The 101724-nt window shown below is 46.9% G+C and overlaps 2 protein-coding genes and 1 pseudogene across 3 annotated transcripts; 2 read left to right on the top strand and 1 right to left on the bottom strand.

The window, feature by feature from the left end:
- Positions 1 to 21593: 21593 nt before the first annotated feature.
- Positions 21594 to 69573, top strand: Larp1 (La ribonucleoprotein 1, translational regulator). The gene is made up of 19 exons (XM_041664905.1): positions 21594 to 22243; positions 51945 to 52006; positions 52203 to 52268; positions 53310 to 53484; positions 54094 to 54222; positions 54299 to 54505; positions 54605 to 54767; positions 56173 to 56317; positions 58237 to 58411; positions 58517 to 58686; positions 60271 to 60663; positions 61542 to 61665; positions 61760 to 61965; positions 62354 to 62460; positions 63186 to 63337; positions 64844 to 64988; positions 66970 to 67079; positions 67186 to 67313; positions 68442 to 69573. Exons 1-19 carry the CDS (start codon positions 21889 to 21891, stop codon positions 68646 to 68648), a joined length of 3219 nt encoding a protein of 1072 aa, XP_041520839.1. The 5' UTR covers positions 21594 to 21888; the 3' UTR covers positions 68649 to 69573.
- Positions 40800 to 41253, top strand: LOC121456606 (annotated as a pseudogene).
- A 2186-nt stretch (positions 69574 to 71759) lies between the features above and the next one.
- Positions 71760 to 99802, bottom strand: Faxdc2 (fatty acid hydroxylase domain containing 2). Of its 2 annotated transcripts, none has more exons than XM_041664907.1 (9): positions 99681 to 99802; positions 86066 to 86113; positions 83570 to 83661; positions 83373 to 83476; positions 80569 to 80690; positions 75577 to 75683; positions 75083 to 75188; positions 74642 to 74808; positions 71760 to 73812 (listed from the first exon to the last, which is right to left on the bottom strand). In XM_041664907.1, exons 2-9 carry the CDS (start codon positions 86111 to 86113, stop codon positions 73620 to 73622), a joined length of 939 nt encoding a protein of 312 aa, XP_041520841.1. In that variant the 5' UTR covers positions 99681 to 99802; the 3' UTR covers positions 71760 to 73619. The 2 variants fall into 2 exon arrangements, with proteins under 2 accessions (XP_041520841.1, XP_041520840.1); XM_041664906.1 differs by having other exon boundaries at positions 71761 to 73812; positions 75577 to 75782.
- Positions 99803 to 101724: the final 1922 nt, after the last annotated feature.

The following is a 101724-nucleotide window of genomic DNA, read 5'->3' as shown; positions in this document are numbered from 1 at the left end:
AAAAAAAAAAAAAAAAACATTAACAACAAAAAAGAGGCAAGAAATTGAAACATAGAGGCTGGAGAGATGGCTCAGCAGGTAAGAGCACTGGTTGCTCTTCCAGAGGACCTGGGTTCCAATCCCAGCAACCACGTGGTAGCTTACAACTGTCTGTAACTCCAGTTCCAGGGAATCTGGCACTTTCACACAGATATACATGCAAGCAAAGCAAAATAAAGTAAATAAATAATTTAAATTTTTTTTTTTTTGGTTTTTCGAGACAGGGTTTCTCTGTGGTTTTGGAGCCTGTCCTGGAACTAGCTCTTGTAGACCAGGCTGGTCTCGAACTCACAGAGATCCGCCTGCCTCTGCCTCCCGAGTGCTGGGATTAAAGGCATGCGCCACCACGGCCCGGCGTTAAAAATAGTTTTTAAAAGGCAAAATATAAAGCTGAGCATAGTGGTGCATTGTGTGAAAGAATTAAAAAAATCAACAGCATGTGTTTGTTCTTGGAATGAAAGACTTCAGATGAAGAAGAAAGCAGATATTAACGTGGTTGATGGATAAAGAAAACAGGAGTGACTTTTCCTCTTGACATTCTCTGTTTCCCAGAATTGTGTCGTAACTTTGTACTTTTTATAATAATCAAAAGAAACATTTAATCCTATTGATCTCCAGAGTCTCTCTCAAATGCCACTTCCTTTCAAGCAGCCTTAGCAAAATCAGCTTGTGCAGTCTGCCAATGTCTTACTTCTTTTTGTATAATATTATTTATTATTATTGTTATTACTGAGGCAGGGTTCTTACTATACTGATGTGGCTCCCCTGGACCTCTCAGTATAGAACAGGCTGGCTTTGAACTCACAGAGACCTGCCTGCCTCTGTCTCCTGAGGGCTGGGATTAAAGATGTGTGCATCTAAGATCAACCTATTTTAATATCTTTAGACACAGTATTATGTAGCCTGAGCTGGCTTGGAACTCAAATTCAGAATGCCCTTGAAGTTCTGATCCTCCTACTTCTACCTCCTGAGTGCTGAGGTATAGGTGTGTATCACTATGTCTGGTTTAGGTGGTACTAGGAGATTGAACCCAGGGCTTTGCTTGGGCTCGGTAAGCCTTTGACCAGCTGAGCCACATCTCTAGCTGGTCCTACTGTTCATTCTGTACACCCCTGTACAAGTCATGTTTCTGCAGGAACTCAGCACCATGCCTAGGAAAGATTTCTCAAACATCCCATCCCTCTCTTCTTATCCCACAGACATTTACTTTCTTCTTTTTTTCCTTCCTTCCTTGCTTGCTTCCTTTTTCTTTTCTTTTTTCCTTTCTTTTTCAAGACAGGGTTTCTCTGTAGCTTTGGAGCCTGTCCTGGAACTTCCTTTCTTTTTTTGTTTTGTTGTTGTTGTTGGGTTTTTTGTTTTTTGTTTTTGTTTTTTTTTTTTTAGTTTTTTTCGAGACATGGTTTCTCTGTGGCTTTGGAGCCTGTCCTGGAACTAGCTCTGTAGACCAGGCTGGCCTCGAACTCACAGAGATCCACCTGCCTCTGCCTCCCGAGTGCTGGGATTAAAGGCATGCGCCACCACCGCCCAGCCTTGTTTTGTTTTGTGAAGCAGGGTTTCTCTGTGTAGTCCTGGCTGTCCTAGAACTCGCTCTGTAGACCAGGCTGTTCTGGCACTCAGAGATGTGCCTGCCTCTGCCTCCCCACTGCTGGATTAAAGGTGTGCACTCCCCATCCCCACCTGGGAATGCTCCATTTTCTATAGAGTGGCAAAAATTTGAACCCAGATGGCAGTCTCCATTTTTGCTGTGAAAGCTGATGTTGAAAGTGTTTTTTTTTTTATATTTTTATGGTTTATTTAACTTTATTTTATGTGCATTGGTGTGAAGTGTCAGATCCCCTGGAACTGATCTTCAGACAGTTGTGAGCTGCCATGTGGGTGCTGGGAATTGAACTCGGGTCCTCTGGAAGAGCAGTCAGTGCTCTTAACCACTGAGCCATCTCTCCAGCCCCGTTGAAAGTGTTTAAACAAGCTGACTGTCATTCAGAAAATGCTTCCAAGTGGCTCACATGAGAGGAATCTAGCGCACTTGTGGAATCTTCAAAAAAGGGTCAGTGTGGGGATTAATAGAAAAATACCAGCCGGGCTGTGGTGGCGCACGCCTTTAATCCCAGCACTCGGGAGGCAGAGGCAGGCAGATCTCTGTGAGTTCGAGACCAGCCTGGTCTAGAAGAGCTAGTTCCAGGACAGGAACCAAAAGCTATGGAGAAACCCTGTCTCGAAAAATAAAAAAATAAAATAAAAATTAAAAAAAAGAAAGAAAAAAAATAGAAAATACCAGGGCACCTTGGTATTTCACCTTTAATCCCAGCATTCAAGAGGAGAGGCAAGCAGATTTCTGTGAGTTCAGGGCTAGATATGAAGACCCTGTCTGAGAGAGAGAGAGGAGAAAGAGAGGAAGAAAGGGATGGGGGGAAGAAAGAGAGAAAAATTGAGATCCAAAAACTGAGGAACTTTGATTTTGTGATATGGCCGTGTAACTTTAGCCAAGTGAAATTGCCTGTCTGAAAAGCCACTCTTCTGTCACACTGTAGGAACGAAAGTGAGCAAAGTCCCGGACAACTAATAGGATTTGATGTGATTGATGGGTTGGTATATCCATGATTATAGTTTTTTAATCTCTTCCTGAGGAGAGGGCAGTATACTCCTGTAACCCAAGAACTCAAGAAGTGGAGGCAGGAGAATTAGAAATTCAAAGTCAGGTTGGAGAGGTGGTTTAATCTGTACTGCTCTTGTAGGGGTCCCACCACCCAACTCTGGCACCTCACAACCAACTGTAACTCTTTCCAGGAAATTCAATGCACATACTTGTACACATACATCTAATTAAAAATAAAGTCTGCCAGGAGGTGATGGCGCACACCTTTAATCCCAGCACTTTGGAGGCAGAGGCAGGCGAATCTCAGTGAGTTCAAGGCCAGCCTGGTCTACAGAGCAAGTTCCAGGACAGGCTCCAAAGCTACAGAGAAACTCTGTCTTGAAAAGTAAAAACAAAACAACAACAACAACAAAAAAAAAACAAAAAGAAAGAAAGAAAGAAATATTTAAAAGAGCCAGACTTGGTGGCTCATGACTTTAATACCATCATTTGGGAGACAGGCAGGCTCTTTGAATTTGAAGCCAGCCTGGCCTATATAAAATTCTAAACCAGCCAGGATAACATAGCGAGATTCTATCTCAAAATTAAATTAAAATTCAAAAAATTAAAAAGACGTTCAAGACCAACCTTTACTAAATAGTAAATTTGAGGCCAGTCTAGCTATATGTCACCCTGTCTCAAAAAAAAAAAACCAAACCAAAACAACAGATACCTAAGAGAAGTCCAGGTTCCCTGGGAAAGAATGCAGGGTTAGATTAGTAACTCCCAACAGGAACGGGGTTTTAAAATTGATATTATGTTTATTTGACATTCATTGCTAACAAACTTCACTTTGAGGTCCTTTCCAAGCAGCCTGTGCTCAGAGTGCCCAGAATGAGACCCATTCCTGTGTCTGGTGACCATCAGATTCATCCCGCAGGCAATTCTCTTAATTCCAAAGGGGAGGAATTTTAATTATCTACTGAAACCATAGACTGTTTCTAGCAGTGCACGTAATAAATATTTAAATATTCCTCACATCTCTCAGAGCTCCTGAGAGAAAGAAATGTCTGTGAACAAAGTATTAATTACATACCCCAAATCATTCTTTTGAGATAAATTATACATCATAATTACCATACTTGACAGCCTTCCCTGACGGCATACTGCTCTACCCTCAAGTTGAGGCTGGTCCTGGTAGATGGGTGTAGCCACTGGCCCTGGTAGCCAGAGGAGGCACATGAGGTGAGTGTCCTGGGCACAGTCCCGCAGTCCAGAATTCTCAGCTTCCTGGGATGGTGTCACTCTTGGTTCTGTCTGAATCAACTTAAAATATTATGCAGTTTTAAATTCCCGGAGAGAAGCCAGGCATCGGTGGCACATGCCTTTGATACCAGCACTTGGGAGGCAGAGGCAGGGGGATCTCTGAATTTGAGTCCAGCCTTGTCTACAGGGCCAATTCTAGGACAGCTAGGGCTCACAGAGAAACCCTGTCTCAAAAAAAAAAAAAGGAAAAAGAAAAAAGAAAAAGAGAAAAAGAAAAAAAGAAAAAAAGAAAGGAAGAAAAAAAAAGAAAAGAAAAAATTTAAATTTTAAACTTTAAAAAAGAGAAAGAAACGGAGGGTTGGAAAAAGATATAGATAAAAGAATTTCCAGGAGAAAGTTGGTTGGCCTTGGTATTATTTATCGATCGGTATAACACATAAGATGTATTTACATGCACTGTAAGTCTGTGGCTGTTGAAAGGACCCATGGTCAGAAGACAGGTAAGGACAGGGCCTTGGTGTAGTGGCACTGCCAGACTCACTAACATGGGCTTTGGGGCGTGATTGCTATGACTTTGATCATGTATGTGAGTTTACACAAGCTACTCATCCTCTCTCTTCTCATCTGCAGCATGGGTTTTGAGTGAGCCAGCTTCCCATAGCTGTGACCCAAAGACCTGAAAAAACAACTCAAGGAGAGGAATTGTGGATTCAAGCTGACACTTTCAGAGGCTTCAACCCATAGTCCTCAGCTCCACTGATTTAGGCCCATGCTGAGACAGAACATTCTAGGAGCAGGAACTGAGACAGAGGCTGCTCACTCCATGGCTAGCAGGGACAGGACCGGACATAACCTTCAAAGACTCACTAGTCTGGCCATCTCACCAGCCCATACCATTTATAATCTTGTTTTTTTTTTTTTTTTTTTAGACAGGGCTTCACCACATAGCTCTGGCTGTCCTTGGTCTTACTATGTAGATCAGGTTGACCTCACAGGGATCTGCCTGCCTCTGCCTCTTAAATGCTAGGATCCAAGGTGAATGACACCACATCTGGCTTCATTAGAATCTTAACATGGGCCTTTAGGAATAAGTTTTCAATTAAAAAGAAAATAAAACCTCAAAAATGGAAACTCTGCTAATTCAACTTTGTGGCTTTTGAGACAGGCTGAACGGAGGAGAGTGGAGGGAGTGTAAAGTTTCGTAGCTATTTCAATAAGTAGCAAGCAAGATATTTGTTCAGGAAAGAATACAGAGCAAGGCGGTGGTGGCACACGCCTTTAATCCCAGCACTCGGGAGGCAGAGGCAGGCGGATCTCTGTGAGTTCGAGGCCGCCTGGTCTAGAAGAGCTAGTTCCAGGACAGAAACCAAAAGCTGCGGAGAAACCCTGTCTGGAAAAAAAAAAAAAACAAAGAATACAGATGAACAAAACCAGCTGTCATTCCTAAACAGCCACCATACTTTCTGAGGTATTCCAGAGAAAACAGTTCATAAACATTTAAACAGAAAGAAGATGATAAAGACTTGATCTTACCAATGAGGCTACAATGTAGCGAGCTGATTCTCAGTGAAAACAGCAATGTAGGTTTTGTTGTCCTTCGTAGTTGTTGTTGTTGTTGTTATTGTATTTTTTTTTTTTTTTGGTTTTTCGAGACAGGGTTTCTCTGTGGCTTTGGAGCCTGTCCTGGAAGTAGCTCTGTAGACCAGGCTGGTCTCCAACTCACAGAGATCCGCCTACCTCTGCCTCCCGAGTGCTGGGATTAAAGGCGTGCGCCACCACCGCCCGGCATGTTATTGTATTTTTGAAACAGAGTCTCGGCTGGGCTGTGATGGCACCACCCTTAATCTCAGTGCTCAGGAGGCAGAGGCAGGTGGATCTCTGTGGGTTTGAGGCCAGCCTGGTCTACAGGGCAAGTTCCAGGACAGCCAAGGCTGTTTACACAGAGAAACCCTGTCTCAAAAAGAAAAAGAAGCTCCAAAGCTACAGAGAAACCCTGTTTAAAAACCAAAAACCAAAACAAAAAGAAAAAGAAATGAGAGTCTCAAGTAGCCTAAGCTGGCTTTGAAAATCTGAACTCCTGCTATACCCTCCAAAGTGTTAAAATTACAGGTGTGCACCCCTATGCCTGAGTTATGGGGTGCTGGGGATGGAATCCAGGGCCTCGTTTATTTTAGTTTTATGTGTATGGTGTTTGTATGTCTGACCCTATGTAACCTGATACCAGTGGAGACTCAAAGACTACATCATAGCTCCTAGAAATGGTGTCACAAAGGGCAATGAGCTGCCATGGATCACTGATCATTTGATCATGAGTCAAACCCAGGTCAGCTGAAAGAGCAACCAGTTCTCTTAATCGCTGAACCATCTTTCCAGCCCCCCCCCAATTAATCTAAAAAAAGAAAAAAGAAAAGTAATCTTCAGTTTGAAGATTGACAGCAGCAGGGGCTTCTCCAGTGGTGGGTCCATAGGACAGGACAGGAATTGAACAAAGGTCATGTAAAACCCTGAAATGACTGGAGCCTGGGCATCCTCCTGACATGTGCAGAGTGAAGTCACCTCACGTAGAACCTGCCAACAAATTTCTGAAAAAAGAAGGAGAAAAAAAGGTCAATAAACAAAGATGGCAGACAGGAACCAAACCAAGATTTATTCCTTGTAGGCTTGTAATCAAAGCATATTGGGGCATGTTGGTGTACACCTTTATTTAATCCCTGCACTAGGGAGGCAGAGGCAGGTGGATCTCTATGAGTTCAAGACCAGTCTGCTCTACATAGTGAGATTCAGGCAGTCAGAGCTGTGTAGTGAGCTGTTATTTCAAAACAACAGCAGAAACACACACAACACAAACTCTACTCAATGTTTTTTGGCCAAAGTACTGAAAGGAATGAATATTCTTAGGGGATTAGCTTCGAGTTCACAGCAAGTTCCGAAAACATATGGCTTGCCAAGTAGTTTGTGTTTAGCTCTCCTTTTTCTCTTCTTATTTAAAAGCAAACTTACATTTATTTATTTATTAAAGGGGACAGGCACGTGCATGAGCCACCCTCACATGTGGAGGTCAGTTCTCTCCTTCCTCGAAGGGACTGCGACAGATATCAAACCCTGGTCCTCAGGCTTGGTGGGAAGTCCCTTTCTTACCTGCGGAGCCACCTGGCCAGCCCCAGAATGGCTCTTTTGCTGTCTAAGGCTCCTGTGATGTGCTCACAACACCTGGGCTTCATGGAGGGAAGGCAGCCCTTGCATGTGTGTGGTGGTGTTCATTTCCAAAGCCTTCCTGTCCATTTTACACTAGATCTTCATGCTGGCTTTGTGCAGGAAGCAGACAGGGTTGCACCCACTTGCCCCGTCATTCCAGATGAGATGCTTGCCGCTTTGAAAGAGGAAGTGAGGATGTGTGCAGGTTGAGGCTCCCACCCTGATGTCCAAACCTCAGCCCTGGGTGTTTTGGCTGGGCCCCACTTTCCCTTAACAGCCAACCAACCAATCCAGAAAACATCTGAATTCAAGACCTTCAAAGCAAGGGCACCATTCAACAGACAGCATCTAACGGGGAGACATTTCCTCCCCCTCTGTGTGTAAACACTGGTTAGTGTCTCAAGTGTCCCAATACCATTTTCTCTGCTTGACAGACAGGAAGCAGAGGCACAGAAAGGTCTAAGCCTTCCTGTTGGCTCCAGCTTATGCAGTATGTCAGCCTGCAGAGCTGGGATCCTACCTGGGCAGCCAGGCTGCACACCCAGGCCTGTCACCTTCATCCCACACTGCCCTGCCCTGCCTCTCTGTACCTTATGCCACTAATGAAAATCTTTCTAAAGAAACAGACAGGCAAATGACTAGGTCCATGTCTGAGCACTTTGTGTTAAGAATATCATTAGACAGCTGGATTTAAGGCAGCAGAGTAGACCAAGTGACCCAAAGGAGGTCAAGTGACCCAAAGATTCCTTCTGATCTTGAGATGGCAGGATTTGAAGACTTCTCTTCGAGAGTTTAGCCTTAGCTGGATGTGTTGGCACATACCTTTGATCCCAGAACTAATCTCTGAGTTCAAGGCTAGTCTGGTCTACATAGTGAGTTCTAGACTAGCCACGAAGTAAGATCCTGTCTCCAAAAATAACAATGAAAAAGATTCTGGTCTTTTAACTGAGGAAGGAGACAGACAAGTCCATCTGTCCTGGGGCTTCCAAGGTTGAACACAACACGCCTTCCTCTTTGGCACCCGGCACTGGGTTCAGTGAAGCGGGTGTTAGGAGGGTAAGGAGGGCAGATGACCTTGCCCAAGAACTAAGGAAAAGGAATGACAATTCTAAATGTCAGGATACTGAGGCAAGGCTTCAGAAATGCAATATGACTTGATTGCTTGTGGGCCTGAGGTCTAGGCCTGCCTCTCGGGGACAGCAGACAGCCCTGCACCCTCAGTGACATGAACATCAACTGTGTCGTTTCGTTTATGGAGATGCAAAGGCCCGGAAACATGAGGCCACACAGCGTACATTCAGTACATTTACTGAGTACCTACTCTGCCTAGCTTGGCACTTGGGATGCTAAGGGAAGCATAGAGCATCCATAGCAGAGGAGTTCATGGTAGGAAGTCACACAAAGTTGCCTTGTGCTCTAGCTGTGGAGAACAAGGGGTATATCAGCCAAGCCGCTCTAGGGAGGGCTGTCTGAGAGGAGCACTTTAAGTTGAGAGTTGAAGGGGAGATAACAAGGGTACAGGGAGTGAGAACAAGCTGGGTTGAGCCTCCTGGAGCTAGACTGGTAGGGATAAGCCTCGGGAGAGAGAATCTAGAGCTGGCTGCAGTCCATGAGAGATCTGTTTGTTGTGGTAAGTTTTTTTTTCTCTCCTCCCCCCTCCCCAGCACCCTCTCCCTCTCAGACAAGGTTTCTATGTGCAGTTATGGAGCCTGTCCTGGTATTTGTAGACCAGGCTGGGCTTGAACTCACAGAGATCCACCTGCCTCTGCCTCCCAAGTGCTAGGATTAAAGGCGTGCGCCACCACTGCCAGGCTTGTTGTGTTTTTTTGTTTGTTTGTTTGTTTGTGTGTGTGTGGTTATTTTGAGACAAGGTCTGGTGTAGCCCAGGTTGGCCTCAAACCTGATTGATGTGTAGCTGATGGTGAGCTTAAGCTTCTGATCTTCCTGCCTTCACCTTCTGTGTACTGGGTCTCTAGGCCTTTCCCGGCAAGCCCAGGTCCTAGAGTCAGTTCTTATAATAGGATGCTGATAGAGGGCTTTTGTTCCAAACATGCACACTGGGCATTTGGAAGGCTGAGGCAGGAGGATCACTGTGAATTTAAAACTAACCAGGGTTAGATAGCATGATCCTGTGTCCAAAAAACCAGAAGAGAAGGAAGAGTAGAAATTGAAAGCAGGAAGGGGAGAAGAGGAAGGAGGGAGGAGGAGGAGGGGAGGGAGTGGTAGGAGAGGAAGTGGAGGAGCAGTCAAAGGGGAAAACAATGGTATACCAGTCCCAGCTACCCATGCAAATGAGCCTGACTTCACTCTGCTTTTGTAAGCAGGTCTCTGTGTGCTTTACCCAAGTGGTAAATTAGGTCACTCATTCAATGGCAGTTCCTTCTTTCTCCATGTATCTGGGGTGGACATAGAGATCCGAGGACCCAGGAATGTGCAAGCTCGGTGACCTCATGCTATTCACAGGTGCAGGCTCTCAGGTGCACCACAAGCTCCCTTTCCCTCACTGGGATCAAAGGCCATCACCAGGAATGGCAAAGGGCTGCGCTCTATGCCAGAGTCGTGCTTAATATTATTCAGCCCTCAATCATCTGATGCCCCAGGTGTCAGATTCACTGGAAACTGCTGTTCAGGGTCTGCAAGCTAGCTGCCACCAAACCTGAGGACCCGAGTTCAATAAGCGTGGAAAGAAAGGAGAGAACAAAGTCGTGAAGGTCATCCTCTGTTTCCACACCCATGCCACAGTAGATGAATGCACACATGCACGCACTTGCGCACACGCACCACGAAGTAAATAGATAAAATAGTAGGGTTGGAATGTATCTTAGTGGTGACCTAGCACAGACTACGTCTACTACATCTAATCCCAAAATGTCGTCGTCTTCTTCTTCTTCTTCTTCTTCTTCTTCTTCTTCTTCTTCTTCTTCTTCTTCTTCTCCTTCTCCTCCTCCTCCTCCTCCTCCTCCTCCTCCTCCTCCTCCACCTCCACCTCCTCCTCGTCCACCTCCTCCTCCTCCACCTCCTCCTCTTCCTCCTCCTCCTCTTCTTCTTCCTCCTTCTCCTGCTCCTCCTTCTTTTTCTTTTCTTTTCTTTTTTTTATGTTTTGAGACAGGGTTTCTCTGTGTAGCTCTGGCTGTCCTGGAACTTGCTCTGTAGACCAGGCTGGCCTCGAACTCACAGCTATCTGCCTGCCTCTGTCTCCCACTGCCCTGCCAAGTTTTTAAAAAAGGGAGAAACAATTCAGCGGCGAAGAGCACTGGCTGTTTTTCCAGAGGACCTGGGTTCATTTTCAGCACACACATGGTAGCTCATAACCATCTGTAACTCCTGCACCTCTCCGAACGTCTCAGACATCAGCCACACATATGTTACATAGACATACATGCAATCAAAATCTGTATCCACATACAATAAATATATCTTTAAAAAAGATTGCTAGGAAGGGTAGAAACTTCTAGAATATGTAGGCTGAAGTTCAGATGAAGAAAAGGACTTTTTTCTTCTAGATTTCACTGGAAGCAGCAACAGGAGTGAAGGGTGATGGCAGAGCTCTCTGCAGAGGAGAGGCTGGGTGAGGACCCGACCAGTGATTCCCAAAGCAGGTTCCAGGGACCCAGGGAGCCTGTTATAAGGTGTATGGCCTTGGGAAATGCTTCAGTCTCTACTTCTTAGGCACTCGCCATGGGTGTTAAAGGTTCTGGGACGTCCTACAGCAATAAACTCATTTTTATTTAGTTAATCCACTTATTTTGCATTACCTCAGTTAACCCAAGGATTCAAGCATGTTAGGCACATGCTCCACCACTGAGCTATCTACCTCCCCCTCGTTCACCCCAAGTTTCTCCAGGTGGTCCAAAGATGGACTATATTGTCATGATTCTTCACATTCTGTGTTATTAGGCTCCATCCTCAACATAAAAGCACCCTTTCCCAGCCTCTGGCTCGCAGTGACAGAATAGATGTTAGTCATTTATCCTGTTACGGTGACTGACGTAGGCTTTCCACGTCATACTTGGGGCTGTGACTTGACCTCGTCCACGGCCTCACCCTGCCCTGCTGAGAGTCTCGAGAAGGAAGTTGAAGATCACTCAGTCTGTTCACAGACTGATACTGACTGGACCTCCCGGACAGCACGGTTTACCCAAGATAAAGGACAACTCATATCTTCCCTCATCTCTACCAAGACAAAGGCCTAGGAAGCCTTGTCAGGGAAGCCCAGAGACATCCGTCAAGGATTTCAAGGTTTGGAGACAGATGCCCCTTTCCTCGGATACCCTTTAAGTTAAAACAAATCCTCCACCATTTCAAATTCTCTCTCAAGTCCTACTACTTTCCAAGAGGCTTCCCGGACTGTCTCTCTCCTGTCCTTGTCTCCTGGGGTCCTCACCACCCCCAGTTCGGTCCCCAAGGACTTGTCTGTAGTCCATGACTAAAAAGATGGGGTCATCAGGGATCTGAATGAGGGCAATGGGCTGGGGTCACATCAGAGGAAAGCAAGACCAAAGGGTCACTGCTATGTGTTAGACCCATTGATACATATTTAAATTCAATTAAAAAAATAATACTGGGTCTGGGATTGGCACCAAAGCTACAGAGAAACCCTGTCTCAAAAAACCAAATAATAATAATAATAATAATAATAATAATACTGGGTTGGGAAGTGGCTCCACAGGTAAAGATACTTACTGGCAAGCCTCATGACTGGAGTTTTATCCCCAGGATCCACATGGCAGAGGAGAACTGAACCGTGCGGGTTACTCTCTGAACCTCCACATGTGTTACGTGTGCAGCATGCTGCACAAGGTTGTATAGTAACACACACATCACAATTCATTTTATTTTTATTTATGCATGTGTGTGTCTGCATGAGCACATATCCCATGTGTACAGTTGTCTGAGAAAGTTGGAGGAGGACTCTGGATCCCCTGGAACTGGAGTGACAGGTGGTCCTAATCCACACAATTGGAGTGCCAGGAACCAAACACAGGTCCTCTGCAAGAACAGCAAGAGCTTTTAGCTGCTGCTAAATGAACTCACAGAGATCCACCTGCCTCTTCCTCCCGAGTGCTGGGATTAAAGGCGTGTGCCACCACCGCCCGGCATAAATGTAATTTTTAAAAGAGATTTAAAGTTGCCAGGTGGTGGTGGTGCACACCTTTAATCTGAGCACTTAGGAAACAGAGGCAGGTGGATCTCTGTGAGTTTGAGGCCTACAAAGCGAGTTCTAGGACAGCCCAAGCAATTACACGGAGAAACCCTGAATTGATAAACAAAACAAAACAAAAGAACCAAAAAAAATTATCACAAAAATATCTCTAAAATCTAAATATTGTGTGGGATCTGGTGTACTGCTGGGACACTCCAAGTCTTCCCATTCTTTGACGCCCTTCTTTTTTTCCCTCCATTTTGCCACTTTCTTTTTCTATTTATTTATTTATCATGTAATCAATATTCTGTCTGTGTATATGCCTGCAGGCCAGAAGAGGGCACCAGACCTCATTACAGATGGTTGTGAGCCACCATGTGGTTGCTGGGAATTGAACTCAGGACCTTTGGAAGAGCAGGCAATGCTCTTAACCTCTGAGCCATCTCTCCAGCCCTCTTTTTCTATTTTTTTATTTTTTATTTATTTATTTATTATGTATACAATATTCTGTCTGTGTGTATGTCTGCAGTCCAGAAGAGGGCACCAGACCTCATTCCAGATGGTTGTGAGCCACCATGTGGTTGCTGGGAATTGAACTCAGGACCTTTGGAAGAGCAGGCAATGCTCTTAACCTCTGAGCCATCTCTCCAGCCCTCTTTTTCTATTTTTTTAAATGATTTATTTATTTTTACTTTTTGTGCATTGGTATTTTGCGAGGGTGTCAGAACCCCTGAAGGTAGAGTTACCGGTAGTTGTAAATTGCCATGTGGATGCTGGGAAGTGAACCCAGTTCCTCTGGAAGAACAGCTAGTGCTCTTAACTGCTGAAACATCTCTCCAGCCCCTCTTTTTCTATTTTTTTAAAATAATTTATTTAACTTTATTTTATGTGTATGAAGGTATCAGATGTCCTGGAACTGGAGTTACACACAGCAGTTGTGAGCTGCTATGTGGGAGCTGGAAATTGAACCTGGGTCCAGCCAGTGTTCTTTAACTGCTAAGCCATCTCTCCAGCCCCTCCTATCCTTCCCCCCTCCCTTATTCTTTTGTTTTGTTTTGTTTTTCTCATCTGCCTCTGCCTCCTGAGTGCTGGGATTAAAGGTGTGCAACACCACCACCACCACCCAGCAACTGCTTTCTTTATGTAACCCTGCAGATAGATGCTATTATCAAACATTTCACAGTCAAGAAAACTGAGGCAGAGAGAGTCAAGGAAATCTGCTGGACTGGGAAACTCTTTCATAAATAGTGGTTCATCTTATCTTTTAAAAGGCAGAAAGGATAATATTCATGAGGATGCCTATGTGTTTTGATCCTACTGCATGTACTGGCTTTGGGGGAGCCTAGGCAGTTTGGATGCTCACCTTACGAGACCTGGATAGAGGTGAGCAGTCCTTGGGCTTCCCACAGGTCAGGGAACCCTGATTGCTCTTCCAGCAGATGAGGAAGGGGGACTTGATCAGGGGATGGGGAGGGAAATGGGAAGCGGTTGCGGGGAGGAGGCAGAAATCCTTAATAAATAAATAAATTAAAAAATAAAAAAATAAAAAAAATAAAAGGCAGAAAGGAGAGGCAAGTGGATCTTTGTGAGTTCGAGGCCAGCCTGGTCTATAGAGTGAGTTCCAGGACTTGAGGTTCAAAACTACAGAGAAACCCTGTCTCGAAAAACAAAAACTAAAGGATATTGTGCCAGGCAGTGGTGGCACATGATTTTAATTCCAGCATTCAGGAGGCATGGCAGAGGCAGAGGCGGAGACAGATGGTTCTCTGAATTTGAGGCCATCCTATTCTACAGAGTGAGTTCCAAGACAGCCAGGGCTACACAGAGAAACCCTGTCTCAAAAAACAAACAAAACAAAAAAAACTGAAAAGACAAACAATAAAAATTAATCTTTCTCTGATAGTGGTGCTGCATACCTTTAGTCCCAGCGCTTGGGAAGCAGAGGCAGGCAGATCTCTGAGTTTGAGGCCAACCTGGTCTACAGAGCGAGTTCCAGGACAGCCAGAACTAGACAGAGAGGTAGCCCTGTCAATGGTTGAGATGGGAGAAAACAAAAAACTTCCTGAAGGTGGGATATGTGTGTACTGTACTTTTTTTACTTCTGGGGTTTAGCAGTGCCTGAAACATTTTAGATATTCAGTTACTATGTGTTAACTGAGGAAGCAGTGAGTAGCCCAGTGCTTTACCTTTCTATATTTGCTACAATTTGTTCTTTAAATTGTATTTACTTATTCCCCCCCCCCCGCCCCCCCCTCCCGAGTGTGCATTTTCTTGAGGGTGCTACTGTGTGCAGGTGGAGGTCAGAGGACAACTTGCAGGAGTCAGTTCCAGGGTGGAGCTCAGATCATCAGTCTTGGTAGCAAGCATCTTTATCTTCTGAGCCATCTCACTGCCCACATGTTTATTCTTATTATCATAATCATAATTGTACAAATGAATGGGGCCCACAGTGAACACATCCTGCCTAATCAATATCAGGTCTGCCCATTTTTCTACTCCCTCCTGCCACCTAGCCCCCTTCCTAGGCCCTAATAATCCCTGGCCTGCCATTAGGTTGTCTTCTCTCCTTTGAGTACTTGTTTTTCTATTTCTCCATCATTTTCTAAATGTTGGTGTTTTGGTTTCACTTTGTTGATTCAGTGAGCGTATGTGTAGATGGACATGCCAGGGTGCACAGGTGTGAAGGTCAGGGAGCTACTTGCATGGAATCTGTTTTCTCTCTCCACCATATGGGATCTGGGGATTAAACTCAGGTTGACAAGCTTGGCGCCAAGCACCTTTATTCTCTGCCTCACTGGCCCCGTTCTCATCATTTTCAAGCAGATGGCCATGTTTCGCTCCTTCTTGAGGCTGGATGATGGTCCATCGCGTTTCCGCGCATTTAGCCCACGCTCTCATCTGTTGATGGATACCTAGGCTGATCTAGATCTTGGCTCCTATCAATAGTGCTGCAGTGCACACAGGATACGCAGTAGTCCCTCTTGTCTGTGAACGTCATTTCCTGATACATACCCAGGAGTGTCATAGCGAGGTCATAATAGTAGCTCCATTTTACTTTTCTGCCAGCTGACAGCCCACAATGGCTACACTAATTCACACTCCCTCGGTAGTGCATAAGGTTCCTTTTTCTCCACATCCTTGCCAAAAAAAAAAAAATTATTTTTTCTTTTTGGATGAGAGCTTTCCTAACTCAGGTGAGATGGAATTTCTTTGTCTTATCTTTTGTGTCTCCTTGTTGGCTCAAGACTGGTCTGCTGTTGCTGGAGGGTAGAGAGTGTGGGAGGAAGACAACAGGGTGCGGAGGGAGGAGGCCAGGGTCAGGCTGTGCTCGTGAGAACACTGAGGTGCTGTGCTGAGCAGAGGTGGGGCCTGTCAAAGTCCAGCAGAGTCAGAGAGCAGCCTGAGGGAGGCTGTGTGGTGAACCTCACACAGTAGGCTGGCCAGTAGGAAGTCCCATCAGGAGGAGAGCCTGGGACAGCCAACGTAACTAAACTAACTAGTGTGGCCTAGCTTAAGGAAGCCCCGGATTCAAGCCCCATCACTGTATGAAGTATGAATGGTTATGGTGCTTGCTATATGACCATGACCGGCCCTCTGGAGGTAGAGGGAGATTAGAAATCGAAGGACATCTTCAGCTTTGTTGTGAATTTTAGGCCTGCCTGGGATACCCGAGACCTGTCCTGAGACCACCATGGAAGGCAGTGAGATGAGATGCAGGATGGAAGAGAGTTTACTTAAGTAGAATTGATGAGGTGAAAGTCGGCTGGTGCCCGGGGCCAGACTGGGGACAAATGTGTGGAAATCTGGCCTTCTGTTAGAACCCTTCTCCCCTGCAAACCATCTCAGCCTTCCTTGGAGCCTCTTTTGTGTGTTACTGGGGGCGCATCATCGTACCTGATAAAAAAAACAACGCAGTGGTGGCGCACGCCTTTCATCCCAGCACTCGGGAGGCAGAGGCAGGCAGATCTCTGTGAGTTGGAGACCAGCCTGGTCTACAGAGCAAGTTCCAGGACAGGCTCTAAAGCTACGTAGAAACCCTGTCTTGAAAAACAAAACAAGGGGGCTGGAGAGATGGCTCAGTGGTTAAGAGCATTGCCTGCTCTTCCAAAGGTCCTGAGTTCAATTCCCGGCAACCACTTAAAAAAAAAAAAAGAAAAACAAAACAATAAATAAATAACAAAAAAATTAAAAAAAAAAAGGTTGCCCTAGGATTAGGTGCAATGACAAAAGTGTCTCTTCCCCACCCCTTCCCACATGACAGATCACAGAGTTGATCTCAGCTGAGCCTCTTCCCAGCAGCTGAAGTCATTGTATTGCACTTGCCAGAGAACTTGTGAGTCTTTGGGGATGGAAAATGCTCCCCAGCTGGCATTGTTTGTTCTGGCCAAGGTCTCTCCCCCTCTTTACCTTACCCCCCCCCCACGTTGACATAGGCAGTACTCTACCCAAGAGCTACCAGAGGAATTGAGTGGCTCAGCGCAATTTCTTCCAGAAACCCAAGGTCCTTTGGAAAATTAAACTCGCACAGGAATAAAACCCTTTGTCTAAGGCCAGGTGTGGAGGTGCATACCTATAATCCTAGGACCCGGGAGGTAGAGACTGGAGGATTATAAATTTATTGTTGGGGCTGGAGAGATGGGTCAGCAATTAAGAGCATTTGCTGCTCTTTCAGAGAACCTGGGTTAGTTCCTGGCATCTACATGGTGGTTCACAAGCATCTGTAACTCCAATTCCAGGGGATCTGACACACTCTTCTGGCCTCCATATGGTACACATATACATATAGGCAAGACAACCATATACAGATAGTCTGGTGGCGCACGCCTTTAAGCCCAGCTTTTGGGAGGCAGAGACGGACGGATCTCTAAGTTTGAGGCCAGGCTTCTCTAATTTGATAACAGCCAGGGCTAAAAAAACAACAGAGAGAGAGAGAGAGAGAGACAGAGACAGAGACAGAGAAGAAAAAGAGAAAAAAAAACTACTAAATCAATCAGTCAGTCAATCAAACAAACAAACAAAACCAACCCTCTTGTGTGAGCAACTGAACTGTGCGCTAAAGCACAGGTGGGGTCACTCCTCTTCCACTCCTCCCTTTCCCTAAAATAAGACAGCATGATGGTCCTGGATGGAGGGGGGATACCCAAAGGCTCCCATGGTTCCAGAGTGGGATGTCCAAAGGCTCCCATGGTTCCAGAGTAGGGATTTGGGTTATCAGACAGTCACCAAGTTACCTGACCTTCATCCCCAACTCTGTTTCAGTTAAGGAAGCTTTCAGCACCAAGAGCAAGTAGACATATTTAACTGCATGAAGGTATTTAGACTCCCCCCTCTTTTTTTCTGTCATGGGTAATCTTAGTCTATCTTCAGATACAATCTGTATACAGACTAGCCTTGAATTTCTGATCTTCCTGGCCTCATAACCTGAATGCTGAAGTTACAGGCATGCAATAACATTCCTGGCTGTAAAACAAGTATCTGTATTAATTATTTGGTCCTGTCTGATATTTAGAAAAAAATTTCTGTGATTAGAAAGCTGTAGCATAGCTGGGCGGTGGTGGCGCACGCCTTTAATCCCAGCACTTGGAGGCAGAGGCAGGTGGATCTCTGTGAGTTCGAGGCCAGCCTGGACTACAAGAGCTAGTTCCAGGACAGGCTCCAAAGCTAAAGAGAAACCCTGTCTCGAAAAACCACACACACACACACACACACACACACCAAAAAAAAAAAAAAGCAGTAGTATATCAGGAATCAGAAGTCTGAGCTGGGGATGTAGGCTCAGCAGTCAAAAACTGGGACTAGAAAGTTCAAGGCCTTGAGTTCAATCCTTAGCACTGTGAATAAAATTAAAAACCTCTGGAATCATTAGCCTGAATTTCTCAGTGGTATTGTGGAATAGCATGTGCTAAGCATTCAAGAAGAGACTGATATTCAATCTTCAGTACTAGGAAAAAAAAGCCTAATGTCTCCTGCATTACAGCCCAACTCCTTGTTACAGCGTCAGCCATATATATATAAAATTTTGAGACAGGGTTTTGCTTTTTAGTTCCAGCTAGCCTGGTACTCACTCTGTAGCCCAGGCTAGCCTCAAAACTCTCTGCTGCAATCCTCTTGCCTTGGCATCACAGGCATGTACCACCACCCCTGACTTGCCCATTATTATATTGTTGTTATATGTTTATTGCTTTTTTTTTTTGAGATAGGGTTTCTCTGTGTAACAGTCCTGGCTGTCCTGGAACTCACTTTGTAGACCAGGCTGGCCTTGAACTCACAGAGATCTGCCTGCCTCTGATTTACAAGTGCTGGTGTGTGCCACCATTGCCCAGCTTTCTTCTTATTTATTTATTTTAAGATTCTGTTATTTATTTATTTATTTATTTATTTATTATGTATACAATATTCTGTCTGCATGTATGCCTGAAGAGGGCACCAGACCTTGTTACAGATGGTTGTGAGCCACCATGTGGTTGCTGGGAATTGAACTCAGGACCTTCGGAAGAGCAGGCAATGCTCTTAACTGCTGAGCCATCTCTCCAGCCCTAAGATTCTGTTTTGCCAGTGTGGTGGCACACACTGGAGGCAGAGGCAGGAGGATTACGAGTTCAAGGCCAGCCTGGGCTACACATTTTTGAGCCAGGCCTTGGTGGTGCATGCTTGTAATCCCAGCACTCAGGAGGCAGAGGCAGCTGGATCTCTGTGAGTTTGAGGCCAGTCTGGTCTACAGAGTGAGTTCTGGGACAGCCAAGGCCACACAGAGAGACCCTGTCTCAAAAACAAACAATCAAAAAAACAACAACAACAACAAAAAAAAAAACCCCAAAAAATCCCCAAAAGAACGAAACCATACAAACAAATAAAAAAACCCAAATATTCAATTAAATACATTTTGCTTTGCCTTCTAGTATGTTTGTGTAACAATGGGTGCCTGGTGCTGAAGGAGGACATCAGATTCCATGGAACTGCAGTCACAGATAGTTGTGAGCCACCTTATGGGTGCTGGGAACTGAACTTAGGTCCTTTGAAAGAGCAGCCAGTACCCTTAACCACTGAGACTTTTCTCTAGCCCCAGCCTACACTTTCTTTCTTATTTATTTATTTATTTATTTAATCAAGGCAGGGTTTCTTTGTGTAGCCCTAGCTGTCCTAGAACTCACTCTGTAGACTCAAGAGATTCGCTTGCCTCTGCCTTCTGAGTGCTGGAGTGCTGGAATTAAGAGTGTGTGCCCGTCCTGCCCGGCTTCCCAGCCCTCCATTATTTTAATGTAGGAAAAACTAGATTTTGTTCTACCTTGGACTGGCTTTGTGCCCTCGAATAAGTATCTTGATTTCTCTGAACTCCACTGACCTCATCTTCAAAACAAGAAGATGAAGCAACATTCAGTTTATTTTCCCAGGGCTAAATATCTCTAGTTGAGGAAGAGTCCTAAAGGGTCTCTTAAATTCTGAGCGCCCCAGGTCCCACCCAGCAGGACCTGACCAGCTTTGTTGGCACCGACACAGATTGCTGGGTAGATAGGCCAGCTAGTCACGTGCGGCACAAAGTCCCGCTATGCCTAAATGTTATATGGGCGTACATCTCCCCTCTACAGGGAATTATTTAAGAACTGTTCCATGCTAGATGTGCTGTAACGAGCCTTTAATCCTAGCAGTTGGGATGCAGAGGCAGGTGGATCTCTGTGAGTTCGAGGTCAGCCTGGTGTACAGAGTTTCAGGACAGTCGGAGCTACTAAGAGACCTTGTCATAAAAAGAGTTCAAAGTCATGACCCTGGGTCATGTGGCTAGTTTGAGGTCAGCCTAGATTATATGAGATTCTGTCTCAAAACAAAACATGACCACTAATAATAATTATGTCAATGCTGACAGAGCCCAGAGTAGGTCTAGTATAAATACCACGTTCAGAAAGTATTTACCAAGAAGTCAGAGTGCATCCTGATGGAGGAGTGCACTGCTGTGTAATAAAATCCTGCTTCAAATCCTGAGTTCCTTTAAACCTTAGGTTTTTCGGCACCTCTTCAAGCACTAGCCTTAGTGTGTTTTATAATAGGGACTTCGGCTGTTTCACTGACCCCTTAAGTAAGGCATTAATTGCCCTTAATTTTCCTCTGAGAGAGCTGTCCCAGGCTTTCAGGCCAGTGGCTGGAGTTGGAGCTGCACATCAGATTGCCATCAGTTCTTCTTCCAGTATTCCTGATGACCATAACACCACGGTTTCACCCCTGAGAGTCTTCAGGAAGCCTGGCCCTCCATCTAGGGGACCACCTGCCCCTTAGTCCTTCTTTTGGAGAGGCCAATCTTCCAGGTGAGTGTGGGACTCCTGGGAAGGCCTGCAGTCTTAATGTCCTCAGGTTTCTAGAACCAGTCCCAGAACTTCTCCCATTTCCAGTATTTTGGGATCTGAGTTGAAGGAAACCTCAACAACTAAAGAAGTCAATCTTGTCTTCTTCATTATTTCGTGTAGTGACTACTGAACAGCATTTGCATCTCGTGTTTACTGTGCCTCCCCCCACCTTACAGTGTAAACTCTGGGAGGGCAGGTGCATGTTAGCCTGGTTTATTGGCAGACCTTTCTAAGAACTTTGCAGGCCCCCAGAGCACGAAGTCAGTAAATATTTATCATACTGAATGACAGTGAAACTTAAAACCTCCTGGAATAAATGGTTCCTTCATTTTACAATTAAGAAATCGAGCCTCAGGAGGTGGACCTGACTACTGCAGATCAGATGTCCTAAACAGCAAAGGGGTCAGGGTTAGGATACAAATCTCAGAGCTCTCCGAGTCCCCCAACTGTCAGTTCAACTCCACCTGAAACAATTCTTTAGAAAAACATAAGTTACTTGAAAGAAAAGCCATTTCCTGCCCATAAAACACTGAGATTCGGGGGCCTGGATAGGGTGGGCACTACTGAATCCCGTTCTCTTTCCGAGGCGTTCGCTGCCTCTAAGGGGTAAGGACTCATTTGGACCCACTGCGGGTGTTCTGGCCAGGCAGCATTTGGGCCAAGGTCACCGGAGTGGGCCCAGGAGTCATGCACAAGGGGCAGTCAGAGAACCCTTTGCAGCATTTGCCAAGTTAGGGCCGACGCATTAAAAGACCCCTTCCCTGGAGTCCCGCAACCCACGTCGCCAGCGTTGTCAGGCCGTCTGGCCGCGTGGCCAGGCCCCATGTGCTCCACCTGCGGTAGCTCTTGGGCGCTGGCCCTTTAAGGCTCCTCCCCCACCCCCGCCCTCCAGAGTTGCATCAGGCACGTGCTCGCCCCCGTCTGCTTGCGGCGCGCAGGAATGGACGCCGGGGGGCGGGGACGGGGCGGGGTTTTCCGTCGTGCGCGCGCCCGCCCGCCGCCGCGCCGTCCCCGCCCCTCGCGCGCCGCGTCCCGAGGCGCGCGCCCGCCCGCCGCCCGCCGCGGATCGCGTGGTCTGGCTCGGCTCTCCGCGCCGCTCCCCCCCCCGGGCCGTCCGCACCGCTGCAGCCCCCCGAGCCGCCCCGGGCCGGGGGCGGGGGGACGCAGGCCGGGGACCGAGACCAGCTAGGCCAGCTAGGCGCGCCGGAGCCCTCTGCTGCCCGGCGCGCCGCTCCGCGTTCGCCCGCGCCGCCCCGCGTCCGCGCGGCCCGGGCCCCGGCGCCCCGCCAGCGGCCTCGAGCGGGGCCCGCGGCGCGCCTGGCCGCTCCGCGCAGATGGCCACTCAGGTAGAGCCGCTGCTGCCGGCGGGTGCCGCTCTGCTGCAGGCCGACGAGCACGGCCTGACGAGGAAGAAGCCCGTGCCTGACGCCCAGGCCGAGCCGGGCCCGAGCGACGGCGGCGGCGAGCCCGACGGCAGCGTCCGCAGGCCAAGGCCCGCCTGCGCCAGGCCCAGCCGCGACGGCGCGGAGCGCGAGAGCCCGCGGCCACCCGCAGCCGCCGAAGCCCCAGCGGGAAGCGACGGCGAGGACGGCGGCCGGCGTGACTTCGTGGAGGCGCCGCCGCCCAAGGTGAACCCGTGGACGAAGCACGCGCCGCCGCCGGCCGCGGTGAACGGACAGCCGCCTCCAGGTGGGTCTGCTCGTCGCGGCACTGGCCCGCGCGGTGACGCGGGCGTTTCCTTCGGAGCGGGGCTGCCGGGGCAGCAGCGGTTGGTGGCAACGGCGCGCCTCGGGCCTAGCTGGCTGGACCGTGCCGGGAGGGGCCGCTCGGTGTGCTCCCGGTGTGCCCTGTGTTTCCTATGCGTGCTGCTACCCCGGGAGTGCGTGTTCAGTAAATATGTGTCACGGCTCTGAGCGGGGCCCGGCTTTGAACTTAGCAACTTTGCGCCTCGGGGTGCCGGGTGAGGCGTGGAGAGTGCGGGCTCCGGCGTGCAGTGGAGCCGGTGGCGGCCTGCGGCGACGCGAGGGGCGTGTGTGGTGGCGAAGGAGTGGCCGGGCCGGTGCGGGGCGGGCGGGTGACAGTTGGGCGCCCCACGCCGCGCCGGGGCTGTTCACTGCGCTCGCCGGCCTGGGCTGCGCGCGGGGCTCCCCTCCCCCTCCGAGTCCGGACGGGAGGTGACTAGGGAATCCCAACCGAGGGCGATCGGCTTGGTCAACGACGGGCACGCGCCTCGGGTACAGCCTTAGGGGCACAGAGGATTTCCGCTTGTGTGTTCTCGGGTTCCTCGTAGTGAGCGTGGCCGTGGAGTTTGACCGTCCGAGTCCCAATACTTTATTTTTTTAAACTCCCTTACACCGTGGGCACCGAGGAAGTCGGAGATAGCCGCTTTCAGGTTCCAGAGTGCAGGAAAGTGCAGCTCTGTCCCTGGGGGAACTCAGCATAAGCCCATTCTCAGCAGCACGTTGGTTGCCCTTTCGATTTCTCGTAGGGTTGCTTCATTAGGAGGAGGGCACATGGGGTGGGGGGTGCTGTAGTACTAGTGTTCTCTTCCTCTCCTTCCCTTCCAGAATCCTCTTATGCAAGGGGCAGTGCTGAAACCTCCATTTTCTTTCAGATCCTCGCTCTCCACCCACAGAGTGGGGGAAACAACTTTTAAGACGCTCTTTGGTCCTGCCCCTCTTTAAACCCAGAGGTATAATCATCCTCTAGGGAGCCGCGCTCCTCAGAAGTTTAAATGAGGCTGTTCACTCAGGCCGCCGCTCTTAGCTACTGGTGAACCTGCCTTGTGGGTTTTAAATCAGCTGTGACATCAGGCAGGATTGGGTGCCTGAGCTGGCATTTTGTGTAAAGCCAAAGGCCCTTGATAACTTGCGTCACTGGGGTTATTGATCGTGGGAAGAAGACAGCTTGACTGGCATCTCAACTTTCCCTCCGGATAAAGCCAGACACGATTTAAGTGACCAAAGAACAAATTCTATGTAGGGTAGATAAGTTCTGTTCCTTTTCATATAGTTTATTATTTTGGCTTTTTGAGACTGGGTTTTTCTGCCTAGTTCCGTCCTGGAACTTGCTCTGTAGACCATGCTGGGATTAAAGGCGTGCACCACCACCGCGGGCCTGTCCTGGTTTTGTTTATTTTTTATTTTGGGGGGGGGGGATCTTAAAACAAGAGAGTGACTACCAGTTTGCTTAGGATCTTTGAAATAGTCTCTTGGCAGACTACCGGAATTAATCCAGTAGCTTCTGAGTTTAAGCTTGTTAAGGTCTTGATGCGTTGTAGAGTGAATTCTGTGATTGGGTTGTCTGCGGGTAAGGTTTGGTCGTGCCCTTATTTCGTCAGCCAATGGGATCTGTAGGTCCTTTTTCAGCCCTGGTTTTATTTGTGGACTGGACACTAGTGGAGTGACTGTGTGGTCTTGGGATTTTTGTGTTCTGTGATGCATATGTTCTTGGGAGTCTACAGAAATGAGTGTCTCATAAGCAAGCTAAGCTTTTCAAAGCTTGCTGCAAATGCCTATTTTTAGCTTCCTTTTGGCTCAGATACTGATGTTTTAGTTCTTCAGAGACACAAGCAGTACTAGTAATAAAATGTTTTACCATTTCTTTCCTCCCATGTGGAGTTCTCAATCTAGTTTAAACTTTCAACTCCTAGGTTTGTAGTTTTTTTGGGGAATGGGTGAGGGCATGGTCTTCATGTAGCCTAAGGTGGCATAATACTTATTTAATCAAAGGTGGTCCTGACCTCCTTATTCTCCTGCCTCTGCTTTCCCATTCATGAGATTGCAGGTATATAACACCATTCCTGGCTTAGGTTTGTAGTTTTTGAGACTGGTTTCTTTGTAACTGCCCTGGCTATCCTGGGACTCACTTTGTAGACCAAGATGGCCTTGAACTCACAGAGACGTACCTGCCTCTGCCTCAGTGCTGTGATTAAGGGTGTGCTGCGGGTTTGTAATTTTAAATTTTGGGATTTGTCCTTTTGGACACCCTTCCTAACAGTATTATTTACATTCTTTTACCCTTATTCAAGCCACACACCCTCTGAGTCTGTAGAGTGCCTGTGCGGGGAAGAGACTGCACGTGTTCACAGTGCTATCTGTACCTTCCCCATTTGTACAACAGGTTAATTTATGATGTACCTTCCTCAAAGAGTAGTAGTGAGCATTCACTGATAACTGACACCTGTGCGTGATTTAGTCTAGAGCAGTGGTTCTCAGCCTTCTAATGCTGTGACCCTTCAATAGAGTTCCTCATGATGTGGTGACCCCCCACCCATAAAACTATTTTCGTTGTTAGTTCATTACTGGAATTTTATTACTGTTATGAGTTGTAATGTAAATATCTATGCTTTCCAGTGGTCTAAAGGGACCCATGTGTAAGGGTCCGTTGATCCCCAAAGGGGTCATGACCCACAGGTTCAAAACCATTGGCTTAGTTAGTGCCTGGGAGATTATAGGACCTCAGGAACTTTTATCTGGATCTCCATCTTTATTTTTACCTTTTTTTTTTTTAACTTGTTTACTTGTGAAAAGAAAGCAGTTGCTGGGTGGTGGTGGCGCAAGCCTTTAATCCCAGCACCCCGGGAGCAAAGGCAGGCGGACTCTCTCTGAGTTCGAGGCCAGCCTGGTCTACAGGAGCTAGTTCCAGGACAGGCTCCAAAGCCAGAGAAACCCTGTCTTGAAAAACCAAAAAGAAAGAAAGGAAGAAAGAAAGCAGTCAAAGATGCACACGTTTTGTTTTTGTGTATAGCTCAGCACCCCCACAAGAAACACGGATTGCTTTAAGGTTAACCTTTGAACTGGGCATGGTGGTTTGCACCTCTTATCCCTCATCCAACAGAAGGATGGCTGACTGACCGTTCAGAGCAAGTTTCTGGCGACAATTATTTTTGGTTTTTCTAGCTAGGGTTTCTCTGTAGCTTTGGAGGCTGTCCTGAAACTCTGTAGACCAGGCTGGCCTTGAACTCTGGTGTTCGGCTTGCCTCCTGAGTGCTGAGATCAACAGAGACACTATCTTTAAAAAAAAAAAAAAAAGTAAAATAACTTGACTCAGTGAGTTGATACACCCTTACAATAAAAATTCATGAACATTTTTACCCTTCCTTGTTTTTGAATGCAAAGCATATGGATGAACAGCTTTTTTTTTAAAAAAACAACTTGTTTTGTGTGATGGGGTGCTGGCATGGAGGTCAGGACATCTTACAGGAGTCTGTCCTCTCCTTCCACCATATATGGGTCCTGAGGACTAAATTCAGATTGTCATGCTAGTTTGCAAGTGCTTTTACCTGCTGAGCCATTTTGCCAGCCCATGGTATCTGTCCCTTCCTCTTTCCTCTCAGTAACAACTGTGGCTCTCCTGGAACTCACTTTGTAAACCAGGCGGGCCTGGATTTGGAGACCTGCTGGAATTAAAGGTGTGCCCCCACTGCACCTGACTAGTAATGAGTCTTAAAGGTTGGCCAGTCCCTCAAGGAACTGACTACTTTCATTGTTGTTTGTTTGTTTGTTTTTCAAGATAGTGTTTCTTTGTGTAGTCCTGGCCTCTGGAAATTTACTTTGTAGACCAGGCTGACCTTGAACACGAATGAGATCCTCCCGCCTCTGCCTCCCAAGTGTGGAAAATCAAATTTTTATCCACTGCAAGCTTTAGTTAATTTGCATCTCCAAGACCCTGGAGATCACTCACCCACGCTCTCCCTTGTACAGCAAGCAGCCTGTGTGAGTTTGTTGTCTGTCTGCCTCTCACTGGTTATACTGAGAAAGCTTGTACCTGAGCTGGGGATAGAGTCTGAGACTTAGCTGCTTCCTTTGTGTTGTATGAGGCTCTGAAATGGAACTGATGATTGCAGAGTCAGGGTTCCAAAGCCAGCTAACTCAAGGTGGGTCCTTTCCTGTTCCTGCTGCTAAACTAGTTGGTCATCACTAGTATCTTACAGCATCATTTAAGTCTTCACACTCTGGCTCTGGAAACTGGGTTCACACTTTTGGTTACTAGCTGCATTTCTAACTTGCTGGGTAGATAATCTTGGCATTGTGCACCTCTCTGAGTCACTAATAATTTACTCCTAAAGGAGCATTTTAAGAATTGAAGGTAGCAAATATTTAAAAATCTCTTAGCACGTGTGCAGGGCACAGTGGAAACCCGTAAGTGTTGCATATAGTAAACCCAGTTTAAAATTATATTTGTGGGGTCAGTGAAATTGCTCAGCAGATAACGGCACCTAGTACCTTCTACTAATCCTTATGGCTTGAGTTGAATCCTTGGGACTCACGTAGTTGATACCTGCAAGTTGTACTCTGATCACACATTTATAAATAAAATAAGTATATACACTTGTAATAGTTTTCATCATGTACTTATCCTGCTTTCGATTAAGACCCAGTCACATAACCTATGGTCTCTGTCTTGTTTCTTCTATGCATTTAGATTAGACCTAAATGTTTTAAGGTTCTAGTGTTAAAACTGTTCTCCCTGCTAGAACCCTGAATCCACTCCCCACCAAAACAAAACTGAAGCAGAGTTTTTAAAGTGCATGTTTCCTCAAATCTACCCCAAGTTCTGGGATTAAAGTGTGGCTACTCAAGTTTATCCAGTGTTAAACAAGAAAGTCTGTTAAACAAATGTTTTTTATCAGTAAAGAGATGGACTTTCAGAAGGAGGCTGTTAAAGATGAAAAGGTTGAAGTCCTGTCATGCATTGTGGTGAATCTTGTCTAGATTTTCATTTGAACAAACTGGGCCGTGAGATGTTTTGAAGCAGGGTATGGTGGCTCATGTCTGTGCTCCCATCACAGGGATACTGAGGCAGTACGAGTTCTAGGTCAGCTTGGGCTGTCTCAAGCAAACAAACTCCCACACAAGTCCTTTTGATAACAAATGGCAGATTTGATCATTGTAGATTATATTAGGTTATCCTGTTTGGTTGAGGTCATATGGTCATTCCCTTGTTTTGAGTTTGGTTGTTTTTGCAAATGAACACCAAGAACAGTTTGTGTGAGGCTTAAGGCCTTTTCACCCTGGCTTGTGTTGTCACTTTTTCTTCTGAATAAGGAAGGCACTTTTAGGATTCTTTGCAGGGGAGGGGAGCAACCTTCAAGCTACCTGCCCAGCAAGGACAGGTGATTGGGAGGTGGCTCTGGCTTTTGAGATGGGGTAGGGACAACTCTTGACTGTGAACCTCATGAGAGACTTTGGAGATTTTTGTCTGGATCTGCAGTGGGTCCCAAGCCAGAGTCAGCATTTTATGCTGTTACTCAGCTTTCAGTCTTCTCTGGGAAACAAGCAGAGAGAGAAGGAGCAGTGCCTCAAACCACAAAGCCCTCTTAAAAATGGAGAGCTTGGCAGATTTGGGAGTGCCCCTGTTCACAAAATCCAAGAGGAGCTCAGAGGGGTAATTAGGTGTTGGTTGGCTCTGGAAGGGTTTCTTCAGTCAAGGCTCACAGACCTCTGTTAGCTGTCCCAGGATGATCTCAGAGAAGTGGCCAGGAACGAGAATGACCTTAGCCTCTTGGGATTGAGGTTTTGATAACAACTAATGAAGTGAAGGAAGAAGCTGAGGAAATTTAAAGTAGAACCTGGGCAGAGCCTTTTTTTCTTTTCTTCTTCGAGACAAGGTTTCTCTGTAGCTTTGGACTCTGTCCTGGAACACTTGCTCTCGTAGACCAGGCTAGCCTTGAACTCACAGAGATCCGCCTGCCTCTCCCACCCTAGTACTGGGATTAAAGGCATGTGCCACCACCACTGGGCAGATTCTTCTATACCTTCCCTAGCTTGCCTAGCCTCTTCATTCCTTATGCACTTTGGACTCAAGCAGTGCTTCCTAGATTCTGAGAATCAACCTGATTCTCAGAATCAACAACTTACACTGGTGTAATTGGCACACAGCCAGAAGATGCATTCCACAACCAGATTTGTGTAAATTGAGGACTTGGGGGATGGGGTATTCCGTGCCTTTCTTAAATGAGGGTGAGTAGCCAGGAGTTGTTGAGTTTCGAGATGGCCAGCCTTCTGTGGCTGGTGACCTGAGATGTCTCCCTGCAGGTTTTCTATGAAATAACAAGGACAGGCTTGATGTGACTGACACCTTTGTCTTTTGACTGAACTCAGGAGAGGGCCTTCTGTAAAACTGGCCAGGTGGTGAGCATCTTCATCTTAGTCTAGGGTACTATGAGCACACATAGTTATTGACCACCAGAGGCTCCTGCATCCTACAATAGCCAACCTGCATAATTTTTCTGTTTGAAGTCACCATGTAGTCTCAGCAGGTGCTGCTACCCTAATTCCCATATGAAGAACAGGCTCACAAGAGATTGAACAACTATCCTAAGTGTGCAGAGAAACTTAAGGCCATCCTGCACTCTCTTGTGTTTGTCAAAGCACATCTGATTCCCTAGTGCTATCTTTTTGGACCTTAAAATTTGCTTCCAGATCTAGATTTTTCCATATGTATATATATGTGTGTGTGTTTTTGGAGCCTGTCCTGGAACTAGCTCTTGTAGACCAGGCTGGTCTCGAACTCACAGAGATCCGCCTGCCTCTGCCTCCCAAGTGCTGGCATTAAAGGCCTGCGCCACCACCCGGTTCGAAACAGTTTCTCTATAGCTTTTGGAGTCTAGTCTGTCTTGGAACTCGCTCTGTAAACCAGGCTGGCCTCGAACTCACAGAGATCCACCTGTCTCTGCCTCCTGAGCACTGGGATTAAAGGCATGCGCCACCACTGCCTGGCCTCAGGTCTAGATATTTCTTTCCACTCTGTTGAGTGTATGAACTGGACATCATTTCTCTCTTAGGTTGCCCTATCAGCCTCTTTAACTCTCTTCTGTTACTCCTGCTTAGAACCCTCTGATAAGCCTGGCGGTGGTGGCGCACGCCTTTAATCCCAGCACTTGGGAGGCAGAGGCAGGTGGATCTCTGTGAGTTCGAGACCAGCCTGGTCTACAAGAGCTAGTTCCAGGACAGGCTCCAAAACCACAGAGAAACTCTGTCTCGAAAAAGCAAAAAAAAAAAAAAAAAAGAACCCTCTGATAGCTTCTCAGAACAGGAGTCCTTAGTCCATCCTAAGATTTCCTGACTTGGGTCTCCCACCCAGTATGCTACAAGCACCACTTTCTTCCTTCCCAGCAGTGTTGGAAAGTGTTTGACATGCTTTTGGTTCTGGAATGCTCTGTCTCTGGATTGTTGTCATGATGAGGCCTTCCCAGACCACCCTGCGTAGTCTAGAAACCCTGGCCCTGGACTGTATCCCATTCCTCTGACTCTGCTTTGTCCTTTTTAGCTTTGTCTCTACTTGGTCAAGGTGTCCTCAGCGCTTTAGCCAAGGCTGCTAAGTTGTAGTGGTAGTGGGCGATGAACACACACTGATGAGCAAGTAAATAAACTTCAAGTGTGTGAAGTGTTGAGGATACTATAGTGGATAGGAGGACATGTACCCAGAGTTCATTGTGCAGGAAAAAGCCATGTGGGAAGAGTGCATGTGATGTAGCAGGGATATCCAGTGGAGTTCAGCTCAGAGTTGCTGGGGAGCAGGGTTGAACTGGCATAGAAAGGGTGAGTGGCTACTGAGAAGAGCCTTTGGTCACTTCGTTTTTGGTTGAGAGCAGGGTGGGACTCGGGAACTGAGTTCTTGTGGTTGGAGTGTAGCCAGCTACTAGAAAGGTGGACAGTCCTGCTTTATAGGAGTGCCAAGTTCCAATTTAAGTAGAGGACCATGGGGAACCTTACAAGATTTTGAGTGAAAAGTGATGTGGTCAAATTTTTCCTTTTTACAAGATGATGACCTCTTACATTAAGATAAATGGTTTGGGTTTTCATATCTGATCTTTTGGGATAGAATTTCCAGGTTCCAAAAAGGAGCCCCCATGTTACACTGCCCCTCAGTCACTTTGCAGCACAGCCCTGAACTTTTCCAGGTACATTTTCCTGCATGTCTGAATTCAGCTGAATTAACACCTGTGCTCAGGAACAAGACGTTTGCATTTTCCTAGACTGGCTACTAAGTACCTTCCTGAAAAGGCTTACCTAAGGAGGTAGGCTTTGTTATGGTAGGTGTGCCCTGGCATTTGATTTTCCTCCTCCTCTTTGAAGAGAATGGGGATTATTAAAATTGGAAGGGGATGCAGAGATGGAGTACTCCATTACAGGGTCCTTCACCGGTTAGGCTGCTGTGGCACAGCATGACACTGGCACAACAACTTAGATCAGGTGTTTGGGCTTTGGGTTTCAGAGGGTTCAGTCTTGTGCTGCTTGGCTGGGTTACTTTGGCCTGAGAGAGGTTGAACATAGAACAGAAAGACTATATAGAGGAGGAGACTGTTCATCTCTTGGTGGACGTGGGAACAGTGAGGAAGGACTGGGCAATAACCTATGTCCAGCTAGGGCTCCACTTTTCCTAAGACATTTCTGAAATCTTAGGTAAAATTATTCCACCAGCTGAGGACCAACCCTTAACATGTGAGCCTCTGGGGGACATTGCATATTCAAACCATAGATCGCACCCACCTACTAGAACCGCTAGAAGATGGGCTTCAGTGAGTGTGTCTGGAAGTTCTCCACAGGAACCTGGTTCAGAAACTGGGGTTTTACTCTTGAGGTCTTGAATTTGTCCTTTCATTTTGCTTAACAGTGAGGATGAAGCCATTCTTTTTCATGGCCCAGCATCCTCTGTCCCTTGATCCCTAGGATTTGGAGCTGAGCATTAAAAGGGAGGTAATTCATGTCACATCCTCCAGCTAGTTTTTCTGACCCTGCCTTTTACTGTAGAGGCGGATTTAAGGACCTTGTAAGAAACCCAAATGGAGGTGGTCTCTCTCTCTCTTTCTGGGTGTGGATATGTGTGCTTACGTGTTTGTCTGCTGCCTGCCTGTCTTCCGTCCTGTGTTTGGAGGTTAGAAGACAACTTGCTGGAGTTGGTGCAGGTGCATGAGTGTTCCAGCAATCTGATTCAGTCCTCCTTTATGTGCTGAGGCAAATTGTGGCTCTTGGAGTTTTTAGTGGAAAACAAGCCTGGATGCTTTGTGGTAAAATTGTCCATTTAGTGCTTTTGTGTCTTTTCACAGCTTTGGATTTGTTGCAGATAGCTCTCCTTTCCTGTGTGTGACAAAAAGATCTGTTGACATTAGCAACACAGCCTTGTTTTGGGATTAAGTCCTGTCATCTCAGTGACTTCATGGTTAAGTTTTGGTGCAGGTGTTGTGGGAAGCATTGGTGGATTTTGGCTTGGTTAGTTGGTAACTTTGAACAGTGTCCCCAAGTGAACAGAGAAGGTGCTGAGTTCCTTGCCCAGTAGCATTTGAATAGTTTAGATGGTGATTTCTTGAGCAACCTGTAGCAATAAACTGGCAAAGTTCTAGTTTGTTGATTTAGAAAATTTTTAGACTGTTAGCTGCCACCCCCTCCCTTACAATTAAATAGTAAGCAAGATAAATTCACCACAGTGGGGCTTTTATTTGGAAAGAAAGAAGTCACAGGTAGGTTAGGTGTGGTGATACACATCTTTAATTCTGGTTCTAGAGATGGAGGTAGAAGGATTGCCCTGAGTTTAAGGCGGGCCTGAGATACTGCAGCAAGAACCAGGCTAGCTGCGACTGCAAGCCACACCAAAAACAAAAGGCTGGGCACAATCATTGCCTCCCAGCCCATGAAAGGCCAAGGTGGATGGATGGATGGGTCCCTGAGTTTGAGGTCAGCATGGTCTACATAGGGAGTTTCAGGCCAGTCAGAAACACATAGTGAGATTCTGTTTCAAAATATAAAAACAAGTCACAAAGTGTCTATTTGCATCTACATCCTTGTGTCTGGCCTCCTGGCAGGTTTCAAGTGATTTGCTTTAAGAACAATTTAAAGAAATCATCCATATTTTAAAATTGGGGCAATTAGGCTGGGTGTGGTGGCTTACACACCTTTAATCCCAACACCCAAGAGGCAGAGGCAGGCAGATTTTTATGAGTTTCAGGCTGGCTTGGTTAACATATAGTGAAGTGAGTTCCAAGACAGCCAAAGCTGTGTGAAGAGACCCACCTCCAAATGAGGGTGTGTGTGTGGGGGAGAGTATGGGGAGGAGAGAGTATCTAAAAGTTTAGGGATTTCCAACTTTGCTTTAAAGAGAAAAGGCTGCATAAAACTGAATTGCTTGAGAGTACTGGATGAGGGACATGGTCTGGAGTTAAAGTGTGTTGCCACTGACAGTTGGTGGCCAAAGCACAGCCCCTCAGGACTACTGGCTAGTAGCTGTTTACATGCAGGGCCTTGAGTTTTCATCTTTCACCAGACTTTCTTCTAGCATAAAGCCTGTGGGACTGTGTTCTGATCAAGGTATAAGCTGAAGACTGGCCTTGTAGAATAGTTGAGGAGTTATTGGGTGAAACTGGAAGACTCTTCAGAGGGAACTACTTAATCTCCTGAGGGAGAGTGAGGGAGTGTGGTGAGGACGAGATACCAAGAGCACTGCTGCCTGAGGCCCTGGAGCAAAGCTATGGATGAGCTTGCCAAGGAAACTGTTGTGTTAACCCCAGCTAGCCTTTCCTTCTTTGCCCCTTCCTGTGGACTGGGTATAAATAACATCAATGGTTTTATTCTCTTAAAGCCCCTTCTACCCTAGTCATCTCATAGGTGTGAGGATGACTAAGCAGGACTTAACTACCACAATGGAAAGGGGAAAGAAAAATGCCAGGCAGAAGTCTTGTGCAGTGTCCTTTTGTTTGGGGAAGGGAGCCAAGGTTCCTTGGAGTATTTCTCTCTGGTCAGAGGCTTCTCCCAGGCAGTGCTGTCCTGTGCTCTATGTAGGGGGAGGGAAGGGAACAGGCAGGGACATTGGAAGATCAGCTGTGCATCTCACTGAGATACTTGGGCAACCTTACTGAACTTCCCCACTTCCTTTCCAGCTTCCTGTGAATGGGAGTTGTTAACCACAAGGTCTATCAAGGCTCTTTCCTATTCGGATTAATTTTCACTGTATCAGTTGAGTCAGAAGTTTAGGTGCACGCCTTTAATCCCAGATCTCTATGAGTTCGAGATCAGCCTGGTCTACAAGAGCTAGTTCCAGGACAGGCTCCAAAACCACAGAGAAACCCTGTCTCGAAAAACCAAAAAAAAAAAAAAAAAAAACTGTGGCCCAGCGGTGGTGACACACACCTTTAATCCCAGCCCTCGGGAGGCAGGGGCAGGCGGATCTCTGTGAGTTCGAGGCCAGCCTGGTCTACAAGACCTAGTTCCAGGACAGGAACCAAAAGCTACGGAGAAACCCTGTCTCGAAAATCCAAAAAAAAAAAAAAAAAAAAAAAAGTTAAGATCCTGATTGTCAAGATTTCATTCAGAGAATCTCCTACTCAGATTGGACCAGCTTTCTTCCCTAGAGCTAGGCTAAAGCAATGGGACTCTAGGTATGTGGTCTAGGTCAAGACTTCTGGCTCATGCTTGGTAGGGTGAGCTCCCATAGGTGCTGAGTACTTAGCAAGCAGATAGACACTTCTTGGAAGGAATGTGAGGATTCCTACATCCTGTGTGTGGGTAGATTGCTTCATTACTGAGATCCTCTTCTGGTCTGAACATGTAGAACGTAGGGCTGGTAGAATCTGGGGTCCAAGTGTCAGCCATCTCAGAACAGAGGTGGACTAGGACAGTGCTCAGGTTTATCCAAACAGAGCCCATGTCTTGAACCTGACCTTTATGTGACAGGAACTGCTTGGCTCTCACCAAGTTGAAAAGTCACAGTCAGCCATTGGTTTGAACAGCCTACCAAGAGATAGGCCCTGGGCCTTCTCCTGTGCCCTAGAGAGAGCAGCCTGGCCTTATTGTTTACATTCCCATAGGGAAGCAGTGAACTAACTACCAATTATCTGTCCCTGCCTAACAAATCACCTCCCAAAATAGCAGCTTAAAGAAACCGCCATCTTGAGGGTGTGTGTGCAGTCCTGTTATCCCAGCTACTTTGGAGGCAGTTTCATAGAGAAGTACTGGGCAGTGACTGGGGGCAGGCATTGTTAAGGAGTTGGCATGATCAGAGTGATCATTCTAGCCAGAGAAACTGTACCCAGTTTCCTCCAAGGACAGAGATGGCTTGTGTAGAAGAGGAGGGCTCAGATGTTTAGGGGACTCTGCATTCTGTTGTGGACGCTAGAGAGCAATGACACTGGCAGTGACATGCTTTAAGATTCCTCAGGTTGGGGCTGGAGAGATGGCTCAGAGGTTGAGAGCATTGCCTGCTCTTCCAGAGGTCCTGAGTTCAATTCCCAGCAACCACGTGGTGGCTCACAACCATCTGTAATGGGGTCTGGTGCCCTCTTCTGGCCTGCAGGCATACACACAGACAGAATATTGTATACATAATAAATAAATAAATATTTAAAAAAAAGATTCCTCAGGTTAATAAGCTGCATGGTGGTGGCACACAGGTTTAATCCCAGCGCTTGTGAGGCAGAAGCAGGTGGATGTTGTTGAGTTCAAGATGAGGCCAGCCAGGGCTGCACAGAGGAACTCTGTCTTGAAAAGCAGCAACAAAATGCTTAAAGATTCCTCAGGTTTGTGGAGAATGGGGTGGGGAGCAAGATGGAAGCAGAAAGGCCTACAGCAAACTTGTGCAAGACAGCAGTAGACATGAAGGAAATAAAGGCATAGCTACTTGCTGGAGATTTCTTGTTCCCTCAGTTAGACACATTTTGATACCTAGTAGCATATATGATCCAGAAAATGATTGAGCCAAAATTCCAAGATGGTAAGGGTTAAAGATTGTTTTTAGTTGTGTTGTTTCTTAGAGATTTTAAGCAGTCCAGAAGGTTGTTTTGTTTGATCTAAAACAGGACTTGAAATCATGGTATTCAAGTAAGATTTCAATACAAAATTTTCCTTTGCCTTCTGTCAGAGCAGAATGTAGGCAATGTCTTTGTTTATACCTGCAGATCTACTTTCCTAGGAAATGTGGGGCTGGAGAGAGGGCTCAACTTAGTTAATAGCACTTGCCGTTCTTTCAGAGTACTTCAATTCTGTTCCCAAAACTCATGTGGGGTGTCTCTAGTGTCCTCCTGGTCTCTGCGGGTACTGCACTTACAAGTGCATACACACACACACACACACATACACACACACACCGCCATACATATAATTAAAAAGAAAATCTTTTGTTTTTTTGAGACAGGGTTTTTCTGCATGGCCCTATCTATGTCCTGGAATTCCACTCTGTAGACTTGGCTGGCCTTGGAACTCACAGAGACCTACCTCTGCCTCCCTAGTTCTGGAGTAAAAGGCGTCTGCCACCACTGGAGATCTAGTGGCTACAATCTTTGGCTTCATCTGCTCTAGTATCTGATCAAGTTGGGGGCCCAGTGAAGCTCTGTGCCCTTAAAACACTCTAGGCAGCTGGAAAGTATAGAGTCTGCCCTCTTGCTTTCCTTTCCAGAGATATTGCAAGAGAAACCTTTATCAGAGGGAAGTTTTCATTCCAGCACTGGGGAAGCTGAGAAGGAAAGGAGTCTAAGGCCAGCCTTGACTGCACAACAGGTTTGGAGGCCAGTCTGGCCTACATGAGATGGCCATGCTGGACCTTACTGTGGGTTTTGACCAGCTGAATAAGACTTTTCATCAGTAGGTCTAGAGCAGGCTGAGAAAGCATGGAGAAGCCAGTTCTGACTTTGGTCTTTTTTTTTTTTTTCACAGTGGGTGTTGTATACAGCACTTAGCCAAGCTGCTGTGCCTCTATTAGGTCTTAGCTCATTAGATCTGTCGCATGGGTGGCAAGGTTGCCTTATAGATTCTGGTTAAAGTGCTGGGATACGCTTACTTCTTACATGCTTATCAGAGTTCTGAATCTCCGTCCCATTCATTTTTACCATAGTCATGTGGGGCCCAGTTCTGGGCATGATCCTTTTTTGTGAGAAAACGATTGTCAAGATGATTCAGTGGTTACGAGCCCTTGGCTGCTCTTCTAGAGGTCCTGGGTTCATTTCCCAGAGCTCATGTGGCAGTTCACAACTGTCTGTATGTAACTCCAGTCCAGAGGACCTGATATCTTCATAACAGACATACATGAAAGGAAAACATCAATGCACATAAAAAATAAGAATAAATCTTTAAAAGAAAAAAGAAAACGGAGCTCCTATAGGTTCAGAAATTAACTTAAGGTTGTGCAGTAGTAGTTAGTAGCTGAGATTTGCCTGTTAAACATTTACTCAAGTTACTACCTTACCTATTGCCTAGTCTTCATTCTCCCTAACTAAGAGAAGAAAGAGAATGTGTGTTATATGTACATACATGCATATGCACAGAACTACAAAACTTAAGCTGTTTCTGGAAGGAGGGAGTCCCATTGCCCCTCTGGCAGGCTGGAGGCTGGGCTCTCTGGGCATAAGACTAGTGAGTGGGTTTGAGCCAAGTCTTGGGGACTTTGGATCCTGCCAGGGAGCCTTGACCCTTCTTCCCCTCAAGAAATGTTCTTTTAGTTATGTTGGGGCCATACAGATCTGTTGGAAAGAGAGCTGATGACCTTGGGGATTTTTCAGGTCTGGCCTGAAGAGTAGGAAGAGTGGACTGGCTCTCCACAGGGTTTATGAAGTCCTCTGGGCCACCAACTATTATGTGCTGGGCCTTTTAGCCTTTTGAAGTGGAAAATTTGTTTAAATTACTCAGGCAATAACAATTCATCATCAAAAATGTCCAAAAGGAAAAACCTTGGCATTGTGTCCCACCAACCACCATGAGTACTAGTAAGCACTAATAGGATTACATCTTTCTCTAAATCAGTACTGCCTGCTAGAAATACAATACAGTGGACTGGGAATGTTACTCAATGTATAAGAGTGCTTGCTTAGCATGGATGAGGAAAGTTCTCTAGCTCCTAGCAGGCTTGGGAGAAGGAAGGCAGGAACTTTCAGTCAGTGCCAGACAGCTATAGAGGGAGGCACACACAACTGCTGCTTGTGCTCTTCACTCTCTTCCTGTCCCTTTTGGGACATGAGTCATGCTCAGAATTCACATGTGCACTTGTTCCTGCCCTGGCTGAGAGAACCCTGGCAGTATAGGCACACTTACCTTTGCTACAAGAATCAGTGTTCTTCCCCCTATACCTGCTGCCTTCTCAGAGTTCCCGTAGCCTGCCATTTGGTTTTGGAAGTGGCCGTAGAAGAAATCAGTGGAGGGTAGGCAAAGACCCTCTTTTGGTCTTGTCCAGGAAGTGTCTCCAAACTACCAGGACACCATTGGTAGATGTTAACCAACAGGGCTAGAGTGGGAGGGACTATGAGAGACTCCTTCACAGGCAGCTCTGCGCACTTCCGCCCAGCTTCCATGTGGAAGGCGTCCTCGTGTCAAGGTACACAGAAGCTAGTTTCCTTGTTGCTTTGTCCTCTCATTCCAAAGTGAAATGTTTTTTGGGCTGCCTCCAATGGTACTTTTGCCTGCTGCCAGACAGCTACCCCTTTGAAGGAGGCAGCTAGTTTGCCCTTGTAGTGACTGATACATGGGCATGGATAGCGTGAGTGCAGTGAGCAGTGTGCTTGCTGTTGGAGTTTTGCAGGGACAGCCTGTGAATTCTGTGCCCCGGGTGCCTTTGGATTGCATTGCTAAGTCAGGCTGTCTCTGCTCTGTTCCGTTCTACTACCCTGTCCATTTACAATGGACTGTGTGTCACCGTGTACTCTTCAGTCTGCTGCTGCCCCCACATGGATGCTGTGATGAAGGGCCTTTCTGGGGCAACTTTGGATCAGCCCTCAGGTGGAAAGGGTCAAGATTGCTGGTGACTGAGACTCTGCCAGCTAGGGAAGGCAGCCTTCTCCACACTTGACTCAAGCCCATTCTTTATCATCATCATCATGCTTGCTGCCATGAGCCAAGTCTGCAAGTTGGGAGGGATCTCCAGGGATCAAGAGGTGGCTTGCCTTGCATTCCTTGGAGTTCTGTTGTCCTGAGACAAGATGTTGCTCAAGGTGGCAGTGGCCTACCAGCTACAATGTCCTGCTGGTAGCTGGAACAGGTATGAGCTAGGACAAACCAGTACCAAGTAGCTATCAGTCCACCATCAAGGTCTCCTTCAGAGAACTTGGGTTGTGTTTTTGCATTTGTTCTTCCTGACTTTCCTTCATTTCTTGGGAAGAGCCCAGGCTTAAAGATTGTTTTAGGACAGAGTGGTCCATGGATGGAGATAGTACTGATCCCACTGTCAGCCTTGTCATCTTATACCAGATCCTGTTTGTTGTGGTCTGGCCTTCACCGTTCCACAGCACATCATATGCACCCATAATTGAGAGAAGAGCACAGTTCATCCATTGCTGACTGGAATTGTAAGCACTCAGATTGGTTACTGTTGCCCTTCTGCCTATAATATAACAGGCATAGACCTCAGACTTTTCCTGAGCCTCTTGCTGCCTGAGATTCTGTATATCTCATGTACAGCACCAGGCAGTAGCATATGAGACAGTCACAAGTAGGCTAAAGAATAAAGTCTCATATGCTGAGCACTAGGAGTGGGGATTGGCTGTTCATCATTGCTTTCCAATGGCAGGATCCCAGGCCTAGGATCTGAAAATCAGTTTGCTGGAAACTGAACCCAGAACCTTAGGAGAATTGAGTGAGGGATTTATCACTGAGCCACATCCATGATCCAGTTCACTATTAAGACCAGTCAGGAAAGTCATGTCTCAGTTCTAGTGGGAAGGCAGCAGCCTAGTCTAATAAGATAGATGAAGTGGTGGTGGGTTAGGAAGTACTTATTAGCTCTGGTCATCAAAGGCCAGGAAAGGTAACTTGTTATCCATTTAGTTTTCCCCTTGGCCTAAATGCATATCCTGACTTTTCACCTTGCTTCCCCTTTCTGACATCCTTTTTGACATTTTGATCTGTGGGCTTTTTAGCTTCTTGCACCATCTGCCTCAATTCTGCTTCTAGAAGCAAAATTTTCTGGGGCTTTGGATTTTGCTTGAACCCAAGATCTTGCTGTTTAGTAGGCCATGGGGCATTGCCTTTATTTATGATAACAAGAGCTTCGACTACCCCTCCACACATACATAGGTGAACCCTTTATTCCTAGGGCTTGAAGTGCAGACTGGTTGGTAAACTCTTTGTCCCTGGCTCTGTTTTCATCATTAGAATTTCCTGACCCCTCTCCTAATCACGTATGAACCCCTAGCAGGGCTGGAGGCCAGACCCTTTTCTTTATGGAGGGAAGATTCCAGCATTGCAGACCTCCCTGGTTTTTGGGGGAGAGAACCTGTTTCTACACCTCTTTGATCCTTTGACCACAGAAGTGCCATGGTTGCATTTCCACAGCTGTGAGGTGAGGGTTTTCACTGTTTGCCTATCCTAAATTCAGATTTAACTGAATGTCTTGAGTTTCAGTGTACTGTCTGCCGGCCACACTTTCTCTGTTTCTATCCTTTTGGGTCCTGAAAGATTTGGAAATTGTCCAAAGAAATGAAAAAGGGTTGCTGTATTTCCCTGAGCTCATTTCACATTAACAGTGCTGTGAGTGAATGTCATATCTGACATGGTGTGTGCCACTTTCAGTCATTAATGATATGTTCCCCAGTTAAGCTTATCATGTTATGGGGTACATGAGATCTATTGGTTAGTTTTGACCCATCTGGCCAGGCCTTGGGTGTTATGTTGGCAGTTAGCATGTTCAAAGATGGGTTCCATAGTTCATGCCTTTAACCCAGTGACTGGTTAGGTAAGGTACATCGTTGGTGGGACTGGTTTGGTGTGGAAGTCAGAGCCCCTCTACTTGATTTTTTGAGACATAGGGTTTTACTGTGTAGCTTAAGTTAGCCCCAAACTTGCTGTGGTAGCTCAAGTTCTCCTCAGACTTGTGATCTTGCTTACCTGCTTGGATTATAGATGACCTGGCCACTCCAGGCGCTCCCTCTACTTCTGCAGAAAGTGTAGTATGCAGAAACTCTAAGGCGTCTTTGAACAGGGTCTAGAGACTGTTGGTAGATCAACATGTTAGTTGCTCTGTCTGTCCCCCCCCCCCCCCCCCCCCGTCATGTTGACCTAAGCTTCTCTCCTTTCGTATTGGGGCAGGCACAAAGCCCTGATTAGCTTATAGGAGCCAGGACTGCTGGCATAGAGCTGCCCCTAGTTGATCTGTTCCTGTTCTGTAATGACTTCATGCTCATCATTGAGGTGTCTTTAGGACCCATCTTAGTCCATTTCTCCATGTTGAAGAGGAAATGTCATGGTGTTTAAGAATCCCTCCTTTAGAGAGCGGGACATCCGTCCTCGGGTCGCAGTGTTTGTGGTGTTGATCACCCGGGAGTGAATTAAAAATGGGTGATGTTGAGAAAGGCAAGAAGATTTTTGTTCAGAAGTGTGCCCAGTGCCACACTGTGGAAAAGGGAGACAAGCATAAGACTGGACCAAATCTTCGCGGTCTCTTTGGGAGGAAGACAGGTCAGGTGGCTGATTCTCATACACAGATGCCAACAAGAACAAAGGCATCACCTGGGGAGAGGATACCCTGATGGAGTGTTTGAAGAATCCCAAAAAGTACATCCCTGGAACAAAAACTATCTTCGCTGGAATTAAGAAGAAGGGAGAGCCGGGCGGTGATGGCACACACCTTTAATCCCAGCACTCTGTGAGTTCAAGGCCAGCCTGGTTTACAAGAGCTAGTTCTAGGACGTGCTCCAAAGCTACAGAGAAACCCTGTCTCAAACAAAAACGAAGAAGGGAGAAAGGGCAGACCTAATAGCTTATCTTAAAAAGGCTACTAATGAATAATTCCACTGCCTTATTTATTACAAAACAAATGTCTCATGGCTTTTTAATGTGTTCCATAATTTAATTCATACCCCACAATTCAGATCATGAACGGCTAGCAATGCTTTGTTGGACAGTCCTGATTAGGGAAAAATCATGAACGGCCAACAGTGTTTTGTTGGTTAGTCTTGACTAAGGAAAACTGAATTGTAGAAAAGTGGATATGATCTTTTTAAAAGTAACGATTCCAGTTGTGTGATATTAAAGTTCTACTTTCCACAAGGATGGGGGTGACTCCTCAAACCTATTAAGTGGTTTTATAATTAAATTTATATAATTGGACATATGAATATGTTTAAAACACTGGGGAAATTCTGTCACCATCTCAGAAACGAGAAGACTCTCCTGTGGTAAAGTTTGTACTCTCTGCTGTTACAGGCCATGGCTAAAAGGTCAGGAGGCAACTGTCTATTCTTGACTCAATGGTGTTGTTTTATTAGAATTCCCTAAGTCAAAGGATGCTGCCTTTTACTGTTGAAAGGCACTTACTGTGGTCTATGTATAATATGCCAATTAAGGAATATTTAGCACATGCTCTAGTTGATCTATTAAGTTAAAATGCCTTTAGAAACCAGCAGCTTAGACCTTACTTTTTAATTCTTTATTATCTAAAACTGAATTGTAATTCAGAATTGTCCTTAAACACCCTTTCAGAAACAAAACAAAACTGGAACTTCTATACATGTGTGATTGCTGGTGGCATTCTTTGTCAGCTTTTTATGGAAGGATTAAAATAAAGGAGATGTTTGCACAGTAATAAGGTTAAAAAGAAAAAGGGAATCCCTAATTTTTGGTCAGAATTGTGGTGCATGTGAGGAAGCAGATGGATAATGGAAACTCAGTCATTTGTGTGGGGAAAGCTGCTTCCTACCCTGTGAGTGGGAATGGGTGCACACAGTTTTTTGCTGGGGAGAGGATTGGCTTTGCCAAGTTGGAAAGCTCTACATTGGGAAACTGCAATTTCATGTCCCAGGACCACTTCAACAGCAATTCACTGCTGATGTGGCCCTCAGGTTGCTTCCAAACCGCAGGCTCCCAGTATACAATGAATATTTTCCTCTTCAGTTCTGGCTAGGTTAGGTATTATCAGTGTATCCACTCCCATAATCAGGACAGTAGAAAATAATTTCTTGTATAGACAGAAGCCTCTCCCAATATCCAGCTGTTTTGAGATTTTTGATTTAGGGCAGTAGAGGTGACACAAAGTTGTCGTCTTTGGAGGCTAAGGCAGGGAGATTTGACAGCAGCCTGGGCTTTTTTTCTTTTCGCTTTATTATTAATTTATTTTTATATTTTTTATATGCATGAGGGTTCTGCCCACATGTATGTCAATGCCATCTGCATGCATTTTACTTTTGGTTTTTCTTTTTCTTTTTAAATATTTATTTAATTATTATGTATACAATATTCTGTCTGTGTGTATGGCCAGAAGAGGGCACCAGACCTCATTACAGATGGTTGTGAGCCACCATGTGGTTGCTGGGAATTGAACTCAGGACCTTTGGAAGAGCAGGCAATGCTCTTAACCACTGAGCCATCTCTCCAGCCCTTACTTTTGGTTTTTCGAGACAAGATTTCTCTGTTTAGCTCTGGCTGTCCTTGAACTTGTTCTGTGGACCAGGTTGGCCTCAACTCAGATCCTCCTGCCTCTGCCTCCTAAGTTATGGGATTAAAGGTGTGCACCACCACCACCACCCAGCTGCAAGTCAGTGCCCTTGAACTGATGAATCATCTCTCCATCCCCCACCTGGACTTATTAGTTAGCCTGTTTCAAAGATGAACAACAACAAAAAAGTTTGTAGTACTGTAGGCGGTTGCTTATCACGACAGAAATTATCTGTGTTAGGGTAGCATCATTTTGGGTACAGTGACAGTTGAATCCAGTTTGCAGCAGAGCACTCTTGTGTCTGAAGCAGAATGGGGCTTGGGAGTGACTTGGGAATCCAGAGGACTGTAGCTTAATGGAAATGTTTTCAGGAATGAAATTTGAAGTTAAGAGTAGTGGTGCAGGCCGGGCGATGGTGGCGCACGCCTTTAATCCCAGCACTCGGGAGGCAGAGGCAGGCGGATCTCTGTGAGTTCGAGACCAGCCTGGTCTACAAGAGCTAGTTCCAGAACAGGCTCCAAAGCCACAGAGAAACCCTGTCTCAAAAAAAAAAAAAAGAGTAGTGGTGCATGTCTTTGCCTTTGATCTCAGAACTCATGAGGTGGAGCTCTGACTTCCAGGCCAGCGAGGGCTATATAGTGAAAGGAATGAAATTTGACAGGTAGCACTCACCAGTAATTTTAGTAATTGAAAGATGGAGACAGAAGAATTGAGAGTTCAGGCCAGCCTGAGCTACTTGAAACCCTGTCTCAAAAATCCTTCCTCAAATAAACAGTGACTTAACTAACAGTATCAGCCTGTGTAATTTTGCTGTTTGCTTGTTTAGGGGCTAAACCCCTCTTGGAGCATTAAGTCTGTGTTCAGGGCAAGGAAAGCACCCCAACCACAGGACTGGCAGTGGGTTATAGTACTGCCTGGGGGTACTTTCACGCTTTCCCACAGTTGGCCTTGGGTGCCTAGATTGATGTGAGAATCCAACTGCTTGGTCTCAATGGAGAGGGGAAACATAGGTTTACAGTGAGCTTTCAACACTAAGACTCTGGTTCTGGATGCTGGGGACCTGCGCTTGTAGAGCTCCCAGCAGTTCTCTGTAAGACACACGGCTAGCTTATGAGGCAAGATGTGCTTGGCAGAGACTACCTGCTAGTTGAGTGAGCTTCTCTGAACCTTGGTTTCCTTGTCATAATGATACCTGCTTTCTTAAGTGGTTGTGAGACATGAGTTAGCTGTGCACGTACTAGAGTTTGGCATTTTTAGGGCGGGTTGAACTGGTGATGAGAAAGGTCTATCCCTCCTGAGTGAGATAGGTTCACAGATGCCAGCACTTGAGGGGTCATTGGGCCCTTGGAATCCCCAACACCATAGGCTGAGTTAGAACCTGATCTAGAATTGTTTACTACATAGCATCTTCCTGTTGGGTAGTGGTGGAGGAGGGGATTCTTAAGGCTTTTACACTAAGGCTTTACTATGGTGACCAAAGAATCACCCACTTTGCTTCAACATACTGTGTGTGAAAAGAAGTCTTTTCCCTCTGCTCAGCACTAGAAAGTGGCATCCTTTAGAAGAGAATCAGTGGCATCTTCTTAGAAGAAACCTACACAGTCTTTGCTTAAGTTAACACACAACTGAAGGTGGTAGTTGCTGATTTGACTAGAATCCAATAATCTCTTCAGAAAAGGCCAATCAGGGCGCTGGGATTTCAGCCCTTTATCAGGAACTGGTACCACCTGTGGGGGTGGCCATAGCCACTATTGAACTGCAAAGTCCCTGTCTGGACAAGAGTGGGAGCACTGAATGCATGGGTTACCACAAGCTAAAGTTAGTCTGTTGGGCTTGGCCAGGCTAGCAAACATCATGTAACTGCTGCCTAGACCTGCAGACTCATGCACTATAATACAAGGTGGGGGTGTTGGTCTACAACTTTCATTTCTGCAGGGTTTCAAGTGGTCTGATTTTCTGAAGTCTGCCCCCTCCTGCCTGCAGCCCCTCCTGTGTTTTATCTTCAGGCCTGGGGCCTGGGTAGGAAGGGTGGGTAGAGGGAGGCCTCTGAGAAATGACAGTCCAGGCCACAGAGAGCCCATACAAGGTATGGAGGCTACCTGTACATTCTTATTACTCTGCAGAGAAACTTCCTGTTGGGGTGTTGATGGAATTTGTAGGAATGGGACAAAGACTTGACTATCTCTAGGTTCTGACTCTGACTACCTAGGCTGACCTGGGAAGGATAGACAGAAGTGGGTCACCTCCCTCCCTGTGGCTTTACTGACTCCCATAGTCAGGGCTCTTGGCAAGGGTGAGACAGAACCCTGTGCTTTGGTCCAAGGTTTTGCTGAGGAGCCTTCCTGGAGCAAAGTTTGGTGGAGGACCTTGGGGAGGCTAGCAGATGATCAGGTCACTCACTGGCCCTCAAGGCCAGTGCCATTTGGTCTTCTCTGGCCCATAGCTTCTTTCCCACCTTTTCCTGGTGGTTAAGGTCATGCCCTTTAATATCAGAATACGCACTCCAGGTCTTGTGGCTTGCTGACTCTGACTTTGGCAAACACTTGGTTTTTTGAGACAGGGTTTCTCTGTAGCTTTGGAGCCTGTCCTGGAACTAGCTCTTGTAGACCAGGCTGGCCTTGAATTCACAAAGATCCACCTTCTGCCTCCTGAGTGCTGGGATTAAAGGCATGCACCACCACTGCCCATCTGGCAAACACTTATACGCATATATCTTGATTTTCTTGTTCATGGGACCAGCAAAAGAAATGAATTTATCTTTATCTTAAGGTTATGATACCCAGCTGGGGCAGTGGTGGTGCATGCATTTAATACCAGTACTCAGGAGGCAGAGGTGTACGAGGCTACCCTGGTCTACATAGTAAGTTCTAGGACAGCCAGGGCTGTTACACAGAGGAACTTTAAAAAAAAAAAAAAGGTGTGAGGCCTATGTCATGTTTAACTGTAGCTATAATCATTAGCATCTCACACCTTGCTTGGGATGAGGTTTTTGTCTTTTTTGACTTTTCTCATGCCTGCAGAGCCCTATCAGCTTTTAGTGCAGCTGACGAAGCTGCTGTTGCAGGGATGACTGGCAGTGCTCTCAACAACTATGCTTCAGATAGAGTTAGTGCCTGGCCTTGGGCCCAGGGCCTCTGAGAGCCAGTAATAGCTAGGCTCTATGCTTGCTGCTGCAAGAGTAACCTGGTTCCTGTACTCATCAGGAAACCTGTTGTCTGGAGAGACCACTAGGTAACTGGGTAGATAAATGTGTACTGTGTCCCGGGAGCTCCTGGATTTACTCGGGTTCTGGGGGTCTCCCAATAAGACATTGATTTTGGCCTGATAGGAGAGCTGGGTGTAAGGGTGGGATAGCTGGCTGGTTTGTGAATCTCAGCCTGTTAGGTACTGGTCTGTAAGATATAATACCAGCACCAAGAAATCTTTGACCTCCCATTCTGGTTCCACTCTGGCCAACTAATCCTTCCTGTAGACTTACCAACTAGCCCATCCCATTCCTCCACCCATACTGACCCATGGTTTCAATCCAGTATTTTTTCCCCTACCCATTCCTTATGCCATGGCCAGACAGGGTTGGGTCACTATACCTTCACCATAAAACGTTAGTTACTTTACATGTGGTTGAACCAAGTCCTCGGTGTAACTCAGAAGGTGTTCCAGCCCCCGAGGATAGCCTGTGTTACAAAGTGTTGGTAGCCCTTAGGTTTTTCTAGAACTGGACAATACAGAAAATACTTGGTAGTCTTTGTACCAGGTGTTCATGGGTTTAGCCCTTTTGCTGGTCCGGAGGGATTCCCTGAGGCCTGGACTTTTCTTCCCCTTCTTGAGTGAAAAATTGAATTTTGGAAATATTTATTCATTCATTCATTCATTCATTTATTTATTTATTTATTTATTATGTATACAATATTCTGTCTGTGTGTGCCTGCAGGCCAGAAGAGGGCACCAGACCTCATTACAGATGATTGTGAGCCACCATGTTGTTGCTGGGAATTGAACTCAGGACCTTTGGAAGAGCAGGCAATGCTCTCAACCTCTGAGCCATCTCTCCAGCCCCCTGAATTTTGGAAATTTAACTGAAGGGGAACCCTAGGCCTTCTTCTTCTAGCAGAGCAGAGCTTTATGCCAGCTGTGGGGTAAGGAGCCGGGTTCCCTATCTTTTCTTATTTCAGCTGTAGGACTCTAGAGATTTTTTCCTTTCCTGCGGGAAACACCCTGGAGCCAAGTTATCTCTTGTCTGTGGGGTAGTGTGAGGATATCGGGGCCCGCTCCCCACAGGTCTCTTGCCTAGGGGACAGGATTGGGAGTCTGATTTATAATCTGGGGTGGGAACTGAAGCATACTATTCTAGAGAGCTCCTGGAATGGTGATCCTCCCTTTTGAGAGATGGCTTGGTGACCTTTTTCATTGCTGAGGGTGAAGATTATTATTGATAAATACTTCTTGGGGTGGGGATCAAATTGTTGAGTGTTCTAGGCATTCTGTATGTGGTGACTTAAATGTTCCAGTGGGTCCTTTGACAAAAAAATACCATTTCACTTCTCATAGAGGAGGTCAAGACTCATGTGCAGAACTGTGTCCGCTGACTTTCCTTGCTGTTTGAGTAAAGGGCCATGCACTGAGAAGTGGAGGCTCACAGATAGAACCCAGATCAGCCCTGCACTGTAAGCACCGTCCCTCCTCCCAGCCACTTGTCTTTTGTTTCTATTCTTCCTCTGAAATAATGGACTTTTCCTGTGCCCTCCACTCAAAAACAATCATCGTTTTTTAAAAATATTTATTTATTATGCATACAATATTCTGTCTGTGTGTGTGTCTGCAGGCCAGAAGAGGGCACCAGACCTCATTACAGATGGTTGTGAGCCACCATGTGGTTGCCGGGAATTGAACTCAGGACCTTTGGAAGAGCAGGCAGTGCTCTTAACCACTGAGCCATCTCTCCAGCCCCCAAAAGCAATCATCTTAAAATAAGTGAAAAGATTTTGCCGTGTGGATAGCTTTAGGAAATGATTCAGGTGCCCCCTTCCAAAAGTATGTATACTATGGCTTGCAAAGGAATGTTGGTATTCTCTTGCTATTGTTTAGGGTGTTTGTTGTTGTTTTTATGTACTATTTGTTAAATATTTTAGTCTTTTATTATGTATGTGTGTGTTCATTGCCTGTGGAGACTCAAAGTGGTTATTCAGTCTCCTGGGAATGGAGTTAAAGAGACAGTTTATTTTTTGAGCCTCCATATGGGTACTGGGAATTGAACCCAGGTCCTCTGGAAGATCAGCTAGTGCTGTTAATCACTGAGCTCTCTTGAGCCCTTTATTATTTGTGTGAGCACAGCACACTTGTGAAGGTCAGTTGCAGTAAACTGTTCTCCTTCAGTCCTTTGGGTCCACTGGGTGGTGGTGGTTTTAATCCTAGCAGAGGTAGTCAAACAGGCCAGCCTGTTCCAGGGCTGTACAGAGAAACCCTGCCTCAAAAGACACCCCCCACCACCACCAGGAAAAAAAATATGGGTCCTGGGGACCAAACTGAGGTGTCAGGTATGGTAGTGAGCACCTTTACCCACTGAGCAATCTGACTGACCAGCCTTGTGTGCTTTGTGTTTAACCAACACACACACCACTACTTCCCTAGAGTTGACTCGGTACTTGTCTGGACCTGGTCATCTGAGACAGAAGGTGTACCCTGTAGCTTCTAATCATTGAGGAGGAAGCTGTGCTAGGGCCTGGGCCTACCATGTCACACTGACCCCTCTTCTCTGGTCCCAGACTATGTTAACTAGTTGGGAAAAATAGGGGAGAGCCGTAAATAACAAAGAAGGGGCCTTTTATTGGTAGTGGATATCTGGGAACCCATGGGGTTCCTCATAGGTGGATAGGAGCCCTTGCAAGAAAATAAAGCCTTCTCTAGTCCTTAGCTGGTTCTATGAAAATCCTTTACATATTTCCTATCTGCAAACAGTGGGATCAGATCTGCCTTATATAGAGCTGTTTTCTTGTATAAGTGACAGTGGTGTGTTCTGAGCTTGGCTTGGTTTGGTGGTGGTAAGTGCAGGTTTTAGAAGGCAAAGATGGGAGAGCTGACTTGGCTTGATGCAGGATAACACAGTATCAGCATCAGCACAAAAGAGTTGTTTTTCATTGTAAATGATTTTAGGTGTCAAGTCCTGCTGGACCAGTATTTTGTCTGTCTTTGCCACCTAACCCCTGTACACATGTACATGCATACGTGCATGCTTGTGTACTTCTACACTGGGTGGCTAGGAGGGGGGCAAAGGATGATGAATGTATGATTGAGGTCAAATGCAATATAATATTGCCTAGTTCTCTTTCCATTTCTCAAAGAGCACTGGTGGCAGCTCATGAGAACATTGCTGGATTTTCCGGGGTCTCATGCAGTTTCCCCTCCCCAACTCTGAGATTTGTTGGAGTCAGTCTTAGGCTCTAGTTAGGAGCAGGGGAAAAATACGACACCATAGATCCTTTTGGTGAGCCTTCTGGGGACCGAACTTTCTAACAAACTTCAAATAAGACTGATTTAAGACTGTTCTGTGTGACCCGGGAAAGTGTAAGATCACTTTTCCTCTTCCTTATCCCTCAGACAGCAATGAGCAGAGTTCTTCAAGCATTCTCTCTGTACTGGAGACAGAGCTTGCAGTCTGTGATCTGGTTCTGCTGAGATCTCAGGGTGATCCCAGCAGTACTGCTCAGATTTGAGAGGTTTTTTTTTTTTTTTTTTTTGTTGTTGTTGTTTTAAATTAGGCAGTGGGGCATACATCTGGAATTTCACCACTTGGCAGTCTGGGGCAGGAGGATTGGTGGAACTTTGAGGCTGCTTTGGGCTTCATAGCAAGACCCTTCCTTTAAACAAACATTTATTTGCGGGAGCGGGAGCTCCACAGCGTGCTTGTGGAAATCAGAAAACAGCTTGGAGTTAAGTTTTCATCTTCTGGGGAGGTACATTCACCCAGACCAAAAAACTTAAAAAGTGTCTTGAAAACTTTTGCCCCTTTTCAAATACATCTTCAGTATACCTTATTCCTAGTCCTCATGTACTTCCTGTTAGGTAAACTTTGTCATTAGCCATGCCCAATAGCTGTTATCTCAGCTGAGGCTCAGGTGGGCACTAGCCTGGCCTTGGACTGAAGCAGGTGAAGATCTTTTTTATTCTTTCTGTAACAGAGTCACTTTGTGTATCTTTGGCCATTGCTATCTAGACTAGACTGGCCTTAAATTCTGAGAAATCCTCCTGTATCTGTCTCTGAAGTGCTGACATTAAAGTCATATGTCACCACATGCGACACAGGTGAAGATGATGGGTAGCTTATCTGGGTCAACCTGTGGGTCACGGGACAGTGGTTTTCTTACAGTGGAGATTTTCTAGTATTCTGCTTCTAGTGCTAGAGAGTGAGAGTACTATGGGTTGGGTTCTACAACCCCAGCTACCAGAAGGCAAGTAGCTACCTACCATTAGGGGCAGTGGCTCCAGTAATGGGCCAGAAGCCAGGAATTCATTGGCCTCACAGTTAGGAATTGGGCAAGGACACTTTCTGCTCATTAAAGGACATGGTCTGATTTCTGTGCTTGGAGGCTGGCACAGTTCCTGACCTGGCATGGCAGAGGAGGTAAGTGGGTAAACAGAATCCCGTGGATCTCTAGAAGATGGAGAGACAGGTACCCTTGGCTTTAAGAACTGTGTTGGGAAAGTGTGTGGGGTTTGGGGCGGGGGGGGGGGGTGTGCGCATGCAAACTAACCAGAGCCACTTTAGAAAAGACATTGCACACTGTGCTCTTTAAAAGCAATCTTTGTCTTTGTAGATATACTCTTCATTTTCTAACATACATCCTTCCAGAGTTTGCCCTGTGGATGTATGAATGTACACATTCTTAACTCTTATATAGAAAACATTATTTTGTGACTACCTTCTTTCATTGTGTCCTTCTTCACATAATTGGAGACCATTATATTTTAATGACTTGTGAAGTAGACAGACTTAATTTGGTGATTTCAGTACTATTAGAGCTAAAATTGTGCATAGCCTTTTTGTCTCACTTGTATTGCTGGGGTTAAATTTAAAAGATGGAACTGGCTAGGGCCTGATGGTGTGAGGGGGAGTCTCTCTGAGTTCAACAGCCTGGTCTGCATGGCAAGTTCCAAAGCAGTAAGAGCTATACTATGAGATGCTGTCCAAATAGACATAACTGTAAAGTCAAAGTGGAGTGTATGTTTTCTTTAGGGACAGAGAAGCTGGTTCTTGCCTCAACTATAGGTCAGCGAGGACAAAGTAGGCCTTGGTATGGCCCTGGATTTATTTATATGTCTTCAGCTTCCCTTTCTCTGTTCATGCAGAAATTTATAGAAGGTTTGATTTCTTTTCCTTACAGATTTTGCAATAGTTTTGGAGGCCTGATTTAGAATGCTGATTTGGCCATGGGCCTCAAGCCAAAGTTGGCATTTCATAAGAAATACAGACTTGGACTCTAAGGGCTTTCCCACCTCAGAGTAGGGCGCCCAGGGGCAGCAGAGCTTTCAGCACATGTTCTTGCTCTCTTCAATGGCTCCTCTGGGAACCTGCAGGTACATGATCGGATGGGCATGGTTGAAGTAATAAGGGCGGTGGCGGGGCTGCGTCCCCAACACCCCAGCCGCCTGCCCGGCTAGCTTATGCCCCGAAATAATTACACGGACACTGTATTCTTTTAAACACTGCTTGGCCCATTCTCTTCTAGGCTAATTCTCACATATTAATTTAGCCCATTTCTAATCATCTGTATGTAGCACCCCAAGGTAGCCTATGTCCATCCTGGGTCGGAGCTTCATTCCGGGAGCGGGGCATGGCGTCTCTCTCAGGCGTCTGCTCCTGAGAGCAGAGCTGTCGCGACTCTGACCTCACTTCCTCTTCCTCCCAGCGTTCTATCCTGTTTTCTCCTCCCACCTATCCTCTAACCAATAAAATGGGCCAGGGCAGTTCCTTTATTAGCCAATGACCTTCCTCCATCACATGGTGGTGACACAGGCTCTAAACAGCTGTTTGCTTTCCTTGTTCCAACAGAACCTTCTGCTCCAGCCAAGGTAGTGAGGGCAGCTGCTCCTAAACAGCGCAAGGGCAGCAAGGTAAGGAGCAGGGTGAGTGATACTTGTGGGTGATTCCTCTTCTTGTTCTTGTAAGCACTTCTGGCCCGTCTTTCTGGGTACCTGTGCTTGGTGTCGTGAGTGTGGTCCAAATCTCTCAGAGAAACTAGAGCTTGGGTGTGGGGCAAAATGACCTAGGCAGAGTAACTCTGGGGTCTTCATAGACTATGCCTTGCAGGTTGGTGACTTTGGAGATGCAATCAACTGGCCTACACCTGGAGAGATAGCCCACAAGAGTGTGCAGGTGAGTGTGGGGAGGGTCTGACAGACAGGTTCAGATGCTGTCTTTATAAACTCAGTTGGCTTTTGTCCAAGAGCCATAAGTCTTGCCTTTCTTGAGTTTTGAAGAGTAGTTGGCAGGATATTATAGTGTACCTCTGTAGTCCTAGCTACTCAAAAGAAGAATGACTGCCGGGCTAAGAGGTCAAGGCCAGTCTGGATTAACATAGGACCCACGCACACACCCTCCTTCCAATCCGATCTGAACAAACAAACGGAGACTGGTTATATATAGGGTGGGCAGCTGGAGAAATGGCTCAGCGGTTAGGGACATTGACCATTCTCCTAGAGGACCCAGGTTCAATTCCCAGCACACCCACATGACACCTCACAGCTGTCTATAACTACAGTTCCAGGGGACTGGACATCCTTACACAGGCAAAACACCAATGCACATAAAAATGAATATTTTTAAAAAGTGGGCAGCATTCAAATAATTAGGAATGGTAATTCATCATGTGATCCTTTGCCTAGTTTCAGGATCTGCCAGGCACTGTTCATTTCCTCTTTGCCTTCCAGTGATCTGATCCCCAGAAGTTAGTAGCTCTTGATGGTTCAGTAAGTTAGGAGACAGCTATTGTAGTTTTCTAAAGTCCATAATTTTCCATTACAGTACCAGGATTTTCTGAGTGATGAGGGGATCAGATCAAGCTTGGGCTCCAGATTGGGAAAGTGTATTTAGCTCCTCTAGACCCAACTGAAGAGACTCTTGGTCAGTTCTGTTCCTCTCAGTACTTTTGTTCTGAGCTAGTGACCACCTCAATGGGTCATATCCTTACTGTAAGGTGGTACAGACAAGCTAGGGTCAGCATCTCTTCCACCCTACAGATTTGGGTAGGCTAAAAAATGAATTGTTCCTCCTACTTCATGGTACATGTGGCCATGTCATGAAAACTAGGCCTTGGAATGTATACAGTATAGCCTACTGTAACACCTTCCCAGTGATGAGGTGTCCTCCTTCAGCCCAGGAGGCTCTAGTATTCACTCTCTCCCTTGCCTACTGCAGCCACAGTCCCACAAGCCTCAGCCTGCCCGTAAGCTGCCACCCAAGAAAGACATGAAGGAGCAGGAGAAAGGAGATGGAAGTGATAGTAAGGAGAGTCCGAAAACAAAGTCAGATGAATCAGGGGAGGAAAAGAATGGGGATGACGACTGCCAGCGAGGCGGGCAGAAGAAGAAAGGTAAGTTCCTGCTTGGGCAGGACCTGGGAGCTGTGGCTTACAGAATCTTTAAATGACATAAGTCTGGGTGCTGCTGGAGGGTCTTGAGGCTGGGAGGTGACTCACTTCTTGGAACAGCAGTATTTTAAGCCTTGGTACATCTACTCTTAAGTGGACTTTTATATTGCTCTAAGAGTTTCTCAAGCTTGCTGAAATGATACAGGCTTGACTGCTTTTTCTCAGACCCACAGGCCAACCCTGACTCATTCTCATTCTCACTTCAGTACAGCAACCTCTCTCCATCAAAGTTGGCTCCTTGGCTCCTGCCCATTCCACCTAAACTGGTCCTTCACAGTTCTCACAGAGTGACATGACTCGTGTGTAAAGGGAGCCTGGAAAGTTAGTCCTTATTCTGTGCAGGCAGGTGTCTGGCTCCAGAAAGTGGTTCTTACACTGAGACCACTGGCCTCCTTATTTTAGAAATTAAAAAGAGGCACACTGTTTGGAAAGAATGTGCCTATGGGTACCAACCAGATGGATAGTTTGGGGCCAAAACTTTGGGGGAAGGAAAAAAAAGCCATGTAGGAGGGGCCTGCCATGCCTCTCTCACATGCCCATGCTGTCCCTCAGGGAACAAACACAAGTGGGTTCCGTTGCAAATAGACATGAAGCCTGAAGTACCAAGAGAGAAATTGGCCTCACGTCCCACTCGTCCGCAGGAGCCAAGACACACACCTGCTAGCCGAGGGGAGATCAAAGGTATGCCCTGCCTGCTATGGAGAGCCTGCATGAGGAGGATACGCCCAGTTTCACCTTGTGTTCCTTCTCACCACAGGATCTGAACCTGTCACCTACATGCCTGTATCTGTGGCCCCACCCACCCCAGCCTGGCAACCAGAGACCAAACCAGAGCCTGCCTGGCATGACCAGGATGAGACATCGAGTGTGAAGAGTGATGGGGCTGGCGGGGCACGGGCTTCCTTCCGGGGCCGTGGACGGGGGCGTGGTCGTGGACGAGGCCGAGGACGGGGTGGTACTCGAAGTACGTGAAGCCCCTTCGGGCTCTGGAATGTCCAAGGGAGTGCAGCAGGGGTAGTAGGCAGGAATCTTCTCTCTCTAATGATGCCCATTTCTCCTGTAGCCCACTTTGACTACCAGTTTGGCTACCGAAAATTTGATGGTACAGAGGGGCCCCGCACCCCCAAGTACATGAACAACATCACCTACTACTTTGACAATCTCAGCAGCACTGAGATTTACAATGTGGACCAGGAGCTGCTCAAGGACTATATCAAGCGCCAGATGTGAGTGTGATGGCTCTTCTGGTCTATGCTGGAATGGGGCTCAGAACAGGGTCTAGTGAGTGATAGTTGTAGTAGCCCTATTTAAGCTGTGAAAGATTACTTTTCTGCTTTCACAAAATTCTGTTCATTACAGACATAAGACCATATTTACCTTAAGGAAAGTAGAGACTACCACTAACAGGTGAGCAGCCTGGTTCCCTTCTGTACTCCTCTAGTCACAAAACAGCCCATCAGCAGCATGGTGGATGCTAGCAAACATGTTCTATTTATTTATTTATTTATTTATTTATTTATTTATTTATTATGTGTGCAATATTCTGTCTGTGTGTATGCCAGAAGAGGGCACAAGATCTCATTACAGATGGTTGTGAGCCACCATGTAGTTGCTGGGAATTGAACTCAGGACCTTTGGAAGAGCAGGCAATGCCCTTAACCGCTGAGCCATCTCTCCAGCCCCAGCAAGCATGTTCTTTAACTGTCACTGTGGCCAGGCTCTTTGCCAAGTGATTGCAGCTATAACTTCTGCATGCTGAACATGCAGGCCAGATTCCTCCAAAATCACAGCAAATAACAAAGCACAGGATTAAAGCTGTTTCTGTATAAATCTTTTGTGTCCCTATTCATACTAACGTTCTGGCTCAGAACAGAGATCTTATACAGGGAAACAGGCAGTGTAGGGTTAGTGTTTTAGGGACAGAACAGTGTTGGTTGGAACTGGGTTTCAAAGGATTTGTTTGTTGGGTTCACCCTGTGGTAGCTGAAATACACAAAGGGTGATTTGGCTGGGCGGTGGTGGTGTATGCCTTTAATTCCAGCACTTGGGAGGCAGAAACAGGCATATTTTTGAGTTCAAGGCCAGCCTAGTTCCAGGACAGACTCCAAAGCTACAGAGAAACCGTGTGTGTGTGAGTGTGTGTGTGTGTGTGATTTGACTCAGAGTAGCAGGGCATCATTTCTTTTCAGCTCTACACTCTCTGTGTGTGTGTGTGTGTGTGTGTGTGTGTGTGTGTGTGTGTGTGGGTGGGTGTGTGGGTGGGTGTGGGTGTGATTTGACTCAGAGTAGCAGGGCATCATTTCTTTTCAGCTCTACACTAGGGGTTCTCAATATGCCTCACGCTGCCACCCTTTAATAGAGTTCCTCATGGTGTGGTAACCCTCAACCATAAAATCATTTTTGTTGCTACTTCCTAATATAAATATCTGTTTTCTGATAGTCTTAGGTGACTCTTGTGAAAAGGTCAAGTTGTTTGATCCCCAAAGGGGTTGTGACTCACAGGTTGAGAGCCTCTGCTTTAAGCTGTACTGCAGGAAAGGAGTGAGAATGCCACAGATGTGAGGTTGCTGGGGTGGGTAGGAAGCAGAGAAGGCCCATAGCCCTCAGTGATGCTTTTTTCCCCCTACTTAGTGAATACTACTTCAGCGTGGACAATTTAGAGCGAGACTTCTTCCTGAGACGGAAAATGGATGCTGATGGCTTCCTTCCCATCACCCTTATTGCTTCCTTTCACCGTGTACAGGCCCTAACCACTGACATTTCACTCATCATTGCGGTATGTCTTCTCCCAGGGGTTAGGGTGGGAACATAAGGTTGTCCTGTGAGTCCTGAGTTGATGGGCTGAACTCTGGAAGAGTCCCTGCTAACTACATCTACTGAGTCCCAAGGGGCCAGCATGGGACAGTGAACACTTCACCAGCTACAGCACAAGTGAACGACAGCTGGTCTTGAATGCGTACCCCTCTTCTGCTTTCATTTATACCTTTCAGGTCTTCCTAGAAAATCTAGCATTTCAATAGCCACAGTATCACTATCACACCCACAAATATTGACAATTATTTAATTACCAGAAACCCCGTTTTAGATTTTCCCTAATTGCTGCCAAACATTGTTAAAAATGATTTGTAGAGATCAGAGTCCAGATCAGATCCGTGTGTTCACTTGCATCTGTCTCTCAACCCTTTGGTTCTTCTCTTGCTCTTTATTTGTTGGGTAAATTAGTCCCTGTCTCCTATACCAAGACTGCAGGTCCAGTGGCACAGAGGCATCATCCCACATACCCATCTGAGTCCTGAGTTTGGGTAACTTCGTGTTCTTTTCTAGAGACATGAGAATTGGGGCTTTAAATGACTAGTGTCTTCTTTTGGGTGGCATGTGACAGTCTATCTCCTGAGATAAAAACTGCTTTGGTTATTGCAGAGACAATTTCTCTAGGGGTTGCAAAGTAGCAGTATTCTAATCCTTTCAGTCAACCTTTGCTTAACTAGTTGGAGGAGACACTTAGTATCCGTTAGTTGTTCACTTACCAAGAGCACAGGAAGGACAGATCTAGGAACAACTTATAGATCCTTCAAAGGTAACTGGTAACTTCAGGACTCTCTCTTTAGCACTGTATAAATTTTTTGTTTTTTTTCTTTGGTTTTTGAAACAGGGTTTCTCTGTGGCTTTGAAGCATGTCCTGGAACTAGCTCTTGTAGACCAGGCTGGCCTTGAAATCACAGAGATCTGCCTGCTTCTGCCTCTCAAGTGCTGTAATTAAAGGCCTGCACCACCACCGCCTGGCTTTTTTTTGCAAGGAGTGGGGGAGGTAACTGCTTGCAATTATTTTCTGATACACAAACAGCATATGTCTATAACATATGGCCTGTGTGTTTAGCTTTTTTTGTCCTTGGCATAGATTTCTAGAAATAGGGTAACTGATCCAAAGGTGAATGCAAACTAATTTTAAAGACAATGCATAACCCTTTCTAGAAGTGAATCCTGTGCATTCCCACTCACAGTATCTCTGTTCCTCTTCCCTAGACTGTAATGACAGTGTTACCACGTATTGAGTTTTCCCCTTCCTTCTTTCCCTTGACAGATTTCAAGAGTTCACATAGAAAATCTAAGCCAGGTGTGGTGGTGCACACCTTTAGTGCCAGCACTTGAGAGGCAGAGACAAGAGAATCTCTTGAGTTTGATGCCACATTGATCTACAAATTGAGTTCCACGATAGTCTGGGTTGCACAGAGAAACCCTGTCTCAGAAAAAGAGAAGAAATGTAGTCTTCACTTTTGTACCCAGAGATAAAGCCCATAATAATTTGCCCCGTGCCTCTTAACAACAGTTGTATTATATTGATCTCAGGTTTTCTCTAAATTCAAATGAAAGAATTCTTGTCTTAGGATTTAAATTGCCATCGTGGTGGCAGGTGCTTTTACTGTGACAGTCACTGTGAACAGCCTTTGCCTACGTCTTAGACATTGGTCTCCTTTGGGCAGGTGTTGTCTGGATATCTGGACGTTAACTTTCAGACTTGTTGAATAACTTTGATTTTCATGTTTGTACCTTTTAATGTGGCTGTCAGTCAGGGAAGATGTGGCCAGATATTTACTACTGCTGCTGGCCTAAATCAGGGGTTTAGGGACCTGGTTGTCTCCAGATCTCTATTTGCCCTAGGTGGTCCTCTTCATTCCTATCGCTCCCCCTCTGCAGGCTCTAAAGGACAGCACGGTGGTAGAGATCGTTGAAGAGAAAGTTCGCAGGAGGGAACAACCTGAGAAGTGGCCACTTCCTGGTCCGCCAATAGTGGACTATTCACAAACAGATTTCTCTCAGCTTCTCAACTGTCCAGAGTTTGTTCCCCGTCAGCACTACCAGAAGGAGACTGGTAGGTGTCCCAGTGGGGGCTAGTTACCTTCTTACCCTCCAGTGTGGAGTCGCCGCAAGTCTGGAAAGGACTAGGATGATGAAGCCCTGCTTTTCCTCTCTCCAGAGTCAGCACCTGGCTCTCCCCGTGCTGTTACACCAGTGCCAACCAAAACAGAGGAGGTCAGCAACCTGAAGACTCTTCCCAAGGGCCTGTCTGCCAGCCTCCCAGACCTGGATTCTGAGAGCTGGATTGAAGTGAAGAAAAGGCCCCGTCCCTCCCCAGCACGCCCCAAGGTGGGTCAGGCCTGGCTTCCTTCTGAGGGTCTAAACTGAAAACCTAGGTGCCCTGGATTTTCTGGTGTAGGAATACTGACACAGCCTGTTTCTATTCTTTGGGGACCTCTCTTAGATATCCACCTCAGTTCGTGTGTGACTTTCGACAGAATAAGAGACCATGCAGGTGTGACCTAGGCTTCTTGTTTGTAGCTATTCGTTTTTCATTTCCAGGGCCTTTTGCCCATATCTGTCTTTGGTCTTCTGTATGTAAGTCCCTCTGGCCTTAGAGTTCGTGGAGAGAAGTACAAGTCCTGTAGTGATGGCTAGTGACTTTGGGAAGTTGGTGCTTGTATCAAGGTCTCAGTTTCTGTCTTAAGATGAAGAAAGTCAGAGTCAACTACCCTAGAAAGAGGAAAGCAGTACGTGTGTTGACCACAGGGAGATCACTGCCTTCTTTCCAGGCACCACATTTATTTCCTCTACTCTGCAACCTCAACTCCCTCTTTGGAGACCTTTGTTCTGGGCCTTGTAAAGTGGCCTCAGAGTTGACCTTGGACTTGTCTTCTATATAATTCTGTCCTTCTTCTATATGTGCTTGCTCCCTCATCTTCTTTCCTTCTCCTGTCTGCTCATTCTCAGACTATCTCACTGTTCTTAGCTTCAGCCAAGAGAAACATTGTTGAGTAGATAAGCACCTTCTGAGGTCCAGGCTCTGGATGGAAAGATGGGAGGGGGGTAACCCCATTCCTCCTGCATAGCATATCTTAAACCTTAAAAGACATGGTTTGAAGTTTCTGTGGGAAGTGCTTGGCCCATCAGAAAATTGCTTCTTGGATGTGTACTGTGTGGGAGACCTACTTCTGGTGTCAGGTACAGTCTGTCTGTCACCACTGAAATGTTTCACCTTGCCTTTGGCACATGCTGTCTTTTCTGCATAGCCCACTCTGTTCCTGCCTGTATCCTCTAGTGGCCTGTTCCCGGAAGCTTTTCCTAACCGCACTCCACTTTTTCTAGTTCAGCACCCTTCTTGTGCTTGCTAGACCTATTTAGAGCCTTTACTGAACTAATCTACAATGACTGCTGGTTCACTTTCTCCTGCTGAGCTGTGAAGTTCCTAAATACAAGGTCTTGCCCATTCAGGCTTTCATACAGAGCCTGGTACTATTGGCTGGGTGCTCACTCATCACACCTTTGCTTATCTGCTGTGGCTGGGATCCAGTCAAAGTACTGAAACGAGGCTATTTGCCTGACACTTCCTGTCTGCCAAGGTAATAAGTAGATATGATGGAAGAAGGTTCAGCTGTGTTTTGTGTCTGCTTCCAACAGTCAGTGTGTAGGTTATGAAGGTAAACAGAGACAATTGTTTATGAATGACCGTATAACTGAGTAGAGGAACTGGGCTCCTTTGGGGGTGTTTCCTTCTCTGTGAAGCTGAATCCAGAAAGGGTACCTGTGATTTGCTGGTGTTGCCAAGGTTACAGTTGTGATGTTTCTGTACTGAGAGACCAGAGAGCCTCTTGGGTAGTTAGAAAATTTGGTCCAAAAGGCTCATTCATGTGTCAATCCCAAGTCATTCCACTTTGGTGTCTGTCTCTATTTCAGAAGTCAGAAGAGCCCAGGTTTTCCCATCCAACTTCTCTGCCTCAGCACCTTCCCTCTCAACAGCTGATGTCAAAGGATCAGGATGAGCAAGAAGAACTAGACTTCCTGTTTGATGAGGAGATGGAGCAGATGGATGGGCGGAAGAATACCTTCACTGCCTGGTCCGATGAGGACTCTGATTATGAGATTGATGACCGGGATGTCAACAAGATACTCATTGTCACCCAGACACCACCTTACATGCGTCGGCACCCTGGGGGGGACCGCACAGGCAACCACACTTCTCGTGCCAAGATGAGTGCTGAGTTAGCCAAGGTCATTAATGATGGGCTCTTCTACTATGAGCAAGACCTATGGACTGAGAAGTTTGAGCCTGAGTATTCACAGATCAAGGTGAGACTCAAGCATAGCTTTGGACAAGGGCCTGAGGTTCTTGTAACATGGAGAAGAGGAAGGTTGATTGGCCATGTGACTTTGGGCAGGTACCTTCATTATAGCCTTTTGTCTTTATGTATGAGGGGAAGATTGATGATTGCTACTGTGACAAGAGGAAATATGTATGTGTACAGTGTAAACATAGAGGTGACTAACTGTCCTAGCTAACCATTCATTTTGATGTCACACGGTTGGCTAGGCTATTGTGTAAGATAAAGTAAAAATTTCAATGTTAACTCTAGTCTTAAGTAATCAGACACATAAAATCTTTTTAGGCCAAGTGGTGGTGGTGTGCACCTTTAATTCCAACACTTTGGGAGGCAGAGACAGATGGTTCTTTGTGAGTTTGAACCTGGTCTAAAGAACTGGTTCCATGACAGCCAGGGCTGTTATACAGAGAAACCCTGTTGGGGGGGGGGGTCTTTTTAGGAACACTTATTAGTAGAAAATGGAGAAAGAGAGGCTCTTGTGGAGGAGATATTTGTCAGTTTTGGAGTGGCTGTGTTTGGTACTGGGTGGGCCTAGTGGTGAGCTTGTGCAGTGAACAAGTAGTAATGTAGAGATGAATATCAGCTGGCACTGTCCACACAGTTGTAGGAAGACTCAGGAAGTAAGAGCAGTCTGATGTCTGGAGAGAGAAAAACGGTTAGCATTGACCTCTCTTAAATCAGTACCCTTGTGCCAAGGTACCTGGGCTGAGGGATGGTGATGGAGACTAGAATTCTGTGTATAGACAGGGAAGCTATCCTCACCAGTTTTCTGCCAGTCTTGATTCTGAGCCAGCCAGAGCATCTTCCTGACTAACAACAGCTTCCCCATCTACCTCACATCTACAGCAAGAAGTCGAGAACTTCAAGAAAGTGAATATGATTAGTCGGGAGCAATTTGACACTCTGACCCCCGAACCCCCTGTGGATCCCAACCAGGAGGTTCCTCCTGGACCACCTCGGTTCCAACAAGGTGAGGGAAGGGCTCCTGAAGCCCAATGTGAGTGAGAGGCATTAAGCCCTAGCCAGAGATTTCCTTGCACGTTGACCCTATTTTGCCTCTGCAGTTCCTACTGACGCCCTGGCCAACAAGCTGTTTGGTGCTCCTGAGCCCTCCGCCATTGCCCGTTCTCTACCAACCACTGTCCCAGAGTCGCCAAACTACCGAAACGCCAGGACCCCACGCACACCCCGGACCCCTCAGCTCAAAGACTCTAGTCAGACATCACGGTTTTACCCAGTGGTGAAAGAAGGACGGACCCTAGATGCCAAGGTAGGTACTTCAGCTGGGTGGAGTCCTACCTGCTTTTCTGCCTTGTCTGAGCCAACAAAGGGCCAGGATCCCCACAGGCAGCATCCTCAGGCTGAGAGCTCACAAAGTAAACTTGAGTATAGGCATGGTCTGCAGAGACTGAGGAGGGCAGACCAGATGCGAGGCCTCAGGAACGTCTCCCTGCTCTTCCACCTCACCCGTGAGATAATCAGAAAATGCTTTTGTAGTGTTGGGATTATAGCCCTGTTTTAGTGCACAAAGCCTTGTGTTCAACCTCCAGTTGTACCAAAATAAGAAAATGCTTTTGTACTACTTAATACTAAGAACTGCTTGATGTATGTCATAGTCGTAGATGTGTAGATAACAGGTTCTGGTTTCATCTTTACAGATGCCTCGAAAAAGGAAGACAAGACACAGCTCGAACCCCCCCTTGGAAAGCCATGTGGGTTGGGTGATGGATTCCCGGGAGCACAGGCCCAGGACTGCTTCTATTAGGTACTATGGCCGGGCCAATCTGCCTGCCTGTGGGGCACTCACCACATGAATCTAAATCCACGCAGCCATGTGGGAAGTGTAACCCAAAGCCTGAGAACTGGAGGCTTCTTTACGTTTTGTTCTTTCATTTTATTTTAAGGTAGGGACTTAACTTTGCAGCCCTCACTGACCTGGAACTTAGTTATGTAGATCAGCCTGGCCTTGAGTTCATAGAGATCCACCTGCTCACAAGATTCTGCCTCTCTGTTGCTGAGATTAACGACATGGTATATACCACCATAGACTACCACCATATCTGATTGTAAAGACACGTTGTCATGACAAGACTGGGTACCGTCCCCAGCACCACAGTTCAGTGACTCAGCTACTCAGTGTAGGGCTCAGGCACTTTTTAAATTTACTTTTGCCAAATCTAAAAGTAAGGTCTGGAAGTCACCAGTCTGTGTGCTTGGCTTCCCACGGAGATGTAGGTGAGGAATTAAGGAAAGTATAATACTGTGAGGTCCTTGGCATTGGTAGATCTCTGCCACCCCTGAACCAGTGTCCCAAGTCCTCTCAGAACCTCTCCCAAGGTAACTGTACAGAGTTAAAGCTGTAGGTTAAAGCTAGTACAGTACAAGACTGCGCCCTGGCTGGTAGGTCAGAAGGACCTCTCCTAAACTTAGGGGTGGGGCTGAGTGGGAAATTTCTGCCTGGTGGTGCCATCATTCTTGTGACTTCTATAGCTCCAGCCCTTCAGAAGGAACACCTGCAGTTGGCAGCTATGGCTGTACCCCTCAGTCATTACCCAAGTTCCAGCATCCTTCCCATGAGCTGCTCAAGGAAAATGGCTTCACACAACACGTCTACCACAAGTATCGGAGGCGCTGCCTTAATGGTAAGTCAGGGCTAGCCTAGCCCCTGGCAATGCTTAGGGACTGATCCAGTGCCCCAGAGTATAAAGGCTGGAAGGGCAGAGCAGGCGGCAGGCTACTTTTTCTTTACTCCCTCCCCTCCTCGCCTTGTTTTTGATGCTCATGGTGTTTGTTCAGATCCTCTGCAGCTAGCTTATTGCTACATCTCACTCTATGGTAGAGGTTTTGTAGTATTTTTTTTTTTTTAATATTTTTTTGAGTCAGGATCCACCTATTTTTGAAGACCCTTCTCACTTGAACCTGAATCTCATAGATTTGACTATCCTGGCTGCCTGCTAAGCTCTAGGGATCTGCCTGTGCATGTAGTTCAGGCCAGTCTTTCTTTTTTTTTATGTCTTTATTTCTTTTTATTTTTATTCCTTTTTATTTTGTATGTATGAGTGTTTTTCCTGTATTATGTTTAAGGGTTGGATCCCCTGGAACTGGAGTTAAGGAGATTGGGAGACACATGTGGGTACTGGGATCAACACTCAGTCCTCTGCAAGAACAGCCAGTGTTCCCGACCATTTAGCCATCTCTCTAGCTCCTGTATATTTTTAAGATATATTTTTTATCTTTTGGGTTTTTTTTAAATTTCTTTTTTAAAAATATATTTATTATGTATACAGTATTCTTGGTATTCTGCCTGCATGTGTGCCTGCAGGCCAGAAGAGGGCACCAGATCTCAATACAGGTGGTTCTGAGCCACCATATGGTTGCTGGAAACTGAACTCAAATCTTTGGAAGGACAGGCAGTGCTCTTAACCACTGAGCCATCTCTCCAGCCCCCAGGCCAGTCTTTCTAACTAACTTGAACTGCTGCCTCCATCTCCCAAGTGCTGTATTTTATGTATATGAGTATTTTACACACATGTATGTCTGTAACATGGGCATACCTGGTGCATTTGGAGTCCAGAAGAGGGTGTTAAATCTCTTGGAACTAGAGTTACAGATGTTGTGAGCCACCATGTGAGTGCTGGGAACCACACTGAGGTCCTCTGCAAGAGCAGCCAATGCTCTTAACTGCTGAGCCATCTCTCCTATATGTATACTTTTATGCTAACATGTTCTACTTGTTAATACTAGTTTTATTTTGTTGAAAAGTGATTTGTTTATTTTAGGCCTTGTTCTGCCTGTTCCTCTTAAGTCAGTGGTTCTCAACCTGTGGGTCTTGGCCCTTTTGGCAGCATGGTGTGTGTGTGTCACATACCAGATACTTACATTAACAAATCATAACAGTAGCAAAAGTGTAGCTGTGAGGCAGCAAAATAATTCTATGGTTGGCATCACTACAACACGAAGAACTGTATTAAAGGGTCGCAACATTAGGAAGGTTGAGAACCAGTGCTCAAAGTGACAGAAGGTGAGACTCAGAGCTTGGCAGATGACCAGGTCAGAGGCCAGTGCTGCCAAGGCCTGTGGAATAGGCAGTTCTGAGTGAACAAAGGGCAGTCTGGCCTGACTCTATCCTCTCCTGTCTTTCCCATCAGAGCGGAAGCGCTTGGGTATTGGCCAGTCTCAGGAGATGAACACCCTTTTCCGCTTTTGGTCGTTCTTCCTCCGAGATCACTTCAATAAAAAGATGTATGAGGAGTTCAAGCAGCTGGCACTGGAGGATGCCAAAGAAGGCTACCGGTGAGTGGGCCAGTGAGTCAGCTGCCAGAGCTGAAATTGGAAATTTAAAGATGAGCAAGGTATTTACATACTCGAATTTCAGAGCTTTAAAGGTTATGTGGTGTGTTTGTGTATACAGGTTTCCTTATTCTTTACCCCTTGGCTCCCTGCTTTCCTCAGTTTTGCCTTTATGCCACAAGCAAATCTATCTAAATGAGACCAGGGATACCTTAGCACATAGGGTAGGCTCTTGACTCCTGCCAAAAGCAGAGGGTCCTCTGCAGAGCACTGTGAAACACACAGTATTTGTAAATGTGGCCAGTCATTCACTGAATTTTTTCTCCCCCCCCCCCAGACAGTTTCTCTGTGTAGTCCTGTGACATGTGCCACGCCACCCCCCCATTCAGTGAATTTCAGTGGGAACTTTTTTTTTTTTTTTTTTTTTTTTTTTTTTTTTTTTTTTGGATTTTTGAGACAGGGTTTCTCTGTAGCTTTTGGTTCTTGTCCTGGAACTAGCTCTTGTAGACCAGGCTGGCCTCGAACTCACAGAGATCCGCCTGCCTCTGCCTCCCGAGTGCTGGGATTAAAGGCGTGCGCCACCACCGCCCGGCTGGGAACTTAATTTAATAATATAAGCCCACTGTAACAGTTACAGAGTTTTTCTGAACCACTTTTTTTTTTTTTTTTTTTTTTTTTTTTTTTTTTTTTTTTTTGGTTTTTCGAGACAGGGTTTCTCTGTGGCTTTGGAGCCTGTCCTGGAACTAGCTCTGTAGACCAGGCTCGAACTCACAGAGATCCGCCTGCCTCTGCCTCCCGAGTGCTGGGATTAAAGGCGTGCGCCACCATCGCCCGGCTTCTGAACCACTTCTTTAGACGGTTCTGTTTGGCTTAATAGTGCTTCTGTGAGTAAGCAGAGTTTCTTTGTGTTCCGGCAGCTACTGCCAAATAACCACTCAGAGACTTATTAATTAAATCTTCAACCAATAGCCCAGGCTTGTTACTGTCTAACGGTTACATTTTATTTTTTTTTATTTTTATTTTTTAAAGATTTATTTATTATGTATACAACATTCCTTCTATGTATGCTTGCATGCCAGAAGAGGGCACCAAATTTCATTATAGATGGCTGCGAGCCACCATGTGGTTGCTGGGAATTGAACTCAGGACCTCTGGAAGAGCAGTCAGTGCTCTTAACCTCTGAGCCATCTCTCCAGCCCCTAACGGTTACATTTTAGATAAACCCATGTTTATTATGTACCCTCTGCCATATGGTGGTACCTTCTTTCAACACCTTCATTTTGCTTCTCTCTGTGGCTGCTTACAGCTCCTCAGACGCCGCCCTTCTTCCAGCATCCTCTATGTCTTGCTGTCCCACCTGTACTTCCTGCCTGGCTACCGGCCAGTCAGCTCTTTTATTAAACCAATCAGGCGGCACCTTGACAAAGAGGCATTTTCACACTGTACAAAAAGGCTGTTCCATAAGAATTTTCAACAGTTTTGTGTTCCTGTAAGATAGAAATCTGTATTTTTGTTCATTTCTTTGGTATCACATTACTAAAGTGACTGAAGTAAATAAAGAAACCCGCTAATTGGTATGGGTCAGAGAGCTGGTACAGGGATTGGCACATGTTCCTGTGAACATATAGACAGGAAATAATTTTGACTTCGTGGGCTGTAAGTCTGTTGGGGCTACTCTTCCTGCTTTTGGAGCAGAAAGCAGTAGTTAAGAGACAGAGCAAGCAGGTCACTGTGAGTGTAGGATGTGGTGGGCAAAATTGGCTGAACCTTGGCAGATTGAACACCGTGGCTCTTCAGGGCTGGTGTTAGTGCACTGCTGAAGGATTTTCTGTGGGCCTGCCATGTTTCCGGTCCAGGATAGTTCACTGTCGTAACTGTTCCAGAATTCCTTTGCTAGGCCAGCAAGGTGTGTGCTGTACCACCCCTCCACCCCCCATGCTACAGTGGTCATTGTGTCAAGCTCACTAGCTTTTGTCCTTTGCAGATACGGTTTGGAGTGCCTTTTTCGATATTACAGTTATGGTCTGGAGAAGAAGTTCCGACTGGACATATTCAAGGATTTCCAGGAGGAGACTGTGAAGGACTATGAGGCTGGTAAGAGTTTGTTAGAGCTGCTCGAGCCCTCCTGGGTCTTGTTGTGTTAAGGCCCCACCTCTCCCTTCATCTCAGCCCAGCTCCCCACCTCTGCCTTTCCTCACAGGCCAGCTCTATGGATTAGAGAAGTTCTGGGCCTTCCTGAAATATTCCAAAGCCAAAAATTTGGACATTGACCCCAAACTACAAGAACACCTTGGCAAATTCCGACGTCTAGAAGACTTCCGAGTGGACGTGAGTGAAAGCTTCTCTTCTGGCTCCTAATTGTCCTGTAAAGAGCAGCGTCCCTCTTGTGAGGTCATGGTGAGAGTGGACAGCAGGTGCTCGCTAGAGTTGTTGGTTCCCAGCCTCCCTCCTGTTGTCCTTCCCTTCGTGTCACAGTCCACCTGCTTCCCAGGCCTGCTACTGCTAGCTTGTGTCAGGACCAGGACCAGCTACCCTGATAAAATGTACTTGTTCCTTCCTGGAAAAGTTCAGAAATTTGTAAATTAATGTCCAATTCTCCATTGTTTGGAACAGTGCCTGAACAGTGCCATCCTGTGGTGAGTCTGGGTATTGCTTCCGAATATCAAAGGCTGTCTTTAAAGTCAGCTTAAGTGACTCATGATTGGTACCTGTGCTAAGGGGTGCTGGGGGTGTACCTCAGTGGTAAGGTACATGTTTAGCAGCATTCAAGGCCCTGGGTTGGCTGACCATCACCAAAGAAGACAGAAAAGACTTTAACCAAAGTTTATGATGTATCACTCTCTGTTGCTCTCTTGAGAACTTTGAGCAGAAAGTGGTAGGTGTAAGTAGCAGCAATAGCCGTCAGTTATTTTTCAACTGATACTGTTTGCAGTGTTCAGACTAGTAAGCCCACTAGGCTTGTGTTCTTACCCACTCTTTGGGGAGGAGAGTATGTTCAGAGAACCTATAGGTAGCTGGGTACTTTTGGTGACCTTTAGTTAGGGCAGACAGTCTTCATTGTTGACTTGTGGGCTTAGTGAAGGCTGGAGTAAAACAGTCCCAGTGTATGTGGCCCTGTGGAGCCAATACATGCGCCATGCTGTATGCCACATGCCACAGGTCATCTCCTAAGTAAGAGACCCCTTCATAGAAGGGGACAAAAATTTGTAGGGTCAAAACGTGGTCTTTAGAATGTAGGCCTAAATATAGGAGGTCTTTGACAAATTACTTGATCTGTTTGGTCAGTTAACCTTATTTCTGGTAGTGTCAACATGAAAGGACAGGATGATCCCTACTTCATTTGTAAATCAAACCATTGTATACATTTGGAGGTCCATGGAAAGGAGGCCTCTGATTGGTCCTGGAAAGTGGTGTGACTAGTACTCTCTCTGACCACTTGTGACTCCTCTATTACAGCCCCCCATGGGCGAGGAAGGCAACCACAAGCGACACCCAGTGGTAGCAGGAGGCAGCGGTGAGGGCAGGAAGCGGTGCCCTTCCCAGTCTTCCAGCAGGCCTGCCACTGGGATCTGCCAACCCCCTACGACACCTACTGGCCAGGCTACTCGGGAAGATGCCAAATGGACAAGCCAGCACTTGGACACACTGACTTTGGGAAAGTGAATGCCCAGAAGCCCCCTGGGGTTTGGGATAGAAGGGGTGGGGTGGGCGAGGATCCGTGGGGGTGCCCAGTCCCAGGAGAGTGGACAGAGAAGGGACAGGCCTGGAGTTACTAAGATAGGCCTTTGCACTAAGTAGCTGTATACACCATTTGGGCTATTAGTGGTGCCCCTGGGCAGGAGCCTCCAATCTCCCCTTCCCCTTTTGTCTCCATGACTTCCATCTTAACTTCTAAGGGGGGAGGGAAAGGGGGGAGATTTTTTTATATATATATATATATATACATACATATATATATATCAAGTTTTAAATTATTGATAGTTTGTCTGGATTACCAAAATCACTCTTCAGCCCTTTCTTGCGGCTGTTAGCCGACCTGTGTCCCTGCCTCTTCCCGCTCCCCTCAAGCCAACTATGCAGCCCACCAGAAGACTCTGGCGGTGCCCATGAGTCCCAGAAGCACCAACCCCTTGATCAACTGGGGTTTGCCATCACCGTGTCCCCTGCTGTTCCGCATACCCTTCTGCCACCTCTGGGGGAAGGAAACCAAAGGATCTCAGAGTGGGGGTCGGGGAGTTTTAGGCTCTCCTGCCCTCCCCCCCTCCCCAGCCCAGAGACGCTGCTCACACCAGAAGAGACTATTGAAAGATGATTTATTTTATTTTTCGTCTGATCTTTCCATCCTTGGGAAAACAGAAAACAAAACAAAACAAAAAAAAAAAAAAACCCAAACCAAAAAAAAAAAAACTACAACAAAAAAAGAAAAAAAAAAGACAAAATCGACCATAAAAAAATGACAAAAAAAATCAGAGCCCACCTAATCCATAGAAAGTGATGTCTTTGCCCCTCCTTGGAATTTTTCTTCTGTTCTGTTTTTGAAAATAATATTTTTTTAAAAGTTGCCTTATTGTGGAGCGGGAACCTGAACTAATGCCCAAATGCCTGTTTTCCTCCTCGAGCCTCCGAAGAGCTCCACCTGCCTGGGATGCCCCTGGGCTTGGACTAACTAGAATTTTCCTTGGGACTGAGTTGCATGTACGGGGCCTCCCACCTGGAGGCAAGAGAGTTGGGGGCAGCTCAATCAGAGCTGTGCCCAGGACACTCCTGCTGTTTCATCGTCTCAAGCTGATGTCCTGTATCTGCATAGGCTGTCCTTGTTCTGCTTGCTGTCGTCTGACCAGGCTCACCCTGCCCTTCCTCGGAACCCCAAGGCCAAGTTTGCTTCAGACTGTCATAAACAGAGTTGATCTTGTCTGGCACACATTTGTCCTCAGCCTGAGTGTCCCCCCCAACCACAGGGCAAGGAGGTGAGCGTCCACTGATGGCCACAACTTAGATCTGTGTCTGACCTCGAGGAGGTGTATCTCACAATGTGGAGAAAGGTGCCATTCTTCAAGGGTCTGGTGCGATCTTCCCATCTTAATACCCCACAACCCCCAGCAAGCCATCTCTACCCACCCTCTCACTGACCCTGCCTGAGATCAAGGGGTGAGAAGAACCGAGGGCTGGGGGATCCTGCCTTTTGGTGAAGTCCTGTGGCAGGAAGGTATATGCGGACATAGAGTATACCTGACTTCTCTTTTTAAGCCACCATCTGCCTGAGCTGCCCTGCACATGCTAGAAGAGTGGCTGGAGGCTGCTGTCATCAGGAGTCAGGGAGGGTGATGAAGAATACAAGCTGGGGGAGCTGAATGCTCACCCCCCACACTGGGATCCAGGCAGTGCTAGGGTGGGGGGTATATGTAATCTTGCTCAGTTACTGAAATTTGTGTGGTCCTCCTCGAGCTCCTCTGTTGTCCCAAAGGCTGGGACTAGGACACAGCATCCCAGGCTGGCAAGAGCTTGCCCTCTGTTTTTGGGTACCTTGTTGATTTAACTTGTGCCCTGCCCCACTCTGCCCTCCCGGTGCTTAGTATGTGCAAATCCCATGTCAGCTCCTGTGACTTAGTTGTCTCAAACGGTATAGGAACAGGATCTGCTAATGGGATCTGAGACCTTCCCCAAAGTCTGGTACCTGCCCTATGGTACACCTTCACCAAATAGTGGGCTTCCTTTTCTTTCCCCTTTCCTTTCCGTGCTCAGCCCTGTACTGTATCCAGTACCACAGAACCTCAGGGCTTTGAGGCCCAGGGTGGGGGAAAGTTGTTCCCATCTAGACTATCCAGGCTAGGTTTGCCATCTTCCGGATCCTCTCAGGCCCTCTGAGGGAGGAAGCCCCTTTGGGGCAGGAAGGCAAGGCTATCATCTCAACACAGGCTGAGGAGGGGTGGGAGTGAGTGAGTGTGTGTGTGTGTGTGTGTGTGTGTGTGTATTTGTTGTGACATGTTAGGAGTTGACGTTGCAGAGTAGTTTACATCTTCACCTTCTGAAGACACTTGAATTTAGGACCGATGTATCTGTGACAAGTATTCCAGGAGTGGCAGGGGCCAGCAGAGCAAGCCACTTCCCCATCACCATCTTCCCATGAGATCCAAGACCTAAGAGAGGCAGTCTGTCAAACTGAACCTCCTTCATCCTCTGCCTGTACAGGGTTGGTCATTGGCCTGGGCCCAGCAAGGGGCAGATTGTGTTCTGCCCTCTGAGCCTCAGAACAAATGCACTACTCGAAGAGAAGGCTGCATGGCCCTGCTCCAGCCTGGACCCGGGTTCAGACAGAGGTGCTGAGCCCCATGTCAGATTGTTAGGTGTTTTTGTTCTGTTGCTCTTTCCCACTCCTTTCTGATGACATTTACAAAGGAAAGCAAGCTGCTTGGAGGGTCTGGAAGCAAGGGAAAGGGTGTGAAGACAAGGCTAATGGTGGAGTGTACCAGAGGCTTGGGTTACCTGGTCCTTTGGATGGGAGCCCCAGAATACCTCTCTTGTTAAAGGGCCCCCTGGACTCTCCCCAGCCCCACTCTCTCCTCCAGCTGTGGTGATGGCAGAGGCAGAAGAGAACTCTCAGCTCAGTTCTCACAGGAGAGGAAAACTCGTCATGGGCTTTTCAGAGAAGGTTCCACCTTAGGCTCGTACATTGTCTTTACCATGTGCTAGGATATCACATTCAACAGGACAAAAAAAATGTAAAATACTTGAATGAGCTTGTATCATAACATTAATATTATTGAGAGTGTCTGCTTCCCAGGCTGAAGTGATTCATTCATTATTCTGGTCCTGCTCTAGTCCTTTGTAATTGGTGATAATTATTATGCTTTTCTTTTTAATACAAAAAAATGTATAAAAATAAAAACTTGAAAAGGCAAAAAAAAAAAACTGGTTGGTCTCCCATCCGAAACACTGCTGTTGGGTGTCAGAGTGCAGCCTGGTGTGTGCCCCCAGGTAAGAAGCCCACACTATCTCTGCATGAGCATATTTGTTGTTGTGTTTGTTTTTTAAGAGTTTCTTACTGTCCGGTGGGTGGGTGATAACTGCCACCAATGGCCTTCTGTAGATTGCCAGGTGAGCCATGCTCACCTCCGTCACAGTCATTAGGGATGGCCTTGTCAGCTGGCTCCTCAGTTGTGGGGCCTTACTTTCTAGTGCTATACAGTGTGTGTATGGGGAGGGGGCAACACAATCTGTTAGAGTTTTATAGAGACTTTATTTACATGCTTTGTCACGCTTTTATGAAGAATTTAAGACCTTATTCACCAATATTAGGCCTTATAGAGACAGGCCATGTACTCTTGACAGTACATCTCCATTTTTTTAATTGGCCCTGCCCCCTTGGATGATACTGCAGAGAGTATTGCTCATGAGAAAGGGAATGACTGTCATCTAGCGTTGGGGGTAAAGTGAGGAGTGGGTTTGTATTTGAAGGAATCCAAGAGCACAGGTTACCAAGGCCAGAGGAGGCTGGGACTGCCGGCAAAGTGCTAGGTTGGCAGCTGACCCAGTCTTGTGTTGGCCTCAGCATCATGGGATGAAGCCCTGTTTTGGAGAACTGGCTTACCAGACATTGACGTTTTGCTGCGTTTGTCTAGGCTGGCTGTGAACTGGACCTAAATCTCCAGAGCAGCTGTGAACTACAGTGCAAACCGCTGTACTGTGTTGTGTGGATTTTTTTTAAGGTATTTAATCTACAATAAGGAGTCTTGACTAACCTTGAACTGAACATGTAAGACTGGTACAGTTGTGCAGAGATTTAACAAATGGTAATGGTGGCAGCCTTCCAGATCCACCTTAACAGTTGCCAAGTTCTTGGGATCCCAGGGTTCCCAGTCACGAGCTGTCAGGAGAAAAACACCTAACAATCTGACATGGGGCTCAGCACCTCTGTCTGAACCCGGGTCCAGGCTGGAGCAGGGCCATGCAGCCTTCTCTTCGAGTAGCTCACCGTTGGTTTACCATTTAAAGATTGAACCGTGTGTTCTCAGGGTAATTGCTGGGGGGAGATTTTTGGGGGATTAGAGAGCACTGACTTGGGTCCTCTCCCACATGAGATCAGCCTCAGTTTAAAACAGGTTAAGGCAAGGGCCAGGATGCACATCACGTTGAGAAGCTCTTGTGGGCTGTTGTCCCTTCTAAGCAATTTGTATCTTTGGAGGGCAAAAGTATCTCATGCTTTCATGGTGGGAAGCGGGGACCGCATCTAGCATGTCAACGCATTTGACCTGTGACTACCAGGATGCCCTGGCTTTAGGTATAAGAAAAGTTTTTTTAATCAGTAATCTTCCAGTCCTACTGTCAGCCCATTGTCTCCCGGGGGAGCCAAGTGTGGGAATTGGAGCAGAGGACCAAAGGAGACCACCAGGTTCTTGGTGACTTTCCTTTGACTGTCCTGCAACCCAAACAGCTAGTTCTTTTTCCCTAAGTCAACTCCTGGGCCCTAGGTAACATGAGAAGTAGTTTGGGGGAAGCTCATATCCACCCTTTCATGGTCTTGTCCTGGCAGGAAGCTTGTATTTTTCCTGTTCCCTAATGGTACAGTCCTTAGAGTATGGTAGCAAAAGGAGGCAAGTTGTTAAGGGCATGGCTCCCAGGCAGTCTCCACACCTTCTACTTGTGAGGGAACAGTTGGGATGGTCCAAGCAAACTCTCCATCTTCTTGGGAGGATCAGGGATGCTCTCTGAAAGTGGGGTGAAGCCCAGCAGGAGGACATGTCTCTCATAGGCCTTGGTCTGCTTAAAGATGATGTCAGTCCCATGCAGGTGATCCAGCACTCCCAGTACCCCATAGCACTGGTTGAACCTGAAGGAGGGAAGAGAATCTCCCATTTGAAACTGTTGGGAAACTGTGCTTCTCTCAGCCCTCCTTTCCCATGCTTAGCATCACCATGTTGCCCAGCTGTAACAGAGCCTGGAGCATTTGAAGTCTGTTGGAAGGTAGTTTAGGGTTTTGTTACTGTTCTTGAGACAGTTTCACCAAACTCAACTGAAATTCACTATGTGCAGCTGGCTTTAAACTGACACTATTTCTGCCTCAACTTCCTCAGTGCTAGGATTAAAGTTGAGCCACTGTGTGATTATTTCTAAACTGGAGGACTGAACCCTGGGTCTTGCACATGCTAGGCAAGAGCCTGCCAGCCCTCTTCTGGGTATGATGCATGATTACTTAAAAAAAAAAAAAAAACTCAAGCCAGGCGGTGGTGGCGCATGCCTTTAATCCCAGGACTTGGGAGGCAGAAGCAGGTGGATCTTTGTGAATTCAAGGCCAGCCTGGTCTACGAGAGCTAGTTCCAGGACAGGCTCCAAAGCTACAGAGAAGCCCTGTCTCGAACCCTCACCCCCACCCTGGACAAAAAGAAAAAAAATTCAAAACCAAGAAAAGAGCCCACATTTTGTAAGTGTGCCGAGTTTTTAAGTACATAGGTTCTGAGATGATTTAAAGCTCCAGAGATTCAGCAAACCCAAATAATGGTTAACATTATGAACTGCAGGAAGAAACCTGATGTCAGGAAAAAAGATGGTGGCCCTACCTAGTCAGCATCTTCCTATAGTCAGGTATACTTCCTGACTGGCTCACATTTAGATGGAGACAGCACTGTCCACAGAGACAAGAAAGGGTGCTGTTGGCTTACTTGAGATGGTGGTAGTCATGGAACTCAGGTGAAGGCAGGAAGGGCAGATGGTAACCACAGTGCGAGATAGTGGTGATGATGAGAGCAAGGGACAACCACACAGTGATGGAGGACAGATGAGAGCCCATTGCTAGTGGACCCACCATAACTGGCAACATGTTGGAAACCTGTAAGAAAAAGGATGGTCCTGGAGAGAGCCAGCTGGACGTTCACTCTGCCCTGCACGGTGCTGCAGGGAGACCTTGAATTGTAAATTAGATAGCTGAAGTTAGTTTCACTTCCTCTTCAGCAGAGTCTGTGTAAAAGGTTGTTGGGGAGAATAAGAACACAGTGGGCACCTGGCACAGCCAAGAGATGGCAGCTATTCAGTGGGAAGAAAAAAAAATAAAAGGGCAGGGAACTACCAGCCACCACTTCTGGGGCTCCAGGGGCTGTATTTACCACATGTTCTATAGGGTGGGCATAGATGGAGATCACACCAATGGGTGCTGTCCATTCGTGATGTTTCTTGTGAATTTTCTTGTACAACGTTGGGTGGTGAAGGAGCCTGGAAAGATAATTTATAGTTGGTCATTGCCAGCTCAGCCTTCTCCCCCCTGAGCAGATAGATGATCAGAAAAGAAAGGTAAGAATGAGGTTTACATCTGTGGAGCTGCCTCTAGTCTGACTGGATGATGAGGCTGACCTAAGCTGCCTGACAACCCCAGTGGTAAAGTAAACTGGTGTCTAGAAAGGACTATCTGAAAGTGGATGGGAACTGACCCATTCTCTCATACTAACGGCAGCTTTCCCTTCCCTTGTCATTGTGTCAAGCTGGAGAATCAGTTGTGTGTCTAGCGATTTTGGAATAGGGCCTAAGGACAGAGACCACACGGTTTAGTGACTACTGACCAGGGAGCTGTGCCAGGGTGAGGCCAGCTGTGCACATAGCTCACCGGTGTGAGTAGTAGAACAGGATTTCCTCCACGAGGGTGAAAAAGGCCAACTCCACAAGGAACCAGTGAAAGGTGGGAAGCTCTTGGCAGCAGGGGTCTCGCCTCCACTTGAAGAAAGGATAGAAGATGACCAGCATGGGAAGAGAAATCATAGTCTGGTTGAAAAGAACTGTGCAGATAGACTGACGCAACTTGACGGGGTCAACCTGCCGGAGGACAGAAGGAGTGGGTAGGGGGCACACATGAGAAGTAGGTTTCTACCTAACCTGCTCAGGGTAGGTTTCTAGGAGTCACTGGGGTAGTCCATAGGTGAGCTGGCAATGCTGAATGGTACAATTCTGTTCTCGAGAATGTCCCGCCAGAACACATGCTCTGTGGGCCAGGGTCCACCACTGCTGAGTTCTGGCCCACAGAACACCTAGTGCTGTGCTTGCTCTACAGGGACAATGAAACAAATACCAGTTAAACACGGAGAGATAAGCAGCGATGGTGGGCTCGGCCGTTTGTTTTTTTTCTTGTTTGTATTTCAAGACTTCAAACTCATAGAGATCCACCTGTCTCTGCCTCCTGAGTGTTGGGGTTAAAGGCGTGTGCCACCACTGCCCAACAGGCTCAGCCATCTTGAAGCGTTCCAGAAGAGGTCTATGTGACCTCAGAGCTAGCTGGACTGCCGAGCTTCACAAAGGGAACAAGGCATCTGCATGGGTGTGAGGACAGCATGGGCTGGTCCCCAACCTCAGCTCGCTCTACTTGTGGCCAACCCAGAGAGGCTGAGCAGATGACAAACTTGTCCCAGGAGAAAAGACTAAATGGTTGCTTTGGATTGTCTGCCTAACTGGCAGCCTCCACCTAGTGCCCTGGTGTCTGCAGGATCACTGTTGGGAGTATATGACCTGAGAATTGGGCTGACAGAAACAGGAATGAGGCAGCAGAAGACTAGAAAAAATAGTCATCCATTGTCTCAAACTTGGAACAATTTGGAGAAAGTTATACAGTTTAAATGGTTGACTCTGAACTATGTAGATGAGTCTATATTTTTCCTACATTTCTCTCTGTTTAAAACTCTTACTATTAAATGCTTGGGAAAAAAAAAACAGCCAAGAGGAAGGACAGAGACTGCATAGCTAGTTGAGGGGCTGCAAAGATGACTGGGGCGGTATAGACAGCTCTGAGTGTGTAGACTGGGGCGGTATAGACAGCTCTGAGTGTGTAGACTGGGGCAGTATAGACAGCTCTGTGTAGACTGGGGCGGTATAGACAGCTCTGTGTAGACTGGGGCGGTATAGACAGCTCTGAGTGTGTAGACTGGGGTAGTATAGACAGCTCTGAGTGTGTAGGCTGGGGATAGTATAGACAGCTCTGAGTGTGTAGACTGGGGCGGTATAGACAGCTCTGAGTGTGTAGACTGGGGTAGTATAGACAGCTCTGAGTGTGTAGGCTGGGGATAGTATAGACAGCTCTGAGTGTGTAGACTGGGGCGGTATAGACAGCTCTGAGTGTGTAGACTGGGGATAGTATAGACAGCTCTGTGTAGACTGGGGCGGTATAGACAGCTCTGAGTGTGTAGACTGGGGCGGTATAGACAGCTCTGAGTGTGTAGGCTGGGGATAGTATAGACAGCTCTGAGTGTGTAGACTGGGATAGTATAGACAGCTCTGAGTGTGTAGGCTGGGGATAGTATAGACAGCTCTGAGTGTGTAGACTGGGGATAGTATAGACAGCTCTGAGTGTGTAGGCTGGGGCGGTATAGACAGCTCTGAGTGTGTAGACTGGGGCGGTATAGACAGCTCTGAGTATGTAGACTGGGGCGGTATAGACAGCTCTGAGTGTGTAGACTGGGGTGGTATAGACAGCTCTGAGTGTGTAGGCTGGGGATAGTATAGACAGCTCTGAGTGTGTAGACTGGGGATAGTATAGACAGCTCTGAGTGTGTAGACTGGGGCGGTATAGACAGCTCTGAGTGTGTAGACTGGGGCGGTATAGACAGCTCTGAGTGTGTAGACTGGGGCGGTATAGACAGCTCTGAGTGTGTAGATGGATCTATCAGAGTGCTTGCCCTCAGTGGGGAGCAAAACAGGTGGCATTGTGTATTTTTGGAAGTGTGGCCGGGGCTGGGGAAAAGACTGAGTAGTAAGGGACACTGTTTTTACAGAGGACCCTGTTTGATTTCCTCCATGCATGTGGCAGCTCCAGACTATCAATCCGATAACCTGTCCTGAACTCTGGGTATGTGTGGTACACAGACATACAGCAGGCAAAGCACCCGTACATATTTTTAAAAATCGATTTTCCTGCCTCCCACTCAGATGCTGGGATTCTAGGTGTGTGTCAACACACCCAGCCAAGGTTTGTGTTTTAATTTTAGAGTTGGAACAAGCAAAGCATTTATGTGATAATGCAGAGAAAAAATAAACTGGGTTGGGAGAGAGACAGAGTAGTAAGAAAGAGGGAAGAATGGCCGGGCGGTGGTGGCGCACGCCTTTAATCCCAGCACTTGGGAGGCAGAGGCAGGCGGATCTCTGTGAGTTTGAGACCAGCCTGGTCTACAAGAGCTAGTTCCAGGACAGGCTCCAAAACCACAGAGAAACCCTGTCTCAAAAAAAACAAAAAAAAAAAAAAAAGAGGGAAGAATGCTGAAGCCATTTCCTGGGTCAAAAAGGACAGGAGCTAGGACACATGGCAGGCACAACCCAGGACAGAGCGTGAGACTCAGCGCTATGGGATCTGGGCATGTGGTTTCATTCCATTTCCTCAGTACAGTGGAGTCCAGACTAGGAAGGAGGAGTTGGGAGGGCAGAGGTGTCCATAGACAAGGAGGAGATAGGGGTGTCTCTGAGCAGGCTGGGATCCTAGGAATGCCTGCCACCCTCAGCTCCCTCTGTCATCTGTTCCTGGGATCCTGTTAAGTCGGCACCTCTGAGCCCAGTGGTGGTGGTGCACTCTTGGGGGGCACAGGCAGTTAGATCTCAGTGAATTCAAGGCCAGCCTGGTCTACAAAGCAAGTTCTAGGATAACCAGGACTGTTACACAGAGAACCCTGTCTTGAGAACCCCCCCCCCAAAAAAAAAAGATGGGACAAGAAAAAGAGAAGAGCACCTCCTACAGCTAGCCAGAGACTAGACTTTCCCAAGGTCCTTCCTGAAGTGTCCTCAGAAAGTCTGAAACAGCTGTGCTGGCCTTGGAGTGATAGGTTGAGCTCTCCCTGCCTCTGGAGCCTGGAAAGTTAAAACTTGACCGGTTCCCCCACCTCCAGCCCAGCCTACTGCTCTCCTGTCACTGCCGCGTGACATTCAGAGCTGTAGATTGGGGAGGATCCGTTGGAGCCCTGGAGCTAGAAAGGCCCAGGGTGGGGCTGAGATGCGTGTCAGCGGGTAGAGTGCCTTCCCTTGGAGTATCCTTGGAGCCCTGGGTGCAGGATAACCCGGTGAGGTGGTGGAAGGAAGATCAGGAGTTACCATCATCAGCTGTATTGCAAGTTGGAGGCCAGCCTTGTTTGGGGTAGGAGAGAAGAAAGAAGTTCTGGTCCATCTCATGTCCTACCCAGGGCCCATGGCAAAGCCTTATCTGACATGACGGTCAGTGTTCACAGTGCTCAGCCTCAAAGATGAAGGCATGAGTCAGTGGTGGCTGCTTTGGAGACGGCAGGCCTACTAATACGGACACAGAGGGCTCCAGTCTGTTCTGCCAGAGTGGGCTGCAGGAAGCCCTCCCAGCTTTCTGGCAGCTGCCATCTCAGGAGGAGACCACTTCAGAGGACTCCATCAGGACTCCTTTCAACCCTACTGCCTTTGGTGCCAGGCTGGGCAGACTGCCTTGAGAGCAGAAGTGACTCACCGGGCACCTGGGCAGATTAAGAGCCAACTGCCAGGACAGGGTTTGGGTGGGGCTGAGGGAACAGTTTGTTTTCAGAATCAGCCTCTGCCCTGTTATGTAAGATCGTCTCTGCAGGTTGTCAGAACACGGGGAAGGCTGGTCCAGACTGCAGTGTGGTGATTGAACCCCTACAGTGAGCAAGTGCTGGGGCTGTTCCTGCCTTACTGGGGTTGTCTTGACAACACACACTATACTGGTTGCCTTGGATGATGGTGGCTCATGCCTTTAATCCCAGCTCTCGTGAGGCAGAGGCAGGCAGATCTCTGAGTTCAAGGCCAGCCTGGTCTATATAGTGAGTTCCAGGACAACCAGGGCTACACGGAGACCCAGTCTCAAAAAAACATTAAACAAAATAAAGGATTTGCTAAAACGACCACCTTATACACCCAGAATCTGCACCATCCCCAGCCACCCTGGGGATGACTCCCTTGGGACAGTAGGTGTCTGGTTTCAGATCCATGGTCTCACTGCCCTGGGTAAAGTGCTGCTGGCATCTCGGAGACAGCCCAGTCCAGGTGGAGGCAGTCATTCCTTTTCCTAATATGCTAAGCTCGGTATCATTAAACAGCCTGTGGTGGGAATAAGGAGACCAGGACATTGGTCTAGACTGGCTACTGGCTGAGTGGCCTTTCCATTTGATATTTTTTTGCGTGTGTGTGTGTGTGCGAATGTGCATGTAGGTGCCTCTGAGCCCAGAATAAATGAAGCTGGTTCTCTTCTGACACTGTGGAATTCCAGGGATCAAGCTTAGGTCTTCGGGCTTGGCAGGAGATGCCCTTACTTGCTGTACCATGTCACTGGCCTTTTCTTGTAGACAGGGTCTCATGTACCTTGGTACCTTCAGACTTCCTATGTAGCCAAGGACGACCTTGAATTTCTAATCCTCCTGCGTCCACTTCCCTGAATGCTTGGATTGTAGCTGCACACATACAAGTGTGCATTGGTGATGGAACCCAGGGCTGTTCCTGGGCTAGACAAGCACTCTACCTACCAAGCATGCACACACACCCAGCTTCCTTCTCTTTAACCTTCTGGATTAGGGTTGCCTCTAAGGTAAGTCTTTGTCTTGCCCTGACTGGTTCCTGTGTTCTCAGCACTCAGAGCTGCAGTGTCACTTACCGGCTCATTCTTGCCCAGTTGGATGCGGTAGCGGGAGATGAAGGTGGGTTTCCCTGTTGTGTCCACCACCAGTAGAAGGCCATTGAAGCCCCAGAAACACAGTGCAGGCACGAGGGCGGCCCCTGAGGCAGGGAGCAGAGGGAGTTAGAGCAGCCCCAGGTCACACAGTGGAACTGAATGAACCCCTGAATGGACCTGTCCCCTGCCTGGTGACTGTCCCAGCTATGGAACCTGGAAAAGTCACTATCTGTTCTGTCTTGTCTGTCCGTGTGTCTCTGTGTGCTTCCCCCTCCTTTGTGTGTGTGTGTGTGTGTGTTTGAGACAGGGTCTCACTGCATAGTCCAGGCTGACTTTGAACTCTATTATAATAGATTTCTCCCCTGCCTCTGCCTCTCAAATACTGGGATTAAAAGTGTGTACATACCTGGGCTTTGGGGTTTTGTTTTTTACTTGTTTTGAGACACGGTCTTACTCTATCCTAGTTTAGTTTGAAACTCTTGTATAGTCCAGACAGACCCCAAACTCATGGCAATCCCCCTGCGTCAGTGCTGCTGGGATAACAAGTGTTTCTGCTGTACCCTCTCAGCACAGTTACTGCTGGTGCGTCCTTTTGTTCTCACACGTGTTGCTATTTGGACGCTGAAGCGATTTGCCCGATCCATTGTCCCCAGTGCTGATGCTCTATAAAATATTCTAGAAGCCGGGCTGTGGTGGCGCATGCCGTTAATCCCAGCAACTGGGAGGCAGAGGCAGGTGGATCTCTATGAGTTTGAGGACAGCCTGGTCTACAGAGTGAGTTCCAGGACTGTTTACACAGAGAAACCCTGTCTCAAAAAAAAACAGTTTTAGAAAATACTGATCGAAGGCAGGAGGCTCGGAAGCTCAAGGGCCATTCTTGGACATCCTGGGATACATGAAACCCTATGCCAAGAAGAAGAAACATAGACCTGGGTGGCTTAGTGGGTAAAGCTCTTGCTAGATAAGCCTGATTTGTCCTCTGACCTCCGCATACGGACTGTGGCATGTGCATGTCCCCGCCCACATCACACACAATAATAATAAGTAAAAATTAAGAAAACACCGACGAAGACACATTTGTCTGCCTCTGTTTCACCTCCCACATTCTCAAGTCTTTCGTCTTCCCCTCCAGCAGTCACCCAAGGGACACAGTGGAACTGCCTAACTGCTGTGGCCTCTTCTTGGATTGGGACTCCTGAAGGACAGACACTTCCGCTGAGCTCTGTCTCTGTCCCCTTCCTCTAGTGCTTTCCTTCCCCTGGGGTAGGAGGGATATAGGAAGGACTTGGCCAGGGTGAGAAGACCACTGGTAGACTCATTCTGCGGGATAGTTGGGAAGACTTTGAAGTGAAAAAGAAAGAGATAGAATGCAAATACACGAAGGGTTATGCATAGACATGCTGATACATGATCTTCAGGAATAACAAGAAAAGCCGGGCAGTGTGGTGCAGGCCTGTAATCCCAGAGGTGGGCGGATCTCTGTGAGTTCAAGGTCAGCCTGGTGTACAAGCGAATTCCAGGACAGCCAGGGCTACACAAAGAAACCCTGTCTCAAAAAATCAAAGTCACAGGAAAATCTGGGGGCAAGAGAGGGGGGAGCTTAGCAGTTAAGATCACTGGTTGCTCTTCTAGAGGACCGAGGTTCAATTGCCACTCCCCACATGGTGGCTCACAACCATTTGTAACTCCAGTTCCAGGGAAATCAATACCTTCTTCTGACCTCCCAGGTCCTGTATGAACATGGTGCACAGACACACATGAGGCACGCATGATCACACACACACAAAGTAAGTAAACCTCCCAGCTCCTGTATGAGCATGGTGCACGCATGAGGCACGCACGCACACATATAAAGTAAGTAAATAGTTTGATTTATGTTTTTTGATTTTTGGTTTTGTTTTTTCATTTTTGGTTTTTCTTGACAGGGTTTCTCTGTAGCTTTTGGAGCCTATCCTGGAACTAGCTCTTGTAGATCAGGCTGGCCTCAAACTCACAGAGATCCGCCTGCCTCTGCTTCCCGAGTGCTGGGATTAAAGGCGTGCGCCACCACCACCTGGCTAAATATAGTATTTTTTTTTTTTTTTGGTTTTTCAAGACAGGGTTTCTCTGTGGTTTTGGAGCCTGTCCTGGAACTAGCTCTTGTAGACCAGGCTGGTCTCGAACTCACAGAGATCCACCTGCCTCTGCCTCCCGAGTGCTGGGATTAAAGGCGTGCGCCACCACCGCCCGGCTATAGTATTTTTTTTAATCGCAAGGAAACACCTAAAGTAGCCAAAATGTCCATTAGTAGGCAGTGAACTAAGGAAGAGTCTTTCACGTGACAGAACAGAGCCGGCACCTTAGAATATTAAGGCCTTGCTCGTGTGACTAGATGGCTACAAGCATTCAGCAAAAACCTTGGTTAAAACAGCAGATTGGGTAGATAGTGTTGTGTGCTGCAATTCTAGCACCCAGGAAACAGAGGCAGGAGGATCTCTGTGAGTTCAGAGGTAGCCTGGTCTACAAATTGAGTTCCAGAACAGCCAGTGCGACATTTCCAGACGGGGCCCATAAGATAAAGCAGCAGGTCAAGGCGCTTGCGGCAAGCCTGACAACCTGAGTTCATCTCCCAGGACCACATGGTAGAAGGAGAGAACCAACTCCTGCAAGTTGTTCTCTGCCCTCCACATGCAGGTGAAGTAAATATGATAATGATATAACAACAGTAGCAATAAATGATAATAGAGTAGTGTGGGAAAGAACAATAGTGGAGTACAACACACGCAGCCTTCGGGCTGCAACCTCACCTATAAAGAATAAGAGCCACTCGTTGCCTTCAAATGTGGACAGCAGTTTCTCCCACTGGGTCTGCCAAAAGTAGCCAGAAGCACCCCAAAATCTCTGAAGATGCCTTGGAAGGAAAAACATTTACATGTCCGGGAAGACTGGAAAGCCAGCTCGTTCATGCCGCGCCTTTCACCCCAAAGATCTGGGGCACACTTACCATGTGACTGAGTTCCAGAAGGCTACAGACAAGAGCAGCCCAGAGCCCAGGATGAGAGCCGTCCTCCTCATGGAGCCCCAGATGTGTCCCTCCTGCAGGAGTGGAGCATGTCAGGCCTGTCGGCTCCTGCTAGGAGCAGCTTGATGACCTTTCTCCGTTGGTGGAAGGTCCTTCCCACCTAATGGCCCTGGGCTGTATCTGAGTGTGTTTGTGAAAACCAGAACTCTTAGACTGGGGGAGGAAATAGGATTGCCCCAACTCCAGAGAAACTGTTGAGCAATGTTGCCGCCCAGATCTGGATAGGAAAGGCATTTAACAGCTGTGCCATGTGTATGTCATCAGACCTCTTGGCAAAGGGAAAGAGCCACTCAGTGTGTCCCTTTTCAATATAGTCAGGTATGGTGGCACACAACTGTAATCCCAGCTCTTGGGAGGTGGAGGCAGGAAGGTCAAGAATTCAAGGTTTGCCTAGACAACCACTCATCTCTTACAGAATCTCCAAAAAATTCTCTTAACTAGAGGTCACAGAAGGCACCAAGAGCAAATAGCAGGGTCTCGGGCCTCTCGCAGTGGGACACCCACATCCCTTTTACACAGTAGACATGAATGACAAATGTCACACCACACTCCTCCTAAACCTAGCTGAGCTCTCCTTATATTCCTTCAGAGGACATAGAGAAACCTTGTCTCAAAAAACAACAAAAACAGAGGACATAATGGAGGCAGTAGGTCCTATGATGTGGCCTCACTCCAGCTAATCAATAGGGCAGGTATGGAGCGTTGAGGAAGTTGACCTAAGAGGACTCTACCTTCTACCAGGGTAAGACCTGAGGGGCATATGGTTTCTGTTGGTCCATTCCCGGAAACCTGAATCTTCAAGTCAGCTCTTTGCCCTGTCCATTCTACTCTCCATCAAAAGATAAAGTCCTCTTCATGGCCAGTGAGGGTACACATGCCCGTCAGGGCCAGACTCAGGAAAGTGCTCTCTTGTCTCCCTTTTAATCAGATCTCTCTCTCTCTCTCTCTCTCTCTCTCTCTCTCTCTCTTTCTCTCTCTCTCTCTGTGTGTGTGTGTGTGTGTATACATACGCACACACCAGATGCCAACCTTGGGTACTGATCCACAGGAGCTGTTCACCTTGTCTTTTGCAACAGAAACTTTTCCCTGGGACCTGAAGCTCACTGATGAGGCTTGGCTGACTGGCCAGCGAGCCCGAGGTCTCAGACTTTGTTTACCTCCTCAGAGCTGGGATTACAAATACATGCTGTGGTACCCAACTTTTACATCCCTTCTGGGGATTGAACTCAGGTCCTCATGTTTACATGGCAAGTACTTTACTGACCAAGACATCTCCCCAGCCCAAGACTTGTATTCTGACACTCATCACCCTAACTTTGACAAGCTTCTTTGGATTATTCCAGTGAGTCCCTTATGTGTTCTGAGGACAATTCAGCAACTTTCTGGATTGTTAGGGGAATCTATCTTTTTGTTTGTTTGTTTATTTGGGTTTTTTTGCTTGTTTGTTTTTTGGGTTCTTTTGTTTTTTGAGATAGGGTCTCATTATATACCTCTTGCTGGCCTGGAACTCCCTATGAAAACCAGGCTGGCCTCGAACTTACAGAGATCTACCAGCTTCTGCTTCTCAAGTGCTTAGATTAAAGGCGTGCGCCACTACTACCCAGCCAGTTGTGGGATTCTTAAACTTTTGGATTCAATAAATTGACTTAGTCAATGGAAGTTGAATTTCAGAGCTGGGCATGGTGGCACATACTCAGACATACAGAATAAAAGAAATCCTTTAAAAAATCAGAAGAAAGGCTAAATTCGATGTACAGGGTTGGATTCTTTCAGGTGCGTTTCCTTTCTCTGCAGCAAGGCAGATAAAGGTCAACGGTCCCCTTGGGGTGCAGGGAGCAGTGCAGAGCTGGGCTGGGTCAAGGAAGGTCCCTCCACCTCTCTGCACAGCAGCTCTGTTATTTCTACAGCAGTTGAACAAATGGCCGGTTCCAAAGCTCAGGGCTGAGGCAGAGAGCAGAGGATCAGTGTTGGAGGCTGTGGCCTTTTCAGCACTCTCTCTCTCTCTCTCTCTCTCTCTCTCTCTCTCTCTCACACACACACACACACACACACACACACACACACACATGTTCATGCACAGATACACAGAACTGAGTACCGTGTGTAAAGGACGCTGGAGCCTGGTGCTCTCTCCTGAGCACTAAAATGAGAACATCACATTGGAGCAGCCATCCCTTAAGCCCTGAAGTGTTAGGAAACATCATAGAGCCAGATGGTGGTGGCACACGCCTTTCATCACAGCAGAGACAGAGCAGGCAGATCTTTGAGTCTGGGGTCAGCCTGGTTTACAAAGCTAGTTCGAGGCCAGCCAGGGCTCTGTAAAAGGATTTTATCTCAAAGAACAAAAGGGAATGGGAGACAATGGAGCCCTGGGGAGGCGCTCCCTTTAACCAGCACAGTGGGAGAGCACGTGCCTACCTGGTTGGACTTCTCGTGGCATCTTGGGCTTTCCATATCTCCTGTCATCTGGAAAATAAAGAACATGTTTTGGAGTCCTTATCACATGCCACTGAAGAGGGGGCAGTGGAAGAAGACAAGGCTGGCACCAGACAAACTGATCCTAAAATTTATGCTGGGAAAATAAACAGTAAATAGCTAGGAAAATTCCAGAAAGGAAGGGGCAGAGACAAAGAATGTGACAATATCCAGCAGCAAAGGCAGAGCTTCATTCAGAACTGATTTGAGGGGCTGGAAGAGATGGCTCAGCAGCGGAGAGCCCTGGTTGCTCTTGCAGAAGACCCAGGTTCAGTTCTCAGCACCCACATGATGGTTCAAACCCATCTGTAACTCCAGTTCCAAGAGATCTGGTGCCCTCTTCTGGCCTCCTTAGGTATCAGGCATGCATGCAGTGCATACGTGCGTGCGTGTGTGCGTGCGTGCGTGTGTGTGTGTGTGTGTGTGTGTGTTTGCAGGCAAAACAATCATACATTAGATTACGTGTAGGTGGGGTTTTTTTTCTGTCATAGGTACTGCACATGAGTGCGGGTCCCTGTGGAGACCTGGAGAGGGCGCCTCACAGAGTAACTGGAGGTGGAGCTACAGGTCAGTGTGGGACAAAGAATGGTTTCTGGGGCCTCTTGAAAGTGAGGACCACTCTTATCGACCGAGCCACCTCTCCAGCCCTGCCCTTTCTCTTGATTGCACTTCTTGGTTGTTTTATTCTCTTATTTATTTATTTATTTATTTATTATATTATGTGTATAGCATTCCTTCCACGTGTGCCTGCAAGCCAGAAGGGGGCGCCAGGTCTCATTATAGATGGCTGTAAGCCACCATGTGGTTGCTGGGAATTGAACTCAGGACCTCTGGAAGAGCAGTCAGTGCTCTTAACCTCTGAGCCATCTCTCCAGCCCCTATTCTCTTTAATTAGGAGTGCACAGGCGTTCTTCTCAGTAGCTGACTAGGAGTCACCGTTCTCTGGGAGGGGTCAGCCTGGAACTGTGAGGGCATGCGAGAGGCCCTCAAGGTCTGGTGCCTGCCTGCCATGATTTGCCCCCAGCCTGGCTAATGACTATCCTGTTTGTTTTATGACAGAGCTGTCACCTCACACTGGCTAGGACAGCTACTGTGAAAATGGAACACGAGGCTGGCTTAGTGACAGGCACAGGCGTGTAGTACTTAGGAAGCTCTGATTTTCAACCCCAACAGTAGGCAAGGCAATGCAGGAATAACTGTAATCCCGGGGTTCAGAGGAAGAGAGTTTTGTTTGCTTATTTTTAAAGATTTATTCATTTATTTATTATATATACAGTGATCTGTCTGCATGTGTGCCTTCACACCAGAGAGGGCACCAGATCTCATTACAGATGGTTGTGAGCCACCATGTGGTTGCTGGGAATTGAACTCAGGACCTTTGGAAGAGCAGCCAGTGCTCTTAACCGCTGAGCCATCTCTCCAGCCCCCAGAGCCCAGAGTAAGAAAGTTTTGTTTTGTTTTCGGGGTTTTTTTTGGGTTTTTTTTTTTTTTTGTATTTTTGAGACAAGGTTTCTCTGTAGCCTTGGTGCCTGTCAACCAGGCTGGTCTCGAACTCACAGATCTGCCTCCTTCTGCCTCCGCTATGCTGGGACTAAAGGTGTATGCCACCACCACCCGGCTTTTTTTTTAATGCAATTTTTTTTTTTTGAAACTAGATTTCTCTGTATAGCCCAGGCCATCCTAGAACTCACTCTTCTGTCTACCAGGCTGGCCTTGAACTCACAGAGATCCACCTGCCTCTGCTTCCCAAGTGCTGGGATTAAAGGTGTGCACCACCACGGCCCAGCTTGTAAGAAAGTTTCAGTTGGACCCAGGTGTGATGGTACACAGTTGTCCTCTCAGTGCTGGGGTGGCAAGGACAAACGGACACCTGGGGCTCATTGGCCGGGCGGCCAGTCTAACTGAATCAGAAGAATCCTGAGTGATTCTGCTTCAAAAACAAAGGTGGATAGTCTGGCATGGTGGTGTACGCCTTTAACTTTTAATTACAATATTGGGAGGCAGCCAGGCTACACAGTAATAATAAGGTGAAGAGCGGTTGAGGAAGACACCCAACTTCAACCGCGGACTCCACAGTCATATATACACACTTGCTCACACGCCAACTCTCGCCAAAAACTAGGGAGCCATTTCTCCTTGTCTCGTCTCTGAATCAGCACGGTCTGATTCACAAGGCTAGCAGACCAGCCCAGAGGAATAGGTCACCCCTCAACCCAGTGCCCACCCTGTTGTCTGGAGCCATACCCAGCTGCAGGGATTTCAGGTCTCCTAACCCAAAGTGGAACAAGGGGGAGGAACCTAGACAAAGGGCAACGAGGATGCTTGACGTGGGGTAGGCTTCTGGGCTGTTTATCCGCCGCCCATTGGGGAGCTCTCCTGAAGGTGCCATGCAGGGATGAGGGAGCTGGTGATAGGACCTTGCAGAGTCGTATCTATGCCACAGGAAGCCTTGGGGACCCTCTTCAATGGCACTCCAGGACTGAAGCCTTGGTCCAAAGCTGAGGTAGATGCATCTGGCCATCACGTCAACAAACTGGCGTCTAGCAGGAATGTGAAGCGAGGCTTTTGAGGCAGGGCTTTAGTAGCTTGAGACAGCACTAAACAAACCTTGAACTTCTGTTCCTCCTGCCTTTGTCACCCTTGGACTGGGATTCCAGGCAGAAGCCACCACCCTTAGTTTGTGCAGTGTTGGGGTCAAACGCAGGGTTTCATGCTTGATAGGTGAGCCCTCTCTATCTGAACCACATCGCCCACCCAGGCGTTTTTCCTTTAAATCACTGGGTTTTTTTTTTTTTTTTTTCTGTTGACCTGAGAAGGCTCTGTGATTCTACCCTAGTCTGGTCCTGTCCCCAAATGAACAGGGAAGGTCAGAGAAACTCCCTTCACACCCCACCAGGTCTCTGAGTAAGGTAGGTCCTTCCCAGCCCCATAGTTTGCTGCCTGGGCATCTGAAAAAGTGAAGCGCAGGGCGGCAGGAGTGTGGGAACTTCTGGACTGAGTCTCGTGACAAACACTTCAAGCTGCCGGGTGGGGGTCGGTGTCCAGATGGCTGCTGCAGCATAGCCCTGGCTCACAGTTTTCTCTCTGGTGCTGTCAGGCAGTATGAGATGACCAACACAGACAGGATGACCCTCTCACTCTGGAGGAGGCGGGAGGTAGGTTTGGAGTGTTTGTTCTTTGAGCTTCCAGGACTCTTGCAACACCACACAGGGAAGTCAGAGTCTTCCCTCAACATCCTCCCCAGCTAATCAGCGCCATTATCTTTACCAAGAGCTTGTGAGCTATGGCCTTTGACCTTCCAGAGTTCATCCACACCTTCCGGAAGCTTTTGTGAAGGACTCACTGCAGACTGAGGGGGCTGTGGCAAATCCTGGAGGTGTGGACCAAGGCCAACCTTCAATTTAGGCGTAGAGGCCCATTCTTTCCAAAAATCTCCTTCAGAAGAGTCAAGCTAGTGGCTAGGTGAGACGCACCTGTCTTCCCAACACTTGAGAGACTGAGGGTCAGTGTCAAGGACAGTCTGGTCTGCATAGTGAATTCCATGCCAGCCTGGACACAGTAAAACTCTGTCTCAAAAAATTAAAAACTTCTGGGCAGTGGTGGCACACACCTTTAATCCCAACAGAGGCAGGAGGCAGAGGCAAGTGGACCTCTGTGAGTTCAAGGCCAGCCTGGTCTATAGAGTGAGTTCCAGGACTGGCTCCATAGCTACTGGTAAAGCCTGTCTCGAAAAACCAATAAACAAATAAGTAAACAAACAAGCAAATATTGAAAACTGGGGCTGAAGAGATGACTGAGCTGTCCAGCCAGAGCTTGCTGGCACAGGGGCCTGCAACTCCGGCACTGGAGGAGCCTTCTTCTGATCCTCCCACGCCTGTGGGCATGCATGCCCACAGAGAAGCAAATAATTAAAAGCAAACAAACCTTTTTCAAGCTTTCCTTCTTTTTTAAAGATTTCTTTATTTATTGTGTATACAGTGTTCTGCCTGCAGGCCAGAAGAGGGTACGATATCTCATTACGGATGGTTGTGAGCCGCCATGTGGTTGCTGGGAATTGAACTCAGCTCCTCTGGAAGAGTAGCCAGTGCTCTTAACATCTGAGCTCCCATAAATCTTTTTCAAAAAATGATGAATTAATAAATGATTTAAAAGCACTCGGGAGGCAGAGGCAGGCGGATCTCTGTGAATTCGAGACCAGCCTGGTCTACAGAACTAGTTCCAGGACAGGCTCCAAAGCCACAGAGAAACCCTGTCTCAAAAAACCAAAAAAAAAAAAAAATAAATAAATGACTTAAAAAGAGTGGACCGGTGCTAAGAAACTGCTGAGGGGGCAGAAGCCCTTGAGTGCCCAGGGTTCTCCCCACCCTTAGGCATATGCCTCCAAGCCCACAGAGAGCTGGTTCCTTCAGATGGCTTGCTTCAAACTCTCTCTGGCTTCAGCCTCCCGAGCACTGGGGTTACGTGTGTGTACTGCCTCGAGTGACCCAGACTGGGTTTTAGTGTATACAGTGGAGTCTGAGCTTTAGCCAGGCCCCATCTATGGCTTCAGTCAAGATTTAAAGGGGGTAGTGTAGCCGAGTGGGTAGAGTGCTCACCTAGCATGCTGGAAGCCCTGGGTTTGCACCTGGGAGGTGGAGGCAGGAGGATTGGTAGTTCAAGGTCATCTTCAGTTACTTAGGGAGTTTGTTGGCAGCTAAAGCTACAGGAGACCTTACAAGACAGATGTAAGATTCAGCTGTGTGAATGTGGTAACTACCATTGGAGATATTCCTTCCTGACATTTTCAGTTTCCATGGAGATACAGCGCACTCTGAGGACACAGCTCTCCTCTCTGGAAGCTTTTCGTGGGATGCAACTGAAATCCAGTTTGTTTTTTTTAAATATCTTTTAAGATTGTTTTATGTGTATGAATATTTTGTATGTCCGGTGCCCATGTAGTGTAGAAGAGTGTGTCAGATTCCCTGGAACTGGAATTAGGGACGGTTGTGAGCCACCATGGGTGTGTGTGCTGGGAACCAAACCCAGGTCCTCTCCAAGAGCAGTCAGTGCTTTTAACTGTTGAGCCATCGCTCAGTCCCTCCAGTTTTTTTTTTAACGTATATATTTTTTGTGTGTCTGTATGATGTGTGTCTGTGAGTGCGCTTCTTATTATTATAAATTTATCTTAGATGCACCAGTGTTTTCCTTCATGTATAGTCTGCACCGCATGCATGCCTCCATTGCACTTCTTCAGATGTTTTTGTTCTCTAACATAATCAATCTCTTATACGAAATTCTTTATATAAAAAACGAGCCAGGCATAGTGAGTCTTGAACCTCTGGAGTGGCAGTGATGCTGAACCCAGAAAGCCTGACATCCCTTACCAGGGAGCCTGGCTGGCAGAGCAGCAATCTGCAAGGACTTGGTTTCAACGGGGTGCTGAGGCAGCGTAGACTTTCAGATGCAAGGTTAGCCGGGAACGGAAACCTTCTGTCAAACTGAAGAAATGGAAGGGAAGCTCTGATGGACAAGTTCCTTTAGGGTAGGAGCCTGATTGATTGGTAGCGGAAGTGTGAGCGCAAACCAAACCTCATTAGTAACAGCTCCGTTGCTTCAGTGGCCATGGAAGGCAGTGCCACTGTTTGGGAGTCACTGAGATTTGTAGAGTTGGAATGTCCAAGTATTTGGCTTCTTTGAGCCAGCTGTGTAGTGTTTTATTTGTGAGTTAATTAAAATAAAATGATTTTATTCTAGAAAAAAGCAATGTTTTTTAAAAAAAAAAATAAAGGGAGTGTGGGGTGCAGCTCTATAACAGAGCATTTCTCCTATATATGAGATCCTGAATTTAATCTCCACTATTCCACTCACAAGGAAGGAGAGAAGGAAGGAAGGGACAACTTAATTGTTCGTCAATAGGGAGTGGACAAATCAAAACCGAGACAAGGAGAACCCTATCATTCTCAGTAAGAGGGATGGGATGAACTGGAGACCACTATGTTTGGTTTAAAAAAAAGCCCAAACAGGAAGACAAGTCCCAGGGTCTCCCCCAGATGGAATCTATCAAAGTTGACACCATCATTTGCGAGGATGGTGGTTCCGAGATGGGGAAAACAGAAGGAAGGACCTAGGGGAGAGGTTATCACAGGGCCTAAATTACATTTGGATAGAAGCAGACTCTCTGGGGTGCTGATGGCTACTGAGACCCCCATCCCTGGGGCTGTGGCAGCTATGGTCATTTAAGAGGCAGAGCTGAGTTTGGGGAACCAGGCACTGCTGGGAGAGAGGGAAGAAGAAGTGCTGAGGCTGGACTCGGGCAGACACACTTCAGGACAAAGGGCTAAGGCTTTCCTCCTGTGTGGGAAGGCCCTGGGCTATGAGAGCAGTGGAGTTTATCTACCAACCTGCAAGGGTTTCCTAACGTGCTGGTTTTTGTTGAGCTATGCCAATGTGCTCATGAACTGTTGCTGGCGGTGGTGACCGGGTACCAGAGTCCTTGGTACCAGAGTCCCTATGGATGAGGCATAGTTCATGGTATTTATGTCAAGCACTTTGCTTCCTGAACCCTACTCTGCCTGGTACAGACAAATTTTCATTTTATGAGGGCAGAGAAAGTTTCTAGGGACAGGCTCCCAGGGAAGGAAGGAAGCTGGGGGCCCTCAAACACAGAATGCCTTTACATTGTTTGTCAACAATTTAGTTCAAGGGCTGGAGAGATGGCTCAGTGGTTAAGAGCATTGCCTGTTCTTCCAAAGGTCCTGAGTTCAGTTCCCAGCAACCACATGGTGGCTCACAACCATCTGTAATGAGATCTGGCGCCCTCTTCTGGTCTGTAGGCATACAGACAGAACATTGTATACTAAATAAATAAATATTTAAAAAAAAACAATTCAGTTCAATTGAGGAATTTTGACAAATAAAATTATAATATTTATAAATATTTAAAATTTTCTTTTCTTCTTTCTTTCTTTTTCTTTCTTTGTTTTTTTTTTTTTGAGATAGGCTTAACTATGTAGCTCTATGTGACCTGGAACTCACAGAGATTCTCCTGCCTCTGCCTCCTGAGTGCTGGGATTAAAGGAATATGCCACCATAACCAGCAACATCTCTTTTTTAAAATGTTTCCTCTCTTCTTCTTGATGGCTAAATTATTTTTCTTTACTTTTAAGTTAAAAAAAAATTTATTGCCATGTGGTGGTGGTGCATGCCTTTAATCCCAGCACTAGGGTGGCAGAGGCAGGTGATCTCTGTGAGTTTGGAGCCAGCCTGGACTACAAGAGACTACAAGAGCTAGTTCCAGGACAGGCTCCAAAGCTACACAGAGAAACCCTGTCTTGAAAAACAAACAAATAAATAAGAGTTAATCCAAATGGGGCCTGCCAATCACCTGGTCAGGAAACAGCCCCTGTCCACCTGTCTGAAGACTTTAAGAAATAGAAACAAAGCCTGACTAAAAATATCCATCAGCACAGTGGTCTCTCTGGCACTGCAGTCTTTAGAGTGTTCAAGTCTACCATCCCTCCTAAAGAATGCTTTGATGGGGGCTGGAGAGATGGCTCAGAGGTTAAGAGCATTGCCTGCTCTTCCAAAGGTCCTGAGTTCAATTCCCAGCAACCACATGGTGGCTCACAACCATCTGTAATGGGGTCTGGTGCCCTCTTCTGGCCTGCAGGCATACACACAGACAGAATATTGTATACATAACAAATAAATAAATATTTAAAAAAAAAAAGAATGCTTTGATGTACTACTCTGTCTTTGGTAGCCCCTGCATCTCATCTGATCCTTTTCCTGGTGATCACATGGATTAGGGATCCAGTAGAAGCCCAAGAAGATCCAAGTTGGACTCCAATTTGACAGAGATTTAGTGGCAGAACTTGAATTCAGTGTTTATCATACCATCTGACCAAGTATAGAACTTCTTGAAGGCAAGGGTGAATGTCCCGTACTGAAAGGTGCGCGGGAGACAGGCCTGCTGGCCATGAGCAATGCACTAGTGTGTGTTGCGTTAGCAAAGAGCATGCTTCTCTAGCGTGTTCATCATTTTGTTCAAGCAATGTTGTGTGTCAGGGCTGGTGTGTTGTGTGTCAAGCAATGTTGTGTGTTCAGGGGTTGAGGGCCTTAAATCCTGTATTCCAGCCCTGGTATTGTGTATATTGGGTGTAGTGGCAAATGTCTATAATCCCAGCACTTAGGAAGCAGAGGCAGGAGGATCACAAGTTTAGGTTCAGCCGGCAAACTGCTTGCTGCTCAAATGTATCGACCTGAATTCAGATCGCTAGAATTCACCTAAAAGCCAGACACAACAGTGCACATCTGCAGCCCTGGAGACAGGGAGGGACAGTGAAATCCCCAGAAGCCAGCCTGGGGTACACATACAATGCTGAAAGACAAGAGAGACCCTGTGTCTCACAAGGTAGAAGATGAGATGGACACACAAGGTTGTCCTCCTGCACACCCCCTCAAATACACATTAAAAACAAACAAAAAAAAAAAAAACAGGCCGGGCGGTGGTGGCGCACGCCTTTAATCCCAGCACTTGGGAGGCAGAGGCAGGCGGATCTCTGTGAGTTCGAGACCAGCCTGGTCTACAAGAGCTAGTTCCAGGACAGGCTCCAAAACCACAGAGAAACCCTGTCTTGAAAAACCAAAAAAAAAAAAAACAAGCCAGGGTGTGGCAAGCACTTGGGAGGCAGAGTGTGAGACCAGCCTAGTCTACAGAGTGAGTTCCAGGACAACCAGAGCTTCGTGGAGAAACCCTGTTTCAAAAACACAAACCAAATTGGAAAAACAAAAACAAAGATAAAACAAACAAAAGACCTTCAAGGTCAGGGGTGGCTTATCAGGTTTGAGGTCTGGGATAAGCAAAACCCTTTAAATTTAAAGAAAAGAAAGACATTCCTTGTTCATAATTTACAAAATAGTATTATCTAACTTTTCCCAACACAGTGTTTAGAAGAGTGAGCACCATTTAGGGTATAGGACAAGTTCTGGAAAGAGAGGACAAGGCACAATAATATGCACTAAAAACTGAGGTTTCTGGTATTGGTTTTTAGAGACAGGGTTTCTCTGAGTAGCTTAGGAGCCTGTCCAGGAACTCGCTTTTTTTTTTTTTTGTTTTTTGTTTTTTGTTTTTTGAGACAAGGTTTCTCTGTAGCAGCTTTGGTGCCTGTCCCGGAACTCGCTCTTGTAGACCAGGCTGACCTTGAACTCACAGACGTCCACTCGCTTCTCCTACCCGAGTACTGGGATTAGTTAAAGGCAAGTGCGTGGGACCACCACCCGGCCAAGATGATTCTAGAGAACTAGGCTTGCAATTTTTCCAAATTTAATACTTTTAGCATTGGTGTGTAGAGAGCAGATGGTGGGAGCTGTGCTGGCTAATTTAAACAAACAAACAAACAGACAAACTCAATTTAGAAAAATTATGTCTTAAGAATCTAAGGACTAGCTGGGGTGATGATAATGTAAACAAATGATTGCCAAGCCTAAAGGGAGGTTTCTGTTTACTAGAAGAACAGCCCCCCCCCCAGGGTTTCTCTGTGCAGCCCTAGCTGACCAGGATGGCCTTGAACTCTGAGATCCCCCTGCCTCTGCCTCCCAAGTGCTGGGATTAAAGGCGTGCGCCAACACCTGGCTTCCAAAAACAGATTTTTTTTTTTTTTTTTTTTTTTTGGTTTTTTGAGACAGGGTTTCTCTGTAGCTTTGGAGCCTGTCCTGGAACTCCCTTGGTAGACCAGGCTGGCCTTGAACTCACAGAGATCCACCTGTCTCTGCCTCCCAAGTGCTGGGATTACAGGCGTGCGTCACCACCGCCCGGCTAAAAACAGATATTTTAAGGGGCTTCTATTGTTAAGTAAAAATAATAACAAAAGGGCAGCTCCACCGGTGCAAGAAATCCAATTAGGTCAAATCAAACCAAATCAAAATGCCCATCTTTTTATTAAGATGCTCTCGGAGGGGTCAGGACCTGGCTGGCATGCTCGGATTTGGAGCAAAGCAACTCCCAGGCCAGGGAGGCTGGGATGAATGCCAGGGGCTGGGGGCTGTGCTCCCAACTTAACACCTGTTTGCTAGGAACCACCCTTAATCCTCCAGGGAAGTGTTAACCTTAACCTTCCCCCAAAGGTCAGCTACCTCTGTAAGCAGCTCAGATCCCCACCCTGCTAAATGACTTGCATAAACCACCTTGCCTTATCAGCCTTTTGTTTTTCCCTCTGCCCCGTTTGATCCCCAATAAATCTTTCTTTCTGCCCACAGAGTGGTCTCCCTGCAGCATGGCTTATGTAGTTATGGTGTGTGCTGTCCTGTGTAAGTGGATATCATCTATATTAAAATGCTCTATTACATTCTAACTAACATATTTGTGTGTGTGTGTGTGTGTGTGTGTGTGCGCGCGCGCGCGCGTGCACGTGCAGGCCACAGCGCACACGTGGAGGTCAGAGGGCAACTTTCGGAGTCAGTTCTCTCCTTCTACCTTGCGGATTCTGGGGTCGAAACTAGGACTGTCGGGCTCAACTGTGAGCGCCTTTACTAATCAAGTAAGTTCTAAGTTTTACGTCTCTTATTTTAATCGTTTTTACACTTTTTGTTTGTTTGTATTCAAGATGGAGTTTCTCTGTGTAGTCATGGCTGTCTTGGAACTTGCTCTGTAGACAAGAACCAGGCTGGCCTCAAACTGCCTGCCTCTGCCTCTCAAGTGCTGAGATTAAGGGATTAAAGGCGTGCCCCACTACACTAGACTTTCTTTTTATTTTTAATTACATATATGTATGGGTGCGTGGTTTCCTTATGTGAAAATAATGCCTGTGGAGGCCAGAAGAGGGCGTTGGATTCCTCTGAAGCTGTCTGATGTGGGTGCTACAGAGCTCAGGTCCTCTGCAAGAGCAGCAAGGGCTCATAACACAAACATCTAATTCTAGTCCCGGGGGATTCAATTCCCTCTTCTGGTCCGCAAAGGCACCAGGCATACACGTGGTACACGAACATACATGCAGCCTAAATAAATACCCATACACATAAAACAAAGGTGAATAAATATTAAAATAAACAAACAGAAAACTAGAAGGACAACCGAGGACTGCTTGTGGGCTGGCCCCCAGGGGCCCGTCCTGTTCCCCCAGGGGCCTGTCCTGTTCCTTCTGTCCCTTCCTCTGGAGAGGTGCAGTGACAGCCCAGGTCTTGAACTGACTCCTCTGCCTCCACTTATGAGTGCTGGGATCATGGATGCACAGCACCGCATCCAGTTTTGTCTTTGCAATAGGCTCCTCGTAGCCCAGGCCAACCTCATCCTGAGTGCCGGGGTCACAGGTGTGTGTCATCACACCGGGCCTAATAACTTACTCTTACAGGCAATAACAAAATAAAACAAAGCAATAACAGTCTCAACAAAATCATACCTCATACCTCAAGGGAGGCTGAGGTGGGAAGACTGGAAGAGTTTCAGACTAGCCTGGGCTATCCAGTAAGTTCCAGGTCAGGCAGGACTGGCATCTCGTGTTATAGAACAAAAACAAGCTGGGTGTGGTAGGGCGGGGCAGGAGTCAGGTTCAAAGGTAGCCTTGCCTAATGAGTTTGAGGCTCGTACTGCCAGTAAGACCCTGTCTCAGAAAACAAAGCAAAACAAACAACCAAACAACAACAAAAAAAACAGTCAACATCTGTAGAGGGCCGAATTTGAACTGCGTAGAAACTCTGTACAGGAATGACTTGAGGTAGCATTCTCTGTGTAGTCCTGGCTTGATCTGGAACTAGCTCTTGTAGACTAGGCTGGCCTCGAACTCACAGAGATCTGCCTGCTTCTGCCTCCCGAGTGCTAGGATTAAAGGCGTGCCCCACCACTGCTTGGCCAGAAATGGTTTTTAAAGTGATTCACTGCAAACCCTACAAGGCTCTAGTGGAAGCCAAGCTTCTTAACATTTTCTCTCAGGCTGCATGATCTTTAAGAAATTCTGTTTCGGGCTGGAGAGATGGCTCAGTGGTTAAGAGCACTGCCTGCTCTTCCAAAGGTCCTGAGTTCAATTCCCGGCAACCACATGGTGGCTCACAACCATCTGTAATAAGGTCTGGTGCCCTCTTCTGGCCTGCAGACATACAGACAGAATATTGTGTACATAATGAATAAATAAATAAATATTTAAAAAAGGAAAAAAAATTCTGTTTCGCAAATGGGGCGATGAGAGAACCAGCAACTGACATGGCGCTGTGCCAACTCCCAGCCTCTGTGCAGGCTGTTTGCATCCCAGAGAAGAGCCAGCCAGTCAAGAGGGTCTCCTGGCCAGTCACCGGCCTCAGGAGCAGCAGCCTAGGTGAGCACTTCTGCAGAAGAGGGCTCACAAGAGCAACAGCAGCCCTGGTCTGAGAAGAGCTAGAGGAAAAGGTGGCTGATATTGAAGAGAGGAGTTGAAGCGCTCTCTGGAAGGTGAGACTCGCCTTGGGCAGTGTCCTTTAAGAATGTCTGGCCAGCTGGGTGTGGTTGTGTACCTCTGGAATCCACCTACTTTGGATCCCAAAGCAGGAAGATCACAGTTCATAGTCATACTGGACAACTTGGCAAAACCTTGTCTCAAAATAAAACTAAATGAAAAAAAAAAGAAAGAAAAGAAAAACGGCTGTGGCTTGACTGTAGAGCATTGGTTTAGCATCGGGAAGATCCTGAGTTCTATCCCTTGTATGATTAAAAAAATATCACCAACAGCCAGTGTATGCCTGCTGTGTCTGTAGTGGTGTCAAAGCACCAAACACAAGCTGGGCATCCAGCCCGCATTCAGGACGCACTTGCTGAATAAATGAACACAGGGCCCCAAGTAAGAAAAGTATTTTTTTGTTTTGTTTTTGGCTCCCAGAAGGCCCCGGGGCTTGTGGGTGAGCACTTCTATGCCCTTCCTTCCTGCTAGTGACTTGCTGGGTAAAGGCAGCAGGAGACCCTCTTGGCATTTATTTTATCAAATTGACTTGATCTGTAGCAGCCAGTGACATCTGTTTGGAATTGCAAGAAAAACTGACAGCAACTCTCACGCAGCAGCATCCTGTCTCTCCTGGCTTAAGCACCTAGGACACACACACACACACACATCCCTCTGCAAAGCACTTCTCCGCTGTTCCATCTCTCGCCAGCGGCTTTGGTGGGAGTCCTTCCTTCGGACTATCGGACGTTCTGATCATCCGTCCTAAACTTGATGCCACTGTTGCACTGAAGGCGCCTTGACCTGGCTGACCAGCTCACAGCCCACGCATCCTTCCAGAGACTCAAGAGTGTGGCAGTTCGCCGCGTCTTTCTAGGACGAGGCTTGTCTCCCTGCAGTCTCTTCCAGTTTCACTTCCCTTTTGGGAGCTGTTCCCCTAGCAGCTTTGGAAGTAGCCCCGGTTCATTAGAACTACGTCAGTTTTGAGAAAAGCAACATTAGGGAGGAGACGGAAGGTGCAGACATTGGTAGGAGGTGCTGACTCTGAGGTACAGGTAGGGAACAGCCCAGGCACACTTCACCTGCAGAGGAGGGGGAGAGGACAGGCTGATGGCAGAGCGGGATGTGATGTATCCTGGCTTTCCCAAATAGTCCCCTCCCAACAGTTCCCTGCTCACCTCTGCAAAGGGCCGTTCCCAAGCGTCTCTGTCTCCAAGCCACAGGTCTAGCCTATAGAACGCTTTTCTGTTTTTCTGTGGCTGCTGCGTAGCTCAGTAGGCTAACCTTATTGTCACCCCGCTCTGCTTGGGTGGGTCGGGAGGCTGGCCCTGGTGATCGCATTACAGGGCTGCCGACTGGCTCTGGCCAGGCACGTGATGAGAAAAAGTTTAGGTCTGCGTGGGCTGGAAACAGATGTCTTTCTTTTGGAAGGACACGTCCTTAATGAGAGAGGACAGCGCAAGGAAACAGGGCACGGGTCCAGACTCTGCTCCCCATTGCACTTTTTTTTTTTTTTTTTTGCCTTCTCCAATTTTAGAACATGTTAACACACGGAAGACAGGCTGAGGCAAAGGTGTGGGTAGTAGACGATGGCACACAGTTATCCAAAGGTTCTTCAGATCAGAGGTCTGACCGATTCGCTTTAGTCCCTTCTCCCTCCCTTCTTCCTCCCTCTTTTAAAAATATGTAGAAATACATAGTGTATGTACTTAATTTTTTGTTTGTTTCTGTCCTGGAACTCGCTTTGTGGCCTCTGCCTCCTAAGTGCTGGGATTAAAGGTGGGTGTGGTAGCTCCCACCTTTAGTTTCTTTTTTATTTTTTTTTATTTTTTTATTTTTTTAATTTTATTTTTTTTAAAATATTTATTTATTTATTTATTTATTATGCATACAATATTCTGTCTCTGTGTATGTCTGCTGGCCAGAAGAGGGCACCAGACCTCATTACAGATGGTTGTGAGCCACCATGTGGTTGCCGGGAATTGAACTCAGGACCTCTGGAAGAGCAGGCAATGCTCTTAACCACTGAGCCATCTCTCCAGCCCCTTTAGTTTCTTTTTTAAACTTACCTGCTGTATATCTGTGTGTCTACTTGTCTGTATGTACAGCACTTGACTGCAGGTACCTCCAGAGGCCACAAGAGGGCGTCTTATCCCACAGAACTGGATTTACAGGTTGTTGTGAGCTGCTCCATGTGGATGCTGGGAACTGAATTCTGGTCTTCTACAAGAGCAGGAAGTACTTGTAACCTCTGAGGGATTTCTTCAGCCTTAAGTAGCCCAGGCTGGCCTCAGACTTACAAAGAAGTCAAAGCCAGTCTTGAATTCCTGATCCTCTTACTTCAGCTGGGTGAGGATGTTGGAATCAAGGGCATGCACTATAATCTGGCTACAAATTACTTAAAAAGAGACAACTATTAGGACACACTCACCTGCCACTTTATGACAGGGGCCATTCTTTTTTCTTTCTTTTTTTGGTTGACAGAGTTTCTCTGTGTAACCCCTGTTGCAGACCAGGCTGGCCTTGAATTCATGGATACCCGTCCATCTCTGCTGGGATTAAAGGCATGTGCCAGGCTATTTTATTTTACTATTATTATTATTTTTCAAGACAGGGTTTTTCTCTGAAGCTTTGGAGCCTGTCCTGAAACTAGCTCTTGTAGACCAGGTTGGCCTCTAACTCACAGAGATCCGCCCATCTCTGCCTTCCGAGTGTTGGGATTAAAGGCGTGTGCCACCACTGCCCAGCAAGCTATTTTATTTTTATTTATTTATTTATTTTGGTTTTTTCGAGACAGGGTTTCTCTGTGGTTTTGGAGCCTGTCCTGAAACTAGCTCTTGTAGACCAGGCTGGTCTTGAACTCACAGAGATCCGCCCATCTCTGCCTTCCGAGTGTTGGGATTAAAGGCGTGTGCCACCACCACCCAGCATGCTATTTTATTTTTAAAACTGTGTGTTTGGGGGCTGGAGAGATGGCTCAGTGGTTAAGAGCACTAGCTGCTCTTCCAGAGGTCCTGAGTTCAATTCCCAGCAACCACATGGTGGCTCACAACCATCTGTAATGAGGTCTGGTTCCCTCTTCTGGCCTGCAGGCATACACGTAGACAGAATATTGTACACATAATACATGGCATGGGCATACATGGAAGCAGAATGTTGTATACATAATAAATAAAATCTTAAAAAAAAAACCTGTGTGTTTGTGTCACATGACTGTGATGC

Source organism: Microtus oregoni, unplaced genomic scaffold, assembly GCF_018167655.1.
Source record: "Microtus oregoni isolate MIOR12 unplaced genomic scaffold, Mior012 000015F_ref0000493, whole genome shotgun sequence".
Taxonomy (NCBI): Eukaryota; Metazoa; Chordata; class Mammalia; order Rodentia; family Cricetidae; genus Microtus; species Microtus oregoni.
This window is presented reverse-complemented; position numbering and strand designations above follow the sequence as displayed.

Coding starts and splice junctions, on each gene's coding strand:
- Larp1 (XM_041664905.1), top strand. CDS start 21,889: ATGGCCACTCAGGTAGAGCCGCTGCTGCCGGCGGGTGCCGCTCTGCTG. Junction 52,269..53,309: donor TAGCCCACAAGAGTGTGCAG/GTGAGTGTGGGG, acceptor TGCCTACTGCAG/CCACAGTCCCACAAGCCTCA. Junction 63,338..64,843: donor TCGGAGGCGCTGCCTTAATG/GTAAGTCAGGGC, acceptor CTTTCCCATCAG/AGCGGAAGCGCTTGGGTATT.
- Faxdc2 (XM_041664906.1), bottom strand. CDS start 86,113: ATGACAGGAGATATGGAAAGCCCAAGATGCCACGAGAAGTCCAACCAG. Junction 83,477..83,569: donor TTCTGGAACTCAGTCACATG/GTAAGTGTGCCC, acceptor TTTCCTTCCAAG/GCATCTTCAGAGATTTTGGG. Junction 75,189..75,576: donor CTGTTCTACTACTCACACCG/GTGAGCTATGTG, acceptor TTATCTTTCCAG/GCTCCTTCACCACCCAACGT.